At 47.9% G+C, this 110,590-nt stretch overlaps 1 protein-coding gene across 1 annotated transcript; it reads left to right on the top strand.

Moving 5' to 3' along the window:
- The first annotated feature begins 1,080 nt into the window (after positions 1-1,080).
- PLB1 (phospholipase B1) lies at positions 1,081-91,866 on the top strand. The gene is made up of 52 exons (XM_040225697.1): positions 1,081-1,092; positions 1,643-1,729; positions 8,430-8,492; positions 9,230-9,309; positions 10,204-10,279; positions 11,220-11,324; positions 11,477-11,494; positions 12,940-12,978; positions 18,061-18,132; positions 18,929-19,003; positions 22,111-22,174; positions 28,563-28,621; positions 30,107-30,180; positions 31,876-31,919; positions 35,592-35,700; positions 37,054-37,105; positions 37,429-37,509; positions 38,586-38,651; positions 38,979-39,079; positions 41,119-41,200; positions 44,082-44,186; positions 44,283-44,378; positions 44,606-44,677; positions 45,740-45,778; positions 46,330-46,390; positions 47,209-47,267; positions 48,200-48,273; positions 52,343-52,386; positions 52,841-52,949; positions 54,472-54,523; positions 54,904-54,984; positions 55,538-55,603; positions 56,122-56,222; positions 57,130-57,211; positions 57,874-57,978; positions 58,986-59,081; positions 59,634-59,705; positions 65,764-65,829; positions 69,432-69,492; positions 70,043-70,101; positions 71,694-71,761; positions 71,998-72,041; positions 72,257-72,356; positions 76,416-76,467; positions 77,566-77,646; positions 79,142-79,207; positions 79,745-79,839; positions 81,030-81,111; positions 81,967-82,065; positions 82,728-82,823; positions 89,905-89,979; positions 91,470-91,866. Exons 1-52 carry the CDS (start codon positions 1,081-1,083, stop codon positions 91,671-91,673), a joined length of 3,921 nt encoding a protein of 1,306 aa, XP_040081631.1. The 3' UTR covers positions 91,674-91,866.
- The last annotated feature ends 18,724 nt before the right edge of the window (positions 91,867-110,590 follow it).

Genomic DNA, 110,590 nt, shown 5'->3' with positions numbered 1-110,590 from the left:
GTCGGCAGATGAACTAAATAACTTCTTGCTCAGCGAGGTGGTTGAAATCTTGGGTTCTAGAGGGACACCTGTTGGAGGGTGAATTCTGAGTTTCCACCTATTAGCTGTGTGACACTGGGTGAGGCACTTAACCTCTCTAATTCTCAGTTTTCCCATTTATGAAATGAGAGTAATACGAGGGCCTGCAGCACAGGGCTAGGGGTGGATTCAGTGAGGTGCTGGGTGTGCCCAGCACAGAGGCAGCGCCCAGAGCAAGCCTGCGGCTGTCATTGTCATGGAAGAGACTGTTCCTGTCATTACTAATCATCATACCCATTCTAGTTCTTGGCTGGAGGCTTCTGTCACATGCATGCTGGGGCTCTAGTCCCCACTCCTAGCAGTGTAGACACCCTTTACTCAGAAGCTCACATATGGGTTTGTAATAAGCTGCCTCTAATCTATTGTGCTCTCCTTATGGACAAGTATCAAATCTAGGGAAGCTTTGCTACCAAGCTGGCTTTTAATGAGGGACTTAGCCTGAACCACTGGAACCAAGGGAAGCCACTGTCTCAGCCAGCCATGCAATCATTAAAGAGTTGGGATGTTCAAGCCAGGTCATTCCAATTTATACAAGGACAGGGGCAAATATAGGAGCAATGCTGTAAAGAGTGGCTTCTTCCAAACTAGAGACTTCTCAAATTTCTGGAATGATCATAACATTCTGGAAAATGGCTAGAGGTCTTGAATCAAATCCTGTCATTTTGCAGATGAGGAAACTGAAGCCCCAGAAAGTCTTATGACCTGTCTGAGTTCACAGCCAGTTAGTTAGAGCTAAAATCAAAAGTGCCTGATTCACATCCAATGCTCCTCCGGAGCACCATGCTGCCTCTTACAAAACAGAAGTTTGTTTTTTTGTTCCACAAGTAACACATGTTCATTAGAGAAAGATCAGAAAACACAGATAAACAAAAGAATACTAAAATCATCCCAAACCATCCTTAAATCTGATGTCTAGAGATAGTTACTGTTGACAAGTTGGTGTACATTCCCTTCCATAATTTTTCCAGGCACGTACGTTTGTATACATTTTATAAAATAGCCATGTTGCTCGATGTATATACTTTTTACAGTCTGCTTTTCTTGACATCATATTTCTGCTGATGGCAGTTATGCTTTCCAGCACCGTTTGAACAGTCGCATGGTGTTTCATGTCATGAGTGTTCCATGGTTTACACAGCAATCCTCTATTTTAGGCATTTATATTGTTTCCAACTTTTGACTCTTATGACAAGGCTTCATCATTGTAACTAAGTCTTTCACATATCCATTTCCTTAAGACTCATTTTTGGAAATGGATTGTTGGATCTAATGATGAATTTTTCCATATTGCCTCTAGAGCAGGGATTGAACCCGGGTCTCCCGCATTGCCGGCAGATTATTTACCATCTGAGCCACTGATCTGGGGGATTCTGATCTAGCGGATGCTAAAGTTCTACAACTTTAAATGCCTACCCTAGACGTCTCCTTTTGAAAAAATCCATACATATGGTTTGGGGAGGGGCTTGTATGAAATCAAAAGACATGCAAAGAAAGAAGCTCTTTTGGCACCAGGATTCCCTGCCATCTCTTTTTCATGGTATCGTGCTTTATTTCTTTTTTACAGCAACTTGACTTTCAAAATGATTGGAAGCTCATCAATGTGTTCTTCAGTAATGCTAGCCAGTGTCACCTGTGTTCCTCCAGCCAACAGGTAAACCTCAGGCGGGAGGCAGAGGAATTGCAGATGCTGGGGTGGGTGCCGAGTGAATGAACTAAACCTGACTGATGTGCACCTGGCAGGCTGGGCCTGATGGCACTCATTTCCAAGTTAGGGCAGGCAGGTAGACAGACAGACAGACAGATATCTAAGGGCCGAGGAACCATGCTGAGGGACATGCATATATGCACGCTTAGTCGCTCAGTTGTGTCCGACTCTTTGCAGCCCCATGGACTATGGCCCCCAAGCTCCTCTGTCCATGGGGATTCTCCAGGCAAGAATACTGGAGTGGTTGCCATGCCCTCCTCCAGGGAATCTTTCCAATCCAGTGATCAAAACTACATCTCCTGCACTGCAAGAGGATTCTTTACCACTGAGCTATGGGGGAATTCTTAACTTACCATCCTATCAGGAAGAGGAAACCATGATATAGATAAACTGAGCCAGTGATCATTCTGCAACTGAGGAAAATTCACTTTCTGATAAAAGATCATTTTGCCTCTTGTAGCTCCAATTTTATTTAAATGCTGACATCAGGAGTTAAAGCAGGATCTGTACTTTTGGCATTGCCTCTTAACTAGTTTACTGTGAACTCCAGTTTTAAAGGAAAGTTGTTGAGTTGTTCATATAGGTTGACTATATTGTCAAGGCTCTTTGGCATTCCCAGGAATGGGATATGAAATATATGACTTTTAAAATGTTATATATAGGTGACCGACTGTGACTTACATCTTTATTGAAGAGTGTCTAGGTTAGGATCAGTTGAAGGTGAAAGGGTAGCTTAGGCTATGGTGACATCAATGGCACACAGATGCTTCTTCAGGAGCCTGCTTGCCTCCAGGATGGCCCCACCACTTACAACAGTTCAAGTGCCTGCTCGCTGTCCTTTCAGCCACCTTCCAGGGCCTCCACCAGGCCATGGCACAAGCAAGGGTGAAGTTCCTTGGGTGCTGTCCTCTTATTTTCTGTGTCCCTCTCCCAAACACATACTCTCACCTTCCTCCAAATGCTCCACGATTCCCGGCCTACCATCAGGACTCCACTTCCTTTGGTGATGTTGGGCATGTAGATCTTGAATCTTGTTCTACTTCACTTCTGTCTTCTCCCATGGCAAGTGAAATTTACATTATCTGTTTATTCTGGGCACCCTCCACTTAGGCCGTCACACAAACCAGCATGTACTCATGAATTTACACATTCATGCACTGAATGTTCAAACAAGCAATTAGGCATTGCTATATTCCTCTGTATATCCACTCATGCATCCATTCGTCCATCCATCAGTTATCTATTCATGCATAACTTCATGCTTTCCTCTTACATGCAGGCACATATTATGGTATTTATGATGAGTTGTTCATGCTAGCATTTGACTTTTTAAATATTTGAATGTATTCATTAACGCCTCCACTCATTCATGATTTCTTCCACACATTTTATCTTGGGTTCAAGCATTGCTGCATGAATTCTTGCATTCTTTCATGTATTTATTCCTTCAATACATTACACTGATTCTTAAATACGTACACAATATATTCCTGGGTGCATGTGTCCGTTTATGTATTATTTACTTTTTTAAATTTCTAACTACACAAGCAGTGCTCAGATGCTTTCTCCTTTTAAAAATGAAGCATTACAGTTAATGCGAAAATATTCTTTAGCCAACACCTCTGATCCTCTCACTTTTTTCTCCCAAGTATTTTGCACATCTGTAATTCCTAGTATTCTTTTATGGGTGTGTATATGAGAGAGGTTTAACATAAATAGTGCTATATTATATCTACTATTGAATAATTTTTTTCACTAAATATTTTTGAGATCTAGTCATGATGATACTTATAGATTAAATGTATTCCTTTAATTGCTAAATAATATCCCATAGTGTATGTTTACCAGATTTTATTTTGCTGTTTCTATATTGGTGACCATTTAGGTGTTTCTAGTTTTCACTATTGGAAACAATCTTGTTCATTTACTTGAACATAGTGTTTTTCTAAATACAGTGATTATATTTCATTGTATTCAATTATAGTGTAATTATATTTCAAACTGTAGATTGAAGTATATTAATGGGTCAAAAATCAGTTTAAAAGATTACAACCAAAAATTATAAAAAATAGAATAGAATCAACTATAAAATACTAGAGTTTATTGCATGTAGAGTTTATTGGCTTGTGATTATTTTTGTTTCATTTATATATAGATATGTATGTACTGGGTTGTGATGTGAAATATACCTCACACCATGGGTCATGATCAAGGCAGTTTGAAGAGAAGTGCCTTGAGTAGATTCTTAAACAGAGAATTGCTGGTTATCAGATACATACAATTTAAATCTTGAAGGACTACCTAATTGCCCTCCAAAGGAGCCAAACCCATTTATAGTCTAATATCTTAGGACCAATGCCAGCATGTAAAGGGGCTTTTCCATACCACTAAGCAGTTCTCAGATACCAGCGGGATGTCCTACAATTCAACTCAATTCTGACATGATCTACCTAGAGATAGCATCAGATCCTCACAGGCTAAGGGCCCAGTCCTCCAAGACTGTCCCCCAGCCCACATTTCAGATGCCAGTCCCAAGTCTAGGTTGTCATCTGAGCTTCTGCTCAACTGGCTATAGATTGGAGATTCCAACAAGCCCCTCCTTGAGTTCAGTTAGTTTTCTTGAGTGGCTCACAGAACCCAGGGAAACATTTTACTTATTGGGTTATTGGTTTGTTATAAAAGGACATAACTCAGGATCAGCCAGATGGAAGAGATACACTGGGCAAGTTATGGGGAAAGAGCCAGGAACCTCCATGCCCTCTCCAGCTGGGCCACTCTCCCAGCACATCCAGGTGGTCACCAACTGGGAAGCTCTCTGAACCTATCCTTTTGGGCTTTTATGGAGGCTTCATTATATAGTATGATGACTGACTAAGTCATTGACCAATGGCAGTTGATTCAGCTTTCAGCCCCAGGTAGAGGGTGGGATGGGGGAGGAAACTTAAGTTCCAACTCTCTAGCCACAGGGTTGATTCTCCTGGCAACCAGCCTCTGCCCTTAGGGGTAGTCCAAAAGTCACCTCATTAGCATAGCAAAACACACTTTTATGCTCTCATCACTTAGGAAATTCCAATGGTTTATAAACTCTGTGCCATAAAAAGGGACAAAGACCAAATATATACTCTGTATTATAAATCACAATATCACATATTCTCACCAATGTCTGAGTGCACCCATTCTCTACAACCTTCCCAACACTGTTACCAACCTAATGATTCTTTTTTGTCACTATGTGAAATTCCCTCAAGATCTAGTCATGTTGAGACATATGGATTAAGTTTGTTCACACTTAGAACCTCACACTTTTAATTGGCTGTAAACATATGACAAAAGTAATCACGCCTCACCTCTGATTTCTAAAGGGCTACGTACCAGTGACTTAATCTCTGTAAAATGAGCTCAATGTAGCAATGTTTACTAGCATTCACTTAAATTCCCACTTCGTTGCATATTTTCTTCTATCTTGATTTTTGTTTTGCACAAAGACCACCAAGGCTTTTGAGCCTAGAATAAATCCCACCTCCACTGCCATTGCCCCCATAGGACCTCGTGGCTCATAGGTCTGGCTCTCAGCATCCTTGGCCTGGGTTGGCTGCTTCCTCCCTTCATTCCTCCAGTCTTGCTTCTGCAGCACAGACCCACCCCTCACATCCAAGTCTTCCTGGTGATGCCTCTGGTCACAGCTAACCCAGAACCACCATCTGAGCAGTTCTTACACAGCAGTTTGCATCCCCAGTGGACATCACAGGCACAGCCTCTCCATGAGGGGTTGTTCTGCAGTCTCAGGAGTTGCAGGAGATACTCTGAGACTGTGGGCTCCAGGCTTCCACCTGACCTCAAAGCAGTTCTACCTTTACTGGCAACATACATACATCAGGTTCCCTGAAATAGCTCATATGAAATAAAGGTATTTTTCTGTTAAGGAGAAATTGAACACATAAGTTCCTGTCCTACTTAGGACCTGCAATTTTCCTCCTATAAGAGGCCTTGGGGCTCCTTTCATGGGGAATAGACAAGGGCCTGGGTCCACATTTGCTCTTTAGGGGTTTCTTAAGACCAGGGTTGTAAGAGGAAGAGGATGAGGAGCCACTCATTAGGCAGTGACAGTGCTGCCTCAGGCCTGCTATGGTGGGTCCAACTATTCAGAGGCAGGTGCTTCAGAGGCAGCTGGTGACCTGGCTCATAGCAGTGACACAGGGATGAGTTTAGGGTCTGGACTCTTACTGCTCTCCAGTTAAAGTCTAAATGTGGGGAGTAAGAAAAAAAAAATCAGAATAAGAGAGAGGAGAAAGGAAAAAGATGAAGACTGATACTGCAAGAATTCGTTCCTGAACCCAGTTTGTTTGCCCCATGCACAGCAGGCCATGGGACACCAAGGTTTGCAGAGAGAAAGGATTTACTCACCAGGCAGCCAAGCGAGGAGGTGGGAGAACAATTCTCACATCTACCTCGGGACATTTATGGGATAAAGAGACACGGTGATCTGAGACATGGGGAGTGTAGGAGAAAGGTGGGGAGAGAAGGAAAAAGTGAGGGAATTGTAGTTCTGCACAGGTGCAACCAAGCTGTTAATACCTGCTTCTTCATGGGACACGTGTTCAGAAAAGGGCTGTGTCAGCCTGTTCTGAAGGTGGAATTCAGGGTCTTCTGGTATCAAAAGGTCACCAATGGAACACTCAACACACGCCCATTTGGAAGTCTCAACCATTCTTATTCAGTTGGAGCTCGAGCCATTGAACAGCTGACTTCAAATCCCTGAAAAACAACTTGGGCAAACATCTCATTGTTTAAGCTACGTCATGCTTGGAGGACATACAAGTTATTGTGAAAACAGTTAAAGATAACTTGATCAGTGAAAGCAGATTACAGTTCATTATTTATTAAGCAAGTTACAGTTTAATGTATCTAATGGATAACAACCCTCGGTTTCAAAACTACACTCGCTTATTCTTTCAGATGCCTTTAGAAATGGATGTCAACATTTTGGAGGGCACACACTGGCAGTATGACTCAAGAAATCGAAAAGTGTTTGTGCCTTTTGGCTGAATAATCTTACTTCTCGGAATGAATCCAGGGAAATAATTTGTTAGAAAAAGTTGTTGCAGGCACATGTTTGATAATGGAGCATTCTTCTGATTCTAGTGGCAAAAGATATCAATGGAAATATGCAAGTTCATTTGAAGAAACAGGGCTTCCCAAGTGGTGCAAGTGGTAAAGAACCCTCCTGCCAATGCAGGAGACGTAAGAGATGGGTTCAATCCCTAGGTCAGGAAGATCCCCTGGAGAAGTACATGGCAATCTACTCCAGTATTCTTGCTGGAGAATCCCATAGACAGAGGAGCCTAATGGGCTACAGTCCCTAGGATTGCAAGGAGTCGGACACAACTGAAATGACTTAGGACGCATGCATTTGAAGAAATAAACTTTTTTCCTGATTTCAACTTTTGGAGGAGTTTATCATATGTGACATCACAGGCAAGGGACATTTTAGAGGAGTATCATGTCTTCCACTAAAGAACAGGGACAGTTGGTGCCCCACAGGCAACCATTCAGCACTTGGAAAGCCTAGGTGGGCCCCAGCTCACTCTGCAGCAGTGAATAGGCACCTTGACCAAGAATTTTCTAAAGCAGGGTTTGCAGTCCAAGGAGAACCATGCAGGGACTCCCCGAGAGAAGAGGGATGCCCTGAGTATGGTCCAGAGGGGAAGTGAGGCCCTTTCTCGACAGACTTCCCATGCCTCTTTAGAAGGGAAAGTGTGATGCTGAATGTCATGCTCAGGGAGAGAAAAAAATGAGACAGAAGGCTTTATTGCTGGCTATGGCAGCAGCATGAGCAGGACTGGCTAGCAGGGGATAGCCTTGCACTGAAGCAGAGACACAGGATGGGGGAGATTGCCCTCCAAGCAGTCCCAGCCTGAGAGATTGACAGCTGTCTCCAGAGTCAGTGCCTGCAAGGCATGCTTTGTCTTCCTCTGAGCCATGTTGCCTCGGGGGACATCAGGTTTGCAGGCAGCTGAGAAGATTGTCTTACTGAAAAGTTTACTTTTGTTTTGTTTTCACACTGAGAACATAAACCAGGGCTGTTTTTTTGAAGTGCTCTTATTTGCTTATTTTCATTACACAAGAGGAATTGGGTGGGTAGGAGGTGTCTTTAAATAGTGACAGGAGTCCTTTTCTTGGAGCGGATGTGGCAGGGGGAGGTCTGCTAAGAGTGCCATTGAAAAGTTTGGAGGACTTTCTGAGTCCTTAAATCCAAGCATAATTATGTCCCCACTCTGGACCTGATTTTCTTCAGGTCAAAGTGATTCCATCAGCCTTTGGGAGTAAGTCTGGTCTCCTGTCCCAAATGTCAGCTTTCTAATTGCCTTGATCTTGGGCTTGCTCTTCCCTGACATGAAACTTTTTTCCTGATGGTGGGTGATGGGTCGGGGAAGTCAGAGAATGGACCAAAAAAAAAAAAAAAAAAACCAACCTAGGGAGCTCTGGGAACTCTACACCTGTCTGTGGGAGACTGGGATCTAGAAGGGCCTTTGTCGCTATCAGGCCCATCGAGGTGGGTGGGGGTGGCTGGGGGAAGCAAGAGACAGGCCCATGTGAGCCTGGGCATCTCGTCCCACCCACATTTAGCACATTTCTCCTTCCACAGCAAAGTCACGTGACGAGCAGCATGGACCAGCTGACCAGGATGCTGGACTACCTGCACCAGGAGGTGAGGCTCCCCCAGCTCTGTGGGCCCAGGCACCCAGAACTCCGTCACAGGTGCCTGCAGCAGCCAAGAGAAACTGCCCTTCTGTGGGTTGGTAGGGTTCTGGTTTCCTCTAAATGGCCTCCACTGGGATGGGGAAACAGACTCCCAGGAGGGAGTCCAAGACCCCAGAGAAAGGGAAGGCATTGGAGGAGCCAGGCTTCTTGGCCTTTTGCTGAAAAACGAGTCAGATATAGAACTCTTTACTCTTGCAAAGGATATTCCTGAGGGACTTCTGGAGAGGAGGAAGGATATAGGCCAGTTCTTCCCTGAGTTCTTGGTGACCTGCTATTTCCTGAGGACTGGCTCTGACTGCATCTAGGGTGGTGATGGCCTGGAGGGGCCTTGAGAACCCTCAAAGCTCCACTAAGTGACCAGTGAGAACACTGCATGTCCTGGAACCCCCAGGGGAGCTCTGGGAGAAGAAGAGAGTCTACAGTCCAATTATCACCAGGTCTTGCTGCCCTGTTGTGGTGGGGAGGCACCCTGCCCACCATGGGGGATGATGGCACAGCGGCAGGGCTAAAAGCTCTGAACCAACCCTAACCAACTATCTCCCAAAGGGCCCACCTGTTTAACAAAGAGAGGCCCATCGTGCTCAACTGGATCCCAAACTAGGCTCAAACCAAGGCTTCCAGAAGGGCCATGGAGCTGTGACCCTGACTCTGCTAATGTTCATCTTTTCCCTTGTATCCCCCTAGGTCCCCAAAGCATTTGTGAACCTGGTCGATCTCTCCGAGGCTCTAAGGGGCTCACACTGGCATCAGAAGACTCTGCTTAGGTAAAAAGGGAAGTGGAAGGCGACTGGCATTTGCGGCTTGGTACCACAGGCCAGGCACTGTGTGAGGCACTTTGGAGTTGGAGAGAGGCGAGGGGACGTGTGTGTGATCACACAGCCGGTGGGGGCAGAGTTGGGCTGCAGGAGTGGCCTGAATTAAGGAATGAAATAGTCACTCTGGTTGACGTGGCGCCAGGGGCCCTACTCCCACCAGAATGACTTGAGAGTTTAAAAAACAGCTTGGGTAGAACATCCAGAAGCCAAGACGTGTTACTTCAGGACACTGGAGAGACAATTTAGCCTAAGTGGATTTTATTTTCACACAACTTGATCCCCATATATTTCTGAAATGTTTCAGAGAATTTAAACTTTCTGAACCTAAATCTTGAGATTTCTGGCCTTGTACCCAGAAAAGATATCCTTTGTGATGTTCTTGGTGATGGATAGTGCTGCAGTCCACGGAGTCGCAAAGAGTCAGACATGACTGAGCGACTGAGCTGAACCCAGAAAAGAAGTTCACGTGGATAAAGTCAGGACAGGGATGGTTGGAGGTGGTGGCGATGGAAAGGAGAGGAAAGGGGCATTTGAAGAGGAAGAGGGAGAGGGTCTTGGAGTAGGAGAAAGAAGGAGAGAAGGTGGGCCTCTGGGGGAGGGAGGGAGGCAGTGTATCAGGAGATGTCTCCATAATGTACCCTTTTTCTCCCCAATGTGTCCCTCCCATCCTCCCTTTCTTCTTTCCTTCCTTCTTTCTCCTGGACCCTCTGAGACCCCCAGCTCATCCCTTCCCTGCTCCCTAAGTAGTACCCAGGTCCCCGCGTCCCCATCTTTCCCCAAGGGGCTGCCTGGATGGTCCCAGCACTGCATCCACACTCACTTCTGGCTTGTTTTAACCTGCAGCCCCACGGCCCAGCCCTGCAGGTGCTCAGGGGAGACCTCGCAGCTGAGCAGTGTTGTGACCCAGTGGGCTTACCAGGTGAGCCCACTCTGGGACACTGGCTGCTGGCTCACAGGGGAGGGTGGCCATGAAAACAGAGGTGTAGGAACAATGAGGGTGCCAGCTTGCTGAGGTGGGGCCCCACCTGCTGAAGTCGGGACTGAGAGTCAGGAACCCAAGGCAGCAACTCCTCTAGCGGCACTTCTGGGGGGGATGTGATTTTCCTGGATGTGAAGTGAGGACTACAGTACTGGTTGCTGCGGGGAGAGTAGATGGAAGGGCAAGGGTGGTGGTGGTACCTACGGTTAAACATGCTGAAGAGCTTTGGAGGTCACTCTGAGATCATTTGGTCATTACCGCTTATACTGTGGCTGCTGAGCTAGTTTGCCCAGATTAGGTTTGTGCCCCAGACTATAGCCAGGAACAATAGCCCCTGAAGACATGTATCCAGCTTACAGCAGAGACCCCATGACAGTGCGGATGGCTCAGTGGAAGCCTTCATCCCCACCAGCAAACAGCACAGAGCACAGCTCCCACTGATACACGTTACCACGATGATTTTTAATCTAAGAAGAAATTTATACCTGTGAAGCGGTATGGCACTTAACTTACTCAGGAAGGGACAGTTTCTGACGGGGTCATAGCATATCCCTCTACAGAACTCAGCCCTTGAAGAGAGCGTGGGGGCCCTAGCTATGTGGTAGGCAGCTGTATACTTCTTGAGCTCTCAGAGAATGTATTTCAGGTCTAACTCTGCTATTACCTGATGCTAGCACTTCAGAGGAGAATGAAAACCCAATTTAGTCAATCATAAGACCCCAAAATATGAGATGAGAGGAGCTTGCAAACAGCACACAAATCAGACCAGCATGGGTGGGTCATTCTGACCAGTGCAGGGGTGAGGGACTTGCTGGGAGCTCCTTGCTGGGAGGTCGGGAGGATGGGGCAGGCTGAGCCTTGACGGTGCTTGTTTCTTCAGGAAACTTGGGAACGTCTCCTGGCCTCCAGCAAGTACAACGAGCAGGAGTCCTTCGCGGTTGTCTTCCAGCCTTTCTTCTACGAGAGAGCCCTGCCGCCACCCTCAGTGAGTGAGGCCCGGCCCACACCCTCTCCTGCCCCCGCCCTCTCCTCCACAGGAGCCCAGGACGTGCAGTCTCAGGGGAATGCTGCAGTTCTCTCATACTCTGGGGCCCGTTTGCCTGTGGGGCTGGCTAACCCTGTGAGGTGGGTTCCGAGAGGCAGAGCAGCCCGGAGGTAAAGAGCATGGACTTCACACAGACAGCTTCCAGCTCTGGAATGGGCTGGCTGTGTGACCGTGGGCAAATTGTCTGAATTCTCTGTGCTTTGGTTCCTCACCTGGGATGTTAGGGCCATGGTTAGTAGTCCCTCCTTTAGGGTGGTTGTCAGTTCAGTTCAGTCGCTCAGTCGTGTCCGACTCTTTGCGACCCCATGAATTGCAGCACGCCAGGCCTCCCTGTCCATCACCAACTTCCAGAGTTCACTCAGACTCACGTCCATCGAGTCCGTGATGCCATCCAGTCATCTCATCCTCTGTCCTTTCCTTCTCCTCCTGCCCCCAATCTGCTCTGCTCCCAGCATCAGAGTCTTTTCCAATGAGTCAACTCTTCGCATGAGGTGGCCAAAGTACTAGAGTTTCAGCTTTAGCATCAGTCCTTCCAAAGAAATCCCAGGGCTGATCTCCTTCAGAATGGACTGGTTGGATCTCCTTGCAGTCCAAGGGACTCTCAAGAGTCTTCTCCAACACCACAGTTCAAAAGCAGCAATTCTTTAGTGCTCAGCCTTCTTCACAGTCCAACTCTCACATCCATACATGACTGCAGGAAAAACCATAGCCTTGACTAGACACACCTTAGTCGGCAAAGTAATGTCTCTGCTTTTGAGTATGCTATCTAGATTGGTCATAACTTTTCTTCCAAGGAGTAAGGGTGGTTGTCACGGGTGAATAAATAGGTGTGAGGAACTTAGAACAGTGCGTGGTGTGTGGAAGCCCTCCGTATCTCTCAGCTACGGTGACTATTCAGGGTGGAATTTCCAGGCACCAAGCCACACTCCTCTCTCTGCAGGCTCCTCCACACCCATCCTTACAAGGGAGGGTGATTCGAGTTGCTTCCTCACCCAGGTCACTGGACCAATGCCTCTCACCCCAGGAGGCCCGCAACCACAAGCGCCGTGGTGGGTCCAGGCACGCTCAGCTCAGCAAGGTCTCTGATGCCTCTGGGGCTTTAGCACCATGCATCTGGGGCAGTTTTCCCTCCAGGCTCTTGGTTTCTGTTTCCTGGAGTCACTGTGTCCCTCCAGGACGTCTGTGATGTTTAAATAGTGGCTTAGAAAGAAGATGAGGAGGAATATTAGTTCTCATCCCCCTCCTACTCAGACCACACCTGAATCACTTCCGTGCCACCTGCTCCTTCTGCTCTTTAGTTCAGTGTGTACAACCCCACGATGAGCAGCCAGGCGTGTAACCTGCCCCTCCCGGCCCTCATCTCCCAGCCCTGACCCCAGACAGCAGTCCTCTACATTCCCACCATTCTTGATGGGGAAGCATGAAGTATCGAGGCGCATCGGGGCCCCCCATCTCTGCCAGGAGAGCTTCGAGAGTGTGTGGCAGGGCTATCCCATCCCTCGGGGCACACAGGGCTCTTCATTTGGTTCTCTTTCAGGGGGAGTGGCTGTTCCAGGATCCCACTGCTCTCGACTTGACTCTCTGGAACAACATGGTGAGTGGCTGGGGGTCCCAGGGCTGCACTGATAACCTGGGGTTTGTTCTGTGGAAGGAGGGGCAGGACTCTGCCACTGCACCCGACCTGCCCACTCTCTGCTGGAGGGGCTGCAGGAACCACGAGGACTCCAGGATGATGGTGATTCTGGGCCACCAGGGGTCCCTCCCACACATAGTGATAGCCCAGCTGGGACCCCTGGGAGTTTCCCCTCCTCTTCCCAGAAGCTGGGCTGTAGCCCTGACAGTGAGCAGGGCTCCCTGGAAAGCCTCAGTTCTGCTCTTCCTGGAGGCAGGGACACCTCCCTGGAGTCTGTCTGGGAGACTTCACTGGGAGTCAGGCACTAGCGATCAGGCTCACGTAGCGAGTGGGTCTGGGTTCCTCTCACTTCACACTTAAGGGCTGTCATGCGGTTCCCAGGGCCCAGGGTGGTGCCTGGGGTGAGTGCAGACTCGAGAGTGATGAAGACCTGGGCTCAAAGCTCTCACGGGCGTGTGAACCTAGGGTCTCAGCTCCCTTTCTGCAAAACCCCTGAGCCGACACGTGGTGAGTATGTGGCTCCCTCCCTCCCAGCCCACGGCAAGTACTCACCATAGTGACCCTTCCTCCTCTGACTGGGACAGGCTTTCCCCAGACTCTGAAGTTTCCCCCAGGGCTGTCTGGGATTCGTCAATGGATGGAATGTTCTGTCAAGACTCTGAGCCTCTCCAGGACACCAGACTGAGACCTGATTTTGCCATTTACTTTTTTTCCCCATCCAAGCTGTCTTATTTTTAGAATTCCCAAGACAGAAACTTGGTTTTCTTCTTCCTTGAATTAGAAAAAATTTTCTCTCCATCTCCTCGACTGGGGTGCAGTGCTGAGTCCGTGAGCAGCTGCAGTTGGGTGTGTGGTAGCCGATGAGACAGGGAGGGCAGGGCCGGCCCAGGCAGCCTGGGTCCATGGAGTCACACCAGCCTTCAGAGGAGGCATTTGATTTCTTTGGATGAGGACCCTTTTTAGTGGGCCTGACCCCTGGGCAAGATATTCCGCCAGAAAACCACTTTGCTGCTGATCTCCTGTGAAGTGCCAAGGAAAGTGACTCGTCCTACACAGGCTGCCCTCCCCCATCCTCTCTCTGCGGGAGGAGAGCTGATGCTTTAAGCTCAGCCAAACCTCTCTCCTCCCCAGGAACCCAGAGAGGAACAGAAGGTCTTGCATTCAAGACCAGGGACTGGGACCTAGTTGGTGTCCCAGGGGCTTTGAGGTAGAGGTGGCTTTCCTAGATGGGCAGTTACCTGCCCACCCCAAACAGCAACCATTTCCCAGCGAGAGGCCTCACACTTCTGGAGCTGAGTTGCTAGGAGAGAAGTGTGTCCCCAGGAAGGTCTGTGCCCTTGTTCCTCCTGGGTGAAATGACAGGCTATTCCACCATCTTACTCCCAGAGTAAGCACAGCTGCCAGAACACACAGACAGCTCCTGCAGGCCCCGGGTAATTTATGAGAAAGCAGGGCGGTAACAGGTTTTGGGAAAGGGCACCGGGTAATGAGCCAGAAAACCTAGGTTTGGGTCCAGCTATGCTTTTGGTTGTTTCTTGAGGTGCATCACATGGTCTTTCTGGGCCCCCTTTTCTCTCCTGGCCAGCCTCAGAAGGCTTTGGAAAAAACAGGAGCATTCCCCCTTGGGTTCTCCCCTGTGTCCTCCCAGGGACATGGGGAGACCACGAGCCTCCCTTCCTTCACCTCTGTGTGTCTCTGCTATGTTGGACCCCACCGAGACCACAGAGTTGTCAAATCCAGTTATGTCCATCATGCCCAGATTTACAGACCCACAGAGGCCTGAGGGAGGGCCACCCTATTGCTTGGGGAGCAGAGAGGCGCCAGCAGAACTGCTTTGACTACAGGGGCCCGGATTTTATCGCTTCTCTCCTTGGCCTCACCCCAGGACACAACAGTGGAACTGTCTGGGCCAACCACACAGTGTCTGCTCCCCTGGCTGAGTTCGGGATGGGTGTGAGCTCTGAGAGTTGGTAAAGGAAACCCCACACACCTAGCACCATCCCAGCTGAATGAACCACTCAGATGGAAGTTGAGCTCCTGACACAAAGCAGAGGAGGATTTGTGTTTGGGATGTAATTCATTCCCAAGCCCTTCCTGCCTCCCTGGTAAATTCTGATAATTCTTATACAACAGTAGTGTTGACAAGACCCACCTGTGGGGGCTCAGTTGCCAGATCCAGTGGCCACGGACCCCCACCTTATGCCAAGCCCTGTGCTAGTGTTAGAATCTCAGGGCAGAGCAAGAAGGCTGGAGAATGGCTCCCAGTGGAGTGGGAATCTCAAGAGCATGTCTAAGGTCATCCCCCTGCCCCTCCCACACTCCAGTTCATCTCAGGGGCAGGGAAGCCACTGCACAGGAGATGGCAAGCAATGAAAGTGAAAGGAGACCAAGAGCAAAGCCCAGCATCGGTGTCCCTGGAGGGTGTGCGTGTGTGTGCAGCGTGGGGTGGTGGACGGAGGGACACACAAGTGTCCTTGTGCGTGTGTGTGCAGCGTGGGGTGGTGGACGGAGGGACATGCAAGTGTCCTTTTGATGGACCAAGTCATTTTCCATCCTGAGGATGGAGGGTCAGAGCAGGTGTAAAGGGAATTAATGGCAGCAGGAAGGATGTAGGTGATGGATAAAGAGACATTTAGGATAATATTATTCATGCAAATGGGTTTATTGAGAAAACCTATGAATCTTCCTTTGGAGTCCTTAAAAAAAAAATAGGCTCTGTGATATCCATTTGACTAAAATAATCATGATGTGGTTTTCTCAGTGTTTCTTTCCAGATTCTATCATTGATTAAATTCTTGAAAGATTGGAGAAATCAGGCCAGTTTGACTTCAGGCCACCAAGCCAGGCCCACTGAACACTTCCTTTCAGAGCAGTCCTGAACCTTATGGGTGGGACTCCCATACTCAGAAGTGTCCACCATCAGAATAAAACTGAAAGGAGCTGAGGAGCCCTGTTCTTCCTCCAGCCCCTGAGCGAAAGGTTGCCACTCCTTTGCCAAAAGGTTAATTACACCCTTTTATCTGACCTGGTCCATTTGGGTGACAAGCCAATCCCAAGAAGGGTAAAGTTCTTTCCTGTTCACTGGGCACAGATGCTGGGATAAGATACTGCTGAGGAGTCTAAAAGGCTCTTGCAAGATGGCAGAGCCCGTGACTGAGCCAGACAGGGGGGTCCGTCCCATAGTCTACTGTCTCTTGTGTCCCTTATCGGGGTGCTTGGGAGGGGAAGGGGGTAGCAGGATGGGGTGCCCTAGGAGCCCAGCCCTTGGGGGCAGCAGTGATGGCAGCAAACACGAGGTTTCCAAACAGTAGAAGTGCGGGCAAGAGAAAATCTATGATCTCTCAAAGCCACTGCATTTTCCTCTTAAGTGTTTACAAATGTGTGTGTGTGTGCGCATTCTAAGTTGCTTCAGTCGTCTCTGACTCTTTGCGACCCTTTGAACTGTAGCCTGCCAGGTTCTCTGTCCATGGGATTCTCCAGGCAAGAATACTGGAGTGGGTTGCCGTGCCCTCTTCCAGAAAATCTTGCCGACCCAGGGATCTTGCCGACCCAGGGATCGAACCCATGTCTTTTACATCTACCTTCATTGGCAGTTCTTTACCACTCGTGCCACCTGGGAAGTCCCTTACAAATGTACAGTGAACATTTTAAAATAACAGAAGGAGCTTAAAATTCCTCCTCCGTTGAATTCTCCAGCTGCCTTCATTTTCTCATCTTCCCTCCAGTGAATTTCCTGGAGCGGATCCTCTGCTGCTCTCCCTGTGGATACACCACACGCTTTTTGCTACATCACTTTTTGCTATGTTAGATAGGCTTTGGTTATCATTTAAGTAGCTGCCTCTATCAGTGCTGATACCACTATCACTGTTCCTGAAATGCAGACACACTCTCTGGTTGTTAGCATGGGGCCGTGCTGTGCCCCATGCCCCTGGGCCTCTGTATCCCAGGTAGAAACACGGGGCTTGCCAGGTGACCAAGTGTTTCATTCATTCCTGCTGGTTTACACCGTGTATTTGCCTTTCCTTCCCATTCCTATTCTCCTCTCAGAGGAAAATGTAATCAGGGAGCCAGGCAGCAGCAGGGCAGCAAGGACGGGGGACAGGAAGTCAAGCAGAATAAATAACCGGCTGCTGGAAGGTCAGGAGCCGGCAGCTGCATGAGAGTGATTCGATTGGATCTGGACACCCAAGTCCTCGTCTCAGTTCAGTCTCTCTGGTGTTCAGTTTCCCTGTCATAACAGTGGGCTGGAATCGGTGGTTCCTCTCCTGCAATGGAACTCAAGTTGTTGTTCAGTCGCTCAGTCATGTCTGACTCTGCGACCCCATGGACTGCAGCATGCCAGGCTTCCCTGTCCTTTACTATCTCCCTAAGTTTGCTCAGACTCATGTCCACTGAGTTGATGATGCCATCCAATCATCTCATCCTCTGTCCACCCCCCTTCTCTTCTTTCCCTCACTCTTTCCCAGCATCAGGGCCTTTTCTGATAAGTCGGCTCTTCACACCAGGTGGCCAAAGTATTGGAGCTTCAGCATCAGTCCTTCCGATGAGTATTCAGGCCTGATGTCTGTTAGAATTTACTGGTTTGATCTTGCTGCTGAAGGGACTCTCAAGAGTCTTCTCTAGCGTCACATTTTGAAATCATCGATTCTTTGGCGCTCTGCCTTCCTTATGGCTCAACTCTCACATCCATACGTGACTACTGGAAAAACCATAGCTTTGACTAGATGGTGTTCAGTTCTCTCCGGTGTTCAGTTTCCCTGTAATAGGAGCAGTGGGCTGGGCATTGGTGTTTCCTCTCCTGCAGTGGAATTCAGCTTGAGCAGGCATCAGAATCCCTGGAGGACTTGATAAAACACAGAGAGCTGGGTCCCACCCCAGGGCTGGGGGCTGGGAAGTGGCATTTCTAATGTGTTCCCAGCTAATGCTGCCCTCCCAGGGTCACAGTCTGAGAAACACAGGGCGAATGAGCCTCTCTCAGTGGTACCCTAGGATGCTGCTACCTGTGTAAGACTTTGCTGTTCTAAATATTACCTTCTATTACAGCTGCTGCCAGCAGGACACAAAGATGAACCGTTCAGTGCAAAAGAGAGAAGGCCTCTGAAATGTCCTTCCCAGGTAGGCAAGGACTGGAGGGGGCAGAGGTAGGGGTGAGGGGAATCTCCTCCTGAGTTGGGAAGAATGGTGGGGTCACAAAGAAGTGGGCTTTGCTGTGAAAGTGGGTCTCACCTGGATGAGACATTAGCCCCATTAGAGTCATGGGTCTGTTCTTCTGGGCCTGGGCACACCTAAGGTTTATACCTGTGGGCCAGGAGAACTGTTTTAATAGAACTCAGGCCCCTTCCATACCTATGCAGGACATAGGAACAAAGCCACAGCTCACCTGGCCCCAAATGCCAAGATGGGTGTCTTAAATATGTGCCTAATGTATAGTAGGTGTAGAATTAATGTTGATGAATAAATTGCTTTTTAAAAATGACAATGTAAATGAGTAGAATTCCTCTTATCATGTAATGCTGGTCAAATTTTTGTCTTTCTTGATGAATTGGTAATTTTTTTTACTGGGCTGTAAGAACTATGCAATTCATCCTATTTTTCTCTTGGCCTTGGCTCTCAGGAAACTTTAAGTTCTGTTTTCATGGAAATATACCTACTGCACCTGGTGGCATGAACCCCAGGTAGAGAGCAAGAGAAGCTGACTGTGGCAAATGGGGAATTTCAAAGTGTTAATGAACTCCTGCAGGGAACTAGTGGGCAGTACAGAGAAGAAAAGCCAGAGCATGGTTTTCTCATCATTTAAAGGATGGTATGAATGCTTTAAATTGGCCAAAGGCATTGCTGGATGATAAGACCTGATGATTCAGGGATATGGATTCCTGGATCGTGGTTACAATATTATTATCTTTCTCTGCAGGAGAATCCCTATCTGTTCACCTATAGGAACAGCAACTATCTGCCCTGGATGCTAAAGCCCCAGGTGAAGATTGAGGTACGGAGAGGTGTTCTGTGATCGACAAACATGCAAATGAACCAGGGGCAGCCCCTTGATGAGTCTTTAGAAGCTTCCAAGGGTTCTTTATGTGCTGGACTCCCGGGGGCAGGCTGGAGAGGGTGAAGGAACACATGTGTGGGTGTCCCCTGGTGCTTGAAGCAGGGCTGCCCTCCAACTCCATCTTTAAAATGATCTTGGCAACCAGCGTCCCGTGGCTTCACTGGGTATGCTGGGGGCTCAGTGCTGCCGGCTCCCTGTCTATTTTGATGTGAGGCAAGAATCTTTGTATATGATTGTGCTCAATCATGTTCGATTCTTTGCAACTCTATGGACCATAGGCCACCAGGCTCCTGTCCATGGGATTTCCTAGGCAAGAATACAGGAGTGGGTTGCCATTTCCTCCTCCAAGGGATCTTCCCAATCCAGGGATTGAACCCATGTCTCTTATGTCTCACGCATTGGCGGGCAGGTCCTTTACCATTAGCGCCACCTGGGAAACCCTAAAAATCTTCAGGCCCTCCTCAAATCTCTGACAAGCCCTTTTAAACTCATCCGAGCCCTTAATCTGAAGAGAAAGTCAAGAAAAGACAGGGAAACGGGGTGAGATCTGAAAGCAGTCAACATGGAAGTCCTCAGCCATCAGCCACCCCTTAGGGGCTGCCACACACTCACTTCCGTCTTCCTTATAACTTATCTCCTCAGTCTTTTTCTAATACTTCCTGTTGAGATTAGATAGGGCACTCCACAGTCCTCTGTGGATGCAAGAAACACTTGAAGGTTGCCATCCTCCTTCTCAGAGGACCAGGGACCAATGTGGGTTGAGACGAACTCAGTCCTAGCACCACCCCTACCTCCCTACTGGATAAAAGAGGGTGCAGTTTGCTCTGGGTGGTGAGGGCAAAGCTGATGGCCAGGGCCTGCATCGCAAAGCCTGAGAGATAACAGTCTGAAAGACTTGATTTATCAACTCATCCCACACTTTCTCACTAACATCACAGCGATAAGGATACATCTAAGAGGCAATACGGCTCAGTGAGTTGAGTGAGTGGGCTCTGGGTTCAAACCCAGACTCTTCCTATTACTGGCTCTGTGTCAGCAGGCAAAGTACTCAACCTCTCTGTGCCTTGGTTTTTCAAATCTGGGAAATGATGAGAGTCATCATCCTACCTCATAGAAGTGTTAAGTTATAAAGTATAATGCACATTTAACAGTATCTACCCAGGAAAAGGAGTATGTCAAGGCTGTATATTGTCACCCTGCTTATTTAACTTATATGCAGAGTACATCATGAGAAACGCTGGACTGGAAGAAACACAAGCTAGAATCAAGATTGCCTGGAGAAATATCAATAACCTCAGATATGCAGATGACACTACCCTTATGGCAGAAAGTGAAGAGGAGCTAAAAAGCCTCTTGATGAAAGTGAAAGAGGAGAGTGAAAAAGTTGGCTTCAAGCTCAACATTCAGAAAACGAAGATCATGGCATCCGGTCCCATCACTTCATGGCAAATAGATGGCGAAACAGTGGAAACAGTGTCAGACTTGATTTTGGGGGGCTCCAAAATCACTGCAGATGGTGACTGCAGCCATGAAATTAAAAGATGCTTACTCCTTGGAAGAAAAGTTATGACCAACCTAGATAGCATATTCAAAAGCAGAGACATTACTTTGCCGACTAAGGTCCGTCTAGTCAAGGCTATGGTTTTTCCTGTGGTCATGTATGGATGTGACAGTTGGACTGTGAAGAAGGCTGAGCGCTGAAGAATTGCTGCTTTTGAACTGTGGTGTTGGAGAAGACTCTTGAGAGTCCCTTGGACTGCAAGGAGATCCAACCAGTCCATTCTGAAGGAGATCAGCCCTGGGATTTCTTTGGAAGGAATGATGCTAAAGCTGAAACTCCAGTACTTTGGCCACTTCATGCAAAGAGTTGACTCATTGGAAAAGACTCTGATGCTGGGAGGGATTGGGGGCAGGAGGAGAAGCAAAGGACAGAGGATGAGATGGGTGGATGGCATCACAGACTCGATGGACGTGAGTCTGAGTGAACTCCGGGAGTTGGTGATGGACAGGGAGGGCTGGCGTGCTGCGATTTATGGGGTTGCAAAGAGTCGGACACGACTGAGCGACTGAACTGAACTGAACTGGGCCATGAGTTTTATATAAGAGGGAGCAATACAGCCCTTCAGGATACACTTACTGAATCCCAGCTGTGTACCACTAGCATGCAGGCTCTGTGAGGGCAGGGGCTCAGGGCAGGCATCTCATCACTGTCAGCTGAGAAACTAAAGGGGTGGGCGGATGAAGACCAGGTATAGGAGATAAAAGTGCAGACAGGCTAGTGGGTCAGCCAGCAGTGGCTGCACAATGTGCCAGGCGCTGTGAGGTTCCCGTGGGTGTTCTGAGGACACAGCTGGAAAGTGCACGACAGGAGGGAGCTGAGAAGCCGTGGGGGTGACGAAGGTGCAGCCAGGTGGGTGGGAGGAGGGAAACAGGGAGAAGGAAGAGGAAAGAAAGGGCAGAGGCGGGTATTGGGCAGAGACACGGAGGGGACAGAGAGCAAGTGGACAGTTTGGAACGCTGAGGGCCTCCTAGGCCATGCCAAGGAGGATGGACTTAATGCTGCTGTTCGTACAGAGTAGAAACATGCATATTTAACCAACAAGCATTTACTGAGCTTCTACTGTGCAGTGTTATGGGCTCTGGAAACACAATAATCGAAACAGACAAAAATTCCTGCTTTCACTGAGAATCTGGGCAAGGGAGTGATTTTTATGTTGAGAGAAAAAGAGTCCTCTGAATGGATTCAGAAGGCTAAGGAGGAAGCCTACAGGCCAGCAGCAACGGTGCTGAAGAATACAGCCATATTTTAGAAAGAAGTAATTAAGCCTGAAATTAGGCTGAGGGACTAGAGAAGAGGGGGAGGCCTGGGAGCAGCTGGAAGGGGTTTTGTGGACACTCGGTGAGTGTTGAAGGAGAGGGACAACTCCTAAAAGATGCCTAGGTTTCTATATTAAGTGGTATCTCCCCAATAGAGGCACAATTCTCACCCAGTTTCTTACATGGAAGAACCATTTCTTACTATTTCTCCATGTGTCTCCTTTCAGGTGAGAGACGGAGCAGAAATCAGGTGCTCTGACAAGGATCCCTCTGACATGGTTCCCACCTCAGGTACATGGCTCAAGTCCAGTGATTTGTAAACTCATGTGAGGTCTAAACCCATCACAGTAAGAGTAGCCTTAGGATGTCAGTCCCCACAATCTGAGATATACCTGAGAGGTTTTCAAAGCCATCTAGCTCTGTGTGTATACTTGCAAGTGCATGCCTGTATTTGATTATTCTTTAACAAAAATGTGATAACATTATCAGAAAGCATTTATTGAGCATTAACTGTGTGCTAGGCCGTGCTCTGCAAAGGGCCCGGTGTCGGGTGAGGGAGGTGATGTCATTGTCCCCGCTGGGAAGCCTCGATGAGGCAGATTTGTTCTGTGAAAAGCAGAACTACCTTAAGCAGGAAGCAAAAAGTCCATGCTCTGAGTAGGGCCGTCAGGGTGTACTCAAACACTGCACAGCGCAGGAAAGCACAAAGTCTTACACACGTGCCGTTTTCACTATTTCTGGGTATTTTCAAAATGACTGTTGCTGGGTCATGAAAGTGAGACTCATGGAATGTTCTAGGCAGAGACCTTCCCAAAGAGGGGCTGCCTAAGGGCTGAGCCTTTTCCTCCAAATGAGTCAACCTGGGGGTGATAGCTGTGTGCACCAGGCCATGGCAGGCCCCGGGTTGGGGGGGTGTGGTGGCCCACATGACTCAGAACCTCAGCCTAGGAGCATCTCTGCAACCGTGCAGTGGGTTCTCGTGCGTCCTGGGGAGTGACTTGTGTGTTCATTGATTTGTTCCCTTGTTTACTCATCTATTAGACGATTGTTCAATGCCTCCTACGTGCCTTCCAGGATAGAAAGCAAAGTTTGGAGATGTTACGGTATGCAAATCTTTGTGGGCAGGTTGTCTCCTTTTGCTGAGTGTTAGTAGAACAAGTAAGTGTCAGCTTGCCCTTCATGCCTGTCTTAGCTCTACACACTCTAATCAAGCCAAGTGACTGGCAAGTAAGTTAAAAATCTCATGGAACACTTCAGTACGTAACTGGCTCTTGACTAAGTTGCAGAAGAATGGAATAGGTGATAAAAGTCTTACACAAACACAGCATCTTTATGCTTCTTCCCCATATTAGTGACAGCCTCTTCCTGTTGGCTAGTTTGCTAGCAGAATTTTAGTAACAGAAACAAATTATTAGCTTCATATGTAGACTCTCCAGTAGCAAAAGCTCAAAGATGTATGTGTATATGTATATTACATATGCATGTGTGTATATACATATATGTATACACGTGTCTATACATATATGTGTGTACATATATGTATGTTTGTGTAAGGAGAGGGAGGGTGGTGTTTGTTTTAATAGCCATACTCTCTACAGTGAAATGATATCTATCCTCTTTTAATCTTATCATTCTAAAAGGATGGTCTCTAAAGATATTGCAATCTGTCCAGATTATGTTCCTATCACAACAGTGATAAGCAATCCATTAGAACATATCTGAACATCTGAAAGCCAAATGAAACATGAACCTCTCCTTTATCCCCTGACCCTGGAGATGGTCCTGTTTATTGGCACTTGAAGATGTAAGCACAAGAAATCTTGAGACCTTGAGGTATGAGATGCTCTGGTGATAGTTGTTTGGATAAGCAGGTGGACAGATACAGGCACCCTTGATCTAACCAAGTAGGCCTGGGAACAAAATGCCGGCACTGGCCTACTGGGTGGCAGTGCTCAAGGGCTAATGCTGGGTTGGCCCCTCTGAGTAACCCCGCTAAAATGCGTCATTTCGAAAAATGGCCACAGCTAACTGGACAAAAATGAAAAATACATTTCATTACTGCACTTGATATCTGATTGGACATTTTAATCACACTTGTGGCTGTTAGGGCAGGAGAAAGACTTAGCACCGGGTCACGCTATTATCACCCTTGATAATTGTCACATTTTTGGTGAGGTCATTCAACCTTCTGGAGACCATGTTTACAATTTCTAATTGAGATGAAGGCAGCTGATATGTACTTATAAGAGCAGATCATCTATCTTTACATCACCAGTGACTCAGCACATGGTGGGAGCCTGATAAACGCTTGTTGAACTTATCTTTACTGCGGAGTATTTCTACTTCAGCAAATCAGAAATTCCCAGGGTTGAAAAAGATCCTAAAAACCCATTGCACCAAAGTGCCTTCCATTAAGACAATTTTTCACTGAGACTTTCTTATCAAATAACTGTTTTACCTTCAGAGTTATTTTCAAAAACCTTTTTTGTAGTCCCCTTTTCTCTCTCAAACCAATCCACCATATACACCCAGCTAATGAACAAGTGATAATTTCAAAATAAGATACTGCCTTCATCAACAGGCCACAGCCCCTGGCCGCCCAGGTGCCTCACATCACTCCACCCGGAGCCCGTAGGTGATAAACCTCTTCCGCTGATCTGTGGGGTTTGGGATGAGATATGTAGAGCTGATGTAAGTAATTTTTATTGCCAGTTGCTGTCTGGTAGCATGAATAAGTGAATGCACGCATGCACGCTTCTAGTTTCCTCCTTCTGGTCAGTGGGCTGTGGCTTGTGTTCATGCTCAATCATGTCTGACTCTCCACGCCCCTATGATTTTCAATGCATACATAAAATTTATTGAATGCTACCTCCTGTGGGCTTTATAACTTCATAAGTACTTACATCATTTTGTATTACTTCATGGCCCTGTTCATAAGATCACTGGGATAAGTTTAAAAAAAAAATACAATGGGCCTTGAGGATGACTTAAGGTTTTCCCAGTGAGAAAAGGAGTAACGTTTTGTAAACAGAAGAGTGGCAATAAGGAGCCAGAAAGGGTACTGGCTGTCTATTGAAGTTGGCTATCTTGAAGTCAAGCTGCTAATTCCGTGCAAAGGGGGAAAATTCATAGCATTTGAAAGTAGAACAAAGTTAATTCTATGCCACTGTCACCAATAGTATAAATTAGAACAAGTCATTTCTAAGTCCCTGACAGCATTTATTTAAAATGAGCGATTCCAGCGCTGATGTTGAAATAGCCCAGGTTGCAGCACTGTGACCACCAGGGGCTTCGCTTCATTGTGAGTCAGTGGTGAGCTGTCCAGGGCACATACTGTCCAGTGTGCATCCAGAAGCTGTTTCTAGAGTCACCACATGCTCATGAGTCTTGGGACCTAACTAGCCTGTGACTAGGAAGTCATGATGCCCCGCAGGGAAGAACAGCCTGCCTGTCCCCTGGTGGTGCAGAGGTTAAAGCATCTGCCTGCAATGTGGGAGACCTGGGTTTGATCCTTGGGTTGGGAAGATCCCCTGGAGAAGGAAATGGCAACCCACTCCAGTATTCTTGCCTGGAAAATCCCATGGACAGAGGAGCCTGGTGGGCTGCAGTCCACAGGGTAGCAAAGAGTTGGACACGACTGAGTGACTTTACTTTGTCCCCTTGGCGGGACCCACCTACTGAACAAGTTCAAACTCACCCCAAGACACTTGGATGAATGTATTTCCCTTCCCTGCAGTTTCCATCATTTAGAGCTTCAAGAGCTGTAAAGTCTCTGATACAGAGCCTCTTCCTTAGCCTTTAATTCAGCTGAACACATTTCTTGAGCTCCTATGTGCCAGTCACATATTTTTTCATGTAAACTCATGCCAAAGCACTTCAAAGACAGGAACATAGACTAACCTGGGCCAGCATTTACCACCACTGCAAAAGTCCTTATATAAGTCCCTCAGATCTGAGCGCAAAGGGTTGGGCAGCTCTAGCTGACAATTGAGAGAAAGTTGGTTTTTCAGATTATAGCCCCAGGTAGTTTAAGAACTCCCAAGCGTCAAAGCTTCTCCCTGCCGTTCCTTTTTGTGTCCAGTGGGCACTTTCCCCATTCTGTAGTCTAGTCAACCATTTTCTGGTAATTTGTGAACTTTCATCATAGTTCAGATGGCCTTCTGATAAGAGGCCCCTTCTGTAAAAATGTTGATGAGTTAACAATATGTTTATCAACTTCTTTCGAGGTGATGGACAATCTGTGCCGGATAATGTTTAGGCTAATCAGCCCACACACATTTAATCTTATCTCTGAAGAGTTCTCTCCCCAAGGAGAGCAATAGCTAAAGTGCTTTGCTGTGGTTCCAGGCTGTGTCTTTATCACATATGATGATATTAACAAAACTCAAATCGAGGATTCCAGAATAACAAGGCAATGAAATGTGTGTGCAGGGTTCTATTTTAATAAGATCCCAGATGAGTCAAACTTCTTCCATCTCTATTTGGTTCTTTTGGTTTATTATCTCTTACAGGTCATTTCTTACAGAATGACCAACAGGAAGCCACCCCTTCCAATATGCATATCAAGCCATATACATGTATGTACACACACAGATGTGGACATACATGAGCACACATACATGTGTGTGTTTCCTTTCTGCCTGCTACAAATTTAGGAGGCAGAAATGGCCAGCTTCAGCCACCCCTTTAGAATACTGTAACGTGCTTTCCAAGCAAATCTCTCATCTCCTCCACATTTTACCAGCCCCAAAGATTTCCCCTAACCTTTGCACACTCGTTAGTGTTCCCAGAATTCACTGTATTACACATTATGGCAACAAGAATACGGTGATTGGCCATCATCATCAGAAGCTAAAATAAACCCTCTAGAGTTGAGGAGAGGAGGTCTTAGTTTTCATTTTGTTGCCTTTTTTACCCAGATCCTGATTTCTTTGAGAAGAGGTCATTTTGGAGTTCTCAGGCTCAGCCCCATGGATGTGTGCTAACGTCTGCAGCTGGCTTTGTGATTTGATATTGTTCTTCTAACCACAGAGCCTTGGGCCCACCCCAGACCTACTAAATCAGAAACTCTGAGGGTGGGGACCAGCCATCTGTGTTTTAACAAGCTCTCCAGATGATTCTGATGCATGCTCAAATTTGAAGACCACTAATCTCTATATTTTGCGTACACACATTCACAGCTATGCATGGTTTAGTTTGCATGCTGTCATAGGAAAGAAGCAGGGACTTTTACTTTTCCAATGAGAGCAAATTCTCAGGGGGAGCAACAGTTCCCCATAGGCGGACAGCATAGCAGTCAGGTAGACAAGATGTCTCCACGGAGGGAACAAGACCTGGAGATCCCTTTGAACATTGTTTCCGCTGAGTGTGAGCACAGCTTCCCATGCAGATGCGATCATACAACATGCTAATGAGTGAAGTAGACTCTAGGTAGTCAGGTGGTGTCGAAAGCATCTTCGTCTAGGTTTCACCACCCTCATCATAGAGTGACTTGGTAAAGAAGAGCTGTTGAGAGAACCTCCTGGAAGGTAGATTTTAGTTTATGTATCTTAAGCAGTGGCTCACTGAAATGAAAGTTTTCTTGCCCTGTTGGAGTAGTGGGCCACTCCCTGGTATAAATGCTACATTAGACTTCTTCCCAGGCTGAATGGTAATTGACCAGTTAGTGCAGCATCACACAGCTAGAGACCACGGAAGGCACATCTGAGGAAAGACGGAGCTGTGTCAAAGTCGGGGTGACTATGGGAAGAGGTACTCCAGGGAAGTGGGAGGTACAAGGGGGAGTAGGAGGTGAGCTTGTGATCTGACGAAGGAATGGGAGAAAGGTGGTACACCCACACAATAGGATATTAGCCGTAAAAAAGCACGAGGTACTCCCAACTGCTACAACATGGGGAACCTTGAAAACAGCATGCAAATGGAGGAAGCCAGACATACCGGTCGCGTTTTGTGTGATTCCATTTATATGAAATATCCAGAATAGGTAAATCCATAGGCAGAGAGCAGACAGTGGCTGTCACAGGCTGGAGGGAGGGAAGAGTGACTGGCTTAGTGCGTACAGGTCTCCCTTGGGGGCGATGAAAATGTTTTGGAACTAGATAGAGGTCATGCTTGCACAACACTGGGAATGTACTAAAGGCCGCGGAACTGTTGATTTTTAAGTGGTTAATTTTATGTCATGTAATTTCGCCTTTTTTTTTAATAGTCAATAGTATAAAGGCATTTCCCTTTTCACTTCAGAAAAACTGAGCTGATTTTTTTCTAATAAAATATAAAATAAAATATGATATTTTATCCCAAATATCAACAGATCCTAGCATAGATGAAGTATAGGTTCCACCTCCACCACAACCCCTCCTCACTCCCAGATCAGGTCATCAGGGACTGTTTACGCCCTGAGGATAACTGTCCACCTGTGGCATCAGGTTCACCCAACACCAGCAGATGCCTCTCTGAAAGTGGGGCCACCTTCCAGCTCCCCAGCCCTGTGCCCAGGCGCCCCAAGGAGGAGACTGGCAGTCAGGCTCCACAGCTGCTACTGCTGGGCTTTAGGACAAGGATGGGCTTTGAGCATCTTTGTCCAAACGCAATTTCCCTACTTTGTGTTAGTCTTCCTAGAACACTCTTCCCTGATTCAGAGGAGACAGGAAGCCCACCTTCTGTTCATCTTTGCATTCAGTTCACAGGCTGAAGCTGGCTGACATCAAGGTCATCGGAGCCCTGGGCGACTCGCTCACGGTGAGTCATGGATGGTGGAAGGAAGGGCAGGAGAAGAGAAGATCTTGGTTCACAGGAGAATCTCACTTCGAGCCCTTAGAGCTGCCATCATCCTTGCAACCTCAGTCCCTCTCCACCTCCCTACCCACCCTGGAATCCAGCATTCCCTACTGGCGTTGAGTTTTCCACTGCCATTCTAGCCTCATCTTTCTTCTCCTAACATTGGATTGAGAGAGAGAGAGCAGGAAGTGGGGGGCCCAGAGGGAGCCCCTGAGATAGAAGTGACCCCGCCCAGACCACACAGCCTGTCGGTGGTGGTGGGGGGACAGTGTGAGGCGTAGGGCCCCTTCAGAGACCGGATGCTTTGTTCTGTCCACGTAGGAAAGCTAAGGGGCCGTGCCGAGGGCCACGTGATGATGCAGCAGGAACTGGTGCTAATGGAGGGGGAGAAAAACCAGGGTCAGGGGAAGAGATGGAAGTACTAACGATGATTCAGCCTATGTCTGCAACTGCCCTGTGGTGACCTCCCAGGCCCCACAAACAGCAATCCAGAAAAAGCAGAATCAAGTCCTTAGAGCGCCGGGGTGGGAGGCGGGGGTCCCTGCTTCTGGTCCACAGCAGCTCGTTACAGAGGAGTCCAGCTTCTGCTCTCCGGGTCAGTAAGGTCAAGGGCCTCCAGCTGAATTTCCCCCCCAACTACCAGCTGACACCTCTGATGTCTGTGGCCTGTTCACATTGATATGATCTCACTCAGTTTCCTCAATAAAATCCTGTGACGTATCTCCTCAAACTTAAACCAACAAAGAAGGTGAAGCTGGATGAGGCAAAGTGAGTACCACGGCCACAGAGCCTGTAAGTGCTGGATACGGACAGAACTCTCAGGCCCTGACCCTGAGGCCAGAATCCTGTCTCTGTCCCGTAGCCCTCTTCTCCATGACCCCTCACGACTCTTTGCCCCAAAGGCGGGGACACCTCTCCTGGAGGCCAGCCTTCCCCCCGCTTCCTTGAAATGGCTTGTCTCAGAAATAACAGGCGTCAGGCAAGGGACATGAACCTGCAGTGTGTCACGTGGTGGTTTTAAAAGACTCTGCTCTTTCTGTAGCTGAGGAGCAGGTACATGGCATTTCGTTTTAATTTTTCACGTTGTACATATGAGAGCTCTATTCATATCAAAGGATTATAATATACTTCCTTTTATTATATAGTTCACAGTTTTTAGAAAAATGGGGCCCTGAAATGGGGTTTTCCTTTGGAAAACCACGCTGCAGTCTAATTTCCAGAGCACTTTTGCCAGCCTGGTGTCTGGGAAGGGTTTCCCAGGGTGGGTTCCAGGATTCCCAGTGGGAGCATGCACTCATTTCTGACAAGGCAGGATTCACATCAAGACATGGTGCTGTCAAGACTCTGGGTTCTAAAGGGCTTGGCATTCTGGCCTGGCCAGGAGAAGAACACAGACCCTCTGGTGAGCAGGCAAGAAAATCACCCCCGGTGTTGTTCTCTTTTCAGGCAGGTAACGGGGCCGGGTCCAAGCCTGGAAACGTCCTAGACGTCTTGACTCAGTATCGAGGTCTGTCCTGGAGGTGAGTACGGCCGTGGTGAGGCCGAGATGCCTCGTCGTCACAGGACAGGGGAGGATCCCCCAAGCATGTAGAAAACAAGTTCTCTAGCAGAGAGATGAGTCACCTGGTGCTTTTCCATGAGAAATTTCTAAGTTTAATTTAAGGAAGGTATTTATCAGCTTTCCCAAACCACTATTTTCTCCCAAACAAGTCTGGACCTGAACAGGAGGAGTTTAGGGGAGAACCTACTCAAACATTTGGGCTGGAAAAGATTGAGCTTCCATTTCTCCCTCTGGGCAGTAGTCTCAGAAGTAGGCAGCAGCCATCAGAACCACAGCTGTGTCTGAGTCCCAGCTGCCTGCTCTGTGTGACCTTGGGCAAGTTATTCAACCTCTCTGAACTGGTCTCATCTTTGATGCAGAGACAATAATACTGGCTTAGCGTTGTCAGGAGGCTTGCATGCTAAGTCGCCTCAGGCATGTACGACTTTGTGCGACCCCACGGACTGTAGCCCACCAGGCTCCTCTGTCCATGGATTCTCCAAGCAAGAATACTGGAGTGAATTGCCAGGCCCTTCTCTAGGGTATCTCCCAACCCAGGGACCAAAACCACATCTCTTAAGTCTCCTGCATTAGCAGGCGGGTTCTTTACCACAAGTGCCCAGGTCACGAGGCTTAGAGAGAATTTAAATGCCTAGCACAGTGCCTGACAGAAAGGAAGGTAAAAATGGTAGCTGGGATCACTACTGAAGGGCCTTCATTTAACAGACGAGGAAGCATGGCTCAGAGAAGACAAGTAACCTGTCCAAGATCACACAGTCAGATGATAAAGGAGCAAAAAGTAGGATAGATGGCTCCTGACCCCTAATCCAGCACCTCTCCTAATCATGTATATATATATCATGTATATATATATCTTGTGCACGCTGGTCCTGCTCTGCCTGTAATCAAATCCAGGCACCGCAGACTGTGGTGAGCACCACTCCAGCTTCACCTTTGAAAGTCTGGCTCATGCCAGCATGAGAGGGCAGATTTGGTGTTTCCTCAGCCTGCAATCCATCATCCCTGGCACCAGCTTGGACCTCAGTGCTGAGTCCCTGGCCTCCTCCCTGATAATGCTCCGCAGAGTTAAACCCCAAACCATTTTGAGAACCTTTGAAATGTTCCCAGATGTACTTGGCAGAGAAGGAGGAGATATGGAAAAGCAGGGAATCCAATCAACTCTGGAACGCTGTGTATTTTCCTGCCTAGAAACCCATCCAACTTTGATTTCCTTGGAATTTTAGAAGTGATTTGGAAGATGGAGAAGGCTCTCTAGAAGACACCCTTTAAAGACGGGTTTTCTCCAAGCCAAACAGAAAGAAAACCATGAGGGCAAACCTTTTTTTCTTCCTTTTAATGAAGGGGCCCACTTAATTCCCTTGCCTCGAGGTTAAAGCTCAAACTTAAAAAACAAATGTCAGCCTCGTCGGTTTAAACGAGTTTCTTATTTGGACATTCTGGTTTGTGGGGCAAGTAGAGAAAAGTTGCTGTGTTCTGGGTTTTTTTTTTTTTTCCCCGACTTTTTCTACAGAAATAATGAGGAAAGGGAAAGACCCAAGCCCCCAGAGTGTTTCTCAGGAGGAGGAAGGTGTGTCTTGGTGGTGTCTGGGGTGTTTCAGCGTTGCTGGCAGTTTTAACCTTCATTTTCTTTTTTGTCCCCACGACGACGACGTAGTGTGGGCGGCGACCAGAACCTCAGCAGCGTCATCACCCTGCCCAGTGAGTACGCGCTCCCCCGGGGTTCGGGGCGGGCCCGCCGCAGCCCTGCGCGTTTCGGCAGCTCCCCCTGGCGGTGACCGTGGGCTTAGCAGGGAACCGGGCTGCAGAAGACAGCCGTGTTCGGCAGGGGGCGCTGCTTCCCCAAGACGGTCTCCTCGCTCTGCTTCTTGAGAGTAATTAAAGCCTTGCAGATTTTTTCTTTAAAAAAAAAAAAAAAAATTGTATTTGTCTGAGGAAGGAAGAGAGTAAGAGAGAAAGAATGCTCCATCTAGCTCTTAGTGCAAGTTATTATTAAGAAGTGATTGAAGAAGGAAGGAAAGGAAACCCCTCTCTGCTTAGCCTGTCATTCTGACCAGAGTATCTTTCTGGGAGGCGTTGACTTAGGCTTGGACTGCGTTAGGCACCACTGCATACAAAGACGTTGAATTCCTGTGTGTCCGGTTTAGGGAAAGCTGCTATGGCAGCAGCAGAGATGAAGTTACCTTGTTCAGGCCATGCAAACACAGCAATATTTGGGGCGCAGCATTTTCCTTAAATTGCTTCATCAACAACCTGTTTGGAATGATTTGTTTAAGCCTGACCACATTCTTTCAGTGGTGTTATCTTATTCATCTTTTCATTCTCCTTAGTGCATACACAGTGCTTGTTCTTAAAGCACACACAAAACGTGTTATTTTCCCTCAGAATCTTCTGGCTAACAATTTTGCCTGAGAGGAATTTAATCGGTCCCATTCTCGTTTGCTTTTCTTGTAATTATCCCTTGGTAATATATCTTTAGCAGTTAAGAAATTGTTTCAGCTCTAAAGTCAGACTCTGATGATAAAGATGGCTTGATTGCTACATAAGCAGAACTGGTTGGACTTCATGTGCTATCTGTTCCTGCTATTTGCAAATCCTGTTGAGTGTAAGTAGGTACAGTTCTGTGGCACAAGTACCGCTTGTCTTCTTTATTTTTAGGTCCACACAAAAGAGCTATGAATAAACTCCACTATCACTAGGAGATGGTTGGCGTTGCTTTTGTGAATGTAATTGACTGGGCTGTGAGCTGGGCTAGTGTACGCAACGGTTTGCTGGGCTCTCTGATTGCCATGCACTTGTGGTCAATAACATGACTGGAAACCATCCGATTCAAGGTCATCCACTAAAGTGATTTGTGGAAAAACTGAGAAAAAGTCACACCTTAGATGGATGCCCCTGACAAGCTTAGCTCAGCAGTGGAGCATTGCCTATTCAGACTTCCTTACTAAAGCTGTGAAGACAGATTGATGGTAGGGACCAGATAATCTATGTGGAAATAATCATATAGCCATGTGTTGGAAAACTTATGAAAACATAGGGTCAGAGCGGAAGCTCAATTCAACTCCCTCTTCAATTTAATCCAGCAAATACTCCTGCGCTGGGTGCTTGCGAAACAGGACAATTAGACAAGGCCTCTGCCCTGATGACATTACTAATGTCTGTTTAGGGCCATGTCTCCCTAAAGACAGACACACATACCAATCATTATTGCCACGTACAAAGTTTAGGGGAAAATAAATAAGAAAGTTGTTAACCTTGCCTTTTGAAAGGGGGCTTTAAGAACTGGAAATCATCAGATAAGGAAAGGGAATGGACCGTTCTAGGCAGAGGTAACTGCATGCCCCAGCAAGCTCTCACCCTGTCCAATGACTAGTGCCTTTCTGTGACATTCCTGATAATACCTAGGTAGCCAGAGATGGATTCTTCCAGTAATGAGGAGTCTAGGACAATCTCTTCCATTTTCAGCTAGCTCTCTAGTGATCTCACAATGCTTCCTTCTAATGAGTAGAAATCAGAGTAGCTATCATCCCTTTGTACAATGTCCCCAGAGCCACAGGGAATGAATTCAGTCCCTCTGGGTTGCACAGGCCCTGTAGCAGTGCTTGGTTGCAGAGAGCACCCTGCTGGATGGCATGGTGCCTGAAAGTCCAGACTGATACCTAGCCAGTTCTTTGCCACAGCTGAGAAGATTGTAGGTCTGGAAAAAATACCCTGTGTTAGAGCTGCAAGACTAGGTTTCTAGTTTAGGATTCTATGCTTAGTAACTGTATGACTTTTAACAGTTTTCCTAGCCTTTCTGAACTTTGAGTTATTCTTACTTCAATCCATAAACATTTATTGAGCACATGCGAGGCTCTGGGACCACTGACCTTATGCTTCTGCTCTGACCCTGTGTTTTCTTAAGTTTTCCAACACATGGCTATATGATTATTTCCACATAGATTATCTGGTCCCTACCATCAATCTGCTTGTAGGAGTTCTCAGCCAAGTTGTGGGCAGAATGCAAAATGAAAAGGGTGGATCCAGCATGGTAAAGGCATTAGAATGAGTGAGATTGAAAAGCTGAACAAAATTGGCAGCAGGTAGACTGACCAGAGTAGGTGGGGGAATAGAGCCTGAAAATCAGAAATGAAAAAGGAGATGCTATTACTGAAATGGTTGGGAAGATCCCCTGGAGAAGGAAATGGCAACCCACTCCAGTATTCTTGCCTGGAAAATCCCATGGATGGAGGAGCCTGATAGGCTACAGTCCACGGGGTCGCAAGGAGTCGGACACGACTGAGCGACGTCACTTCTTCACTTCTTCATGAGAGAATATTGTGAACAATTATATCCATACAACAAAATATTATTTGCCAATAAAAAGGAATGAAGTACTAATACATGCTATAACAGAGATGGAAACTGATAACACACTAAGTGAAAGAAGCCAGTCACAAAAGATGTTGTATTCTACGGTTCCATTCTTATGAGTGTCCAGAGTAAGCAAACCTATAGAGACGGAAAGGAGATTAGTGGTTGCCATGGGGCTGGAAAGCTGAGTGCTGAAGAACTGATGCTTTTGAACTGTGGTGTTGGAAAAGATTCTTGAGAGTCCCTTGGACTGCAAGGAGATCAAATCAGTCCATCCTAAAGGAAATCAGTCCTGAATATTCATGGGAAGGACTGATGCTGAAGTTGAAACTCCAATACTTTGGCCACCTGGTGCCAAGAACAGACTCATTAGAAAAGACCCTGATGCTGGGAAAGATTGAAGGCAGGAGGAGAAGGGGATGACAGAGGATGAGATGGTTGGATGGCATCACTGACTCAATGGAAATGAGTTTGAGCAAGCTCCAGGAGTTGGTGATGGACAGAGAAGCCTGGCTTGCTGCAGTCCATGGGGCTGCAAAGAGTCAGACATGACCGAGTGACTGAAATGAACTGATAGGGCTGGTAGAAATGGGGAGTGACTGCTAATTAATACCAAGTTTCTTTTTGGGGTGATGAAAATGTTCTAAAGTTTATAGGGGTATGGCTGCACAACTGTGTGAGTGTACTAAAAGCTATTGAATGGTACTTTGGTGAATTTTATGTTATGTGAATTATATCTCAGCAAAGTGATTATATATTTAGAGAAAAAGCAAAGTGCCTGAGAGCAGTACCTGAGCCAGACTGGCACTTATTCAGCACCATTTCATTGAGCCCCTGTGTGTGCTGCCCATGTAGCTCAGCATCGCCCTTCTGGACATTTTCTTTGGGGGCTGAGTGAACTGTAAGGGTGAGGGCTGTGGTGGTGGTGGGGCTCTGCTTTGTCACCAACACCCCTTGGCACTTATCAAAGGAATTCAAAGATGGCTTTGGGGTACTGACATCTCTTCCTTGTATTTACAGACATGCTCCGGGAATTCAACCCTTCCCTGAAGGGCTTCTCTGTTGGCAAGGGAAAAGAAAGCAGTTCTGGGGCCTACCTAAACCAGGCTGTGGCGGGAGCCCAAGCTGAGTGAGAATCTTGGGGGTGAACCCCAAGGGTCCCATGGGGACCTGGTCGGGCCCTTGGCCTAGACCAGGGTGTATGGCTGAAGCCTGGGGAGTTTGGTCCAGGGGAAGGATCTGAGGGTCAAAGACGGCTGGGTGGGCTCTCTTGGGGGGTATCCCTTGCTCTGGGGCACAAAAACCCTCTAGCCCACCCCTAACCACACCCTCAGGAACTAGTCACAATTGGTTCTGATGCCAGGTACGTGCTTTGATCAAATTGCTTTGCCTCATCCATATTTCTTTCAGAATAATCACAAACCTTATTTTACCGTATAGTTCCTAGGGATTCCTATGTTTTGGTTCCTAGATCCCCTGATATCATTCTCTCAACTCTCACCACCACCCTGAGCTTGAGCCCCCATCCCCACCCACACCCTGAGCTTGAGCGCCCATCCCCACCCACACCCCGAGCTTGAGCCCCCATCCCCCCCATGAGCTTGAGCCCCCATCCCCACCCTGAGCTTGAGCCCCCATCCCCACCCGAGTAACTATTTATTCAGGACCGGAAAGGTGACAGATTATCCAGAGCAGAGCTCATACAAAACCTAATAGGCTTTATCATGAATTCTGTGACTTCCTTTTCCTTTTGGTGGGGGAGGGGTGAAAGGCTACCGCTTTATGGCTTAAAATTTGAGGCTTACATTAATATTACCTTAATCTTGCTTTTTTCCAAGTATATGTCAACTGGTAGTATAAGAAGAGAGGCAGTTCTCAGAATGATTAGATGAGGAAGCCATCTGAGAATTAAGCCTGAGTTGAAAGCATGGAAGTAACCAAAGCAGAGAGTGATTCATATGGCCCTGGATTTCTTCCCTGCTTTCCCCCAGGCCCCAGGGCTCTTCCATGTGAGAAATCTATGTATCCAAGCATGTCCTGTGTTGTAGGGGAGAGTTAGGGACTATTATCCCAGATTATTGTTATTACAGATGAAGACACTGTAGCACCAAGAGATGAAGTGGCCTGAACAAATGTATTATCTCAACCACACGGTCTCTCATCTTTGTGCCTCACAGGCTTTATCTCAAGTTCCGATAACAACCTGTCCTACTAGACAACAGTTGCAGTTTAGAAAGTACCTTTGTTATCTCTCATATATCCTGTGTAGTAACTGTGAGATTGAACAGAGGGTCAGATGCCCATGTTTCCTTGGTGATGCTGCTGAGGCTCAGAGAGGCCAAGTAATCACCCCAACACTCTAGTCCATAGAAAGAGCGGCAGCCCTGCTAACTTCAGAGCAATCGATGAGGAAACTGAGGCTCGAACAGCAAAGTGTCCATCCGGGCTGGTCACATGACTTTTTTCTTATGTCTGCCCTCAGGGATTTACCTGTTCAGGCCAGGAGGCTGGTGGAGCTGATGAAGAATGATGTGGTAAATCTGGGGGAAGTGGCGTCTGGGCCTACTTGAGGTAGGATATCCAGAGCAGAGAGTAGGCGGGAGGAGTTATGGAGATGGAGAGTTTCAGCTCTGGGGGAGGACGGGGACACACGGGAATCCAGAGAGGCCACATTAAAAAAAAAAAAGATTTAGCACCTGTGACCTCAGTACCCCCAAACCAAAGAAAAGAAATTATTAATGTCCCCACTAGACCTCCAGTGTGTCCAGATCCATCCCGGCAGCGTTCAGCACTTTGTATTTTCCTAGACTTGACTCTGGGGCAAGACATTTACTTGTTTGTTTCCTATTCATTTCAGAATATAAATTTTCAGGAAGACTGGAAGATAATAACCCTGTTTATAGGTGGCAATGACCTCTGTGATGTCTGTGATGACCCGGTAGGTCTCCAGGCCCTAACCCAAGATTCCCCCAGGAAGAATTTCCACCCTGGGTCACTGGAACAGTGTAGCTGGGTTGGGACTTGGCTAGTGGTCAGGCAGTGATCCAGCCTGGGCAATGTACTGGGGGCAAGCAGACACTGAAACACTGCTCTGACCATAAGGAGTTCACACCTCTAGGGCAGGGGGACACAGACAGCTCAACTTCAGCTGTGATAGAACTGTACCCAGGAGAGAAGTCTGGGGTCAGGACTGCCGTGGGATTTGGCATGGGGGTAGGGGTGGCATCAGAGGTTTACAGAGAGCAGGAGAGTCTGGGTTGTGAACACAAGAAGCTTTGTCAGGCAGAAAGGGGACCAGCAGAGCAAAGTGGTAGGTCTGGCTGTGGCTTGAGAGCACCTGCTCCCAGAGGTGACTCCGCCCCCCGAGACTCCTCAAGGCTTGCTTTCCTGGCATCAAAGTCACCAGAGTCTTGGATTTCCAAGCTGTGTTGTGGAGGGCCCGCAGTGGGGCCTGAGGGCCACTGGCTCCGGTGAGCACATGAGGAGGTGGGGCCATGGGTTGCTTCCTCACTTCCCCTGAAGCTTTGATCATTTGGTAGAGCAAGGCTCTTGGCTAAGTTTCATTCAGACAAAGAGTTCCACTGCTTTTCTTTAAAAAAGTTTGATAAGCACAAAATGAGGGGAAATCACCCTTAAAATGTTTTACCCTTGGGGAGGGGGAGGCAGGAGCCTCTTCTCCTCTCCTTATCTCCTCAAGTAATATGGTTGAGCTGTGGGTTCCCAGGCACAGGCAGCTCCAGCAGAAGTGATCAGCCACTAGGGTGTTCAAGCTGCAGGAGATCTTAGAGGGCCCCTGCTTCAGGATCCCAGGTCAGAGGTGTGATGTGCTTTAGCTAAGGCCCTACCTCTAGATGACGCAAAGTGGGTCCAGAGCTTTCCATAAAGACAGCCTGTGCTTCAGTGTTGCCCATTCAGACTGAAAGGCAGGGAGTAGGGGACCCAGGAGAGGACGCGGTCCTGGCTACAGAGAGACTGGGTGGTGACTGGGGTTAGAGATGTCGCCTCTCCCCACAGGTCCGCTACTCTCCGCAGAACTTCGTGGACAACATTGGGCAGGCTCTGGACATCCTCCACGCTGAGGTACGAAGGCTGGCCCACATGTCCTCTGAGCCACTCAGCCACGGGCCTCCTCCTTGGGCGTCTGGCTTCGGCTGAGACCCTCCCACGTGGCCCCCTTCTCCTGGAGACCAGCGCCGGGCACGCTGTCACTCCTGGGCCCAGCAGCCTGAGCACACGCGTGTTAACAGCGAGCAGCAGAAAGGAGGAGACAGGGATGACGGATGTGGGTGGGCCCAGGTGACAGGCCACAGACCTGACAGCCAGCAGGAGGCATGGGCCCCAGACCTGGGGGAGAGGCTGGCGCTGCCCCGCCTTGATCCTCACCGGGACAATCTGGCCTTTGCTCAGGTGCCTCGGGCCTTTGTGAACCTTGTCACGGTGCTGGAGATCATCAACCTGAGGAAGCTGTACCAGGAGAAGAATGTCAGCTGCCCGAGGCTGATCCTCCGGTGAGCTGGATGTTCTCCACCTGTTCCCAAAAGGGCCTATGGGGCCCTTGGCAGAGAGTGACTCTGGCTGGTGCGCAGAGCCAACGGCAGGAGTGTGAGGAGTGCTGAGAACCCCTGGTCACGCCTGACAAGGCCTCTTGGAGGAGACCCGCAGGGCGTTGTGCCCGCCCCCGCCACCCAGCCCAGGCTCCTGTACCCTCAGAGGACGTGCACTTACCACCCAATGTGCTGCTTTTGCCATGACAGCTCAGGACGCTCTTCAGTCCTCCAGGGAAGAGGAAAGCATGAGGGACGGGCGCGCCTCTGGGCGCCAGGCTCACTAGGCCCACGTCTTTCTCTGTGCCCAGAGCCTCCCCGCTCCCTCCCAGAGGCCCCCCTCCCGGATAGATGAGCTCTGTTCAGCACGGGTGCTCCGGGCTGCACATTCACAAAGGTAGGGCTGTGGTCACCTTTTAGGAGAGAGGGTGGTCAGGTCAGAATCAGCAAGGTAGAGGACAAAGAACCCTCGCCCCGAGAGGCCGCCTTCCTCCCCAGCCTCCAGAGCGGAAGATGGCTCCCCTGCTAATGTTACATGTGACCCTAGGGAGTAAGACGTCCTTCTGCCCCAAGCGTGAGCCATTCCTGCCTGCAAGGTCTCCTCTGGCCTGTTAGCCCAGATCACAGTGGCTGTGCCCCCCACCCCTTCTTCCCTCCCGAAGCGCTATACAGGCCTCCACCGTAGGCCTAAGCACATCATGTGGTAATGACCCCGAGTGCCTCTCCCCCCTCAGCCCTGAACTCTCTGTCTAAGTCACTGCCAACGCAGAGTCAGGGCTCCGTGGCTGTTTGCTGAATGACTGAATGAATAATTCACAAGGGCCAGATCTGCTCTTGGAAATGAACGGGTATCTTGGCTGTTCCCTGAGGATGCATGCCAAAGTGCCCCCGGGGGGCCTAGACTCCATGGGTCCCCTGGGGAAGGCCCGAGGATGCTGTGAACAGTGGGAGGACGGCTGCCGGGTGACACATGCCTATTAGCGCAGCTGGTGTCAGGCGGGCTATTTTTGGCTGCTGACTCATCCCCTGGCTCCCACTTTCTCCAGTCACTGGGCCACATGGGGCGGGGGAGGGGACAGAGAGAGTTCAGCACTTTTATTCCATTTCAGAGCACCTCACCTAAAAGTCTCTGGCTGCCCATCACTACAAGGTTTCTAGATGATTAAAGCTGAAGGTTCAGAGTTGGCATTTGTCTGACTTGGAATGGCCAAGTTGCTGACAGTGGGATTAGGAAGGCTCAGGGTCACCGCATTCTGCCACCTGTCCGCTGTCTTATCTCAGTGACTGTGCTTTCCTTGGTGGTGCTGAGTCTGCACTGAGCCATCCTCACTATTATTGCCTCCTGCCTACGGGCCATAAGCCCGAATTTGTGACATGGCTAGCCAGGGCAGAAGTGGCTTAAACAGGGGTTGAGAGCTCAGGTTCAGACCAGAGAGACTTGAGTTCAAGTCCTGGCTCCCACACTCAGCATCCACATGGACTTGAGAAACTACTAAACCATGCAGAACCTTAGTTTGCTCATCTGTAAAATGGGGGCAATGAAAAGACAGTTTCTAGAATAGCTAAGAGGATTCGGCAAGTTAATACTCATGAACCTCTCAGCACAGTGAGCTCTCAGTATGTGTTATCATTATTATTGTTGTCACTGTTATTTAGAAGGAGGCACGCCTTATCTCTACGACACTGTTCTCAGACATTCATCGGGTGACTTGGCTCCCTAAAAGTCACTCCTGCAGATGCCAGAAGATATAACTGTTTCATTTTCATGAGCAAATCCAGATCTGGGAAATTTTCTTAGGTTTCAGCTGGTGCAGTTGACAGGTTAGCTAGCCGGAGCCGCCTGCCCGCCCCCAGCCCCCACCCCCACGCCCCCTGCCGGCTCCCTTGGCACAGGCATCTGGTACCTTTGAGTTAAATATATTCTGAGTCCCAAGCCAGTGTTCCTGTGTCATGCTCTCAGACGGTGGATCTGGTGGTGAGCACCTCTGTGGTTTGGTCTGCAGGAATCTGTGTCCCTGTGTCTTGAAGTATGATGATAATGCGACAGAACTTGCCTCCCTCATCGAAGTGAATAAGAAGTATCAGGTAGGCCGGGAACTGCTGTGCGGTTCATGGTTCTGGTTAGAAAAGGAACAGACACTTAGATTATTTCAACTTTGACTGCATGTGACATTACCACTAACCAGTCTGCAGATAGAAAGACCTCCCCCTTCCTCCAAGGCAGAAGATTCAGTTTATTTGAATCAAGTTACAGAGCCAAGTCACTCCACACACATGACCAAATCTCAGTTTCTGGCCTTACACCAAAATAAATATTTCCAACTGTTCGTGGAAAATGGGTATGAGGTTCTGACTCCTGGGGCAGGAATCCTCGCCACCCAAGAGAATCCGGAGGATTCAGTGCGACAACACGTACTCCGTCTGCCCTCCCTGCCCGGGGGGAGCAGGTGTTATTAGGGGTTACTGGGGTGCACAGGGAGAAAGAAAGCTGATGCTCTCCCAGCATCCTGTGGGCTATCCCTTTGAGGCTTTTCTCCATCATATTTTTCACCAGAGCAACGGACTCTCTTGAGTTTTGTCCCAAAGAATCACCCATTCACTTGAGAACAATGGTCACCTTCCAGCTCTTCCAGGCTGGGTATGATGCAGAGAGCTTCCAGGGTGGACCAACCCTTCAAGCCCATGGACTCCTTGGAGCAGAACCCCTCCTGCAGCCTCTTTCAGAGCAGCCTTGTCCACGAGTGGTGTCTGGGCTCGGGGCAGTGATCTATGTATCATTCTTCGAGGCCATCGCCGGGCCCCCTGGGGTGACTCCTCAGAGCACTTCCCTCTGTTCCTTTGTCTCTGCTGAGGAAGTCAGGGCCCTCACCAGGCGAGGGAAGGCAGCCAAGGTTATGTCTGTGAAAGCAGACCTTTTGCAGGTGGGGTTTGGGTGCAGAGCATAAGCGCTTATGCGATTCTGGTTGGTTTGTTGTTTATTATCATATCAGATGTATTATTTTCTATAACCTGATTTATTTTTTGCAGCGTCTTTGTTGCTACACAGGATCTCCTCTAGTTGCAGAGGGCGGGGGCTGCTCTCTAGTTGAGATGCTCTGGCTTCTCACTGCCATGGCTTCTTTTGTTATGGAGCTTGGGCTCTAGGCACTTGGGCTTCGGTAGATGCGGCATAGGGGCTCAGTTGCGTGGCTCCCAGGCTCTAGAGCACCCGCTCAATAATTGTGGCCCGTGGGCTTAGTTGTCCTTCGTTAGGTGGGGTCTTCCTGCATCAGGGATGAAACCCGTGTCTCCTGCATCGGCAGGTGGATTCTTTACTGCTGAGTCACCAGGGAAGCCCCAGATGTATTATTTAAGCAGACTGTCTGGAAGAGCTAAGGTCAGAGGCCAAGCCACCAGAAATTGAAGAGTCATGGAATTCTGGGGCCATGCCATGAGAGTAAAATCAGGCCAAACAACGAGTTTGATGGAGTCATCATAGACACCCCCATCACTGCTGTTTCTAGAAACTAGATGCACCCTCAGCAAAATGGATTCTGTGCCGTCCCTCCGCCTTTCAGTCTCTAGTTTCCGAACCAAAGCCTGAGGCAGGAGCCCCCACACATCTACTGGGGCACCCATGGGCGTATGTGAGGGGCGTTGGGAGAGATAGCATCTGGGCTTCTCGCCTACAGTGCAAGGCGGGCTCTTCTTCACATGGTGGAGTGGGTTCAGAGAACCGAAGAGAAGGGGAACTGTTCCCTAAAATGGCCTTCACAACCTCTCTAGATCAGCCAACTATTCCCAGGTCTGCTCTCAGTGACCACTGAGACCCTGCTGTAGCATCCCAGACGAGCTCACAGCTCTGCCCCATGAGGCCATCATGTCCTCTCTCTCAGTCTTCTGACTCTCTACTTCCTGTTCCCCTCTCCTTGAAGATGAGCATTGCTGTTAATTATTACCACCACGTGCCAGGCCTTCTCCACACTACTTACACCATTTCTGAAAAGTTGCGATGGTGAGCTGGTGGGGGCGGGGAGAGGCGGTCTCCGCTGTGAGCCATTGTGGCTGATTCACAGAGGCCCTAGCAGCATTTAAAAGAATTTAAGGAATGGTCCAGGCCTTGGTGAACATCCTCCACTTACAGGTGAGGAAATAGAGGTCCAGAGAGGGAAAGCAGCTTGCTGAAAGTCACACAGCTAGTTAGTGGTATCGTACCTTCTGCCTGCCTCAAGGCTCTGTAACTGAAAGAGTCTCCCCCAGGAGGTTAGAGCTGATGTATTCCCAGCCTGGGGGTCTCTAGCTGACTAACTGCACTAATGTTCCGGGTGTGGAAGCCTGACTTCCCTCTCCAGACTGGGTCCTGGCTCCGAATGATGGAAACCCAGCAAACACTGAAATGGCAGAGTGTGGCAGAAGTGGGAGCCAGAACTAGGGTAACTGGTCCTTCTGGAACTGAGTCTAGGTGTAAGCTATGAGAGTAACAGTTCTACTACCTCCTAGATAGATCTGAGCACTTCAAGGGTGCATAGAAAGGAACACTCATGCTCACACACACTGCTTGCATAAATGATACAGATGGGCATTAAATGTGGTTGTTAATTCGCCTTTGATTTCCTGAACCAATGTATAACTTAAATAAATGTAAGGATAATCCCCCAAAGTCATTAAATCAAATTTGTACTCACTCCATCTCCACCCTGATCTTTAATCAGAATCTTTAAAAGAGGCTCAAACTGATGGACTTAGGTTTTTCGTTTTTCCCAGTCCGGGTCAAATAGATGCAATGGCAGCAGAGGTTGGGGGTAGGGCGTGAGATAAAGGCTGATCTGAAACATAACTAGCTGGCTCCTGATCAGTAGGGATTTTACTGCAGATTGATTTCACTCAAAGGTCAGATTATGTTGAATTCTCTGGTGGAGAAAGAGTCCACACAAAGACCAGACAGGTGCAGAGAGCCCCCTGACCCCTGACTCCCTTCCTCCTGCAGGAGGGGACTCACCAACTGGTTGAGAGTGGGCGTTACGACACCAGGGAAGATTTTACAGTGGTTGTGCAGCCATTCTTCGAAAAAGTGGACATGCCCATGACCCCGGTAAAGCCTCATGGATAAGTGGGGGCCACAGGTAGTGCCAGCTCTTTGTTATCTGCATTCCTATGACACAGCCACTCTATTCTGTCCTATGACCAGGAGGGGTTGCCCGACAACTCTTACTTTGCTCCTGACTGTTTCCACTTCAGTAGCAAGGCTCATGCCCACGCAGCCAGTGCCCTATGGAACAACATGGTAAGATGACCAAGACAGGGAAAATTATGATTCCTCTGATAATAAAAGATTCCGGAAAGTGTTCAGAGGACTTCAGAGACCCATCACTCAGGCTGTGAGATTCCCCACACAGCACTGATGATAAACCCCAATGCCTCTGTCCCTCCCTCCCTTCCCAGCCCTGCCTCCCGACTTTTCCAGTCTTGCCACCTGTTTATCACTCCCCATCCTCCTGCTTCTTGGTTTAGTTGCAACCTGTCGGCCAGAAGACAAGACAGCATAATTTTGAAGACCAGATCAATATCACATGTCCAGACCAGGTAGCGTGAAGAGCACAGCCTTGCCGGGGGTCTACCTAAAGCCTCTTTTGCGGCCTTTTGAAACTTTCATTCAGGTTTCTCCATTCCTTTCACCCCAGGTTCATATCCACACCCCCAGCTCTGTTCCCCTACCCACCCAATCCATACTGCAGTTAACCATCCACAATGCCCCATCTGATTGGGCTGTGAGGGGTGACAGCCAGGGGCCAGGAGGCCCTACATCTCACCTCTGTCTCTCCCTGTCCCCACGAGCCCTGGCACAAGTCTGCACCCAGGCCTCTTTCCAGTTGGGAGGAGGAGAGTGGTAGTACTATCCAGCCCTCATGTTGAAGCTGAGGCTGGGAGGACATTAAGGGCAGGATGGGACCTCTCCATGTGTTCCCCATGGCAGGATGAAAGAGAGAGGGGCTGAGACCTGGAATAATATCTTCTAGGATGGAGGTGAGGGTGAGAGTGGGGAGGTCCATTGGAAGCCAGAGATAAGAAAGCAGACATTCACCAGGAACACGAAGTAGATCTCCCTGTTCAGTTGCAAATTGTCAGAAAGCTTCTCGGACCTTTGCAGGTGCTCCCTCACGCCTATCATTTCCTTCCTCTGGATTCCCAGAGGGATCCCAGGTCCGGGACAGGAACCTGCTGAGTAGGGATTTCAGGGGGCGGAACCTCAAAGCACTTGGCTTTTCTTGTCTGGGTGTGAGGCACCTAGGCTACTAGAGCGCGGGAGTGGCGGGGTGGGAAAGGGGGTAGGAGCTCGGGACCGGGGCTTGTATTAGTGGACAGGGGGACGCTGTTAGAAAGGGGCAAGGTGGAGAGAGAGAGGTGACCTAGCCACCCCGGCCAGCTGGGTAAGAGACAAAGTGCAGAGGTACTCATTCCTGGGGCCCTGCAGGGTTTATTGTGGTTGTTTAAGGGGGTTGCAAAGAAGGCTGGGTGCATCCTGGGAGGGGGCCCAGCAGTCACCCTGGAGGGCAGGGACTTGGGAACCTGGAAGGTATTCCGACACATGGGAGCAGAGCAGGAGGCAAGCTGACTTGCTCCGGTGGGTCGGCCCTCTTCTCACAGGCTTGGCCATTTCTGAGCACCTACAAGAACCTCGTGCGGGTATGTACTTGTTGTTTCCTTTCAGTTCAGCCGCCAGTGCGGTGGGCAGCCCCTGGCAGGCACCAGACCTGCAAGGCAATGGGAATGTGGGTGGACAGTCGGGGGGTAGTCACACTCTTCTATAAAGTCCATTCACCTACACCTTCAGACAGTGGGGAGGGCAAAGTACGCACTATTGATAACAGTTCAGACAGGGGGCCAGCCAGTCAACTCTCAGCCTCGTTAGACATAAGTGAAGAGAAATTCCCTTATAAATCTGCTGCAGAAGTGGGGGGATGGGGAGGGTATGTTTGTAGTGGGCTGGGATCATCTTGTTGATGTTGATTTTGGCATTGGATGGTAGGGGTGGTGTGCGAGGATCAGAACTAGGTTAACAGGTGGAGCCTGGCCTGACACCCAGAATCACCTGGGGCACCTTCTTCAGATCTCCTGCTAGGCCCTCCCCAGGGTGGGGCCCAGGAATCTGCATTCGTTAAAGCTCTTGGGTGAGTCCAATGCCCAGACAGCTTCTCTGGCCCCTGGCAACCCTGGAATCTATTCTGCATCCCTAGGATTACGGGAGCCAGCTGCTGTGCAGTGACAGAGCCCCTTCTGCCTCGCCACCCACCTCAGGTAAGCCCCCGGTGGCACACCAGGACCCTGGGCCCCTCTACAAGAACTCAGTTAATAGCCAGTGCTTGCTTCCTGTCTGGGTGGCCACCAAGGAGAAGTCCCCCTCTTCTATAGCAGAGTCTGACCCAGCAGGACCCAGAGCAGCCAGGATCCCCCCTGTTCTTCCCGCTAATGGGAGCACATGTGGGGGAGCCACAGGAGAGCCGTCCTCAGTGGCCCAGCCTGGGCTGTGCCCTCACCAAGGCCCAGAACCGGGGTATACGGTGCCCACCAGGGAATCACCACAGCCAGCCAGCTCTGTGGGTCACTCTGGGGCCCCAGGCTCTGCAGTCACTGCTGCCTCCTGGAAAGTTCTCAGGAGTCTTCAGAAGAGAACTGGGGGCAGAAAAAGACCCAACATGATTATTCCTCAGACTTTTGGAAATCCAGAACCCAGCTCTAAAGGGGCCATGCATCAGACTGTGACCTCCTCTCCATGGGCCAGTGCCCACCTGGTCATGCACTCCGGTCACAGCTAGTATCCCACGTGACTGCGGGCACCAAAGTGCTGGGATCCCATAGTGCCCGAGCATCCTGTCCTCCCCTTCTTCCTCCCACCCTCTCAACACCTCTCCCTCCGCGTAGGCCCAAGTTGATTGGTTGTGTCTCTGATGGGGAAGCTGTTTTCCCCTGCCCTCTGCCTCCACAGCACCACAGATTCTCAGTCTTGCACGGCCCAAACTCGCACGTGGGTCATGCTCCTGGTCTGAAAGCAAGAAGCACTGGACTCTGACGGTAGCTTCCTCCGCACAGACTCAAATGTGTGTCTGTCTTTCCAGTGCACACCCTGAGACCTGCAGACATCCAGGTTGTGGCCGCTCTGGGGGATTCTCTGACCGTAAGGACTCTTGGGCCCCGTCCTTGCAGGGTGAGGGTGACTGTGTCCGTTCTTCTAGCTCCAAGGCCTGTGCTCCTGGCCTCTGCGCTCTCCCACCCCTCCTCTGTCCTGACTCCATCAGGCTGAGAGCAGGACGAGGCTTTGATTTTGCAGTCGCGTTCTTAGTCAGGTGTGTAAGTGGGAATTCTTCAGGAGTGAGCTGAACTGTCTCAGGCAGCAGAGGTTATGAACACTTAACATCACGTTTTGTACAACTGCAAAAATAATGTCATTTTTGACTCAAAAAATCTTCTAAACCTTCTGTGAGGGCACTTTCCCCTTGGATTAAACTTTACAAGCAGCTGCAACCCTCACATCTGTTTCCTCTTTGCATCCGCCCACAAAGCAGGAAAGACTCTGTAGTTGTGGTAAAAGTTATGCTCTTAAGTTCCAAGAAATAGGGCCATGGTATCATTCCAGAGCACCACTTTCTGGCAGCACTTCTGAAGCCATGAGATTGCCTTACAGAATATCCCCAAGGGAAAGAGAACTGTGAAATGCATGAGAAATCTGTCCACTGCAGCTCTGTAGGCTGTTTCTTCATGCACATCAAGAACTTAGGAGCAGGATACTGCTAATGGTACTGAATCTCACGTTCATAAAGCACTTTAAAGGCTTCATAACTGATTTTGCAATTATGATCCAATTTGGTCATAAAAACTATCCTGTGAGATAAGCAAGGCATGGGCTCAGGTCTGTAAGGAAGCCGCTGAGATCTGGGGAAGGCACGCAGCTGGAAAAACAGCCAGCCCAGGAATTCTGACCCCCTGGGGTGATGCTCTGCTCATGCTGCAGGGAACACCTTGGGAAGCCCTGCCCTTACGCAGCAGCCTCTCCTTTCTCTGACTTGCTGATTTTCCTGTGGATTTTGATATTTGGATATGTTTTCAAAGGCCGGCAATGGAATTGGCTCCAAACCAAATGACCTTTCTGATGTCACCACTCAGTACCGAGGGCTGTCGTATAGGTAATGTTAACCTGTGACCCCCTCCCACCCCATACTCACTGCTTCCCCCCACCCCCAGAGATCGAGTGAGGATGTGTCTCCTGTAAAATGTATAAATACCGAAGAGCAAGGACCAGGTCTGGAGGGGGCTTTCAGAAGGAAAAGCTATCTTATTTCTGGAAAAATGGAACAATTTGATGAGTGGAGAGGATATTTTTCTTTGATAACTCTTTTCTTTTAATTGTGCAGAAGAAGCAAACCGAGGTTCTTATCAGACTTCTGGCTCAACAAATTCAACATGAAATGTACCAGAAAAGCACCAGATCTCTGAGTCTTCACTTGCCTGTTTGCATGTATATGTGCCCGTGTGGTTGTTCCTATGTTTCTTGTTTACTGTCTGTCTGTGTTTATTCATGTTGCTAATTCATGTTGCATAGCCACACCTCTGCCTTTATGTATATGCATACATCTGTACAGAAAGTTCTGAAATGCAGCACCCACTTCAGGTGGAATCAGCCGAGTCAAAAACCCCAACCAATAGGCATTCCAGGGCCCCTTCCTTGTGCCTGCTTAATGGGGTAGTGGGGGAGTGCGGTATGGGAAGCACAGGCTAAGCCTTATGCTCAGTTGGCAAGTGCCTGATGCTACAGGAATATAGAAGAGGGGATACTCAACCCTGCCAGGTGGGAGAGGAGGACTTCCCAGAGAAGGTGGTACCCCGTTAGGCCTTGACATGTTAGCTGTTTGGTAGGCGAGAAGAGTATTCCAGACAGGAAGTAGGACAGCTTAAGGCATGTCAGGAGAGTGGCTGCGCGTGAGTATTCTGTTTCTTTCTCTCCTAATAAAGTTCTTGTTTGTGAGCCCTTCGAAGTCATTGGTGACGAGCTCAGGACTCTGCCACGAGAGGGCAGAGCACTGATGAAAAGTGGGTTAGCCCAGGGCCGCCCCTCCCTTTCCTGCAGAGAGAATCAAATGAAACGTTTCTGTCAAGGAAGTGAGCGGGAACAGTGTGCAGCTAACGCAGGCTGTGGCAGCTCTCTGGCCGGCCCTGAGGACCATCCTAGAGAGAGAGTTTTTCCTGGGTGAGGGGCATCCTCACTCAGCCAGGAGCCACCCACAGAGAGGACGCAGGTGTGGATAGTGTAGGGACATCAGCTAGCAAGAGCTGAGCTACGGGCCTCCCAGTGCGTGAGGTCCCATACACCTTCAGCCACCTTCAGGCGGGGGTGTCCCTGAGGAACAGAGTCAAGGTTGCCTCTTACCCACTGGGTCCCAAGAGTTACCGAGGCTGCAGGAGAAAGACAAACCAGAGGGAGGAGCAGGAAAGCGGAGGGTATTATAGTCGGAAAAAACACGAGGTAGGGGCAGCTTTACTTGGTCTGAGCTAAAGAAAGAGGCAGTGTTGTCGCATCCTCGTGTGGGAAAACAGATAATAAAACAGACAAGCCGGCCAGCAGTTGACAGGTGAGCTACCCCTGGTGAGGTCGGGGGAGCAAGGTGACCTACCTAACTTCACAGTTACTGTGCAGATTCCCAGGATTCAGATACAGACAGACCATCTTCCGCTGAACGTTTCTCTCTGCAGCAGTGAAAAAAATCCAGCCATTGATGTTTCTTCCTATGAGTGAGGTCTAATAAGGCCTGAAGTTTTAATCTTCTGGTTCCGTTTTCAAGGCCTCATATATTCAATGGCTCCTGTCCCTTTAAACCCTTTATTCTAAGTGTTTCAAAGACCTGCCCCCAAACCCACATGTGTTAAAAGTAGAGGTTCTTGGTCAGAGTCTAAGAGATAGTTTGACTCTTCATAAAATATGTAATGTTTCCCAAACTGTATTCTGTAGAACGCTCGCCCCAATCTTTGTGTTTTGGGGGAAATTTTTCCAACTATATCCTTCCTCTGGGAAATTCACATGCATATAAGCATATTAAAGGCTCTGAGAAGCCCGACAATGAGGAAATCTATTTAAATTGTGTCTGTTTAATCCAGTATTTCCCTTAATCCCAGAACACTTTGTTTGTTCAGAGTACCTGTTAGCATCTCCTGGGAAATGTCCATGTAGTAGACCAAGCTGAGAAAAAGCAATTTTCTGAAGCTGTTAAAGCTTCTGGATAGGAAATTAATGATTCTAGGTAAACTAAGAATGCAATTTGAGCCTCTTTCTCCAAGGAAACAAAGTGGAGGGAGTGGACCTCACGGAGTCAGACTAGGGAGAAGAGTTCTTGGTAGGTGGGTGCTATGAGCAGGCCTTGCAGGAAGAGGTTAGGCTGTGAACATTTCCAAGGCCCCTTGGCCTGTAAGAATCACATGGCAGTGAAAGGCCCAGCTCTGGCTAGCTTACTAGTGTGCAAATCTGGAGGTCTTCAGAGAATTGCCTTTCCTTCAGTTGAAATGTTGGCTTGATTGCTCATTCAAAGGACCAAAATAAAATTTATTTATCAAAAGAAGCATCTCTTTGTCTTATTAATTAGGAGTTCAGTCTCACATTATTGAGACTCCTTTGATAAATGTTATCAAGCATCAGTTTTGCATTTCTCTGCATACTGTGAGTGACTCCGGAACAAAGCCCGTCCTTTGAGCTCATGGTGTAATATGAACTCCATTCCTCTGAAGAGTCTTGTCTAAACTAGCTGTTCCATGTGGGTCTGTTTTCTTTCATGTTTCCTATAGTTCTGCTCAAAATGAGGGTTTTCATATTTTTGTTTCTCCTTATTTATGTGTATAATTCTCTCTTTTCTCCTGGAAAGAGATTTCTGTAGCCTATTGTCTTAATCACCTACCACACTTTGTAGAACAAAGATGGAAATTGCAATAGAATGTACTTGATGTGTATGCATTTATATATATTTCTATGTTTATAATTTTTTAGCTTTTATATGTTTCTAGAAGGAGGAAAGGAGGCAGGGTTAGAAGACAGTGATGGGAGGAGGTATAAGTCTTTGTCCTCTCCTGCCAAGTGAAAAGTGTTGTGGTGAAATGCTTTTGGTCCAAAGAAGGAAGGCTCAGGAAGCAGCTAAAGTAGTAGCTTCATGCAGAGTTAGGAAAGGATCAGAAGCTTTAAAAGCAGTGCCTAAGCAAAGGCCATGTTCAATTCAGACACTGGATGGGAGGTGGGAGAGAGATACCTGAGTGAGAATAGAATGGTAGAGTTTACCTGGCTGCTTTTTCTCTCCACCTTTTGAGGATCTTGACCCTTTGACTTAAGCCCTTGACCCCACCCTAGTATAAAATAGTCAATTTCACTCCAAGCCTTCTCTTGAATGAAGAACAGCCATAACTTTGATTCATGGCCTGTCCTTTGAAAGTCTACACTGGTGGGCTGAATGCTAACACTGTATTCTCTGAAACCTCTTGGCCTGGAATAATATACTGGGATGGAGGAGGGAGTCACAGAAGAAAAGTAACAGTAAATACAGTACATCTGAACAGTGGACTTCATTAAAACAAATACTTCTCCCCTTGCCTCCCACATGTGTTCAGTTTAAATGCATGAAAGAAACTGAAACTTTGAGTGTGTCTTGAAGTTAGATTGAGGGCTATAAAAGTAGATTATATGAAATTAGATCAGGTGTTGAAAGGCAGTGAGAGGCCATCCCCTGAACTTTCCAGTGGAATTTACCTGACCACTGGGCAGAGAAGAGCTTATCCATTTTCTAAAGGTTTCCAGTTCAAGCTGGTGTTTAGTTACCTTTATGGTTTTAAGTTTCCATAGAAAGTTGATTAACCCCCATTTGCCTCAGTTTCCTACTCTGTAAAATGGAGATAATTCATCTATATCCCAAGCTTGTTTGGAGATATGAGATAACTAATGTAGAGCATGGCTGGGTGCATAGTATAGAATCAGCTAAGTATGCGCCCTCCTGATTTGCAGAAGAAAAAAAAAAAACAGCCCTCAGATTTCACCTTCAAATCCTGGATTTGGAGGAGCCAGCCTCTTGGGGAATTCACATTTTTTCAGAATCCCTCAAACACAAAGAGGTGGCTCTGGGGCATGACAGATGCTGATGGTGTGGGTGTCTTTAAAAGATGGGGGCACTTTTCTATAAAGCCTGGACATCGATTCAGTCTCACTGACTTGCTCACTTTCTACAGTTCAGGAGGGGACAGCTCCCTGGAGAACGTGACCACCTTACCGAGTAAGTAACCACCAGCGTCTTGAGTCTGTCCACTGGGTCCATCTGATGCCCAGGCTTCCTGAGAGTGCCTCTTGGGTAAGAAAGGGAGAAATGACATCTTCCTTTCTGACTGCCATTGAAATGAGAGGAGAGACCTGTGGACAGGCCATTGAAGGGGATGGAAAAAACTAGGTTCAAACCCTGGCCCTTCTATATGCTGGCCAGGTGACCTGGGCCAAGTTACCAAACACCCTGAGCCTCAGATCTCTTCACCCAGCCCAAAGGGTATGAAGATAGATGAGCCAGAGAGTATGGCTGCACTGCAAAGTATAAAGAAAGAAAAGAAAAGCTGAGAGGCTCTTGCTGCCTTGGCTCAACCTGTCATCAAGTCACCCGAGGCCTCAACTCCTTTCTGGGGCCTACTCCACCTCCCACCCTAAGCTCTCTGTGTCCCGTGCACCCCCTTCTCTTCCAGATATCCTTCGGATGTTTAATGGGAATCTCACAGGCTATGCGGTGGGCACAGGAGATGCCAATGCGACAAATGCATTCCTCAATCAAGCTGTTCCTGGAGCTAAAGCTGAGTACGCATTTTTGGGGGGAGGGAGCTGTTGGGTAGGGAGTGGGAGGCACATCATTCCCTTCAAGGCTGTAATTCTGACCTCTGTGTACACAGGGGGCCTTTATTTACAGCAGTGATTTGAGAGTCTCTTGGCCATTCTCTTCGCTGGCTGCCTCTGGGACTGCGGGGAGGCTGGATGGCTGGCTCTTGGACAGAGACTGTGATCCTAGAGCGTGAACTTGGTCCTGCTTTCCTGTGCAGAATGTTCTAATCTTCCAGCTACCTGACCCACCATATCCAATTTTTAAAACTTACCATGGCATAATGGTATTCTCTCCAGCGCCTCATGAGTGGCAGTTCCCCCCATAGATCAGGGAGTATCAACCAAATGGATGGGCAATACAGAGTCTCCATGTTAGAGGCTGCTTAGAGGAGCTGCTTAGAGGAGTGGCGAGTCACGTCCTGTCCTTATGCCCATGGTGGGGCTGCAGGAAATGCAGTTGAGAAGCTAGAGGCTGCTGGTGCCAACCACTCAGTGCCCCAGGCTGACCTCCAAGGAGAGCCCTCCTCCCACACCCCACTCCTAGAGGCTTCAGCCACCTGGGTCTCCTCACTCCTGGCCCAGCCTGGGAAGACTCTTCTTGGTAATAGAAACAGCCAAGATGATGGTACACATGGACCCACCGCCAGATGCCAGGAGACCTCTGGTCTGTGGCTCCATCTCACACTAAAATAGGGACCAAAACTAGTGAGGAGCTAAGGGTGCTGAGAGCTAGTCTTTCCGTGAATTATAAACCCAGGTATGTGTAGGGTGTTTGTTTATTACCCACCTCTTTCTACGCATGTGCGCTCAGTCACTTCAGTCGTATCTGACTCTTTGCAACCCTCTGGACTGTGGCCCACCAGGCTCCCTGTCCATGGGGTTCTTCAGGCAAGAATACTGGAGTGGGTTGCTATGACCTCTTTCTAAGAGAAGCATTTAGCTAAGTTGTGCCATTACCAAAAATGACACAACTAACATATACCTAAGAAAAATCACAGCCACTGGTCGGGGGAGAGGAGGGGAAGAAGCAGCTGTGTCAATATGAGACTTTTAACTATTGTGCTTGAGCATCAGATGCTCAGCTTCCTGGCAGCCAAGGTAAAAGAGGAAGCATGCTAAAACTTTCCTAGATCCAATTTCAGAGTCCATACCAGTCCTTTTAAGGAGATGAACAGTTTCCTGCATGGAATCGTTAAAGACACTTTGCATGTGGAGTCCTAGAAAGGAGACCATGCGTAACAAATATAATTGGCAGTACCCTTGACTATAGAGGCTTAGGACAAACACACAGCTAGTTTTGTGAAGGGTTATTTGTTGTAATAACTTCTCCCGAAGAGGCAAGTTGCTTCTTGTCCCTGAGCCTCAGGGTCTCTGCCAGCTCATGTTGGAGGGTGGGGGGTCAGAGGTGGGGTGAATGCCATGGAAGCCTCCAATTCAGGCCTTTTAGGATGAAAGATTCAGGGGCTCTTCCTCAATGGGACTGATTTCCTCTCCTCCTCAGGGAACTTGTAAGCCAAGTCCAGACTCTGATACAGAAGATGAAATCCGACCACGTAAGTCAGATTTATGATTATCTTTAAATACTAGTTTGCTAGCCCAGTAAAATTCCCAAATGGAATTGTTGGCCATGAAAACAGTGAGCCCCGGGTCCCTAGAGGCATTCAAGTGGCAGAGGGCAGCCTCTGTCGAAGGCTGCCTGGAGGAGATTACGTCAACCAGAGGGAGGTTTGTCGCTGATCATAGTGACCCTGAAAGTCCTTCCTGATGCTAAGAATCTGTGGTCTATAAATAAATCTCTGAAGTGCAGTCAGCTCTGAGGCTCTGATCCTGTTATTTCAAAAGGGCAAGGAAGTTTTAGAGGTTTGAATGGATTTCCTAGAGCTGTGTTGTTTTTTGGTTGGAAATCATCAAGCATTTTCCTCCCTCTGTACAGAGAGTAAATTTCCATGAGGACTGGAAGGTCATCACGGTGCTGATTGGAGGCAGTGATTTATGTGACTACTGCACGGACTCGGTAATGGGGGCGGGTCAGGCCTACACATTGCTCTTGACTTTGACCTGTGGGCCCTGGAGATTCTCTTTGAGAACAGTCCCTAGAATTAACCTCAGGATTGTCCAAGGGTACCTGTGTGTGTGTGCATGCACACACAGTTCACACACGTGCACATACACACATACACTTCATTCCCCAGCCCCTCAAATTTCTGGCCCCACCTCCCTGTCCCAGGTAGTGTGAGTCAGCAAGTGGCAGATATACAGGGCTTCTGTTCCCCTCTCTTACAATTCCTGAAAGAAAGAGAAGAAACAGTAAACTCCAAGCAGTTAGAAGTGGGGCTTGACACGTCCTACTCCTGAAGTAAAGCTCCTACTGAAGGTTGCAGGCTTCTGTCTGGCCCAGCGAGTGCCCAACTGTTCATCTCAGATTCTGACATCATGAGCTGGTCACAGCTGGAGGCCAAGGAGGATCAAGTCCTTGGGGCTGGAGCTGGGGGCCTGGGGGAGAACCCAGTTCTGCCCACTGCCCTCTCTCCCTAACCAGCTTCTCTTCTCTCTCCTGTCTCTTCCAGAATCTTTATTCTGCAGACAACTTTTTTGACCATCTCCGCAATGCCTTGGACATCCTACATAGAGAGGTGGGTGGGGGCTCCCACAAACTGGATACTGCTCAAGCATGGTGGGGAGAAGAGAGTAAAACACCCCCTTCCCAAGGAGCTGGACAAGGACACGGGCTCCTGCCCTTTCCATAGTTTGGGGGTACCCCCAAGGAAGCCTCATGCTATTTGGGACCAGTTCCAAGGGCCTCAGGATTTCCCAGGCAAGAATGCTAGAGTGGGTTGCCATTTCCTTCTCCAGGGGATCTTCCCAACCCAGGAATCAAACCCAGGTCTCCTGCACTGAAGGCAGATTCATTATGAGCTGAACCCTCAGCATTAAGACCCAAGACTGCCATGTTGGCCCATTCTGGGAGGCCCATTCGCACTGCTGCCCATGTGGGTGGCAAAGACTGTGGAGCTCTAGGTGGTCGCCTCGTGCTGACACCTCCCAGAACCCCACTCAGTGACCCCGGAGCCTGGTCCCACTTCTCAGAGTCCTAAGGCAGCTGGCGAAAGAAGGTTCCCAGGCCCTCTCTCACCCAGAGCCTCGCACATAGGTACCCCGGGCGCTGGTCAACCTTGTGGACTTCATGAGCCCCAGTATCATGAGGCAGGTGTTCCTGGGGAACCCCGACAAGTGTCCTGTGCATCAGGCCAGGTAAGTGGGTGCTTGCTGATCTAGTTCACATGGTGGGAACTCCTCTGGGTTTCTGGGACTTTATCTGTCCGTGTGCATCTATAAAGGGGTCTGTGCCAGGACCACCTGCTTCTGGGAGGTCGAAGTCAGGGCCCCCACTTCCCTAACCTCAGGGTACCATTGAACCTCTGTGATGGGGGAAGTTGCCGGGCAGAGGTCAGGGCTGGGACATATGCTAGTGTTTGAGAGACAGTGCAGCCCAGCCTGTGAGAAGGAGTGACATACAGATGTGTCCACACCTGGTGAAACCACAACAAAAGCAAAGCTCACTTACCTTTGGGGAGAAGTGACTTGGGGAGGGACACGCAGAACTTCCCGTTGGGAGTGTTTTGTTTCTTGAGTGAGAAGTACACAGGTGTGTGTTTTATTGTTCCTCCTGTCTTACACATCCATTTATTCACTTAACAAATGCTTTTTAAAGTCTTACTCTGCACCAGGTTCTGTTTTGAGTAGAGAGATCTTTTTTAACATCCAGAAGGTTTTATGAGTGTGAAATAATTCATCATAAAACAAAAGGGAACACAGCAGGACACTAGTGTGAACTCCAGAGGTGTCTGGGGGACCTGAGCAACAGGCTTGCCAAAGTGTGCGTTGGTACTTATTTTTAAACACTCAACATGGGCTTCTTATTGCCTAAATGCATTTGTTCAGTGTAATTTGTTGAAGGCCCAGGGCCCGTGGTCCAACACGTAATACTTTTTTAACGTGAAAGGGTGCCCATCCATATATCCTCCCCTTGTGCATCCCTGGGTCAGTCCTGAAACCTGCCCCTGAGCATGTGTAGCAGAGCCTCCTGCGAGTCACTCCCCTACCTCCACCCTGACCGCAGCTTTGGCTCTGGGTCCTTCTGTCTCCCCTCTTTTTTCAGCATTTTATGCAATTGTATTCTGACCCCGCGGGAGAGCTCCCAAGAGCTGGCCAAGTTGGAGTCCATCACCCGAGCCTACCAGGTAAGACCAAGAAGGTCTCTCCTCCACCTCGATCAGCACACCAGCCCAGAGCCCCGCTGGGGAGGCTCATGGGAAGGGAAGAGCTATTCAGAGTTTGAGAGGCAACATCACCATCCAGGCTACTTCCTGGCTTAGGTATCTCAGGCACCCCAAGCAGATTCCAAAGGAACCTAGGTGACAAAGTCCTCATCGCCGAGCTCTCTTGCTGGCTCAGCCCCACCCCTTGGCCTGACAAGGGGAATAGCCCTGGGTGCCCCATGGGACTGCTTTTCCCTCCCCTGCCCCCTAGATACCCAGCTGCTCCCTCTACCCCCTACCTCTCCAATGGGCAGGCCACAAGCCATTGAGGAGGTTGCAGGTCCCAAGCCTAGGGGCCTTCTGGAGGCCTCTCCTAGGCTGCGGTTCCTTTTGGGACTTCCTGCTGGCCCTTCAGAACTTGCAGTTCACTTAAAACCAGAACCAAAAGGAGGCACAACCCATTTCCAATTCTCTGGAAAGAGATTTGCCATCAAGTGTGTTTGTGTTCTCAAGAGAAGAACTGAGTTAGCCCACCTGTTGAGGGAGATGGGCACAAGGTCACTGCCCATCACCCCTAGCTTTGCGCTAACGGGTACCTGGAGCACCCGGGCCTGTGCTGAAGATGCCCACGGGTGTGTCCCCAGAGCAGCATGCGCGAGCTGGTGGAGTCCGGTCGGTACGAGACGCGGGAGGACTTCTCTGTGGTTCTGCAGCCCTTCTTCTACAACATCCGGCTCCCTGTCCTGGCGGTAGGCTCCCTGCCCTCCCTGACAGGGCTCCCACAAGGAGGAGGAAATTCAAAGTGGAAATGCCAAGTGCTTCCATAGGCTGGGAACAAATGGGGTGGACCCAGGCAGCTCTCTAGCTGCTGGTCTGGTGGCTGCAGCCTCCTTGAACATCAGAACTGTATTCAAGAGGCAGCCCAATGTTTAATGTTCTCATGACTGCTCATTGCAGCCTCCATTTTACTAAGTACCTACTACATGCCAGACACTGTGCATACCATATGTAAAATCTTCACAATTACCTTCTGAGGTGAGCTTTATCATCTCCGCATAAGAGAGGCTCATAGACATGAAGAATCCTTCCTAAAAGCTTGCAGGAAATAAGGGACAGAGGTGAGATTTGAACACGTCCAACTCCAGACTGTTCACTCTCGGCTCCATACCCAGCACTGTGGTTGTTGTTTCTCTCCCTGGCTCTGCTCTCCACCTGACTCTTCCATTCTGAGCAGAAGGGCTCTGTGAATGGGCCAGGGTGGGGACTTGGGTCTGTCCACCTGGGCCTCCATCCCAAGGGCCTGGCCTATCGGAAGAAGCCTTAAGCACCTAGACTTTGCCCAGGCCTGAAGCCCTATTCTCCCTACCAAGCTCACTGGGACCAACTGGTCAAGAGTTAGGAAATAGCTGTTCCCAGCTGGCTGGCTAAGACTGCCTCAGGGACTAGGATCTCATTCCCTCATCCATGGCATGGGTTGCATAAATGCACCATATAGCACTTTTAAAATTAAATAATGGAAATTGTGAGATCCAGAAAGCAGGTTGGGGGCTTGGGGTCACTCAAAGTTGTTGATCTGTGGGACTACTCTGAGCCCTCTCTCGAGGTGAGCAGGCCCTTAGGAAGCTGCAGGCTGGGAGCGCCCCCCAGGGATGCAGGGTGTCGAGAGGTCCACTCCAGAGGGCAGGCCTGCCAGTGAGCCCCACTCTCTACCCTCGGCACCAATAGGATCTTAAGGATGTCTATTTCTCTCCTTCAGGATGGGCGCCCAGATGTGTCCTTCTTTGCCCCAGACTGCCTCCACCCAAGTCAGAAATTCCACTCCCAGCTCTCCAGGGCCCTTTGGGTCAACATGGTAAGATGAGAGGGGTTTCCTGGTTCTCTGGGGTTCTAGTCTAGAGCAAAGCACCAGCCCCTCTAGAATGGAGCTTGTTCTTGGCCTCCCTTTGCAAGCAAGGTGTGGAGGAGAGCGACTGGTGTTTCTGTAGAAGTTGATGTAGAATGAAAAATACAGAGTCCTTAAGATTCCTGGATCAACTGCATCCTCTCCGACGGGCTTTGAACTGTGATGCAAGACTCTACATGAATGCAAGGCAGAACCCTCATGTTTATTCAGTATTTTCTATGTGCCAACAACTCTACTAGGCAGTTTAAGCCATGTTTATCTCATTTAAGCTTCTCAACAGCCCTGCAAGACTTATAAGTTTACAAGGAAGCTGAATCCTGCAGAAGCTAAGAGACTTGCCCAGTATCCCACAGCTGGTGACTGGCAGAGCCAGGAGGAGAAGCCAACCCCCCTGAAATCAAGTTCTGAGCGTTCCCCCACTGCGGGATCCCCTGCCAGGGAATGCTCACTTCAGCGGAGACAAATTAGTACACTCACGGCTCTCTTTCCCTCCCCCATCAGCTTGAACCACTGGGAAGGAAAACAGATACCCTGGATCTGATGGCAGACATACCCGTCTCCTGCCCTGCTCAGGTAATGCTGCTCTCCAGAAACCCAGAGCTCAGGCCCTGCCCATCTCCCTTTACACCGCCCCCAACCCCCTGCCCCCTACACCAGCACTTCTCTGTCACCCATCTTGCCGCTTGCCTGGGGGCAGATGGATTCAGAGGATGGAGGGGAGTGGAGAAGAATGGAGAGGGGAGAAGAGGGTGCAGAAGCACCTCTGTCTTTGGGAGAAGCAGGTGGGAGAGGAGGCCTGAGCCCAGCGGAGGGAGAGGAGCAGGGTAACACGTGTGGATTCTTCAGGAGGGGAGTTAAGAAGCCAGAGGTGGCCAGACTGAGCATTTCAGCAGACACGTGGGGCCAGTGGGAAGGTCCACCTGCAGGTTGGTGGCCTAGTGTGAAGCCAGCTGAGCTCAGAAGTTGCAGTTAGTGGTCATGGAATCCGGATTGGGAGTGTCTGGCAGGAAATAGGTCAAAGAGGAAAGCCCTAGGGCCACCTGGGGAAGGGGCAGGCAGGACCGGCTTTGCGATAGTTGGAGTGAGGCTGGCATGGGCTCATTTTAAGGCGGAAGATGTAAGTAGTTGTTAGACCTGATTTCAGGCCTAGGAGTGGGGCAGGTACACATGCCCTTTGCCTTCAGCTCCCTCTTCAAGCCCGTCTTACGGCTTTTTAACCAAATAAGGTTGAGGCCAGAGAGCCCTTGACACCAATGAAAGGGGACAGCCTGACCCAGTCTGGGAGGCCGGGTTCCCTCCTGGGTCTGACTGAGTCACCCTCTCCCATCATCCCGACTGAACAGGGAGAGGACCTACATCTCCCCCATGTGTCTGCCAGAGGTCTAGAGGCAGTGGGCACCCTTCCCCACACCAGTCTCGGACCCAGGCTCAGCCTTGGGTACCATTCGCCTCACCAGGCGGGTGGGTTGAAGGGATGCAGAAGTAGAGGCAGTCATAGTAGAGGGCTCAGATGCTCTGTCCAGGGCTCAGGGCAAAGATGATGGTCAAACGATGTAACAATCAGTGTAGCGTGGATGCCTCTGTTCTAGACGATCAGATGCGGGCTGAAGGGGTGGGGCAGAGGCCTAACGGCCCTTCTGTATCATGTGTAAATGCTTAAATTGCTAGATCCTGAGCTTGTCCAGTGCATTCTAGGGGTAGGGCCAGGCAATCCGGGTAGTAGAAGCATTTGGGGACTCAGAGTGGTGGCTATAAACCATACGGTGGGGGGAAGGGGGTACTTCAATATTTTAACAACCATATGGCCATACTGAACATCAACCATGGGAAACCCTCTCCAGTCTGCCAATTCTCCTTCTATTTAATAGTGAAAGTAATAACAACCCAGTCCAGGGGGCCATCCTTTGCTCTCTTTCCTTCTCACAAATATCTACTATATACCAGGTTGGAGCCTAGGCTCTGGGTCGGGTAGAGCCCTGTCACCACCGGCCTCAAGGCTCCAGACCAGGCAAGGAGCCCTGAAAGGCTACTGCCTCAGCCAGAACCTCAGGCCACTCCTGAGCTGGGCTCCGTTCCTCCTCCTGGACCAGCCTGGCTGAGCTGTTGGTGAGCAGAGGAGAGCAAATCCAGCCTCCTGGAACCTAGAAGCCCCGCCTGGGAGAAGCAGTTGCCAGGCAACCCCGGAGCCCATTCCAAAAGATCCATCTGTTGGCCGGCCCAACTTCAAGGCACCAGGCACTGTGGAATCCTGCACTCCTCAGGTCCCATCTGCTCCCTGCAGTGTGCCATGGAGCTATATAAAAGTCCACCAGCATCTCAGTGTGAGCTGACAGGGGCCAGGCAGCACATATTTTAATCCTAGCTGAGTCTAAACATAGAGGCAACAGGCAGGACCCAGCAGGGAGGAGGGGCTGAGACAGATGCAAGCACCGGGGAGCTTCTTTCTCAACTTCCTGCCTGCTCCTCCCCCAGCTCCTGTCAAGGGCAAGTGCATTCTGCCCAGCCAGGTCAGGTGCTTAACTGCGCTCTGTGGATTTCTGTTAGACTTTCAGGTTGGACATGTGATTTTACAGGCAACTTTAGCTTATTTGGTCTGTGAACCGTGACTGTGGTCCCCTTGCTGCCCCTCATCACCTCTCTGCCCACTCCTTCCCTAACCCAGGGCAGCTGCCTGTGGCCCCTCCTCAGGCTTTGAAGAAATGGGCTCAAAGACCAGCAGAGTCCTTTTTCAGCTCTTATTTTTCTTGCCCTTGAAAAGCATTTGTCAGAGTTAATCACCTCCTCCATGGATTTATTCCTCCCTGCATTTGTGGATGGAAAACCAGCTTGACCGCTCTGCTTTTCTAGTTTCTGCCCCCTCCCATCTTCCTTTAATGACCCCTCTTCCCTTCTCCCAGCCTCAAAAATGTGGACATTCTCTAACTTTCATAACTCAGCCTTCTTCTCTTTTCTCTTTCTCTACACAATCCTCACTCTGAGATTTGTCCATTTCCAGGGTTTCCTGTTAAATTTCCTTGCCTAGGATCCCCCAACCTACATCTTCGTTTCTTTTTTTTTTTCCTCCAAACTTGAGCTATATTTCTAACCCTTCAGAGGTCTTTCTCCCTTGGATGTAAAGTTTACCCAGAAGACAGATTAAATATATGATCAGGGTACCAACAAAATAGAAAGACATAGTGAGACAAACAGAAATAATTTCAAGTGATATTTCATCATTCAGTCTTTCCTCTTGAGAAAAACCGAGCTTTGTTGGATTCTCTTATACTTTATTGTTTAGCGATATTTCTATTTTAGCATTACGTATGCGGGGCTATTCTCTTTTGAATGCTTTGGACTTCCAAATCTCCCAAATCTGCCCTGAACCCATCATCTCAAACTCAACATTCATTTAGAAAATAATTTTTGAGGAAGAATTTCAAAATAGGACCTAAATCAATGTCTTCCCAAACTCCCTAATCCTGAAGAATTCCTCTGTCGGTCCATATTGTCATGGTGGTCACCGTTCTGCAGGTGTGAAACGTCAGGCACCTCACCTGATAGAATCCTTCCTAGTCCCTCCTCTTCCCACTTCCACTCCCCCCAGTTCAGGTCCGTGTCACTGTGGGTGTTAAAATTGTTACCTGCTCCTTTCCATCATAAAGCAACAGAGGATTTTATAGCTTTAGAATCTCCATGGGGAGGGCTTTGGAGTCCTGTTCATGCAATCTCTCATATAGTTGAGTTGGCACTAGTGATAAAGAACCCGCCTGCCAACGCAGGAGACATAAGAGATGTGAGTTCAATCCCTGGGTTGGGCAGGTCCCCTGGGGGAGGACTATAGTCCATAGGGTCGCACAGTTGGGCACAACTGAAGGGCCTTAGCATGTATGTACCACATCCTCCCAAAGCAAGCAGAGGCTTATGGCCTCTCAGACCTCCACACTCTCAAGGCAGTGCATTACTAACAGCCAAGTGGCTGTCCATTAACAGCTTGTGGAATCAGCCTAGCAGGTCATGTTTGGGATGGGATAAAGGGATGGGATAGAAATGTCAGTGGGTACTCCTATGCCCTCCTCCTCTTTACCACTACCGCCCTTTCCTGGATCTTCTCCTGTTTCCCCAACCATTTATGGCAGACAAGTATTCCAAACCCTGCCTCTATATACAGTAGATATGAGTCCTTGGAATATGACCCCACTTAAGTCGGTGCCCGGGCTTGACTATACATACCTGGTTTGGTCCGAGAAGCACAGAACAGAAGAACACCAGCTCTCCTTCGCTGTGGAAGTTTGCACCTGTTAACATGGCCAGGATGCACACGCCCTTTTCCGGTAGCCACTGACTCATGTCGCTGACTCACATCAGTGGCTGACCAGGCTCTGCCTCCGGGCAGGCTGCACCATCTTTTCCCAGCTGTACCGAGGAGGACAGTTCCTTGTGCTGGCATTCACTGGGCTTCGCTTTCTGCTTACTGGTGTTACCAGCTGAGCCTAGGAGAGCCAGCAGACTAAGTGGACTCCCTTTTCCCTCTGCTGAGTTCCAGGCCTTTCACCCAGTCTGACTCACGCATGCACAAGGCAGCTGACAATCAATAAAATAGGCCCCAGGCACTCAGGCCACTTGCCTGGCCCTGTCCTGGACCTGTTCTCATTGTTCCTTCTCTGGCCTCACTTCCCACCACATTCCAGTGTCTCCCTGACCTCTGACCTCTTAGTTCAGTCTCTCCCCTCTACCCTTGGGTCCTGTGTTGAAATAAACTCCCCCGCTTGACTTTCAGCACATGCAGAAGGGCAGGTGGAGTCTGCCCTCCAGGTCCTCTTACGCTAGCTACTCTGAGAAAAGTTCCGGCTGCCAGGCCCTGTGCCCAATCCGGGTCTTGGGAAGTGGGGGGAGAGTAATGAGGAGTGGCCTACCTGCCACTGAGACTCATCTTTAAGGACCACACATTCCCAGATCTTACAATCCTTCCTCGGCAATTACTGCACTTACTGGACACACTGTTCTTTGATGCTTTGCTACCCAATACTTGTCATTTTTCTGCCTCACTGAATTGTATGCCTCTGGATCCTCCCTTCATCCAGCACCTAGAACAGAGCTCTGAACACATGGGGTTTTACAAAGGTGAGTCAGTTGCTTATAGGATGCTACGTGCCCTCAGCTGCTAGGGAATCTCAGGGGACAGGGGACACCGAATAGCACTGGCCGGAGACAAGTCTGGTTAACTGTGGTGACATGCCGCTGTAAGGCCTCTCTCACCTTGCACTCTAGCAGACAGTCCAGGGCACACTTCCTGCCCTTGGCCCTGAGTGCTCCTCTGGACGCTGTTTTGAGGGCCTGGACTCAGACCAAAGGAGAGGCGTGGCATGCCCCAGGGGGCAAGGTCTGTGCTGACGGCTGGGGGTTGGGTTTGTGCTTATAGATTTCATCCTCCAAGTGAACTGCTAAGACCACCTCCTCATCCCTCTGCCTGGCCCCAGGTCTTTTTCAGGCCTGACCCCAGTGTGAGCCGTGGAATGAGGGCATTGCTGGTCAGGAGGCCTGATGGATCAGGCCCAGCTCTGCCCTCAGTGCACGGGGCAGGTCTCTGCTCCACCCTGCACCTCAGTTGCCCCTCACCTGTAAAGCGGGATCACTCAGGGTTGAAAACTCATATGCAGTGCCAGGCTAGAACATGACTGTGTGGGTGGGATGGACAAGAGACAGTGGCAGGTCAGAACTGAAGGGTACACGCCTCTTGTGGCAGCATTCAGGGTTGTCATCTTCTCTCCTTCTCCTTTTTAAACACCTTTCAGGCCAAAATAAAGCAGATGGACAATGGGCTTTCAACCCCTGGAACAGATATACAATGACATCGCCTCCAACATTCCGGTTCTTCCTACTTACTCCCATATTACTCCCAGATTTTCAGACCGTGGCCCTTCTACTCCACTGAGCAGGACTTGTGAGGGTGTTGGCAGCCCTGGGCTGTCTGGGCAGATCTCTGTCTTACGAACTTTTTCTTGCTTCACTATCATTTCCACATTTTCTCATTACCTGCTTTCCCCTGCTACCCCTCTGTCTACTTCCTTCTTTGACTAACTTATCACCCACAACGGAATACACTTGGATTCTTGACTGGGCATGTATGAACCCAATGGTGAAATAGAAAGGTGAGCAGGGAATGAAGAGGCCGTTTCATGAGAAAAAAATGCAACCAGCGTATGTGAAGCCAACCCGAAACGGGTACGGGACATGACTCAAAGGAGGCAAAATCATAGCAACAGTTGTTAAAATACACTGATGATCATAACATTTTTTGGAGACAAGAAGATCCCTATAATATCAATCTTTTGCCAGAGCAATGACAAAGGAGAGAAAGTCATTCTGATGATTAGGGAGATTCATTGTCAGGGTGAAAAGAAAAGCACAGAACCCTGAAAAGAACGTGGATGGAACCCTTTTTAGTCCTTTGCTTGTACATCCCTTGTCAAAGCTGTTATGTAAAACCCTCTAGGGAATGAATGAAATTCTGTCTGTATGATTCTTTCTATTTAAATGCAGAAGAATCGTGTTAAATGAACCTAGAGGACAGGACTGTTAGTACTTAATATTTCCTAAGCAGTCTTCCAGGCTGTCAGGTAACCTCTCCCTGTGGTTTATTTTCCTCTCTTAGATTGAGCCCTTCCTGCGAACCCCCCGGAACAGTAACTACACATACCCCACCACGCCAGCCATTGAGGTAATAACTCCTGACACATGTCTGCCTCTCTCAGAGACAAATCGTTTCCACCCCCCGCCCCCAGCAACTCGGGGAGTGGTGCGGATTTCAGAGAGGTAGCTTAAGCAGAAACGTACCCTTCTTACCTACTGGATATTGGAATGTGAAACAAAGGCTCCTGAACCACAGAGTTCCAGGATTGTCCTAACTTGTTCTCAAGTGTTCTCCTGACGTCAGCAACCAACTAGAGGAAGTGCCTGTGGATCAGTCATCTTTGACCTTTGCACAGACATCATTTCTGATCAGGCAGCTCAGCCTTTCAAGAAGGGATGAGGGGGAGGCAGTGGGTATAATGCACATCGATTTCCTGTAAGGTGGGAGCTGAGTAGGAAGAGCCTCAGTTCCAGGGGCTGGGCCCCCAGGAAGCTGATGTATATGCACGTGGGTCTCCAGGGCTTGTCTGGTTCAGGTCAGTCATTCTAGCTCTGAGGATTTAAGGCCCATGGCTTTAGGGACAGTTGCTGCAAAGATGGCCTGGAAGATCCTGAACCACATCAGGCCTTGCGGGACAGGCTTGGTCCAGGCCACATCTGTCGGCCACCTGGACAGGGAATCAATCACCAGTGTCAGCTGAGCACCTAGGGTTTGCCCAGTCTTGTGCTAGGGGCCAGCAGGGATTCCGAGGAGTGTCAGACATAGTTCTGTCCTCAGGAGTTAGAGGTCATTACAGACTGGGCACCTCCTGTGTGTCGGGCACTGTTTCAGGAAGATAGAGCCGTAGAGCAGACAGATGGAGCCCATCCCTTTTACGGACCCTGCAATCTACTGAAGGAGGCATCCAACAGAGAGAGAAGCATAGTCTTGTCAGAGAGTAAGGACAGTCTTGAGAAAATGCGATGGGACAAGGAAAGCACATTCTCATGAGCTGTGACCAGGACCAGCGATTGCAGAGGCTCAGAACTGGGGCTGAGTTGGGGGTATTTGAGGGGAGAAAGAAGTCAGCATGGCTATGGGCATGCAAATGAAGTGGAGAGTTGGGGTCATGAGATAAGCGGGGTTGTCAAGGGCATAATCATACAGAATCTGAAGCCCTGAGAAAGAAGGTTGAACTTTGGTGGAGAGCTGTGGGAAGCTCTTGGAGGTTCTAGGAGAAAGTGGTATAATCTGGTTCACCTTTTTAAAAGAGCTCCCTGACTAGTGTGGAAAATGGATGGAGGAGTGAGTGAGGAAAGACCTTTTATAAGGCAGCTGAAGCACTGAGACTAACTTACAGGAAAATACTGAAGAACTGTCAGATGCTCAGCTCTGAGATACAGGCCGCACCAGCTTCATGGCTGGGGTAAGGCCACCATTCAGCCTCTCTGAATTCTCTCAGGCTCACATCAGCCCAACAGAGGCTTATTTCAGGCCAGTCGTGGACCAAAATTCATTAGAACTGAAACGTCAGCCGCATCTTGTCAGTTAGGCACTTATTTATTTATCTAACGTGTGTTTATTGGATGACTAAATGGTGCAGGTGCTGTGCTAAAGTGCCAGATATACACTGACGAACAAAGTGGTTCTGGCCCATTGTCTTTGATCTTAGTCTCACATGCCTTTGCTTCTGTTGCTGGAAGAGTGAAAAACTCAGGCAGAGAAAGTGATTTTTTAAAAAATACTTTGCTATTTAAATTAGCCACAGACGGGCCACATCAACATTACTTGAGAACTTGTTAAAAATGCAGAGTCCTGGGTGGCAGCCCAGTCCTGCTGACTCAGGACCTGCATTTCCCAAGACCTGCAGGCGATCTGGGTGCCCTGGTATAGGGTGCAGCCTATGCCCCCTAAGCAGTTCTTCCATTGGGACAGACGAACGTGCTCCAGTTCTGACCTGCGTCTGTTTGCCTGCAGGGGATGGGTTTGTCTCTGGCTCATCAGTTCTCTGAGATGGTTCTAAAGCACTCATGGCTGTAGAATTATTTTAAATTGCATCTTCTCTGGATATTTGTCATCTACACACAAACATGTTCTTAATTTCAATAGAACCTCCACACAGCATAAGGACTCCATCAAATTGACTAATTGAGCAGTTCCTTGGAATAAACTCATTTACATCAGATTAAGCAAATAATATGTAAAGGAAGTTGCATTGTTGCTCCCTTGTGAGAGGAGTGTTTTAACAAGGTGTGTCTACATCAGCCTCTGATCAGATGAAAGAGACAAACTTCCAAAGATTTGGCAACCACACACCTAGAGAATCAGCCAACCAGACAACACCTATGTGTGGAGCCCTCCTGTGCACTCAACACTGGGCTTGTCCCTCAAGCCCCTCTGGGGACGTGCAGGTGTCTGGAACACTAGGGAGGGATGTCTGTTCTCCCAGCTGCTATGCCCTCTGCTTCCTACCTCATCCCCTCCTCCAGCACTTGGAAAGTGTGCTCTGTATTCCAGAGTCAAGAGAGTGTGACTAAAAGCTCATACAGGTTATGGGCTTACCTGGTGGCTTAGTGGTAAAGAATCTGCCTGCCAATACAGAAGATGTGGGTTTGATCCCTGGGTGGGGAAGAGCCCCTGGAGAAAGAAGTGGCAACTCACTCCAGTCTTCTTGCCTTGGAGATCCTATGGACAGAAGAGCCTGGTGGGCTACAGTCCATGGGGCTGCAAAAGAATCGGACATGACTTAGCGACTAAAAAAACAAAACAAAAAATCCAAGTTATAGACTTTAATTTATACACATGCAAGGAACTGGTTGGCTATTAAATACACAAAAAGACATACACACACACATTCAGAAATGATATACAGAAACTAGAAACTTTGCATTTGTAAAAATTTGTAAAAATTTCACATTGCTTTCCTAAAAATATTGTAATTATTGTTTTAGTCCTAGCATTGTAATTAGTGTTCATTAGTTTCACGTTAAACAACATCACCTAAACCCATGTGGAACCCTGTGGTTGCCCTATGGAGAGGAGATCTAAGACAGTAGTTTGTAAACTCTATGCAATGATCACCTGGGGAGCAACTGAAAGGTATTGAATCCAGGTGCCACCCCAGACAAAGTCAGAATTTCTGGGGATGAGACCCAAGCACTGTTTTGTGCATGGGGAGGTGGCAAACACCCTTTTTCTCTTTGATTCCCCTCTCACTCCATCCACAACCAACAGCTCTTTGCCTCACATGATCCTCTACAGTGATGTAGTTTTAGCTAAGGAATTCTTGGTGGAGACTGGAAGAAGGTTAAGGCGGTATTTGTGTTTATGTTGGTGTCTATACAGAATCTTAGGATAGATTCTAGATTAGTGAAAGTGAATGTGTTAGTCGCTCAGTAGTGCCCGACTCTTTGTGGCCCCATGGACTGTAGCTCACCAGGCTCCTCAGTCCATAGGATTCTCCAGGCAAGAATACTGGAGTGGGTTGTCATTCGCTTCTCCAGGGGATCTTCCTTGGATTTCACATGAAAGAATCAATGACCTATATCCTGGATGCTAGTGTCTCTTAGCTGCCTCTGCTGGTTTTCATCAAGGCACCATGTTCAGGGAACAGCTGTGTGCGGGGGAAGAATTCTTTAGCTAACTCTTCTTGGGCTAACCTTCCTGCACCGTGAGTGTCTGCTGTTGTGTGTTTGCTTTTGTCGATTTAGAACTGGGGCAGTGACTTCCTGTGTACGGAGCAGAATCCTTCCAACAGTGTCCCCACGTCAGGTTAGTATAAACGTCATCACCCCCTTCAGTCAAGGGCTAAGTGGCAGGTTGCTGGGAGAACCTACAAGCACATCTTGGAGACTTAAGCAGGCCTTGCTGATTCCTGTGCACTGTAGACCTTGATCCTGGGCAGCCCATGACGAGCTGGCCTGCAGCACTGCTGGGCTCCCAGGTGCTCTGCAAACCACACTTCTCATCTCAACTTATTCCTAATGGCAACCCCTCAGGCCTCCCTACCTAGTGAGGTAGGTACAGTCAGGGATGGGGGTCCTCTCTGCCTGTGCTCATGATCCCCACAGCTGGAACTTTCTTGGACCCCTCAAGAATGAATTGGGCTCCTCTCCAGATGGCTAAGAGCCATCAAGCCCATTACCTTCAATGCCTTGGTTGCTCTGGATGCATGGAAGAGACAAATTTTCTAAAGCCTTAGGCTGGAAATAAGTGTAATAGGGATGGATGGGATGAGAACGGAATCTCGGGCTTCTAGTCAGGTTAACAGTTTAAAAGGAAGACCTCTGCCAACCATTCATCTCTTTGCCTGTCTCCTTAGTCCATGAGCTCCGACCAGCGGATATCAAAGTGGTGGCTGCCTTGGGTGACTCGCTGACTGTGAGTACAGAGTTGAGCGAGGAATCAACTCTTCTTCCACACTGGCTCTGCGTTCAGCATTTAGCTGACACTGTCGAAAACCTACCTGTGTTTGGCACTGAAGCACAGCCAGGGAGCCACGAGACATCAGCAGGCAATCCAGAAGCCCTGCCCTCCACCCTTCCACACCCCTGCTCAAACACCACCTCCTCCCATGAGGCTTCCCTCCAGCCCCAGATTGAAGCCATTCCATCCCTTCTTCCCCCCTGTTCCCAGGCATTTCATCTGTATGTGCTAAGGTACTTATGCAAGTCTGCCTGACATCACTAGGAACTCATCTACCTCACTCCCTCCTCGGGTGGTGGGTCTACCCACAAACCACCCAGCTCCCCTTCACCCTATTCAAAAATGTGTTCTTGGGGGCAGAAGGGACCCAATTCCTGCACATAGTACAGTTTCACTAAAGGAATTCTATTGGCCAGCCCAAGATTTCGCTATTGCTTTGTGTGAGACAGTCTGCTAGCTTTTCAGAGCAAAAAGAAGTATGAGATGTGGTCTTAACCCTCTTATAACTTGTCCAGCTGGGGAAATAAAAAACTTACACTGAAGGAGACACCTATCCAGATAGGTGACAAATAGGACTCTGGAAATCAGGTATTCATGTCTATAGAAAAACAACTTCCCCTTAGGTGTGTGAGTGCATCTTAATTTTCATATGAACATGGGGAAAGCTGTGGAAGGATACACATCAGGCTCTTAACCATTCATCGGCTCTGGTGGTGTGTATATGTGGGTAAGGGGTGAAGAGGGATGTAGAACCTGTGGCAGGAGGCAAGGTTATTAAAGTAGGGGTAAATTATTAACTAAAAAATCCTTGTATTATTTCCCTGGTTCACTTACTTTTGTAAGTTTCAAAGAGGAATTTCTCTTTTTTAATAATAGGGCCTTTAGGTAAAGCTTGCTGGAGGAGGTAGAAGCTGACCAAGTCTTAAGGAGTGAACTGGAGACTTAAAGGCTAGAAAGGAGGAAGTTCAGTATTCTGGAAAGGGATGGAGTGGCTGCTAATAGGCTGCCCCAAGGCTCTCATGCTTCAGATCAACTTGTTTAGACCTGAAGGTGTGTGTGGACAGGAAAGAGGGGTGAACAAGAAAGGAAAGTGGAAACCAGGTCGTGGTGAGCTCAGAATGTTGGTGAAGGGTCCGAGTCAGGGGAAGCGTGAAGAAGCAGGTATGCTTGGAGGAGCAGGTGGGCAACTGAGGGAGAAGGGAAGAGACACTGGGGGCTGGGGCCGAATGGGGCCAGGGCTGTCCATGGCAAGGAGATGAGAGTCTCACCAGGGAGTATGGCAGAGGAAACACAAAGGGTTAGAAGCCAGAGAAGTTGGGGAGGAAGCATCTTGCTTCTTCCATGACTTGGTTACTGCTTGTGTGTGGAAGGTCGGGGAGTCAGGACAACTCAGAGATTAAGCGGCCTGGAGAAAAACTGGTACCATTTTCAGAAAAGGTAAATCCAGGTCCCAGCTGCTACCCCAGGGCCAGAGGGGGTCTCCCCAGTGCCCCCCAGCCTGCCCCTGACCCAGCCCAGCTCTACAGCCTTCTCTTTGCCTTTTTCAGACAGCAGTAGGAGCCCGACCCAGCAACTCCAGTGACCTCCCCACATCCTGGAGAGGACTCTCCTGGAGGTGAGGGTGTTCTCTCATCTCTGTTCATGATGCTCCCCATACAGGCATGGGTGGTATGTTTCCCCATCACTCTTCAGAGATGAGGCCAGGTACCCATGGCCCAGTACTGGAATGCAAGGCGATGCCCCGATGCTAGTCCTAAGGGGATGGGAATCCTGCCTTGGGGCAGCCTCTCTGGTTCTGACTCAGAAACATGATGACCGGTGATTTTAACAAATGTGCTTTCTCTTCCCCAGCATTGGAGGGGATGGCGACTTAGGGACCCACACCACACTTCCCAGTAAGTAGCAACACAGAGAAGCACCATCACTGTGGCCATAACAACCCCTCGCTGTGGCCAGGGCCCTCCCCTGAGCAAGAGAAGAGAAGGTTATCTATAAGGAGGGGGAGTCAGCCCACCTGAAAATACCAGGAGCATCCGGTCCACACCTGTGCCCCAACATTGTACATCCATCTCCCTCTCACCTGTGCTCTCTTCCATCTCCCCCTTCAAAGACATTCTGAAGAAGTTCAACCCCAACATCCTCGGCTTCTCCACCGGCACCCAGGAGGAGACAGCAGGGCTGAACGTAGCCGCAGATGGGGCCAGGGCTCGGTGAGTAGACGGGGGTACCGGAGGGACAGAGGAGGGCAAGGCTGAGAGATCGGGGAGGAGAGAAGGGTGGTGTCTGAGCAGCACTAGTGACTGTGGACCGAATGCTTCTGCTACCCAGCCCCGAGCTGCCCCTCATGTGGATTGTCTTCTGAAATCCTCGCCCACTTTGAGATGGGTATTAGCATGAGGACCCAGAAGCTTAAACCGTTTCCTGAACAGCCCAGGGTCATCAGAGCAATTGCCCGGAGAAACCAGGATGCAACAGGCTGAATCAGAGCCTTCGCTCTGCCTGCGGCACTGTTAACACCTCTCAGGGCAGTGGGAGGAAGCACTTGAGTGTGGCTGGACGACAGGCAGGTGGCCGGGGCCCAGGATGCATCCTGCTGACTTCAGCTGACCTCTCCACCCAGGGGAAGCCAGAGTCGAATGCGTGGGGGACTTTCAGCACCCCTGGAATGCAGAGCAGGGCCCCACAGAGGGCCACCCTTCCTTTCTCTCTCTTCTCACCTCTGAGCCTCTAGTGCTGGACTCTGAAAAGGCTGTATTTGACACTAGGGAGTTAGGTGGTAGAGCCCCTAGAACACCGAGGCAGTTGTTTGTTTTCACTTGGATTTCTATGGTTGACAACAATCCAGACAATTAAAGTTGAAATGCCTGACAGAGTTCATTGATTTTCTGCACAGAGTGTGCTGGGTCTTTGCTTTGTAGAAGGGTTGCTGCAGTCACATCACCAGGGAGACAGAACCGGCTTGACTCACTCTGTTTACAGGCAGCATTCCTTTCAGACACGGTAAGGAGGGCCCCACGCTCGCTAGGTTTGAGTCTCTGAGCCACAGGAAGCAATGTCAGTTCCTCAGCGTCATAAGCAGGAAGAACTTATTTTTCTGTGAAAAACTGGGCTGCCTGGGGCTGTAATATCAACATCTAGTTGCTGGTATTGCCATTATTATTATTATGATCATTACGGTTTTATGAATATCATTATAGAGCTCAGGCTTCATTAACCAGGAATTGACTCTTCAGTCTGTTGACGTTCAAGCCCCCTTCCCCTTTCTTGCTTCACTTCTCTTAAACTGCCTTTTCTATTTCACTGCTGCTTGGTGTCTCCATGAGAACGAAGAGTGGCAGGGGAAGTGGCCGACACGTGCACCTTCTTGTTAGGATCTCGGAGGTCCTGTGTTAGGGGAAAGGACAGCAAGCCATTAGTCAGCTTAAGTAAGCAAGAATGGACACCATTCTGTGAGCCTTCCTTATCTGCACCGTGTCATGTGGCATGGTGTGGAAAAGGATGAGTTCACCTAAAGGGAGAGATGAACCCTGCAGCAGAGCAACCAGGATAATGAGACCTCCAGTTAGATTATCTATGTCCAGCCTTGCTGGCTGTGTGACCTTGGGCAAGTCACATAGTATCTCTGAACCTGAGTTTCCTCATCTATAAATGGAGATAATAATAGTACCTACTTCTCTTGGCTGTCACAAAGATTCAATGAGACCAATAACCCACCTAGTTTATAATATGTATGCAAAAAAAAAATGGTCATTAGGGTATTTTGTTTCAAAGTTTTATTTAAGATCAAACTTCCTTTCTATCAATCAATAAGCAAGAATTCACTGAGCACCTGGGAAGGACTGTGCCCCATGGTGGTTACTAAAAGATACAGAAGAATCAAAAAGTGAACTGTCTGCCCACAAAGAGCTTGCTGTCTAGTTAAGGAGCCTAAACCAATAGGAAATAATTTTGGGGGGAAGAAGTGTTGTTTATGGCAATGTTGCAGACTGAAATGATTTTGTACTCAGAAAACAGAAGAGTGTAAGATGTGAACTGGGCAGTCTAGTTACAGACAGGTACAGAACCAAAAGGGACCCCAGAAAACATCTAGTCCTGCCTCTGTATAGAGATGAAAAAATTCAAGGTTAGCAGGGTTCCGTAACTTGGGTGAGCTCCACAGCAAACTAGTAGCAGAGCTGGAAGGGGATCCCTGGTCCCATAGCTCCCAAAGCATGGGTCTGCACACCAAGACTGAAAAAGGAAATGGAGATGTGGGTAAACAAACCCATAGAGAAGGCTCCTAGGGGAGACAGGGCTTGCTCTGAGCTTGAAGCGTGGGAAGAACTTGGCTAGGGAGAGGGGAAAAGAGGGCATTCCTGACTTCCGCTAGTGTTCTGGAGGGCTTATCACCCACAGATGCCCCTGTTCATATCTCAAACCTGTAAAAAGATTACAGAGACTTCTGTGGTCACCTTTAACCAAGCCAGCCTTTCTTTATGACTTTCATAGCAATAGCATATGAGATATGGTCCTGCGTGAATGAACGAGACACAGGGCAGAAATGGTGCCACGTGTGCTTGGCCACATACCCAGCTCATTGTGGACATGCAAAGATTTAAAATACCCATCCTGTACCACTTCCTTCTTTTATGACTTCTTCCATGGAAGCCTCCATTTGCTGTATCCCTTCTGTTATACATATGTTTTAAATTACTGCTTTATTGAGGTGTAATTGACATAAGTACACCGTACCAGTTCCCCATTGGTTCAAACAGTAAAGAGTCTGTCTACAATGCAGGAGACGTGGGTTCAATCCTGGATCAGGAAGATACCCCAGAGAAAGAAATGGCAACCCACTCCAGTATTCTTGCCCAGAAAATCCCATGGATGGAGGAGCCTAATGGGCTACAGTCCATAGGGTCACAGAGAGTGGGCCACAACTAAGTGACTAACACTTTCACACTGCACATATTAAAAGGGTGCAATCTGATCAGTTTGTTATATGCATGTACCTATGAAACCATTACCTCAATCAAGATGATGACTATATCCATCACCTCCAAAAGTTTCCCTGTGCTGCTTTGTAATCAGTCCCTCCCTCCTGCCCCTTCCGGTCTCTACCCTACTCATTCCCTGGGACCCAGGTAACCACTGACCTTTCTTGTCACTATAGGTTTAATTTTCTAGAATTTTCTAGAAACAGAGCCATAGATGATGTACTCTTTTCCCTTTTAAAAAAAAAGTATTTATTTACTTATTTGGCTGCACCAGGTCTTAGCTGTGACTCATGGGATCTTTGGTCTTTATTGCAGCAGGCAGGATCATTAGTTGCGGCATACAAACTCTTAGTTGTGGCATGCAGGATCTAGTTTCCTGACCAGGGATCGAACCCGGGTCCCCTGCGTTGGGAGCACAGAATCTTAGCCACTGGACCACCAGGGGAGTCCGTGTACTCTTTTCTTGTAGAATATCTTTCACCCAGAAAAATTATTTTGACATACATCCCTGTTGTTACGTATATCACTAGTTCATTCTCCTTGATTGCTGAGTAGGGTTCCGCTGGCACGCCTCTCTCTAACCCAGAAGCATTCATGGCACACATCTAGCGGGTGAAGTGAGGACTAGCCCTGTCGGTATTTGTCTCCCTCATCCTGCTTTGTTACCAGCGGGGAAAGTGAGGAGATGGGGACTGGTTTGGAAATCCAAAGGAATGATAGAGAAGAAAAACAGAAGGATTAAAAGAAGAGAGACTGGGACTTAGAGGTAAAGGTTGAGGGAGTCATGAAGCTTGGAAAAGAGGAAGCTGAGGGATCATTTGGGGTGATAGCTTTTTTCAAATATACAAAAGGTTATTTTTAAGACAGGCAGCCGAATAAGAACTGAACAGGCTCAGCCTGCAATGAGAAGACCTGGATGAAATATAAGGGAACGTCCCTGACAGGAAGGTTAACAGATCCCACTGCCTGCCCGCCAACCCCCCCACCCCCACCATCCCTGCTGCTGGAGTGGCCTCAGAGGACCAGGCCTGCAGAAGGGGGTGGTGAGATGCCTGTCAGCCCCCTGGCAGGGTCAGGGTCAACTGGGGCTCCAACGCCCACAGCAAATCTTTGGTTGTTCATAGGTTGAGATTTCTTGAGAATTGAAAGCCTTTCAATACCTTCTGAAGGAATAAGTCTGTATATAACATTTTTTTTTTTTTCCTGAAACATCTCTTCGCCAGGCCCAAATCCTGCAGCTTGAGCCCTTGCTCGTGAACCAGCTCTAACGTTCCCTTCTCTTCCCCTGCCCAGGGACATGCCAGCCCAGGCCCGGGACCTTGTGGAGCGAATGAAAACCAGCCCTGTGAGTACAGGCCCCGGGCCACCCACCCTCTGTCTTGAGCTGGGGTGGGTGCAAGTGGCCCTGAATAAGCCGCCTTTGCGCCACTGAACTTCAATCTCTTGGCTCGTCTTTACAATGCACCAGATGAGCAGGTCTTGCCACCAAGACGCCGTCTCTGCTGCACCTCTTCTCCAGGCACCCTCCCCTCCAGGCCGGCTGCAGGAGGAGAGATGAGCAGAGGGCTGGTGGAGGTGGCAGGCCTCAGCCTTTGGCAGCTTTCCATTGCACCCGAGAGCTGGCTTCCCAAACCCTATTATGTAAACTTTGGCTTCTAAAAATAGGATTCTCATTCCAATCCTTCCTCCTTCCCTCTTACCCGGCCCCTCTAAACCTCCTCTCCAGCACTTTTTTCAATGCTCTGGGTTTATGCCTTGGAAGTCACTGCCTGGCAGCACTCCTATTATGGGGCTGCTGAGTGGAAAGCAGGCTCCCTAGAACCTCTCCAGCCCCCTCCTCACCTGTCTGTCCAACCGGTCCCCTTCTCTAGACCCAGGCAACTCTGGGCTTTTGCTTCTAGATGTCTTTTGCCCTGGGATCCTTTGAGGGCCTTTGGATCACATTTTATTGTTATTTGGTTGCTAAGTCATGTCTGACTCTTTGCAACCCCATGGACTGCAGCACGACAAGGCTTCCCTGTCCTTCACTGTCTCCCTGAGTTTGCTCAAACTCACGTCCACTGAGTCGATGATGCCATCCAACCATCTCCTCCTCTGTTGCCCCCTTCTCTTCATGCTCTCAGTCTTTCCCAGCATCAAGGTCTTTTCCAATGAGTCAGCTCTTTAGCAGTATGTTAGTAGAAGCTACCTCCTCCTGGACTTCAGCTTTCTTAAGATCTCAAAGGGAAAAAAGTTCTCTGTACTGAGCAGTCACACACACACACGCGCATGCGCACGGTGGAGTCCTTGCCCAGCACCAAAGTGAGGGCGAGAGAGCTCCACGTGACATCTTCTCTCCACTGTGACACAGAGGATGAAAAGCGCTGGGGGGAAGGGGTGTCTAGCACACGCATGTGCCCCCTGCCCCCGACCGAGGCCTAAGTGGGCTCTTCTGCCTCCTCAGGACATCAACCTACAGAAAGACTGGAAGCTGATCACACTCTTCATTGGGAGCAACGACTTGTGCCATTACTGTGACAATGAGGTAGGCCCCTGACCGGCCCCCTGGGGGATGGAACTGATGGCCAAGGTCATTGTCTGTATCCAGGCTGGGACGTCCCCCGTGGGAGGCATCCAGGCCGGCTCTCCAGGCACCTGAGTCTGCCCAGCCAGCCAGGCTCACACATGCCGGACAGGCCAGCCGTCCCCACTACTGAGCGGCTGCTGCATTGGTTCCCTGATCCAGACGTGTCTGGACGTCCCCACTCTCAGGCACTGCTGAGGTGGTCTCTCTTACACCCTTAAATACTGTTTCTGGTAGCCAGTGGATAACCAGGAAGCCCCCTCACCTGTTTGGAGTCTCTGCCCATTTTTTCGGTGTTTCTTCAGGGTGGGGAGGTTGCAGGGGGAGGCTGAAACAATGTCATAAATATGGTTGATACAGTTGAACCAATCCTGATCCATGGCTCACTGGCCTTCAGGGACAAAAATGTATTAATCACCTTCAGCCAGCCTGTGAACCCAACCCACTCCCAACCTTGTTTCTATGGGGAAATACGTCCAGACTTACAAACTTTGGGAGGTAATAACTTTTGGAATTCATCTTGTTCTAAGTTGAGGATGTGCTATATTTTATTTGGCCAGAAAAAAAAAAAAAAAAAGCAGCTGCCATAACTCAGAGGTTGTGCTAGAATGTCTGACAGTCACAGGCAGCAGGGAGAAGGCATTTATCATTCCTTGTGGCACAGACAGTCCCCAAATTTTAGGTGAGAACCAGCCTCCCCCACACAGGGACCTCTATTCCTCACTGCCCAGACTAGAGGCAGAAGTGATCCAACCCCATGGGATTTTAAATGTCATTCTGTTCTGCACTCCATGGGGTCCAGGGAGCCAGAAGTGACCCCAGAAGACCTGTCTTCATGCAAAGTCAGGTTTACCTTCCTGAGAGCAGCACTTTGTGGAAACGACTTAGGGCCACCACCAGGATTCAGGCCATGTTTTTGGAAGGGGCTAAATCAGCCTCCAGTTGGGAGAGGGGCCAAGAGAGGAGGCCCGCAAGCTGAGTTACAAGGGTAGAAGTGATGGGGAGGCCGTGGCAGGGGGGCCAGCACTGTCAGGGTCTGGGTTAGAGATACCATGGAGAGGGTGGGGTGGGGGCCATTGATGGTACCTAGTAGGCATCAAGGGATGACTGTTCTTTTTCTTTTTTCGGCCTTGCTGGGTCTTTGTCATGGTACGTGGGCTCTTCATTGCAGGCTTCTCTGGTTGCAGCATGCAGGCTCCGTAGTTGCCGGGCACGGGTTTCTTTCTAGTTGCAGCACATGGGCTTAGTTCCCCGACCAGGAATCAAACCCACATTCCCTGCATTGGCATCCACTGACTACCAGAGAAGTCCCCAAAGAGTGACTTCTTACCAGAGACTGTCCATCAGCAACAAGGGTTGGGCTTCCCATCCGGTGCAGGACCCCCCTGTGCTGGGCATCAGGCCAACTTTTCCCCCTCCTCCCAGGAGCTGAGCAGAGCCCCTTCCTTCTTCACAGGAGGCCCGCTCTGCTGAGGAGTATGTTAAGTACATCCGGCAGGCCCTGGACATCCTCTACGAGCAGGTAGGGAGGCACAGCGGCATGTTCCCGAGTCCTATTTCCTGTCAGCAACCAGGCTGTCTGCTGGCTCACCAGGGGTTGCTCCCTGAGCGCAGCTAGAAGACTTGTGTTCAGTGAGATGCACACTGCACAGAGTTCCCCAGGAGCAGGTACCCGGATGGATGGGATGGGAGGGAGGCAGCTGCCAAGCTTCTCTGTGGGGTGGAGTCTAACTGGATCTGACTGCCTTGGTTGGGTGGCAAAGAGCCTGCTTCTGGAGCCAGTTGGCCTGACTTGTAGCCGGGCACTGTGGCTTTCCTAGCCATGTGACTTTGGGCAAGTTGACTGTGTCTCAGTTTCCTAATCTATAAAGTAGGGCCAATAAAGACCATTCCACAAGATAACATAAGGCACGTTCCCTCTCTCGGCCTCAGTTTATTGGTAAAATTGGGGAGGGGGAAGTAGACTGTAGACGATCCCCCAAGCTCTTTCCAGCAATAAGCTCTGCTCCCCCACAAGTGCTTGGGGACTACTGAAGCCTACCCCCTCTACTCTCCACAGCTTCCACGGGCTTTCATCAACGTGGTAGAGGTCATGGAGCTGGCTGACCTGCTCCAGGGTCAAGATGGAAAATGTGTCATGCCACTGCCAGCCGAGTAAGTAGACGGACGTGGTCCCCAGGCAAGGGCACCTAGGGAGAATGGGGCTCAGATGCCAGCGGGTGAGACCAAGACTGGCAGAGCTGGACAGTCCTGTCCAAGGGGCAAACATCAACAATTAGCCAGGGGCTTGGAAAACCATTCTAAAGTGTTGCTACCTTATTGAATGCCTACTGTATGCAAGTTGCTTCAGTTCTCTGGACCTCACTTTGCCTTTCTGGAAAGGATCTGTGAGGGCTCCAGAATTTCTGTGGTGCCAAACTCCAACTTCAGCAAGTTGTTCCTTGAGAGGCAGCATGAGGCGATGAGCTTTCAAGCCAGATCTACTGGGCCTCACGTCCTGGTGTTGCCATTCAGAAGCTGTGGGACCTTGTACAAACCACACCACCTCTCTGGGCCTCTTACTCACATGTAAAAATCTCCTGGGGAAGTAGAGGTGACGTCTAGGGGAAACACATGTAAAGTGCATGGTCCTGCTTGGGCAGGCACTTAGGAAATAGTAGCTATAATGTGCTTCTTAGGACTGGCCTTGAAAGCCAGGCTTAGAGCTAAGTTACATCATGCAATAATCTCTGTTGGCCTGGAATTTGTTAAAGCTCAGTTCTGACCCTGCAGGAAGTTGCCCTCTTTAAGGCCAGAGGGTTGCCCAGAGTTCTTGTGACAGTTTTTATGGGGGAGGAGATTCTACAGGGTGGCTAAGAAGCCCTATCTGGGGTCAAATGGATTTTCTGGGAAGGTGACCCACTGGTTCCAATCTTGCCTGGAACCTGGTCCCTGTATGGAGCAGCCAGTGCTGCCCAAGAGCACCTTCCTGCAAGAGAGTCCTCAGCAGCTGAACGTAGAGAAGGGAGGCCTCAGGAACACGAGGAAGAAAGGCTGGGCCACTTTGGGAGTCTTCCCAAAACCCCAGCCCCCCTGCAGAAACTCCAGGAGCCACAGACTAGGGAAGAAAATAGTCAGGCGGCCAAGGAAACGGACGGCCTGTCCACAGGAGCCCCAGGCACTGTTGCCAGCCCTCCTGCCTTCTCTCCTAATAAGCACCTGCTGGATCTCATGTCCCTGAGTCATGCTTCTCTGACCCGGGCCCAAGAGGCAGCAAGTCTGTGTTGTGGGGGCACCTGTGTGTATGGACGTGGGTGGGAGCAGGCTCCCAGGGCCCCTGAGCCTCAGGACTCCTCACCACACAGGAGCAACTGCACCTGCCTCCAAGGCTCCCAGGAGAACTTGCCGGAGATGCAAGAATTGAAGACGGTGAACTGGGACTTCCAGGTGACCCTGAGCCCCTTTTCCCTCCCCACCCTCCTCTTTACTCCCGAAGCAAAGATTGGGAAAGCGGGTGTTTGGCAGGGTTCTGCTGCGAGCAAGGCCACTTCCTAAAGGCAGATCACAGCCCCTGAAATGTGTCCAGGTAAACCAACATCAGGGGAGGGGAGTGAGAACTCAGAAGGGAAGCTGGAAGCAACCCCTCCTCTCAACTCTCAGAGGAGGCATCACCCCTTCACCCCCCCCACCCCACCCAGAGGAGAGATGGGCTGTGTTCACTGCCCTTGGGCTCCCTCCCTTCTCACTTTCTCATGTCTGTCTCTGCTCTTACTGTCCCCTCCCTGAACCTGCCCACCTGGGCCTTTCTGCAGCGTGGCCATCTCACGCTCAGAACTTTGTCTTCTTACCTCTCTGAGAAGCTTCCCTTGACTAAGCTCCCTGCTGGCAACTTCAGTCAGCACTTCACTGACCCTAAAGCCACACCTGATTTTTACTTTTACATCTCACAGATGGATGACCAGCTCCTTGAGGGTGAGCACAGCTAGTCTATCCATTTTACAGTCCACCTTTGGGCACTTAAGCAATGCCAAGACTGTGGATACTCATCCTAAGGTCTAAGGCATTTTGAGGAGCTGGTGTTGAAAAGTTCCCCATTTGGACGCGAGTCCCACGTTCTAATCCACTTCTTCATGCAGTGAGAGCAGGGTGGTGTCCATGCCTGGTGCAGCCTAGGTGGGTGCTTGTGCTGTAGAGCAGCTCCTCTGGGTCTCCTGGCCCTGACACAACCCACCCGAGGCCTCAGGGACAGCCTGTCTGTCCAGCCTCGCTGTGGGACTGAGCAGTCTCTCTCCCCATCCCTAGAGTGCCCTGTCGACACTCTCCTACCAGTACCTACAGCGTGAGGACTTCGCCGTGGTTGTACAGCCTTTCTTCCAAAACACTCTTGTCCCCCTGAACAAGGTGAGCAGCCGGGAGGCACATGTATAGTGGCTGTTATCTTGGGGAATGTATTTCCTTCTCCACATGGGCTTTTCTGGACAATCTCTCTCCAGGAGTGCTCCCGAGGAGCTGCTGTTTCTGCTTTTGCTCCTTCCCCCCTTTTGAGTATTACTTGAACTTAGATATAGTTGGAAAGAAAACATGAAAATTAATAGTGACCGAGCTCCCCAGGTATGGCCCTGATATTTGCCAGGTTGGAATAAAATGAAAGCTTCCCCCAAATATTCTTTTCAACTATTAGGGCAGGGATGCTGAAGGAAAAGGGATGGACTGTAGGTGGCTATGAATCCAGGAGACCTGGGTTCAATCCTTGGGTCAGAAAGAGCCCCTGAAGGAGGAAATGGCAACCCACTCCAGTATTCTTGCCTGGGAAATCCCATGCACAGAGGGGCCGAGAAGAGTCAGACACAACTTAGCCACAATAAGCAATTTGGTTGCTACAAATATTTTAAAAATAAAAATTCTAAAACTAGGCAGTTTCTCCATCAATATCTGAGCCAATTGGCAGCAGAAATGAAAGGATGGAAGGTGGAATGCCCAGGGTGCCACTGCCTGGGGCAGAGGGTTTGGGCAGGTAGCGGTGCTCTCATCTCAGGAAGATAATCCCCTTCCTTTGGTCACAGAGAGGGGGCGCTGACCTCACCTTCTTCTCCGAAGACTGTTTCCACTTCTCAGAACGTGGGCAGGCGGAGATGGCCATCGCTCTCTGGAATAACATGGTCAGTACCTAAGGGTCGAGTGGGCTCAGGTCAAGGGTACACCCGAGGACGCTCTTTCCCACAAAGAAAAACCTGTTGGTTGATATGGCTCCTTTCTCCCCAGAGTTCAATATGGCAGCTTACGTATTTAGCCTGACAGATTCTTTCTGTAATTTCCCAGTGTTGTTGGAATATAACTTTGTCATCAGATAGACTAGATGAAAATATCAGCATCAACCCTTTACTGTGTGATCTTGGGCCATTGAGCCCACTCTGGCCATTTGTGGGCTTCCCAGGTGGTGTGGGTGGTAAAGAATCCACCTGCCAATGCAGGAGACATGGGTTCGATCCCTGGGTCAGGAAGATCCCCTGAAGTAGGAAATGGCAACCCAGTCTAGTATTCTTGCTCAGAAAATTCCATGGACAGAGGAGCTTGGCAGGCTCCAGTCCATGAGATCACAAAGTGTGATCTATGTACACACTGGCCATCCATATCAATATCTACAAAAACAGCAAAAGTGACACAGATCTTAGAGATAATGTGTGTGCCGCACCCAGCACAATAATCCCCACACTCCCTGCTATTATTTGTTTAAACGTTATAAAGAGCCACTCAGCCAGTTTTCCCAGGCTGCCACCTAGTCTAGTCCTTTCTGGTGGGGAGAAAAGGAGAACTTACAAAATGAAGGTACAGCCCAGGGGCCACAGCCCTGCACCTTGACCTACCCTTTACAGCTGGCCACTCATGACTGGACGGTCAGCTATGTTTGCCCAGAGCTTGACAAGTAACCCTGAGCGCTGTATCCTCTTGTGCAGAGCAAATGAAATGCCTTTCCAGTCCACTGGCTTCTTTTGATCTAGGCTCAGCGGGTAACCCAATCCCCACCCCAACCTGCATGTTCTCTCCTTTCTCCCATGGTGACTAAACCATCCACACGCCTGCTCCTTTCACTGCAGCTTCAGGCCCACTGTGCCTCTGCCAAGGCTCTGCTGTGCAGATATTCCCACACCTGTCAGCTCCACCAGCGTGGCCAGTATCTTCCTTGGCTGACTCACAATATTGACTTTCTCCTTAGCTACACCACCTCTTCCTCCTCCTCCTCTCAGAACAGCATGTAAGGAGGTTTTCTCCTTGGCCTACTTAATTGCAGGCTCAACCTCCCTCTGCTTGTGTTTTCCTGGTGTTTTCCTCCTGTTGACATCACAGTCTGCCCACTCCTGGAACTTTCGTCATCTCTGTCCGTCCAGGACCGGGAATGGCAATTAGAACAGTTTGAGTTTCCTCCCAACCCTACTTCCACAGTGGTTTTTTAAAATCAAAGTTAAAGCAATATAATCCCTGGGAGCAGTCATGTTTCTCTTGATGATTTTTCGCTTTGAAGTCCAGTTGTCTTTCGATGACCGAGTCATTCAACTTCACGCTTTTAACTACCCCTGCCCCTGCCCCAGCAAAGTCTGGATATCTCTGCATGGTTTCCTTTCCCCCCCTGCAACCCTGGGGGAATCCACGGATTCCAAGGAGGGGTGGGAATGCTAAGCCCTTAGCCCTTCCCTCCCAGTGTCCCCGTCAGGGTATGGTTTTCCTACCTGGGGGTATTTGGAGCCTACTCAGTGCCAGGACCCTCTGAGTCTCCTGGGACCGATGGCCATATTGATGACTTGAGCATTACAGGACCCACCTGTCTCATTCTGCATGATTTAATGTAGTTCTGGCCTTTCTCTTCCAAAGCAGCTCGGTAGGTCTTCCCATTAAATGCTTCTGTTTCATAAAAGCAAGTGGAAGGGATTTAGATCTGAAAACGAAAGATAAATGCTGCATGGAGCCATGTTATTGCTACTACAAGACTGTTCATAGCTCCCCAGCCATACCCCAAATTTAAAAAACAGCAGCAAACACAAAGCAAAACAAACCTAAAACTATGTGAGTATGTTATCCTGTGCTATCTGATTTGTGGGAATAATTACATAGTCCAATGTTTTCCTCCAAAAGCATCTCAGATATAAACCTACAGCATCGTGCCAACTTCTCAGGTCATCTTCTTCCTGGAATTTCACCCCTAAAATGACATAAAATAAGTGACAAACCAATAGGACTGGAGAGGATCGTAGAGGTAGATCATCGAGCCAGAATACTCTGTAACTAAAATACGGAGACATGGAACAATTTGCGAGGGGTCAAACAGCCAGCAAGTGGCAGAACAAGGATTAGAACTCAGGTCTAATCACCAAGCATCCTGGCTACAGCACCAGCCTGATAAGCACATGTGTAACCAGTGAATTCATGTCTCATAATTAGTCCTATGACATAGCGTCTGCAGGCTTTGGCTGATACCCCAGGTGCCCCACTGTGGCAACAGACACTCTCGAAACTATTCCATCTCGTGCCCCTCCTCTAGGAACTGTTTTTGCCTCCTTTTTCAGAGACTTTCGCAAAGCCAGAAACTCCAACAGCACTAGGGCATGCTTTTCTCTTCCTTTTTCTTTTGTCTTCTTAGGAACAGTCTCGCCGCCTCTTTTTTGATAACTATTCCTCCACTGCCGCCTGCTCCCTCTTCTTCTGTGGAAATCTTACTCTCTTGTAACACTGACATCTCCCTGGGCGTCTCCCCTACCATGAAACAGAAAACAATGCTAGCCTCCTAACTGGTGTCCCTATCTCCAAGGCTTACAGCCGTTAAAACAGCTCTGGCTGGGTATTACAGTTATTTGGGGGCTCTTAAAAATAATGAATACCTACAACCACTTTGTATGTCTACTAAAGCTGAACACACGTATTCCCTATGATTCAACAATTCTACTCCTAGGCATATCCCCAACAGAAAGGTATACACACGTTTCACCAAAAGATGGACAAGAATTTTCATAGCAGCACTATTCGTGACCCCCCCAACAGGAAACCCGCCAAATGTCTACCAGTAGCAGAATGGGTAAACAAACAGCACATTCATGCAATAGAATAACCTCACAGCAATGAGACTAAAACTTTAACAACATACAACTATATATATAAGCTTCAAAAACAAGCAAATATATGCATGGTCTTATTGGGACTTGAAGAGAGCAAGAGGGAGCTTTTGAGTGTTGATCATATTCTGTTTCTTACCTGGATGCTGATTATGTGGGTAGGTTCATTTTGTTATAATTTATCAGTGATTCATTTTTTATATTTGTTTCTATATGTATGATAGCTTCAGCTAAAAAGAAAACAGTGCCTGGGCCTGATCCCCAGAAATTCTGACTCTGTCTGGGGTAGCACCTAGATTCAATACCTTTTAGATGCTCCCCAGGTGATCATTGCATAGGGTTTGTGAACTACTGCCTTAGATCTCCTCTCCACAGGGCAACCACATGCTCTCCATAAATGAAATATGACCAAGTCACACCCCTGCTCTCAAATGTCCAAGGCTGGCCCCTCCCTGGGGAAGAAAGGCCAGGCTCCTTAGCCCGGCACACCAGGCCTTCCGGGTCTTGGCCCCAGTTAACCTCTCCAGCAGCCAGTCCTACCAAGTGACCTGTACTTGGCAGTCCCGCAAGGAGTGAAGTTTCCTGCACCACCCATGCTGGCTCCTGCCTCTGTGTGTTTGCCTTTGCTCATCCCCTTCTCTCTGGCTGCCCTTTCTACCTCCTTCCCCTGACTAGCTCTGACACACCTCAACACTGGCATTGGCACTCAGGTGCCAGCTTCAACAAGAAGCCTTCTCCAAGTCCCCAGAGCAGGCTAGAGCCCCCACCATCTCTCTGGCCCCCTGGTACTCATCCTGTCATTTGCCACATTGTTGTATCCACAGTGTCTGTCCTTAGGAAAGGTGGGTTCTAGCAAATACAACTCCCTTTCCTGAGGGCTCCAGGTCTCTGTGACTCCCGTTCATCCATCCATCCACTAGGCCACTATTTCCTGAGCACCACGATGCCATAGGGGCTGCCCCAGGTGCTGGGGAAAAGAGGTGCCCTACTCTTGGAGAGCTTCCAATCTGGTGGGGAAAAGAGATTTAAAAAAATAATTAACAAGGTAGTTTGTGACCACATTCAGGGCTTTTAAAAATTTAAAGCAGAGTGCTGGGACAGAGAGAAATGGTGGGAGGAGGGAGGCCTCACTGGAGAGTGACACGTGAACTGAGAACTGAATGTCAAGAGGCTGCCAGGCAAGCTGAGGTCTCAGGCCAGGGTGTTCCAGGCAGAGGAAATTGGACCTGTGTGGGCCAGGAGTCAGGAATGAGCTTGAAGTGTGTGAGGAGCGTAAAGGCCAGGGTGGCTGGAGGGAAGGAAGCAAGGTCAGAGAGGTGAACAAGAGCAAGGGCTTGGTCCTTGGATGGCTTTTGACAAGGCAGCCATGTGACCTGGTTTGCCCTCTGGCCGCTGCATAGAGATAGCTAGGAGGGAAGCAAGAGAGGGACTCGACCATTAGGAAGCTACTGAAAGTCCAGGTGGAAGGTGAAGGTGGCAGAGACCAGGGGATGGCAGTGGAGAAGGGAAGTCGTTGGATCTGGGAGGTAGTTTGGACAGGCTGGTGGATGAGGCAGAAGAGGAATAAGGGATGACTCTTCAGTTTGGGGTCAAGGAATCTGGGTGGACAGTTGTACATAGAAATACAGTTGGGAGGGGAAAATCAAAGTTCTTATTTTGGACATGGTCAGTGTGAGCTGCCTTCCAGAAGTCCTGGAAGAATCAGGTAAGGTGTTAAATGTATGATTCTGGAGTTCAGGGAGTCAGCAATGGAGGTCTGGGGTGGGCAGGGGGCAGAGAGAATGTGGGGATGATTGGCCTAGAAGTGCCATTCAAGGCCACAGGATTGACTGAGAGCAACTAGAGAAAGATTAGGTGAAAAAAAGCATAGGGCCAACCACCAAACACTGGGGCTTTCTTCCAGCTTTTGGTCTAGCAACAGATGAGAAGTACGGAAGGAGGGGGGAGGGAAATAACAGTGCTGTGTCTTGGGATCCAAGAGAAGTGTTTTGAAAAGGAAGCATCACCTTTGACAAATTCTGCTGAAAAGTCAAGCAAGACAAAAAAGAAAGTGAGGCCGAATCTAGCAATATGGAGATCACTGGTGACCTTGACCGGAGCTTGAGTCAAGTGATAGAGACAGAGAGAATGGGGGATTAGGAAGTGTAGTTCAGTTTAGTCGCTCAGTATGTATGACTCTTTGCGACCCCATGGACTGCAGCACGCCAGGCTTCCCTGTCCGTCATCAACTCCTGGAGCTTACTCAAACTCATATCCATTGAGTCCATAATGCTATCCAACTATCTCATCCTCTGTCGTCCCCTTCTCCTCCCACCTTCAATCATTCCCAGTATCAGGGTCTTTTCCAATGAGTCAGTTCTTCACATCAGATGGCCAAAGTATTGGAGTTTCAGCTTCAGTATCAGTCCTTCTAATGAATATTCAGGACTGATTTCCTTTAGGATGGACTGGTTGGATCTCCTTGCAATCCAAGGGACTCAAGAGTCTTCTCCAGCACCACAGTTCAAAAGCATCAATTCTTCAGTGCTCAGCTTTCTTTATAGTCCAACTCTCACATCCATACATGACTACCGGAAAAACCAAAGCTTTGACTAGATGTTCCTTTGTTGGAAAGTGCAACAAGGGCTAAAAACAACTCTTCTAGAACTATGGGGAATAAGAGTGAAGGCAGTCAGGGGAAAAAAAAAAAGGTGAAGAAATAAAGGTGAAGGCAGTGTGAAGAGGTGGGAGGGGCTTCAACCTGGGAGATAGAGGATAGAGCAGATTGTGTACCAAGCTGAAGGAACCAGTAGAAACAGAGAAACAGATACAATCATCAAAACCATATGATTATTACCATCCTCTATGCCAGTGAGTTCCTGGGTTCCTGGAATATCACTGGGAGTCAGCCAACCTGATCTGTAGCATCTGTTCTGTCTCTAGGTGGTTCTGTTACAATAGAAATAATGCTGTGTTACCTATGTAAGCCACCTGCTGCTCACATGTGTTTCATCTTCTTATTTGATGCTCACGACACCAGATGTGGAGTGGTCCGGTCACAGTTTAACGCCGCACCCCTAACCCGGGGCCAGTTCCGGAGCCTGCCTAGCCCCACACAGCATAATTAGCAGAACCAGGACCCCAGCCCATGAGCCCACTGTGCTCTGTCCACTCACAGCAGCCTCTCCCCCAGGACCAGAGCACCTCGTTCCCCTCTAATTGTTACTAACAAACAGGTACAAAAAGGCTTTAAGACCACAAAAAGCAAGGTCCTGGGCCAGGTATGGTCATTAGCTGACATAGTGGACTTTCACTTCCCTCCTGGGCAGTACCTGGGTGTCAGGAGCTGATGAGGTCAGGAATGGGCAGGGAGCAGATCACAGGATGGGTGGAGACCAGACGTTCAGGATGGGGTCTGGTAAGGTGAGTGCCAGGGATCCATCTCCTTGGTACAGGCCATGTGTCACAGGGCAGGGTACTGGCTAAAGATACTGAGGAGGAGGTTACAGCAGCCTCCAGCTCATTCTCAGAAGGTCCCAGGATCAAACACGTTAAGCTAAACATGAACCATAATTGCTCCCCAGGAGGTTTCAAATAAACCTTTTCATCTATACAAAAAACACACAAAAGTAGCTCAAGCAAGAAAGTTCCAATTTCTTAAGGATCAACAAGTCAAGCATAGTAATGATGTCATGGTAACCAGTGCATTTTCAAAGTGTTCTTGAAATTGATTATCCCCAGACACTTCAACAAGTTGGGAAATATGCTCATCACCATTTTGTAAAGTTAAAAATGCAGAGTATCTGCATTCACAGCCATCCCCAGGGATACAGGAGATGGAGGTCCTGAGCCCTGCGTCCCCCAACCCATCATTTGCTGAGGCCTCTGAACAGGTCAGACTCACCTGGGTCTCAGTGTCCTTCACAGTAAATTCCAGATATAGACTCGGGATCCCTCTGCTCTGATGGACTCTGATTTGACAATCTCTGAGTCGGAAGTCAGGTACAACTCTGGCCTCAGGGTGGCGAGTGTTGGCCGTGGGTCTTGCCCCTTTGCTGGTTTCAGCAAAAGGGAGGAACCTGGTGTGAGATACTCCTCCCTCCAACAGGGGTTGGGGCTCAGCCTTGGAGGAAATCAATGTTCCCTTTTCTCTCTTCAGCTAGAACCCGTGGGCCATAAGACCACCTCCAACAACTTCACCTACAGCCGAACCAAGCTCAAGTGCCCCTCTGCTGTGAGTAAGGTCCCACCTCTCTGGTATGCAACAGGTGTCTGAGCTGGGGGAGGACCAAAGTCCCCTGGGAGGCTCTGCCATCGGACATGGTCATTCACGACCACCCTTCTCAAATCTCACCTCCCCTGGCTGCCCCTGACAGTTCTCAGGTCCTCAGGGCGCTCAGCCGGGAGTGAGGCAAGGGAGAAAGCACAGCTCACCGAAGCAGGAAGAGGCCCAGGGCAGGCAGATGAACAAACACTGGCCAGACCTTCATTACCCACCATGATCCCATAGGGTCTGAGGCATCCTCTGCCTTAAATGTGCACCAAGGAGCCCTCCTGCACCAGGCATGCTCCTGGTACTGGGGGCTGCAAGGCAGAGAAATAAGACACCATGTCTGTGCTGGGTGCCTGCATCGTCTTTCTGGCTTTCCAGCACTCCCAGTGTCCAGGCCCAGACACCCTGCCCCAGATTACTGACAAAGCCCCCCACCTTGCCTCCCTGGCTCTTCTCTGCCTTCTCTGTCCATCCTGTAATCATTGCCAGACACAGAGTGGCATACCTGGAAGGAATTCCAGTCTTGTCAAGACTGCTTGAAACCTTTCCCTGGTCCCCATGTCCCACCGAAGAGAGTCCAGACCGGAGGCCCATCTCCCTGTATCATGTTAGACACACAACTCCACTCCTGGAAAATGGAGCCACTTCCCAAACAAGACCCCCAATGGCCCCCGTCTGTGCTTCCACTTCCGCCATCTGCTCCCCCTGGAGGCTCATCCCATCACCGCCTATGGAAAATGTTCACATCCTACAAGGCCCAGGTGTTGCCCCTTCTCTGCTGTTGTTCACCCTATCTCCTCTATACCCCTACCCCAGATGCACCCCAGTGTTGGTGTCTTTTCTCTGCATACCTCTCACAAGCCCTGACCCAGGCCCCGTGATTATTTCTAAACATCTCTCATCTCCCAGCTGGACCACAACGACATCACATCTCAACCCTCAGGCACTCTCCGAGCTCCCAGCACATGCCAGCATGCCATCAGCCTTCACTGGGGGAACAGAATGGATCCAGGGAGGCAGGCCCTTTGCATTTGGGGTGCTTAGTCCACTACAGAACCAGCTGTCCTTCCACCCCAAATTTCACCATTCACAGGCACCCCTGAGATGGGAGGAGGGGAGTAGCTGTCCAGTGGTGGCCTAGAGGGAACAGAGGTAGGGGCTCTGCCAGCACCCCAGGTCTCCCTTCCAGGGGTCACCTCTCAGTTCCTGATCACTCAACACTGAGTTGACAGGAAAGGAGGTGCTGGTGAGAAATCAAAACCAAAAGGGTATCCACTTTGGATACCCCTCCTCATTCAAGGGGCTTGGGCTGAGTGTGGATGAAGAAGCTTTACAAATAAGAGATGGGCTGTAGAAACAAGGCCATTGCTCCATCACTGGGATGGGGACCACACAAGCCTCAGATGGGTGGTTTTCCGGCCCCTGACCCAGAACTCTCTCCTCCTCCACAGGAGAACCCCTATCTCCGCACCCTGAGGAACAGTCAGCTGCTCCAAGACCAGGCTGACACAGAACCCCCAGTGCTCTCCTGGGCTGTGCCAGTGGCGGCAGGAGGCGGCCTGGTGGTTGGTGTCGGTGCAGTGATGACCTGGAGAGCCCTAAGAGGTCGCCAGAAGGAAAATTCTCCCCTAAGTCTGAACACCATGAGCTTCTAGGCCTGCCAGCCTTGTACGGGCTCTCATCCTGAACTCCCTAGCCCTCCACCTTGGCCCCCGTTTGCCCACTACAGAGGCCATTCCAAACCTGGGGCACAGGAGGCCACATGGATAGTCATGACTTCCTGGGCCTGGGACCTATCCTCCTGGAATTGGTGCATTTAAATAAAGGCCAAAGCTGTTCTATTCTTGAGCTTGCCTGCTTAAAGCGCTCACCTTTCACCTCTTGCGCACTGCAGGTATGGAAACTAGAAACTTTCATCTCAACCAGAACTGCCCAAGGGATGGCCAACCAAACCCAGACCGTCACCCTACAAGCCTGTCTTCCATCACTAAAACCCTATTTCAAATGTGGAGGAAATGCCAGTCACCATGGCTGGAATTTGGGGGCTTGCCGGCCACCACTGGGTATAATCCAACACTTATCTGTTATGCACATTTCTGTACTCAGGGCAAGGTAGAAAACACTGTAGTACCTCCAAGGTTGTGCATGTCACGGCCCAGCCCAGAGATGAACTCTTTTCAAAAGTCAAGATGCTCTGTGACTGTGTGATTCAGTCCTGTTGCAGCGGTAGGTAAATGTGTCTGCTCTTGAGAATAGCAGTTCCTTGGGAAAGGTTTCCCAGAAGAGAGCAATTTTGAAATGTCATTTTACAAAAGGATTGGGACATGAACACTTCATATATCCTCAACCTTTCTTGAGGTGCTAAATTTAGGAAAGAATCCCTCTTTCTACAGTATCAAGTTTATGAGAGAGCTAGACAGAGTCTGTTAACACAGCCTCCCTTCATTCAGCCCCTACCAGGGATAAGGCCCTCAGCTGAATTACACAGATAAGCTCTTATTCAGCACAAAAAACCAGGGAGGGGATAATAAAAAACTCTGAAGACAGAGCTAGTGATTGCACAACATTGTCAGTGCACTAAATGCCACTGAATTGCTCATTTTAAAATGGCTAATGATATGTCATGGGAACTTCACCTCCAATAAAATGCAAGCAAAAGTCCATTAAATCAGGATCTACGTATCTTTCTGATCCCAAAGCCTGAGATGACAAAGAATATGATATATCATCTGAATGTGTGGCTTTCTTCAAACCCCATTACCAACCTGAGTCCCAGTTTCTCAGACATTTCATCTATACAATGGAAAAATGGAAATAAGAGTATTTATTTTGCCTGTCTCCCAGTCTTGCTTAAAAAAATAAAATAAAACAGAAGCTGTATAAAAGTTTTCTGTTCTGTAAAACACTACACACATGAAAGTGGGTCATTTTCTCTTCTATGAAGAGTTGAGCTAGGGTCTAGATGACTGGGGACTTAGGTTCAGAGACGAGTTTGGGGACTTGGGAGTAATGTGTAGATGAAGACTACTTGCCTTCCACTCATGGGGGTTCATCATCTTGTTTCTCTTTGGCAAAAATGAATAGTCTCTCCAGAGGACCTCCCAGTCCCAGTTTTCTAGTTTCAATTTCTGTTTCTGAACAAAAGGAAACGGCATACCTGCCCCTACTTCTTCCTGTGGACAAAAAACAATGACTAAATAATCACACATCCTAAAGAACAACCACATCCCAGCTTGTGTTCTTGGCTTAACGCAGCATAACCACCAAGATAACCCATGAGGTTGAAGAATTCAACTTTTTTTAAATTCCCTAAGTTTCCATTTCAGTAGATCCTACTTCAAAGAACCATGAAACTCACAAGTCTACCCTCACTTGGATTGGGATTGAAATTTATACTACCTGAGTAATCCAGGATCCCCCAGTCTGAAAAATTTATGAAAGATGTGGTCCCACGTGGGGAACCAAGGAACACTTTGGAGAAATAAAAGGAAACCCCTCTGGAGGGACTCAACCACAAACCCACCCACATTCCCACCAAACATATGCTAAAAAGCCAAAATTTAAAAATACATGGGAGCACTTACTTGAACCTGGTGGTAGTATATACACTGGAACATTCCCTCTTTCCCCAGGAAAGTGTTCGGTCTAGTTAGGAAGACAACCATGGCCATACCAGGAGCAAAGTCACCAAATCCTAAGAAAGCTACACTCCATGATACTTTCCATGGAGGCATTTTCATTCAAAAAAGGTTGAAAGAAAAGCGTTAGTCCCTCAGTCATGTCTGACTCTTTGCAACCTCGTGGACTGAAGCCTGCCAGGCTCCTCGGTCCATGGAATTTCCCAGGCAAGAATACTGGCGTGAGTTGCCATTTCCTTCTCCAGGGGATCTTCCCAACCCAGGAATTGAACCCAGCATCAAAAAAGATTAATGTGGATTATGCTTAGTCAAAAGCCTTCATAAAGAACATGGAAACTTGAGTCCTGAAGGATGAAGAGATGCTTTGGTTAGAGGCTGAAAAGAATGAGGTCATGGAGACTGGAAAACTCCATTTAAGTAGAGAGATGAATGAGTATGGTGTGTATATAGGACAACAAGAAAGATGTTTCCCAGAAAATCAGGATGTGTGAGCCAGATATTGTCAGATTAGGGAGGGACACTATGGCAAGGACAAGGAATTACTATGATTATATTGTTATAATAGTTATAGTATCAGGCTGTATTTGATTTGGGACTGAATGCTACTGGGAAAAGATTGGTACAAGAAAAATAATGCCAATAAAAGTTGACATACAATGTTCACACTACAAGAGACAAATGGTGCACAATGAAGCTTCCATATGCCTTTGATCATCCCCCGCCCCTTTTTCTAAACTGAAGAGAAACTCAAGACTCAAAGTGTTAATTGACCCAGAGTTATGGTTTCATCCCATAATGGAACATTCATCAAAATGAATACTGATTTCCAGAGTAGGAGAATAACCCAAAAATACAAAATAGATGATTCTAGCTGAAAGTTGGCTGAACTGCAAATAAATGTGATATAAGATAAAATGTGATCTAGAAAAACAGGGATACATATTAGCATCACAAGGCTATGATGGCACCGTAAGTTTTTATGCTTCCAATTGGTCTGAAGAATTCAGCCATCTCTAGCTAGTAAGCTTTTAAAAATTTACTATAGGACTCATCTGGTGGTACAGTGGATAAGAAGCTGCCTGTCAGTGTAGGGGACGGGTTCAGTCCCTGGTCTGGGAATATTCCACATGCCGCAGGACAACTAAGCCGGTACACCTCAACGACTGAAGCCCACATGCTTAGAGCCCATGCTCTGCAACAAGAGAAGCCACTGCAATGCGGGGCTCGTGCATCACAACAAAGAGCAGCCCCCACTCGCCACAGCCAGAGAAAGCCTGCACGTGGCAACACACGCAGACGCAGCGCAGCCAAAAAAAGGAAAGAAAAATCAACTACAGTGGGGTTATAGCAGCCAGCAAATCTCTTAATTAGGGGGAAAAAATGAAGAAACAATCCCAGTGAGAATTAGTAGACACAATATATGACAGGAAACCTATGATAGGATTAGAGCCACATTTTATGTAATAGTACTGAAGACGGACTATATACAAGTAGATTTCAGAAGATTAAAGACAAAAGGCACTTAAAACATGAGATAAGAAAAAGGTAGTATTTTGTAATAAGGTCAGATTTATTAAAAAACTAAGAACCAAATGGAAATTCTAAAAATAAAATATATTGTTATTAAAATAATCTTCATTAGATTTGTTCAAATAACAGATTAGAAACTCAATAAACCAATGTGTCTGGTGTATTTACTGTGTATCAAGTACTGTTTTTAATAGTCTATATGACTCACTAATTCTCACAACAGCCCAATGAGGTAGGTACTACGGTTATCCCAATCTTATAGACAGAGAAGCTGAAGCAGATTCACTATTTTTTCAGTCTTTTTGTTAGAATTAAATTAGATGAAAGCAATAGTTTAAAAAATAGGTATTCAATAATGTACTCCCTTCCCATATCCATATCAAATCCAATAGATTATTCAATGGTGACTTGGTGAAACAACCATAATAAGGAAAATATATTTGGTACCTTACAGTTTACAAAGCATTTTTATATGTTTTCATTTGATCCTCACCACAAACTTGGAAGCAAATTGCTATATTGTTAAGAAAAAATATCCCAAACTTAGAAGGAAAGCAAGAGTGACCACATGTCCTGTTACTGTCACTGGTGAACAAGCTCTCTAAAGAAATATTGTTATCTAAAATACACTTGTGTTTGACTTTTCTATTTGATTAGAGCCCAGATACTCTGGAATTATGTTAACTAATGTTAACATATTTCTGACTGATAAAAAAGATAAAATCAAGGTTATGATTTTAGCACCCTGTAAAACATTAACCAGTTTTCTATTAGCAACATATTTCAGCATTCCTTTGGCAAACTAACAATGTAAATCTCCTTCCTCAAACTCTCATTTAAACCAAACTTGACCATCATGATGATCCCCTCGTTAATAACTGAGTTAAAGTCTGGACGGTGGGATGGCATCACCAACTCGGTGGACATGAGTCTGAGCAAGCTCCAGGAGTTGGTGATGGACAGGGAGGCCTGGTGTGCTGCAGTCCTTGCGGTCACAGAGTCAGACATGACTGAGTGACTGAACTGAACTGAAAGTCTAGACATATGTTCATCCTATATTGAGAATTTTTAACTTTTTGAAAATACTTTTTAAAATTCATAAGGGGAAAACTTTTTTAATTATGAGAAAATATATAAAACAATAGGATATATTATAAAAACCTAGTAGGGCTGAACAAGTGGAAAGCAATGATCCATGAATTCCATCCCTAGGTGATGGTTCTCGAATAATCATTTGCAAATGTGTCTCTTTGGAGAGATGTATACAAGAATATTTGTGGCAGTGTTGTTCATAAAAACAATAAAGCCAGACATGAGATGAATATCCATCAATAATGGACTGGGAAAATAACTTATGGTATATTAATCTAAGTATTTATGCATCAGTGAAAATAACTATAGCTGCATTCATCAGCTTGGTTGACTGACATATAACTGAGCAAAAAGAAAGTATGGCAAAGAACACATGTAATACAGCTCCATTTAAACATGGAGTTAGATAGTAGTAGTAGTCAAGGAAATCAGTGTAACAATTATCAGAAAAATCAGTAATGTTACTTTTGAGAGAAGGAAGGGTTGGCAATTGAGGAAAGATCTACAGAAGGCTTCTGAGATACTGGAATGGCAATTTCTAAATGTGGGTGGTAGTTTCACAAGATCTTGCTTGATTACTGTTCTTATAATTGAATGTATATACACTTCAGACTTTTTCTGTATGTGTACTTCATATTTTTTAAGTTAAAAGAAGGAAGGAGGAAGATGTTTTTATAAAAGAACCAAGCTAAATTAAACTGCTTATTCATTCAATGACCAGTTGGAGGGGATTTTTTCCTGAGTGCCACCTACAGAAGTTGTGAGTGCTCATTCCAAAGTCACCTGAGTGAAATAAATAGAAGTCAAAGTTGACCTGGGCAAAGAAAAAGAAATCCCACATCCAGCTGGCAGGGAATCTGCCTCCCTGCAGCAGATCAGTTTGAGGCCAGCTCCTGAGCAAGCATGGGCTTCCCCGGTGGCACAGAGGTATAGAATCTGTCTGCCAATGCAGGGGAGCAAAAGATGCAGGTTTGATCCCTGGGTCAGGAAGGTCCCCTGGAGTAGGAAACGGCAACCCACTCCAGTATTCTTGCCTGGGAAATCCCGTGGACAGAGGAGCCTGGCAGGCCACAGTCCATGGGGTCACAAGAGTTGGACCATGACTGAGCGACAAAGCACACCTGAGCTGCATGGCATTGCTGGGTGGCAGCCAGGACTCACCAGGCTTCAGCACTAGGCGGCCACTCAAGTGTGTACCCGCTGTGCTCTATGCAAAATCCAGAAGACTTGTCACTAGAAGCTTGTCCCACTGTTTGGCAGCTGGCACTGTGACACACCAAGGGCCAAGGGAACGTGTGCCTTCCTGGAGGCCCAGGGTCCACCCCTACTGGGCCATGGCTGTCTCATCTAGCAACAAGCCTGCTGCCATCAGAACACTGTCACCCGGTGCTGGGTGAGCAGGAAGTGAGGACAATGAGAGGAGCAGGAGAAAGCAGAGGCTTCTCCCGAATACGTTCACCTGGATGGTGTTTCAGTAGCTTGAATTCCATTCTTTATGATGAAATAAAGTCTCGAGCACCTGCGGGCTCTGGGAGGAAGGGAGCTGGGGAAGAGACAGGAGTATAAAACGATTCCTATCCTGAATTATTAGGACTGACCTTCTTTCTTCAACTGCAATAAAGCAGGGATAATGTTTACCTTAAAAGGCTATTAGCAGATTAAATGAAGAAAATGTATGAAAAGGGGCTGGCAGAGGAGGAGTTTGATCAACGGCAGCTGTCATTTTTCTCATCTCCGGTGTGCAAACTGGGCGGATAGCGTGTCCACAAGCCCTGCTCTCCCTACCCTCAGCCACTCTGCATTGTCCACTTGGGTTCTCAACCTAAGAATAAAATGATTGGTCTCCCAGCAAAAGCTCAGCCTTCCCTGGAAGGGGAAGAGCGGAAGAGGCCTCACCTCTGGATAGAACAATCAAGGCAGCAGCTGGGGTCTCCCACTCAGAGGTGAACAGGGTGGCTGCAAGTGCCTCTGATGGTTCCTTTCTGAACATGAGTTAATTTACTTTGAATTCTCTGTCTTTGCTGATATCCCAAAAGGATATGAAAGAGGTTGACAAGACAGCCTCCTTCCAAGCGTTATCATCTTGGTTCCTCTGACTTGGGGAATATCTCAGGGTCTAGGATACAAAGGACGGAAGGCTCACACCTCCTGGTCCCCACATCACCTGGGAGGCAGATGTTTCCTCTGCTCACTCCTTCAGGGCACTCTGTCATAGAAAAAAGTCTGGTTTTAGTCCATTTCTATACCTGCCTAGGTTTAGAAGTGAAAAAGCTAGCCCTGCCTTAGGCCACTTAGTGCTCTGTGCTCTCAAAAGCCAGAAAGGACCTCCCTGCACCCCTGTTCCCCATTTGTGGGCAGAGGAACAGAGGAGGCCAAAGGGCATCAACCCCCTAGAGAGGAAGTGCCGGGCCCTGGAGTAGAATTGAGGATGCCCTATCCACAAGGAGGCCTGCAGGGCAGGTTGGGTTTTTCCACTTGCTGGAAAAATCACTCAGAGCATATCTCCTGTGCCCAGGAAATCAATGATAATGTCATTATACATGGAGGCTCCATTTCGACCTTTCTCTTGCAGCTCTATTTCTGTAACTCATTTTACACAGGAAGGCACACGATCGGGATCTCTTTGCATCTGAAATCCCCTGAGCAGACAAGGAAATAGTTCTCAGAATTGGTCCCCAGAATAGTTCACCTTCTAGAAGGCGGCACAGGGACCTGCGACAGCAAGCCCTGTGCTGGCGCAGATCACAAGGCCGTTGTGAAAATTTGAGAGGGTCTGAGCGTTAAGCACAGAACACTCCTGGCATGGAGTACACACTCCATGAATTTAGCTACTAGTAAGTGTTTTTCATGGGATGCACCTCAGGCTTCATGTTTGATTGTTTTTGTCCCTCTGCCAAATGCTTACTTATGTATTCAGTCCTTTCCCCCCAAGTTGATATTTATGTTGTTCCTATGACAGAAACAGTTTTACCGATAGTTTTCATTCAGCCAGGCAGCCAGTCTATGGTACTGAGGCTTATAATCATGTGTCCTGTGTGGGCCATGAGTAAACCTCAGCAAGAAAGATAGGTCACCTCCAAGGTATTTACAGTCTGCTGAAGGCATTGCCACACTCTTTCAATTATGTACCTGCAAAAAATATTAGCACATGAACCACAATGGAGAGATGTTTATTTATAAGTTGTATTAGCCCACTAAGCTCCTCTGTCCACTGGATTCTCCAGGCAAGAATGCTGGAGTGGGTTGCCATGCCCTCCTACAGGGGAGCTTCCCGACCCTGGGATCGAACCCAGATTTCTTCTATCTCCTACATATATATCAGGAGACAGATCTATATATTAATATATCAGTTACAAAACACATAAAAATAGACATTTGTAAAGAACAAGGTAGTTAAGATTTGGGAGGAAGAGAGCATTTTGATTGAATATATTTCACTACTTTCAAAATCTTGGGGAAATTCCCTGGTTAGGGACTCCAGTAGTTATGACTCCATACTTTCGCTGCCTAGGGCATGGGCTCAATCCCTGGGCAGGGAACTAAGATTCCGCAAGCTGCATGATACAGCCAAAAAATAAAATAAAATCTTGATTGAGAGCTTTGTGATACAACTATGCAAAGGTCTGGTTTTAGCTTAATTTTCTTTCTAAACTTGTCTTCAAAGGTAGTCATGGCTCAAAAATAAGAAGAGATAGAAGAAAGAACTGACCACAGTAGGAGAGGTATCCTGTCTAGTCCTGCTCTTGGCTTCCTGTGTGTACACTGCCTCTTCCTAGGCAGAACAGGACACACTGTTGCTTTCATTTGCTTCCCAGAGCTTGGTGCACAGGAGGTGTTAAACATTTTTTGCCTTAATCCCTACTAATACTGGTTGTGCTCTGGGCAGGGCTGGGGGATACAATGATCACCACCTTCTTGGGCCCAGGACTGTGTGCAGGACTGCACTGTGACTTCCATGATCCTTAGACACTTTGTCTTCATGGGTACCTTCTTCCATAAAAAAAAAGAAAAAAAATCAAATAATATATCTTACAAGTGTTTTGGCATAAGACAAATATAATCCAGGCAGGATTTTTAAAAAGCAAAACGTGGTCATGGCTGAAAAAAGATTCCTCACCAAGATGGATAGTTCCAAACAGAAGATGTACCTGGTCGGTTGTGCTAAGTCATGATTCTCATTCAATCGTGTAAATATTTTTGTTAAATGTCACTCATGAAATACTTTTTCCTAATCTTTTTATTTTTTAGGAAACTAATTGGAAAGTGTCCCATTTTTCACAGATGGGCTTATACTCCACAGTTGAAGCCATTTTCAAGTTTTGAAGTTTGCCTCCTAGATTTCTTTAATGTACACAAATATACAAGAATTTATGGAGGAAGTTCATGACTGTCAGAAGCACAATCACATAATAGTAGCAATGCTTCCAAGCATCTACTTTCAAAGTCAACTCCCAACACCACCTCTGTTGTCATTTTATTGACTTTTAAAAGTTTAGTTTATTGAATTAGAGTTGATTTGGTGGTTTTAGTTGCTAAGTGTCTGACTCTTGCAACCCCAAGGACTGTACCCCGCCAGGCTCCTCTGTCCGTGGGATTCTCCAGGCAAGAATACTGGAGTGGATAGCCATTCCCTTCTCCAAGGGATCTTCCCAACCCAGGAATCAAACCCAGGTCTCCTGCATTGCAGGCAGATGATTTACTGACTGAGCTATGAGGGAAGCCCAATGTGTTAATTTCTGGTGTATAGCAAAGTGATTCTTTTTCATATTCTTTTCCATTATGGTTTATCACAGGATGTTGAATATAGTTCCCTGTGCTATACAGCAGGACCTTGTTGTTTATTCATTATCTAGATAAGTCAGACACGACTGAAGCGACTTAGCAGCAGCAGCAAATAGTTTGCATCTGTTAATCCCAAACTCCCAATCCTTTCCTTCCCAAACCCTCCCTTTGCTTTTTTAATTCTTATTATTTTGCTTTTGGCTGCTCTGGGTCTTCGTTGCTGTGTGTGGGCTTTCTCTAGTTATGGCAAGTGAGGGCTACTCTCTAGGTGCACGGTGATTTTCTTTGAGGTGGCTTCTCTTGTTGCAGAGCATAGGCTCTAGGGCATGTGGGCTGTAGCTGTGGCCCATGGCCTTAGTAGTCGCAGCTTATGGGCTCTAGCGCTCAGGCTCAGTAGTTGCGACACACAGGCTTAGTTGCCCCAAAGTATGTGGGATCTTAGTTCCCAGACCAGGGATGGAAGCTGTGTCCCCTGCATCGGCAGGTGGATACTTAACCACTAGGTCACCAGGGAAGTCTCCTTATTTTTGTTTTTAAAGAGTACCTTTGCATATCACACTCAACAACTTACTTTCTGGAAGCAATTACTTCCTCTCCATTTCCATGAAGTAAGGTGTTTTGTTTTTTTTTTAATATATGCTAGGTAACATTATCAACAGCCAGTTGTCATCATAGAAAAGGTCAGCAAGTTTGGAACAGTTATCTATTGACTTAAAAAATGCATAATTCATCTTTAGTCTTGGTGGCTTTTATAAGCACATTGCCAAAATATTTACATGGTGACTCCCCATCTCCTTACAAAATGTTATAAGGATTCTATGACACTTAAAAATCTGGCTCTAGAAACAATAACCACATTGATAATATCCAACTCTTCCTGTACGCTTTTGGCTTTGCTGAGACAGTTTGCCAACAAATGATACAGTGAAAGAATTTCATTGATGGTGCTGTGTTTGTACTCTTACCCAGGAATCTTTTATTCTAGTTAATGCAGTTACTCTATTAGTGAAGACATTTCCACAATTTTTCCAAAGTATTTGTTTTATTAAAAAGTAATTTTCTGTTGAGTATATATCTTCACTGGTACATTTTTCCTTTTTTTAATGGTACACATAGAAGGAGAAAGAGCAACTGTGTGTATATTTCATAACTGAAGTGATTCAACAAATACCATAGGCTAAGACATATTGGGTTTTTTAATCTATATTTTATCCAGATGCCCAATGCTTCATAATTTGTTCAAACACTTGGCGATATTTTCTGTGCATCTTCCAACAGTGAGCCCAGACAAGCATGTACTTATTCTTTTTGCACTGTGTGGTTTCTCTTATTTTAGTCATTATGGCATGTGGCTGTTTGCTAGTAAGAAAACTAAAAAAAGTAAAAAAAAAAAACAAACCCTCTAAACATTTACTGGTAAGTTTAGTGAATTTTATAAGGTGTTGAATTCAGAACCCTATGATTTCAAACATCACTTTTAAAAAGTGTAGTGGTTTGCTGACACGTTATCAAAAGCTTAGTTTTTAAATGTCTTGTGAATCTATATGACTTCATTTCATTAGCTTAAATCTGAATACACCATAATACACTTAGGGAAGGCATTATTATTACCAGGAAGAGGTGCTTATAAATTCATAGTCCACATAGACTTCTCGACTTCTTGATAATTTCAATGTCAATATTTTGGGGCATGTGGTTGTTGTTTTTTGGATCGTTTTTGGAGGGTTTTTTAATTTCCTTGTCAGGTCTGCTTAGATCATCGTTTTCCTTTCACAATGTGGCTTTGAAAAGCCCTTACTCTCAGGGCTGTCAGCTCCACCATTTTTCTTGTGGCTTTAATTGGTCTGACAGCTTGTTGTCAGACAGCTTTCAGCTCTGGTTCTATTACTCTCTAGCTCTATGACCTGGGAGGACAGTCATCACACCACATTGGAAGTAGACGACTGAGCAAAGGACCCCTTTCAACCCCTCTGTGTTGGGTTCACATTGCCACCCCTGGGAAACCACTCATGCTTGTGACACTTGCATGAGAATGCCAGGGTCAAACCACAGATAAGATACTAGGAAGGTCAGCTTCTTTCACTGATATCAGAATCACCTGGAGAAATTTTTAAAATGCAGATTACTGGGCTCCACCCCAGATCTTCAGAATCAGAGTTTCCAGGATGTATACAGAGAGCAATTTGTATTTCAACAAACTCTCCGACTAAATTTGTTTTGCATTACTTTATCACCCCACTGCTTTACCTCCACCCTGAATTGTTCAGGTACATACTAAAAATTGAGAACAAAAACTAATAGAAAAAAATTTAAGAGAAAAAATGGAAAATACTTTATTTTAGAAAATAACTGTATGGTTGGTTTGTAAGATGGAATGTATCAGCAAGTGATTATGTTTCTATCTTAGCACTCCTGATAGTTACCTAAATTACTCTTAGATTCAAACTTGAAATGCAGTGCTCATAATTTTTTCAACTTTAAGCATGTACTGTTATTAAAGAGTCTAACTCTTCCCCTCTCTCAAACACTTATCCCTCTCCTTTTCCTGGCTCCCAAGTTTTACATAAATCATGTGGTCAAAGCCAGGTGCTTTACCTTTTAACACTGTATCCTTACAACAACTTCATGAGGAAGGTATGATTCTCATTTTTAAAATGAGACTGGAAGCTGGACCCCAATAAGAATCAATAACTCGTCCACAGTTAAGAGGTCAGCAGGTAGGCTTCCCTGGTGGCTCAGTGGTAAAAAATCCACCTGCCAGGGCAGGAGACACGGGTCCAATCCCTGGTCTGGGAAGATCCCACATGCCTCGGAATGACTAAGCCCACGTACCACAACGATTGAGGTTGTGCTCTAGAGCCCAGGAACCAAAAACAACTGCACCCATGGGCCACAACTAATGAAGCCCTCTGCCCTAGAGCCTATGCTCTGCAACAAGAGAAGCCACCGCAGTGAGAAGCTTGTGTACCAAAACTAGAGAAACATCTTCCTGCTGGCTACAACAGGAGAAAGCCCGCGCAGCAGTGAAGACCCAGCACAACAAAAATAAATAAATAAAATTATTTTTTTAAAAAAAAGAGGTTAGCAAGTAACAGAACTAGAATTCGAAATCTGTCTAGCTTCAAAACCTGTGTTGTTGAAATTTTAAACACTAACAAGTGTTGGTGAGGCTGTGGAAAGATTGGAATCCCCACACACTGTTGATGGGCATGCAAAATCGTACGATCATGTTGGAAAACAGTTTGGAAGTTTCTCCTAAGGTTAAAATGTACCCTTACCATATGGCCCAGTAACATATTCCTGTGTTTGCTCCAAAGAAAAGAAATATACATCTATACAAAAAGTGGAACAAAAATGTTGAAGGAGTTTTGTTCATAAAAGTCCAACCCTGGAAGTTCAAACTAATGACAGGAAAATGGAATGAACAAATTGCAGTATACCCATACAGTTGAATACTACTCAGCAGTGAAAACTACCAAGCCTCACAGCATGGATGGATCTCAAAAAGAAGCCAGATATGTAGGAAGTACTCTGTGGGACTTCCCTGGTGGCTCAGATGGTAAAGAATCTGCCTGCAATGCAAGAGACTGGAGTTCAGTCCCTGGGTCAGGAAGATCCCCTGGAGAAGGAAATGGCAACCCACTCCAGTAGTCTTGCCTGGAGAATCCCATGGACTGTGGATCCTGGTGGGCTACAGCCCACGGGGTCACAAAGAGTTGGACACAACTAAGCAGCTAACACTTTCATATACTCTGTGTGAAATTCCATTTATATGAAATTCTAGAAAAGGTAAAATAGATCTATAATGACAGAAAGCAGATATGTGGACTCCCTGGGCTGGGGCAGTGAGTGTAAGAGGGCATGAGGGAGGTAATTTTGGGTAATGGGACTGCTTTATATCTTGATTGTGATGGGGATATATTTGTCAAAACTCATTAGATACACTGAAAATGGGTGCATCGTATCATTTATGTTACATCTCAATAAAGTAGATTTTTTTAAAGAAACAACAACTTGTGCTCTTTCCACTGAACCGCATTGCCTCTTTGTCTGACTCTACCATAAATCACACACTCTGCCCACTGGCTGAATGATGTAATGTGCTGTGGCGTCTATGATGGAGGCCTGGGAGGCCACACAGCTGCCCCTGGTGACCAAGTGAGACTTTGGTGCATATTGTTAAGGTCCTTTAATGGACCGGAACCTGGTGGTCCGGAGTCAACTGATAGGAAAATAAAGGAGAGAGAAAGAGGCTGATATTCATTGGTTTACGCAGAAAGTCAATAAAGTCCCTGACACAGGGCTTGCTCTGTTCACGAAGGCCTCAGGCGCCCTCTCGATGGGGTGAAGGCACAGAGCGCCTTCTCGAGAGGGTCTTAGAAGCCCAGGCAGGAAAGTGAACTCAGAGAACCTCTGCACTCCAGGGGATCAGCCTGAAAAAGAGAGAGAGGGAGAGGGAGGAAGAGAGAGGGTCGGGGGAGGAAGAGAGAGAGAGAGAAAGCAAGACAAGAAAAGCTCTGATGGAGCAAAGGTGTTTTATTCAACATTGTGTACATATTTATACGTATCTTGTCTTACAAGATAGTTATTTTCAGCAGAGATAAAATCAAAACTTACAAGTTATCAAGGAAACATGAGGTCTTCCACACGAAAGAGAGAGGGTTGTCAATAATCACTTTTACCATATGGTTCATAAGAAGGAAGAGGGTACTTATCACCATATAGAAAAACTAACAAAGGAAATGCCTATATTCCTCAGCTCCCAGGAGAGGCTTGCCTCTCCTCTTAATTCCTGAATATTCAGGAATTAATAAGGAACAGAGAATTCCTGACAGATTCAAAACAGCATACAGGAAGCCTCCTGTTAAATGCTTCCTGACAGCATATCATGTCCAAGTTCATTCCTCTAAATGTAGTTTTAGCCTGAGGCCCCATCCAGTGGTGGGGGGGAGTAGAGGGGGGACAGCTTTTGTTTTCCTTGTCGTCTATGCTGAGGAACAAAAAGGTAGGGTCTCCCTGCAAAATTCTCCATACAGGGCTGGAAGGGCACCACCAGAGAGAGAAGTACTAACCATGCACCTCCCCTGGCACCACCAAGAAACCTAATGAGAGCCCAAGTCAGGAACAATGGCCAAGTTGGTGCCCACCCTGGCCCCCTTCTAAGTGTCTCCCACACTGAGGAGGGGCTCTGGAAGAAGAAGGAGTGCATCTACTGCAATCCCTGGAACTCAACATTTTTCACGTCACACCTTCTCCTTGACTCTTTTTCCAACTTCTAAGTGCCAGCACTACTACTCCCTAAGCTCTGAATTCACTTATTACCTTGCCTGCATATGAACAGCTTAATTATACTGCGTATAAACCCAAAGCAATCTTAAGAAAGAAAACAGAGCTAGAGGAATCAGGTTTCCTGACTTCAGACAATACTACAAAGCTACAGTAATCAAAATAGTATGATACTGACACAAACACAGAAATATAGATCAATGGAACAGAATAGAAAGCCCAGAAATAAGCTCATGCACCTATAATAAGTTTGTCTGTGGCAAAGGAGGCAAGAATACACAATGGAGAAAAGACAGACTCTTCAATAAGTAGTGCTGGGAAAACTGGATAGCTACACACAAAAGAATGAAATTAGAATATTCTCTAACACCAAACACAAAAATAAACTCAAATGGATCAAACACCTAAATAGAAGTCCAGATATTATAAAATTCTTACGGGAAAACATGAGCAGGATGTTCTTTGACAGAAATTGTAGCGATATCCTTTTTAATCTACCTCCTAGAGTAATGAAACTAAAAGCAAAAATAAATGGCACCTAATTAAACTTAAAAGCTTTTGCAAAACAAAGGAAATATAAATAAAAAGACAACTCACAAAATGGGAGAAAATATTTGCAAATGAAGCAACTGAAAAGGGATTAATCTCTAAAATATACAAATATCTTGTGCAGCTCTTTATCATAAAAACAACCCAATCAAAAATGGGCAGAAGAGCTAAACAGACATTTCTCCAAAGAAGACATATAGATGGCCAGAAAGCACATGAAAAGATGCTCAGTATCACTAATTATCAGAGATAATGCAAATCAAAACTACAATGAAATATTATCTCACACTGGTCGGAATGGCCATCATCAAAAGTCTACAAACAATAAATACTGGAGAGGCAGGAATGTAAATGGGTGCAACAACTATGGAGAACTATAGAAATGTTCCTTAAAAAACTAAAAATAGAACTACCATATCATCCAGGAACCCGTTCCTGAGTATATATCTGGAGAAAACCATGATCTAAAAAGATATATGTGGGACTTCTCTGTGGTTCAGTGGTAAAGAATCCACCTGCCAGTGCCGGAGACACAAGTTCAATTCCTGATCCGGGAAGATCCCACACGCTGCAGAGCAACGAGGCACATGCGCCACCACTATTGAGCCTGTGTTGTAAAGCCCGTGAACCGCAACTACTGAAGCCAGCACACCCTAGAGTCCCTGCTCTACCACTGGGGAAACCACTGATATGAGCCCATGCACCACAATTGGAGAGCAACCCCCACTCTCTGCAACTAGAGGAAAGCCTGCACAGCAACAAAGACCCGGCACAGCCAAAAATAAATTATTTTTTTAAAGGTACATGTACCCCCAGTATTCACTGCAGCACTATTTACAATAGCCAAGATATAGAAGCAACCTAAATGTCCACTGACAGAGGAACAGATAAAGACAGATACATATATACAAAGGAATATTGCTGCTGCTGCTGCTAAGTCGCTTCAGTCGTGTCCGACTCTGTGCGACCCCATAGACGGCAGCCCACCAGGCTCCCCCGTCCCTGGGATTCTCCAGGCAAGAACACTGGAGTGGGTTGCCATTTCCTTCTCCAATGCATGAAAGTGAAAAGTGAAAATGAAGTCGCTCGGTCGTGTCCAACTCTTAGCGACCCCATGGACTGCAGCCTACCAGGCTCCTACATCCATGGGATTTTCCAGGCAAGAGTACTGGAGTGGGTTGCCATTGCCTTCCCCAACAAAGGAATATTACCCAGCCACAAAATGAAATAATGCCAATTGCAGCAACATGGATGGAACTACAGATTATCATACTAAGTGAAGCAAGTCAGAGGAAGACAAATACCATGTGATATAACTCATGTGTGGAATCTAATGTTTTTAAATGATACAAATGAAGTTATTTACAAAACAGAAACAGATTTACAGATATCAAAAACAAACCTATGGTTACCAAAGGGGAAACATGGTACAGGGGATAAATTAAGAGTATGGGATTAACATACACACACTCAGTTCAGTTCAGTTGCTCAGTCATGTCTGACTCTTTGTGACCCCATGAATCGCAGCACTCCAGGCCTCCCTGTCCATCACCAACTCCCAGAGTTTGCTCAAACTCACGTCCATCGAGTCGGTGATGCCATGCAGCCATCTCATCCTCGGTCGTCCCCTTCTCCTCCTGCCCCCAATCCCTCCAAGCATCAGAGTCTTTTCCAAAAATGAGTCAACTCTTCACATGAAGTAGCCAAAGTATTGGAGTTTCAGCTTTAGCCTCATTCCTTCCAAAGAACACCCAGGGTTGATCTCCTTCAGAATGGACTGGTTGGATCTCCTTGCAGTCCAGGGGACTCTCAAGAGTCTTCTCCAACACCACAGTTCAAAAGCATCAATTCTTCGGTGCTCAGCTTTCTTCACAGTCCAACTCTCACATCCATACATGACCACTGGAAAAACCATAGCCTTGACGAGACGGACCTTTGTTGGCAAAGTAATGTCTCTGCTTTTTAATATGCTATCTAGGTTGGTCACAACTTTTCTTCTAAGGAGTAAGTGTCTTTTAATTTCACGGCTGCAGTCACCATCTGCAGTGATTCTGGAGCCCAAAAAAATAAAGTCTGACACTGTTTCCCCATCCGTTTCCCATGAAGTGATGGGACCTGATGCCATGATCTTCGTTTTCTGAATGCTGAGCTTTAAGCCAACTTTTTCACTCTCCACTTTCACTTTCATCAAGAGGCTTTTTAGCTCCTCTTCACTTTCTGCCGTAAGAGTGGTCTCATCTGCATATCTGAAGTTATTGATATTTCTCCCGGAAATCTTGATTCCAGCTTGTGCATCTTCCAGCCCAGCGTTTCTCATGATGTACTCTGCATATAAGTTAAATAAGCAGGGTGACAATATACAGCCTTGATGTACTCCTTTTCCTATTTGGAACCAGCCTGTTGTTCCATGTCCAGTTCTAACTGTTGCTTCCTGACCTGCATATAGGTTTCTCAAGAGGCAGGTCAGGTGGTCTGGGATTCCCATCTCTTGAAGAATTTTCCACAGTTTATTGTGATCTACACAGTCAAAGTCTTTGGCATAGTCGATAAAGCAGAAATAGATGTTTTTCTGGAACTCTCTTGCTTTTTCCATGATCCAGCGGATGTTGGCAATTTGATCTCTGGTTCCTCTGCTGTTTCTAAAACCAGCTTGAACATCTGGAAGTTCACGGTTCATGTATTGCTGAAGCCTGGCTTGGAGAATTTTGAGCATTACTTACATACACTACTATATATAAAACAGATAACCAACAAGGACCTACTGTGTAGCATAGGGAACTCTACTCAATATTCTAAATAACCTATGTGGGTAAAGAATCTGAAACAGAATGAATTTATGAATATGTATAACTGAAATACTTTGCTGTACATCTGGAACTAACACAATATTATAAATCAACTATACTCCATAGAATCTTTTAAATAAATATTTAAAAACTACAAGATATCACTTTACATTTGTCCAGTTCAGTCGCTCAGTCATGTCCAACTCTTTGTGACCCCATGGACTGCAGCGTGCCAGGCCTCCCTGTCCATCACCAACTCCTGGAGTTTACTCAAACTCATGTCCATTGAGTCGGTGATGCCATCCAACCATCTCATTCTCTGTTGTCCCCTTCTCCTCCTACTTTCAATCTTTCCCAGCATCAGCATCTTTTCAAACGAGTCAGTACTTTGCATCAGGTGGCCAAAGTACTGGAGTTTCAGCTTCACCATCAGTCCTTCCAATGAATTTTCATGACTGATTTCTTTTAGGATGGACTGGTTGGATCTCCTTGCTGTCGAAGGGACTCTCAAGAGTCTTCTGCAGCACCACAGTTCAAAAGCATCGATTCTTCGACACTCGGCTTTCTTTATAGTTCAAATCTCACATCCATACATGACTACTGGAAAAACCATAGCTTTGACTAGACAGACCTTTGTTGGCAGAGTACTGTCTCTGCTTTTTAATAAGGTATCTAGCTTGATCATAACTTTTTACATCTGTTAGGATGGCTATTATCAAAAAGACAACACATAATAAGTGCTGGCTAGAAAATGGAGAAAAGGGAACCCTGGTCGGTGGGAATGTAAACTGGTACAACCACTATGGAAAACATTTTGGAGGTTCTTTAATAAATTAGAAATAGAACTACCATATTATCCAACATTCCCAAGGTGAATACATATCCAAAGGAAATGAAACCACAATCTCA

The sequence above is a fragment of the Oryx dammah genome, unplaced genomic scaffold (genome assembly GCF_014754425.2).
Source record: "Oryx dammah isolate SB20612 unplaced genomic scaffold, SCBI_Odam_1.1 HiC_scaffold_25, whole genome shotgun sequence".
In the NCBI taxonomy this organism is placed as follows: Eukaryota; Metazoa; Chordata; class Mammalia; order Artiodactyla; family Bovidae; genus Oryx; species Oryx dammah.
Note: the sequence above shows the minus strand (reverse complement) of the source record. Positions and strands in the feature narration are given on the sequence as shown.

What these genes read in the sequence shown, in the direction of transcription:
- PLB1 (XM_040225697.1), top strand. An exon ending in GCAGATGGGGCCAGGGCTCG is followed by an intron (nt 72,357 to 76,415) that starts GTGAGTAGACGG and finishes TCCCCTGCCCAG; the next exon opens with GGACATGCCAGCCCAGGCCC. An exon ending in AGCTCAAGTGCCCCTCTGCT is followed by an intron (nt 89,980 to 91,469) that starts GTGAGTAAGGTC and finishes CCTCCTCCACAG; the next exon opens with GAGAACCCCTATCTCCGCAC.